Source organism: Enoplosus armatus, chromosome 13, assembly GCF_043641665.1.
Source record: "Enoplosus armatus isolate fEnoArm2 chromosome 13, fEnoArm2.hap1, whole genome shotgun sequence".
Taxonomy (NCBI): Eukaryota; Metazoa; Chordata; class Actinopteri; order Centrarchiformes; family Enoplosidae; genus Enoplosus; species Enoplosus armatus.
In genome coordinates this window covers 9,979,294-10,120,739 of record NC_092192.1, presented here as the reverse complement: position 1 = coordinate 10,120,739, position 141,446 = coordinate 9,979,294, and the positions used below count along the sequence as shown (strand labels likewise).

At 41.8% G+C, this 141,446-nt stretch overlaps 10 protein-coding genes across 13 annotated transcripts in view; 8 read left to right on the top strand and 2 right to left on the bottom strand.

Annotated features, from left to right (window-relative positions):
• The window catches only part of LOC139294969 (actin-binding LIM protein 3-like), a 39,891-nt gene extending 17,352 nt beyond the window's left edge, over window positions 1-22,539 (top strand). The window contains exons 5-22 of the mRNA XM_070916996.1: window positions 710-836; window positions 1,236-1,329; window positions 2,214-2,301; window positions 6,676-6,734; window positions 7,868-7,948; window positions 8,955-8,984; window positions 9,878-9,989; window positions 10,287-10,391; window positions 11,949-11,999; window positions 14,375-14,512; window positions 14,630-14,694; window positions 15,066-15,207; window positions 18,604-18,633; window positions 20,100-20,158; window positions 20,505-20,571; window positions 20,710-20,717; window positions 21,602-21,682; window positions 22,426-22,539. Of these exons, the coding sequence (XP_070773097.1) occupies window positions 710-836; window positions 1,236-1,329; window positions 2,214-2,301; window positions 6,676-6,734; window positions 7,868-7,948; window positions 8,955-8,984; window positions 9,878-9,989; window positions 10,287-10,391; window positions 11,949-11,999; window positions 14,375-14,512; window positions 14,630-14,694; window positions 15,066-15,207; window positions 18,604-18,633; window positions 20,100-20,158; window positions 20,505-20,571; window positions 20,710-20,717; window positions 21,602-21,682; window positions 22,426-22,539 (1,451 nt within the window). The remainder of the gene's footprint in view (window positions 1-709; window positions 837-1,235; window positions 1,330-2,213; window positions 2,302-6,675; window positions 6,735-7,867; window positions 7,949-8,954; window positions 8,985-9,877; window positions 9,990-10,286; window positions 10,392-11,948; window positions 12,000-14,374; window positions 14,513-14,629; window positions 14,695-15,065; window positions 15,208-18,603; window positions 18,634-20,099; window positions 20,159-20,504; window positions 20,572-20,709; window positions 20,718-21,601; window positions 21,683-22,425) is intronic.
• Window positions 22,540-25,336: 2,797 nt separating this feature from the next.
• On the top strand, window positions 25,337-41,250 carry LOC139294977 (actin filament-associated protein 1-like 1). Of its 2 annotated transcripts, none has more exons than XM_070917012.1 (19): window positions 25,337-25,472; window positions 31,885-32,013; window positions 32,983-33,063; window positions 33,239-33,324; window positions 33,409-33,526; window positions 33,661-33,750; window positions 33,917-34,128; window positions 34,693-34,872; window positions 35,000-35,092; window positions 35,721-35,823; window positions 37,110-37,265; window positions 38,031-38,245; window positions 38,403-38,548; window positions 38,685-38,766; window positions 39,141-39,249; window positions 39,430-39,597; window positions 39,701-39,867; window positions 40,094-40,219; window positions 40,351-41,250. In XM_070917012.1, exons 1-19 carry the CDS (start codon window positions 25,451-25,453, stop codon window positions 40,375-40,377), a joined length of 2,310 nt encoding a protein of 769 aa, XP_070773113.1. In that variant the 5' UTR covers window positions 25,337-25,450; the 3' UTR covers window positions 40,378-41,250. The 2 variants fall into 2 exon arrangements, with proteins under 2 accessions (XP_070773113.1, XP_070773111.1); XM_070917010.1 differs by lacking the exon at window positions 25,337-25,472 and adding an exon at window positions 26,197-26,221.
• A 1,983-nt stretch (window positions 41,251-43,233) lies between these two features.
• LOC139294882 (fibroblast growth factor 13-like) lies at window positions 43,234-54,411 on the bottom strand. Of its 2 annotated transcripts, none has more exons than XM_070916858.1 (5): window positions 54,381-54,411; window positions 49,434-49,544; window positions 46,800-46,903; window positions 45,297-45,495; window positions 43,234-43,373 (listed from the first exon to the last, which is right to left on the bottom strand). In XM_070916858.1, the coding sequence occupies exons 1-5, from the start codon at window positions 54,409-54,411 to the stop codon at window positions 43,234-43,236; spliced, it is 585 nt and encodes a 194-aa protein (XP_070772959.1). The 2 variants fall into 2 exon arrangements, with proteins under 2 accessions (XP_070772959.1, XP_070772958.1); XM_070916857.1 differs by lacking the exon at window positions 54,381-54,411 and adding an exon at window positions 50,093-50,294.
• Window positions 54,412-67,235: 12,824 nt separating this feature from the next.
• Window positions 67,236-75,269, top strand: LOC139295384 (coagulation factor IX-like). Its single transcript, XM_070917574.1, has 8 exons — window positions 67,236-67,332; window positions 70,522-70,694; window positions 70,795-70,819; window positions 70,993-71,106; window positions 71,223-71,354; window positions 72,346-72,803; window positions 73,648-73,792; window positions 74,638-75,269. The coding sequence occupies exons 1-8, from the start codon at window positions 67,245-67,247 to the stop codon at window positions 75,192-75,194; spliced, it is 1,692 nt and encodes a 563-aa protein (XP_070773675.1). The 5' UTR covers window positions 67,236-67,244; the 3' UTR covers window positions 75,195-75,269.
• On the top strand, window positions 68,042-70,271 carry LOC139295385 (cytokine receptor common subunit gamma-like; the record flags this gene model as incomplete). Its single annotated transcript, XM_070917575.1, has 5 exons — window positions 68,042-68,148; window positions 68,732-68,904; window positions 69,151-69,284; window positions 69,407-69,572; window positions 70,243-70,271. Coding segments are annotated over 5 exons (609 nt in total), but the record flags the coding sequence as incomplete, so codon positions are not given.
• A 3,524-nt stretch (window positions 75,270-78,793) lies between the features above and the next one.
• Window positions 78,794-93,003, bottom strand: LOC139294928 (proto-oncogene DBL). Its single transcript, XM_070916930.1, has 26 exons — window positions 92,710-93,003; window positions 90,634-90,768; window positions 90,399-90,515; window positions 89,934-90,083; window positions 89,686-89,810; window positions 89,384-89,498; window positions 89,178-89,297; window positions 88,594-88,785; window positions 88,156-88,347; window positions 87,897-88,077; window positions 87,462-87,550; window positions 86,435-86,535; window positions 86,178-86,244; window positions 85,729-85,844; window positions 85,512-85,581; window positions 85,322-85,414; window positions 85,011-85,103; window positions 84,373-84,498; window positions 83,198-83,413; window positions 83,011-83,103; window positions 82,777-82,855; window positions 82,563-82,599; window positions 80,212-80,384; window positions 79,509-79,624; window positions 78,986-79,098; window positions 78,794-78,875 (listed from the first exon to the last, which is right to left on the bottom strand). The coding sequence occupies exons 1-26, from the start codon at window positions 92,758-92,760 to the stop codon at window positions 78,794-78,796; spliced, it is 3,042 nt and encodes a 1,013-aa protein (XP_070773031.1). The 5' UTR covers window positions 92,761-93,003.
• A 1,985-nt stretch (window positions 93,004-94,988) lies between these two features.
• arr3a (arrestin 3a, retinal (X-arrestin)) lies at window positions 94,989-103,151 on the top strand. Its single transcript, XM_070916875.1, has 16 exons — window positions 94,989-94,999; window positions 99,808-99,838; window positions 100,003-100,063; window positions 100,164-100,208; window positions 100,329-100,519; window positions 101,004-101,063; window positions 101,188-101,264; window positions 101,354-101,489; window positions 101,634-101,718; window positions 101,841-101,913; window positions 102,006-102,143; window positions 102,433-102,516; window positions 102,614-102,637; window positions 102,747-102,796; window positions 102,943-102,962; window positions 103,138-103,151. Exons 1-15 carry the CDS (start codon window positions 94,989-94,991, stop codon window positions 102,945-102,947), a joined length of 1,071 nt encoding a protein of 356 aa, XP_070772976.1. The 3' UTR covers window positions 102,948-102,962; window positions 103,138-103,151.
• A 1,988-nt stretch (window positions 103,152-105,139) lies between these two features.
• znrd2 (zinc ribbon domain containing 2) lies at window positions 105,140-106,919 on the top strand. Of its 2 annotated transcripts, XM_070917916.1 has the most exons (5): window positions 105,140-105,171; window positions 105,667-105,818; window positions 105,910-105,994; window positions 106,174-106,410; window positions 106,459-106,919. In XM_070917916.1, exons 1-5 carry the CDS (start codon window positions 105,156-105,158, stop codon window positions 106,602-106,604), a joined length of 636 nt encoding a protein of 211 aa, XP_070774017.1. In that variant the 5' UTR covers window positions 105,140-105,155; the 3' UTR covers window positions 106,605-106,919. The 2 variants fall into 2 exon arrangements, with proteins under 2 accessions (XP_070774017.1, XP_070774016.1); XM_070917915.1 differs by having other exon boundaries at window positions 106,174-106,919.
• Window positions 106,920-108,082: 1,163 nt separating this feature from the next.
• fam89b (family with sequence similarity 89 member B) lies at window positions 108,083-109,163 on the top strand. The gene is made up of 2 exons (XM_070917630.1): window positions 108,083-108,540; window positions 108,882-109,163. Exons 1-2 carry the CDS (start codon window positions 108,286-108,288, stop codon window positions 109,161-109,163), a joined length of 537 nt encoding a protein of 178 aa, XP_070773731.1. The 5' UTR covers window positions 108,083-108,285.
• A 3,023-nt stretch (window positions 109,164-112,186) lies between these two features.
• Window positions 112,187-140,716, top strand: ehbp1l1b (EH domain binding protein 1-like 1b). The gene is made up of 21 exons (XM_070917628.1): window positions 112,187-112,290; window positions 115,891-115,948; window positions 116,063-116,158; window positions 116,843-116,896; window positions 117,404-117,582; window positions 117,949-118,067; window positions 122,021-122,177; window positions 124,002-125,561; window positions 126,720-127,217; window positions 133,593-133,815; window positions 133,927-134,075; window positions 134,440-134,488; window positions 135,170-135,494; window positions 136,372-136,442; window positions 136,637-136,685; window positions 136,822-136,874; window positions 137,215-137,335; window positions 138,047-138,146; window positions 138,852-138,925; window positions 139,040-139,154; window positions 139,467-140,716. Exons 1-21 carry the CDS (start codon window positions 112,187-112,189, stop codon window positions 139,552-139,554), a joined length of 4,242 nt encoding a protein of 1,413 aa, XP_070773729.1. The 3' UTR covers window positions 139,555-140,716.
• Window positions 140,717-141,446: the final 730 nt, after the last annotated feature.

Genomic DNA, 141,446 nt, shown 5'->3' with positions numbered 1-141,446 from the left:
TTTAGCAAACGTTACTCAAACAGGAGTGATTAGGGTATTTATTAGGGACTATTTCCAGCCGTGGAATATAATAATACACATTTAGTGCTGTAGTGAGTATATATATATAATAAACTACAGTGCCCATGTTCATGGTAATGAAGGTTACGTGTTTTTGGCGCAGAGGAGTAATCAGGCTTTGTTTCTAACTAAGATTGTTTGTTTTTGTCTCTTTGTGGGATTTGTTGACAATAAGAGAGACATAGCAGATGACCGGCATTATCCTTTGATATCAGTGTGACCGAAGTAAGCTGCTACACCAGAGCTGCGCAGGTACCTTCAAATAAAGCGTACCTCAAGGCCGTTTGTTCCCCTACAGGTGAAAAAACATTAGAAGATTTTTACTGTCCACCTGCTGAACGCTGCAAAACACAGCCACCTTCCCTGCAGCTACACACCCACACACACACACACACACACACACACACACACGCACACACAGAAGGTGGCCTGCTGCTCCAGGTAGTCTTGTAGCCTGGTTCTGGTCCCTCCATCTGGTAAAGACAGTGTGACTATCACGAGGAAGGAGGAGAGAAGTGATGAGAGGTTGGCAGAGCGGAGAGGCAAGGACAGAGAGGAAGGATGATAAATGCGTAAGATGTTGAAGTTGCTCTTATCTTGCCTTGTGTGTTTTCTCATTGCTGCATCTCCTGCTCCTCCTCTCCTCTAGACTGTGCAGGCTGTGGCGAGGAGATCAAACAGGGTCAGTCTCTGCTGGCTCTGGAGAGACAGTGGCACGTCACTTGTTTTAAATGCCAAACGTGTGGCTGTGCGCTCACTGGAGAGTACATCAGCAAGTGAGTGGCTTGATCCCCCGTATGTACAGTTTGTACCGCGTTTGAGCAAATGTCAAAGATTTTCTCCCGCGATCCACATCCTCTGTTTTGAAAAGTTACTTCACTGACATTGTTGCTCGTGTGTAGGCTTTCATATCTGAAGCTACTAACTGATGATGGCCAATTTGTAAATAGACAGCTATTTAGATTCTGATTCTGATTCTGATTCTGATTTAGAGCGCTCTTATTCTGTCATGGAAAAGTAGGATTTTTTGACCAGCACTTTTGTATATCAGTTAAATTTTATTTGACAATAACAAATCAGTATTTTAATCAGCTAGACGACAGCCACAGTTGATTGACTCAGGTATTCAGAAACAATGTGTGACCAGGAGGTAAATACATTTTTGCCCCTGGCAGGGATGGGATACCTTACTGTGAGACTGACTACCACACTCAGTTCGGGATCAGGTGTGACAGCTGCAACAGGTACATCAGCGGCAGGGTCCTCGAGGTGAGTGCATTTTTCCATGTGTGACAATGTGCATCTGTATGCTTAAGACAGATGTGAACAACATGGAGACTGTGCATGATTTTTGTCCTTGTGTGTCTTGTTGAAGAATGTGTGTGTGTGTGTGTGTGTGTGTGTGTGTGTGTGTGTGTGTGTGTGTGTGGGTCTATAAAAAGCTGCGAAGAAAACGCAGCTGTCCCTCTTTAAATGACTGAAGTGTTGACTGATGACGAAGCAGCTTTGGAAAACTAACAAAGCAACACTCTCCCATCTCCTCTACCCTAATTCATTCCTTTTCTTCTATTTCTTATCTCGCCTCTCGACATTCTTCATTCCTCTTTTTTTTTTCTCTATTTCTTATCTGTTCTCGTTTCCTCATTTGTGTCATCTGCTATTGCTTCTCTCTGCCTCCTTTCATTTCCCCTCCTCCCCTCTCCTTTCCTGTTCTGTCCTTTATTTTCCTCTCCTTTTTCTTTTCTTTTCTTTCCTTTTCTGTCCTCTCCTTTCTTCCCCTCTCCTCTCTTTTCTTTTCCTTTCTTCTCCTGTCCTCTCCTCTCTTTTCCTTTCTTCTCCTGTCCTCTCCTCTCTTTTCCTTTCTTCTCCTGTCCTCTCCTCTCTTTTCCTTTCTTCTCCTGTCCTCTCCTTTCTTTTCCTTTCTTCTCCTGTCCACTCCTTTCCTTTCCTGTCCTCTCCTTTCCTTTCTTTTCCTTTCTTCTCCTGTCCTCTCCTTTCTTTTCCTTTCTTCTCCTGTCCTCTCCTTTCTTTTCCTCTCCTCTCCTTTCCTTTCCTTTCTTCTCCTGTCCTCTCCTTTCTTTTCCTCTCCTCTCCTTTCCTTTCCTTTCTTCTCCTGTCCTCTCCTTTCCTTTCCTTGTTGTCTCCTCTTCCAGGCTGGAGGGAAGCGCTACCACCCCAGCTGTGCCAGATGTGCCCGCTGTCATATGATGTTCCTGGAAGGAGAGGAAATGTACCTTACAGGTGAGGGGAAAGAGGAGAGGAGATCCAGACAAATGCTACAATATTATGTAAAACCAATAGAATAGATTTTGGTGAATGGATGACTGTGAGGTCACTTGTACAGCTGACAGGCGTAAAAATAGACTTGTAGCATCTATTGAATTAGCTGTACCCTGCAAGCATCCAGATGGCCTGAGTGTTTCTGCATCTGTGTGTGTGTGTGTGTGTGTGTGTGTGTGTGTGTGTGTACGTATGTGTACATGTGTTTGTGTGTGTGTAAGACAAAGAGAGAAGGCAACTAAGAGGGAAGGAGGATACAGTCACCTGATAAATGACTGCTTTTGACAAAGCACCGTTTTATATGAGTTATTGATCTCACATATAGCCTCACTCTTTACTACACTCAGTGGTGAAGACACACATGCGCACACCTTCCCCCAGCTGATGTTTTCTTTGTACACACAAAGGGTTGGAGTCAATTACCTCTCAACCTTCACCTCCTCTGTGTCCATTACTCTGCGCTGCCCCCGACAGAATTAATCGGAAAGAAACCGACTTCGCCGGAGGTTCAGATTGAATCATCCAGCAGCTTCTGTTTTACTAATTAGATTAAATTAATCAAAGTTAATAAGCTCCATCATGGATTCAAATAGGTTGATAGGTTGAGGTTCATATTTTTATGCATTTTGTTTTATGTTTTTTTAATTAACCAACCAAATGTCAACATATCACTCTCATAAACAGCTGTTTTGCACCTTAATGTTGACCATAATATTTATATGGAACTACATGTAATTTGCAAAACTAGATTAACTGGCAGCATTGAGTGCCAGTGCAATAAAGTGGTGTGAAGGTCACATGGTGTATAGACATTTGGAGTCCTGTGTTTACATCCTGTGAGGTCATTTTATTATTAACCATGATCATGATCATTAACCATACCTTAACCACACTTTAGTTTGAATACATACAAAAATGTTGGCTGTGAACATTTTGCAGATGAATACAATATGAAGATATGAGCAGCATTTCCTTGATGACATGCAAATGCAAATTAGCTGCATGTGAACATACTGTAGGAGTTATGGTAAAAAAGAGCCCGGCAACTCTGAACTGCACACATGTTTCTTTAAGATGAGGGTGAAATAGAAAAAGTAATTAAAACAGCACCACAACCATGCACTGTAGTGAGAAACAGTGTGTGTAACACAGATTATTTGGCTTGACGAAGTTGAATCCAGATTAAATGTAGAGCTACTGTACTGTAACATGTGGTCGCCACACACGTTGACGCCTCCCGTTTCACCTCATTGACATTCTGCTGCTCACCTGCCACAGCCACCAGTAAACTAAACATTTGCATATTGTACTGGAGGTGTGTGTGTGTGTGTTCATGCAAGCGTCATTTCCTGTGATACCTGCGTATCTGCTTGAGTACATGTTTGCACATTTGTGTGTCTGCATATGAATTCAGGTGTGTGTGTGTGTGTGTGTGCTGAGCTCCAGTGAGCTGCCCCAAGGTTACACTCACTCCTTTTGATGACTTCAGACATGTAGGAGGGCTGAGCAATCACCCTCGTGAGACACACTCAATTACGACACACATGTACACACACAACACACACACACACACACCCTTGCAATCAATCTCATGATGCATGTCTGGAATAAAAAGTGGTGTGTGTGTGTGTTGGAGGTGGGGATGGAGAACTATTTTATGAACTAATCGTGAATCTCAACATCGGCTCTTATAATGGATAGATGGATGGATGGATGGATCAACTACTTTGTTTATTGTCTCCTCAGTTGTTCTCATTATTGAACATTGTTCAAACATCTGAAAACATTAGAGTGTGTGTTACTTCACCTCTAGTTTCGTAAGGTCAAACAATGGTAACACTTTCACTGTGTTTTGCCACAACAGCAGGCAGCAGGTCGTGTTGGATTCAGTTTTCGCTAATTGATGAAAAATGCCTGTTACAAGTTACCAGAGCCCAAACTGATGTCTTATAATGGCTTATTTTTAAAAATATAAATTATATTACTATAAATGTTCTTTTGATCAACTAATAGATAAATTAAGTGATGATTTCAGGCCTAGGCTTGTTTTATTTCCAGTCTAGAGACAGTGCTACTGTTGATATTATATTTTAAGCTGAGAAAATGACAGCATCAATCCTAAATAGTGAAGAGCAAGAGCAGCCATGTTGTATTTCTGTCCATGGTTGACTGATCAGTGGTGTCAAAGACAATGTTTTTGTTTGCCAAAATCAAATAAGTAACTAACTTGCACACCTTTACCTCTTTTCTTACTCTCTCAATAAAGTCTCAGTTGAAAAAGGAAGACCAACAGACATCAGCAGCTTAAATGAATGGAATAAATCATAGTACATATCTGAATGGTAACATTCAGCCTGGTGTGTGTGTGTGCTGTTTCTCATGGCAGCATGATTCAGCAAAAAGCAAAAACGCCTGCGGCCATTTCAATATCTGCTGCTTTATAGCTTCAGTGGTATGAGCACAAATGTCAATATTGCCTCCCTATATTTCACTGGCTGCTTTCATCCCTTGTTTTGAATATCAGCCATAATATCAAGATAAAGCGTCCGGTTTTGTCCACTGATTAACCTCGTTTTGCATAAAGTTAATATGACAGGACAAATAGAAGTCTGTCTAAACATAGCCGAGGCTTCATTCCTGAACAAAAAGCCAGAGAGTGACTCAGGAGTTATGTTTAAATTATTTTTTTATATAATTGTGACAAATTTCAGGCAGTTCATTTTCTCAGAACTGATGAATTCCTTTTCTCAGCACAATTTAAATTTTCCTCATCCAGGAGATAAAGGATCTCAAGTCCAAGGCCATACATCTGTTCGGCAGCGGAGTTGAGGAGCGTGGGTGGGATGGGGGTGCTCTGAATCACCACGCATGGTTTCTGTCTACAGTATTGATTTTTTTTTTTCTGTGTGTGTGTGTGTGTGTGTGTGTGTGTGTGTGTGTGTCTGTGTGTGTGGTCTACTTCTCTGTGCCTCTGTGTGTCTGCTTGTGTCAGATTTACGGTGTTGATAGTGGTTGTATATTACAGTCATAATCAGCTAACTGAGTCCACTCGGCCGACCTGCGTTGCCCCAAGGCTCGAGAAAATGATGGAGACTGTGTGTGTGTTTGTGTTCAGAGCGGATATATTACTGTCATTATCACATTATCAGATCCACGTGCATATAACATCCTGACATTAGTGGTTTATTGTTATGAATATGATCTAATAGCCTTCATTCATTCCCTCTTTGCTCTTTTGCTCTACAGTACAGTTTCTTTTCTTCCTTTATTCTTCTTTTAACCTCACTTGTTCTCGCTTGTTATCATTAAGTTCAATTCAAAAAAACTTATTGGAATGACTGTTAAAGCACAATATTGTCAAAGCAGTGGTTCTGTTTAGCGTATAAACATGTAATAAGTGGTTTATGTACGCAGGTAAAAGGTCATTTTTTAAGTGTTTCACTCATGTACAGTCTTTGACAACAATTTGTACATGACTGTACATGATCTCCTATGAAGACATTTTATATTATTTCAACTGTGTTAACTATATTATCATTCATTATGTGTTTATACATCAGCCTGCACTGATGGGTGCTATAGTTGTTGACAAATACATTAATTAACACTTATATCTGCTATAAACTATTTATCAAGCTTTTAGGTACACCTGATGCATTAAACAAGTACTTTTTATTTTGTTATTGTTTATTGTGTATTGACACAGCATTGAGTGCACTGGTGCTTTAAGCGTGTTAGCATGCTAACATTTGCTAAAATGTCTTTAGTTTTGTGGGCATAAACCAAATTATTGGACAAAGTGAAATTTTGACCTGATGATGGTGCTAGAGGAAAGGTTCACCGAAGTTATTACAGTTCATCTTGAGGGAGACATGAATGTGTGTGACAGATTTCACTGTGGCACCAGAGGAAAAGTCAGGGGATCACCAAATTCAGTAGGATTCGTCCTCTGGGGACCAACACTGTCTGAACATTCATAGCAATCCGTGTAATAGTTGTTGAGATATTTCAGTCTGACACAAAGTGGTGGACCGACCAACATTGTCATCCATGGAGCCACAGCGCTAGCAAGGCTAAAAATCCTGTCTCTCTCTGTCTCCCTCTTTGTGTGTGGGGAGACAAGAAGACTTACATCCTCTGTCCTCAGACCAGACAAACTGCCTCCACTGTGTGTATGTGTGTGTGTGTGTGCGTATTGTTGTTGATTGATGTTGATGCACTTGAGAAAGGCTGATCTACTCTTCATAGGATCCCATAAAACTGTATGGCTGCTGCCCACACACAGTAAACAAAGTAAACTGAGCTAAAATCATGTGTGTGTGTGTGTGTGTGCAGGTTCAGAGGTTTGGCACCCCATGTGTAAAGAAGCAGCTCGGCTGGAGAGAAAACTGAGGGTGAGCGAAACTCTTTCTCTCTATTTCTGTTTCTGTCCTCTTTGTGTTTCTCTTCATCTAAAATGTCTCTTTCTAGGTTTACAAGCTACATTGTTCTAAAACGAAGCTGCCCTCTGGATAAATGTAGTATTGTTTGAAAACCAAACTCTGTCTAATACTTTTTTTTTTTATCTAACTAATAAAATGCTTTTAAATGTAAGATATAGTGCTTTGCATATTTTACATTACTAAATCCAGTTTATGGCAGTGAGGGGGAAGAATGTTTTAAGTCGTCTCGTAGCTTTATTTGTCAGAATTATCCAAAGAGCCTTTCAAAAAGTCTTAGATTTTCTATGTTTCAAAAAAGCATTTAATTTGGAATATTTATAAGGACCTGCTGCCTGCCAGAATCAAGAGTTACAGCAGCATGAAAATGCAAATAACACAATATGGGCTCATCACAGAGGAGGAAGGTGTTTCTGCTGTCTTCCTCATCTCCTTCCTACGGTCTTTGTGCATACAGAACATAGAAGATGCAACGTTTAAAATTAAGAAAATGAAAAGTTGCCTTTGTTTTTTTATGGTCAAGTGTTGGCACTGCTCAGCTCACCAACATACTGAAGAGAAAATGTACATGTTTATCACAGGCTTTGTCTCATTGGTTATCTTATTTCCTCGTCATTGTCAACTTTGTGTTGAAAGTGACATTATGACCCCAATGATGGGAACAGTCATAAGAATGAATTTAAGTTTATCTTTTTATTTATTTATATCCGTGATATACTGCTGTTACACTGTAAAAACTCAAATGCATAAGACAACCAGCTGCAAAGTCTTTACGGCCAGTTTATCAACTAAAATCTTAAATTTAAATGTTGATCATTTATATTTCCAAGTCTTAACAATGTGTCATCTTTGTTTATGCCAGATGATATACAGTAAATTGCCGTTTTTGCAGTGACAATCTCATGAACACCCCCTTCAAATAAAGTGTTAACCAACATGTTTTTTTTCCTATGTCAAAAGTAGACATGTGTAATGTTGTGGATGATGTCTTTATTATTATTTCTTTAATTAATTACATGTAGTAAAAGTTGCTGCTGTATTTGAGCTGACTTTACTTTGACCTCAGACTTTTACATTTGTCCTACCAGCTGAGACGCACCTCTGAGACGGCGTCCATTTCCTCTCCAGGCTCGTCTCCTCTCCTCGGCTCCCCTCACCGGCTCATCTGTGTGAGTACCGTCGTCACCGTGGTTACGCCAACAATGCTATGGTTACGCCCTCAGCTGTCACTGTCACAGCTGTCAATCAAAATATAACCGACAGCGACGGAAGTACAAAGAGCTCATTCTGTCAACCCTGTCTGTCTCTGAGCAGACTTTCTTGTCTGTCTGTCTGTCTGTCTGTCTGTCTGCTAATCTGTCTGTCCTGCTTCACTGTATGTCTGTTAATAACTGAGGTGTCTGCAGCGCCTTAAAACCTTAGTTATGGGTCTACAGTCAAAATCATAACGGTTTTCATTTTCATTCCTTTTTTTTAGGAGATTGGTCTTAAATGGTCTTTAAATTGTCATTAAACAAGCCTTCAGGTATTTTAATTTAACCTGTCAGTCTGCTATATCTTATTTTTCTGTCTCTGTCTCATGTCTGTTTATGTTTATCATCAGTTTTCTGTTTTGCTTCCTGCCTGTGTCCGTGAGTTTTTGGATGCACACATTTGTCTTTCTGCCTTTTTGAATTTTCTTCTATCTTTCTTTCTGAATTGCTATTTCTGTCCAATGTCCTATTAATGTCTCAGTTTCCATTTCCTCTCTGTCCACCCGTCTCTCTCTCTGTCTGTCTCTCTCTCTCGCAGTCTAAAGCTGACGGTGATGTTTTGGACTATAAGCAGCTGGCGGCTCTGCCCAGGGTCAAAGCCATATATGACATCCAGCGGCCCGACATCATCCCTTATCAGGCCGACCATGCACACACACACCTCTCAGATGACACTCTGGAGCGATACAGCTGTGGACAGGTGCACACACACACACACACACACACACACACACACACACACACACACACACACACACACACACACACTCAATAATGAAAGTAAGTGCATTAGACGATTCTGAGTTACATTTTGTCTTTCAGATTCAGATAAAAGGAAGTTGAGTCTCATCTATGATGCCTATGATGTGTATTAATATATGAATATAATAATTTAGATGTTTATTTTCTCCTTCTCATTCAGTCACTGCGCTCCTTATCTCCATACTCTCATGTAAGTACTCGACCCAACAATAAAGTTTCTCCTTCACTGTCATTGTAAATTTCAGTGCTTCGGTTGCATTCGTTCAGTCACAGCAGACCACCAACTCACTTTTTAGCGCCACATCCCTGGCTTCATGTTACTGTACATACAAATGATTTCAGCGAGTTCTGAAGTATACACATGTGCAATGTTGTAAAGAGAAAGCACTGCTGTCGCCTCGGTACTCGATATCAGCTGGTAGCCTGAGTTGAGGTATCGGAATCGTTATCAGGAGGGAAAAAGTTCCCTAATCTGCTGCAAGTTTTAAATCTCTGCAGGCAGAAATAAATTGTTAATAATGGCTGCATGGAAGAAAAAAACTGATGGTCATTTAAAGGGAATATTTGACAATTTGGGAAATACAAGAGTCACTGCGCCTGGCCAAGAAATAGTTCCAGCACGCAGCACGTTCACTTTTTTGTGCGGATTAAACAAACAAGATAGAAAGTCTTGAGGTGCTGTAACATACAGACAAGAGAGTGGTGTCGATCATACAGTCTAACTCTGGACGTGAGTTAAAAGTGAGTAAGCATATTCACCAAAATGTCAAACTATCCCTTTAAAGTATGACTGCTTTGTAGTTGCAGTGCTTCCTAATAACTGGTTTAAACAGTCACACGTGACTGACCGAATATCCTGAGAACGTAGCTGTGTGTGTGTGCATGTGTGTGTGCGCTAAGGGAACGCGTAGCAGCACGTGCAATATAGAATATTAAACTGCTCTTGATGTGATTAACATTGTGTTTTGGAAGGAGCCTTGTGTAGTCTAATTTACTGCATTTAGTAAATGAAAAAAGACTCTCTCTCTCTCTCTCTCTCTCTCTCTCTCTCTCTCTCTCTCTCTCTCTGTCTCTCTCTCTCAGGATCTCTTGGACGGCGTGGAGTTGAGAACGAGGCGTTCCTCCAGCTCCGCCTTCACTGACTCTCCTGCACACAGTCGCCACGGAGGCTCCCCACTGCATTGTTATCTCCCCGGTAATAAGCCCACTCAAGCGAAGACACACGTACCACACACACACACACACACACAGTATACAAGGTCCCTCACTGGAAACATGTACCAGCTCTCTGAGTGGGTGCAATGTGGGCGTTGTGTCCCATTTGGAGCCCCAGAATACCTAGCAGCACCCCTGACACACACACACACACACACGCTCACAGGCATGTAAATCATCAGATTATTAGTCTGTCTGTATGTCTGTTTGGGGACGTGGGCCATCCTGTCGCTCATGCTTTGGTTTCTCTCGCTGTGATTGGCTGCGCTGACTCCAGGCAGCGAGAGTGGCAGGAGTTCACCCTATTACAGTCAGCCAGAGCCCCGATGTGCCACACCCACCAACACCACCTACCAAGCCCCCAAGCATTTCCATGTGCCAGGTAGGCCGTCATCTGTAACACTGACCCCTGATCTGTTTACTAACCCAAATTTCCCACATCAGATCGAAACCCACCCTCCAAATATTTACTTATACTGAAGAGTCTAGACACCATAGACAACCATTAATCATCAAATGTGAGACCCTGACCCACATCCTGACACCAGATCCACACTAGCTGCTCTCCTAACCTTTTCTCCTTTTAACCTGAATGTGGTCATTTGACATTTTTATTAGCATTAAGCAGAAAATTAATTTTTCAAGCACAAAAGCCAAACGTTTGCTGGTTGCAGCCTCTCAAAAGGGAGGATTTGCTGCTTTTCTCCACTTTATATTATTATAAATGGAATATATTTGGGTATTGAACTGTCACACAAAAGAAAAAAAAATTGAATAAACATCACTTTGGGCTGTGGGTAACTGTGACTGGTTTTAGATGCCTAACAGGTTTTGCATGCCATCTAAGCAGAGAATAAAATGAACACATATTCTGCTGTAATTAATTGATTGAGGTCTTCACATCCATAAAAATGTACAGCAGTTATTCTCTTTTCAGTGTACTCCAGTGGGGCGTCTCTGTCTAATTCATCTTGCTGATCTGGAGCTCTTGTATAACATATGAGCGCTTTAATCTGACAACTAATACCAGATCATTTTATTTAAACATTCCATCAGCCCTCCATTTTATCACGTTAATGCCTCTCTCCTCCCTCGACGTTTCACTCCGTCTTTGTTCCCTTCACATTAAAAGGCCTTTACTTTCCTCTGCAAGCTGTGCATTTGGTTTCCCTCCATCATTCCCTTCCCTCCTGCCTTCAGTCCACTTCTCACTGCATGTTCCCCCTCTCTGTCTCTCTCTTGGTTTTTCTGAAGCTGTTATTCCTTGCCAGCCCCGCAACAGCTCTCCCTTCATGCTTTTCAGCACCGAGCAAAAATGTATTTGGTGGAAGCTTTTATCCAAAGTGCCTCACAGTATCAGGAGTGCATACAAATTTAGCGTGCATGGCCCATTGGGAGGCAAACCTCTAACTTTGGCTGGGTTAGTGGCACGCTCTGTGCAGGATTTGGAAGAAATGTTTTGTTGCTTTATTTGTTGTTTTGTCGCAGGTTATACCACAAACTATTTTTAATTTACTGTAATATGTCTCTAAGTGATAGGACAGAATACTCCACCGAATGGGAGCTATAAGGTGCTCCTGTCATTTCAAACTTTCTCCCCTTTATCTTCTTCCTTTGCCTCTCCATCCAGCCCCCTCTCCACCCTTCAACTGCTCTCCTCCCTTGTCTTTATTCCTGTGCCATCTGCTGCTCTTTCCTGTAATAAGCCTGAGAATCGGCATTAATCAGCCTCTCTGCACGTCAGTCAGGTCGTCTGGATGCACGGCACTGTCTCCGCCATAGCAGTTTATTACCCGTGCTGTCGGCTTTACGGTTAAGGAGACTGTAAATGTATACAACTAAATTTATGTGACGGGAAATGCAGATTACTCCTCTCCTCTCCTCCTCTCCCTGTTCACTCTGCTTTCCACACTTATCCTCTCGTTGTTTCTGTTCTCAGCTTCCGAAGAAACCAACATCTACAGGAAACCCCCCATCTATAAGAGACAAGGTCAGTCTATTCCTCACACTGTTGTGCTTTTTATAGCTTTTTGCTCAGTTGCTTGGTTGTTGCGTACATCATCAATGCATTCTTCATTTAGAGAGAAGATCTGAGCTACATCTCAATTATAGTTCCGGCCTGTCTAACATCTGATGCTTCTCGTGACAGTTAGTCCTCCTCTCCAACTTCGCTCAAAGGAAAGCAGTCAGAGGAAGTGAAAGCATTTTCTGAGTAAAAACTGAAAACCATTCACAGGTTCCAGCTTCTCAAAATGTGAGGATGTACTGCTTTTCTCTGTTTTATACTGTAAAGTAAATATCTTTGGATTCTGGACTGGGGGTTAAATATACTCAGATGTAAAAGCTCATTAGTTATTGAAGGAAGGAGGCTGCCTCATTGTTAGTTACAGTGCTTTTGACCATTTGGACTACACTCTATTAATAACATTTGTTTCAGTTATTTTTGTTGCTTTTGCTGCAGAAGGTTTTTACTTTTGCAAGATATGTTCCAGCTGTGTAAAAGGCAGTGGTGGAGGGAGTATTCAGATCCTTTACTTTGGTAAAAGTACTAATACCACACTGTAAAATGCTGTTAAAAGTCCTGTGTCGAAAATGTTAATTAAGTACGTATGTATCATAAGGAAACTGTACTTACCATGATGTGACCGATCCACATTATAAAATGATGCGTTGGATCAGTGCATCCCTCATTATGACTGTGGCATTCACCACACGTCACTCATTATCTGTTGAATCCCCCGGGGAATGATAAGGTTATTGTAAGCTAAAACTAAACTAAATAGGGATGAGGACTACAGTAGTTGTAGCCACATCAGAGGCGAGATTACAGTTTCAGTTGGTGATTCAAGAGGTGAAGTAAAACTGAGAGAAGCAGTGCCAAATACTCTGAGTGTGTATGTAATCCATCAGCGCTCAGATGGCAGGTCCGACAGAGTTACAGTTCCTCAGAAACACCTCTGGATGATTTACGCTGAGCCTCAAAGTGCTGACAAACCTCTCTTTCTTCAGTCTGAGCAGGCAATCTGTGATCTGGGCTCTGTGGAAGAATTTGAATTTACGACATGAATCCTTTATAGGGCAGTTTTCATATTAAGGCAAAGTACCCTAATCAGGTATATATACTGTATATTTAGTACAATAATGTCATAGTCAAACCTGGCTGCACCTCAAAAACAAAACTTTTCAGAGCTCCTGAAGGAGGTGTTTGGTTATATTACCAGAGGGGGCAACTGGGAAACACAGTGAGAGTTTGAGAATAGCAGATGTAGCAGACAAATGACTGCCGATGGATGATTTCACCATATTTTAACAGCTCCAGATGTATGAATGATCTGACGCAGGCCTAAAGTCCATGTTATCGGTTTGATGTTTTTCATGTGTTGCATTTTAATGCTTCTAATATCTGTTTTAAATGTAAAAATGTTACCAGGATCAGGGTGTAGGAGGTTGCCTTGGCCCGATGCATGTATGTCAAGTCAGTTTTATGTATATAGCCCAATATCACAAATCACAATTTGCCTCAGGGGGCTTTACAATCTGTACAGCATACAACACCCTTTGTCCTTAGACCTGGTATCTGTTCTGCATGTTGAACATGAAAAAAGTGTGTATTTTTCCCTGTTAAATAAAGACTTTTAAATAAAACCTCAGAATCCTATAATAAAGATTGCTCAGTTGGATCTTCGTGTATGTTTGACTAAAAGTCACATTCATGCTTCCACAGCATCAGTTGAAATATGACCTTTGTTATATGTTATATGTCACCAACTCGCTCTTCTCGCGCTGTCAAAGCTGCTTTCTTATAACATTCTCTCATCCTCACAAGGAAATCTGCTGCTATGATATTTCAGCTTTGGGGATATGTCTTGTTGTGTTTAAAACACATTTCCCATCACTAACTACCTTCCTTCATCAACGTCGTTGCAGCGCACCCTCGACAACTTTTGCTTGCTTACTGGAAGTTGTGCATCATATCCCATCACATTCCCTCTGACCTCCTTTCCATTCTCTGTTCCCTTGTTTGCTTTTGATGCGTCTCCTCTCCTCCTCCCTTCCTCCCCTCCTGCTGTGCCCTCCCCTCTCTGTAAGTAAATGCACTACTTTGTCCGTCTTGTTTCTCCTGCACACACACAAAAAAGACACAAAACCTCTCACACTGGTTCGAACAGTGAAACAAACAACAGCAAACAAGCAAAGATAATTTTTTCTTAAAGCAGAGCATGTTTTACCGTTGACGTTTCCCTTCTTTACGCCTTGTTGTTATTTCAAGCATGTAAATCAACCTAAAAATATTTGGAAAAATAGGTTATGTGATTTGTATTGATAAGAATACGATTTCTCTTTTTCTGACCGTCTCTCCGTCAGACATATCTGCCTCTCCAACAGCCAATAAGAGTAAGACCAATGAGAACCTCGTCAACTCCAGTCGCCTTTCTACCTCCAACTGTAACAGCATTTATCACCCGGACTCCAACTACTACCCATATACTGGCTCTCCAAAAGGTACTGCTTCCTCTCTTTCTGAAACAAACACTTCTGCACACACAAGTACTTAAAAACCTGTATTTACTCTTTACTTCCCATCTTCGCCTTTTATTTCCTCTCTCTCTTTCTCTCTAGTCTCCAGGGTGAGGAGGTTTTCATCTGGAGGAGAGGAGGACGGATGGAATCACAATATAAACAAGGTAGGAAAGGAAGACGTTCTCCTGCTTCTCCCTTTTTATATTTTAAGTGTGCGTGTTAATATTTAATGAGCTAGTTAATTAAACGCTTCCTTCCAACCTCACCCACCGGACATGATACAAAGTGATGCTCCTCTCTCCTTCTTTCACTTCATATTCATCACTCTGTCTGTCCACACAACAACCTTCGCCTTTTCCTGTCTCCTCCTTCGTCACCATCCATCAACCCATGCATCCATCCCACTCAACCAACTCTTATTGCTCCATCTATCTGTCCTTTTGCCCACCTCCTTCTTCTTCGGTCCCTTTAACCCATCCTTCAATTCCCCCTCTCTACCACTCTCTTTTCCTTCTCCCTCCTTCCCTCTCCACAGGGAATTGGCAGAATGATCCTGAAGGAGGAGATGAAGGCGCGGTCTGGTTGTCACGACAATGACCAGTGGGGGAGCAGACGCAGTTCCCGCTGCAGCAGCAAGGAGGCGCTGAACAATCTGGGATTCAGCTCCCTCAATGGCTGTAAGTCTGTGGTTGTGAGTGTGTGTTTGTTTTTTGTCACTTTTATTCCATTTACTACATGTTACTGTGTGTGACAGTTTCATGTTGTCTGTATTATATTTACTGTCATAATGTCCCTGTTAATGCGCCATGTTCCTCTAGACTAAGAGTCATGCTAGCAGCTCTTTGTGCCTGTAACATGCTCACAATGACAATACTAACATGCTGATGTTAAGCAGGTGTAATGTTTACCATCTTAGTTAGCAGATGTTAGTTTAGCTTGTTAGGATGCTAACATTTGCTAATGAGAATCAGAATCAGAAATACTTTATTGATCCCCGGGGGGGAAATTACACATTTAGCATTAAATACAAAGTACAGCTGAGGCTGATTACAAAGTTGAACATTTGGTAGCACTAGATGAAAAGTAAAGGGATCAAGACCTTTGACACAACACCTCATGGTGGCACTAAAGTTAAAATCAGGAGATCACCAAAGTTCACAGGCTTCATCCTCTGGCCACCATGAATGAATATTTCAATGTGGACGGACAGACGGACATTGCCATCCATAAATCTGCTAGCATGGTTAAAAACAGATTTAGATATCAACAAGACATTTCCTGGTTGAATAAAGGAGAGATTTTTTTTAACCTTTTATTCCATATATATAACATATTTATACGTTTGTTTGCTTAATTGTCTTAAAAAATGTTTTTCGTCATGTTCTGGTGGAAAGCTCATGAACACTAAGGGGGAAAAAAGATAACTTAGTAGCTTCTTTCATGATACAGATTGTGGGAAGTTATCGATGTCAGAGTTTCCCATAAACACACGATGACGTCTGTACTTTCAGCTTCAGACAAGATAGACTTCATATAACATAACGCCACTGATTGAGCTTAATTAGTTTGCACAACTGCACTTAAATGAACTCAAAGCAATTGAGAGGTGGTCAGTCAATCTAAAGAACCATGGTAGGCTCTGCTTAGAAAAGTGGCTGTCAGTAACGTAACGTATATATATGATCTGTAAACATTGAAGGTTGCATTAGAGTTGAAACTGTGGTTTAGGTTCAAGGCTGACATGCGGATGACATCTCAGTTAGGGTGATGGTGATGATTGGGCTGTGGTGGTGAAGGTTAGAGGTTATGAAATGAGTATAGTCGCCTTTGTTGGAGGAGGAATGTGTGTGTCTCGTTGTGATGCTGAGCGAGCCGTGGTGGGGGGAGTTTCCCACTTCTGTATTAACTCTCCCATTGATCCCATCCCTCATTGCATTCAGCACGTGTACGGGCGAGACAGAGATGGAGAGACTCGGAGAGAGAAAGAGAGAGAGCGAGAGAGAGAGAGTGTTTAGGTGTAGGTCAAATGGGAATAAAAGAGAGGGTGTTATAACAGGAGAGACGGGGAGAGAGCGAACAAGACAGAGAGTGAATTAAATTTAAAAGAAAGTGAGAACGAAAGAGAGGGAGTGAGAAGCTAAAGCAATTTGGAGCTGTTCAGGGAAGATGAATGACACGAAGCCAAGAGGTAAATCAGGGTCAGAGAGCGGTGGAGAGAGAGAGGGAAATGAGCTATGAGCTCAGGGAGGTCAGGCAGAGAGAGGTGTGGGTAATGTGGTCGTTCAGCGCTGCGTAATCACTGTGCTGTTATTGTACAGATTAGAAATTGTGCTCATCTATTCTTCAGACGAGGCTAATTCCAAAATGGGATGTCCACCGTTTGATTAAAGTGACGCGAACTCCCACTAAATAATAGACTTAATTTACCTTAACTGTTTTTTTAGCCACGCTAGCAGAATGTCGGTCAGTTGGTCCACCACTTTGATCCGGACAGAAATATCTCAACAGCTATTGGATGGATTGGATGAGATTTTGTACAGACATTCATGGTTCCCAGATGTTGAATCCTACTGAGTTTCGTGATCTTGACTTTTCATCTAGCGCCATCATGTCAGTATTTCAGTTTACTTTGGTTTATGACTAAATACCTGCAAAACTAATGATATTCCCATCAGCCTCAGCTGTGTTTTGTATGTAGTACTAATTATCAAATGTTAGCAGGCTAACACACTAAACTGAGATGGTGAACATGTTAAACATGTTAGCAGTGTCACTGTGAGCGTGTTAGCATGATGAAGTTAGCTCAATTTAGCTCAAAGCTCCACTGTGCCTCAGTACAAGCTCACAGAGCTGCTAGCATGGCTGCAGACTCTTGTTACTTCAGCAATTTTGATAATGAAATAATAGAAAAAAAGATCTTATGTTTCGTGTTCTAACACCTATGTTTGAGAAAGAGTTGCTGCACAGTCCATTAAATTTACAAAGTGCAGTGGGTGGACGGCATAAACATATGCATTTTTAACACGAGTGGCCCAATGCTGCATGGCTGTGCCCACGCTGCTTCATATTTGATATGATGTGTAGGTCTTGATGGTGATTCGTCTGCATGTTGATGCTGTCAGGGGCATATCTTCACACAGCTGATGTTTTATAGATGTTCCACAACAGCTGGCCTTCTTTATGTCCCTCCCACTGAAAACTAACTCCCTCATTTCAGTTTACTGCCCTCATACTTTTACTGTGTGAAAGGTTTATTAACCCCACTTAGCACTCACATACTGCACATGTTTCATCTTCTTCCTCATCATCCCCACTTGTTTTCTGCAAATATGAAATGTATATATATATGTGTGTAAGAGTAGAGTTACTTCAAAAACAGCCGACATACAGGTGTCTGGAAACAACACATCCTGTAAACAACTCCATTTCTTTAGAAGCTTTAAAAAGGGAAGAAGAAGGGTTTATGTCTGCGAATAGCAAAATGCTTCAAGAAGTAGGATGTCCCAAAATTTTACCTTTGCCAATTATGTCTGTGTTTTTGTATATTGTCCACAGATTAATGTTTTTTTCACGAGCTGTCTTCAAGTTTGTTCCAGCTGTCACATCAGATTTTTATTTTATCAGTTAGATGTTTGTATTAATTGTATGGTCTTAAACGTTCATACACAGCACTGTTGGGTCCTCTTGTGTGTTCACTTAATCTGGAAATTAAGCAGTTTTGCCTTCAGCATTACAGCCATGACATTTGAAGTGACATACAATAGAACTTTTAAATAACTCAAGTGTAGTCTTATGGCGGTCCCACATTGTTATGAACTTTTTTTTTTATCTTATCTTTTTTAGGATTTGTTCACCAATTTTTCCAGTTAATGGTAGATGGATCCATCATGGTGTTACTGGAGGGTTTTTCCAAACACATTTTTAGGGAATCCATGCCATTTTTAATAAAGCAAAGTTTTTGAATTGTAATAGGACTGCAGAGTTTTTGTGCTCAAGACTTCTGATGCAAGAGTTTTTGTATTTCCAACGTGTGAAGCTGGTGAAATGTGTGTTTTTCCTTTTTTCTTCCTCAGCTCCCAGGTCCGTCTACAGTGCAGACAGCGGTGAGTGGTTCATCAGTGTGTTCTGATCTCTGAGGTCATCTCAAGGGGACGGTGACACAGCGGGCCGTCTTCCCTCTGATCCCCTTCATCCTGTCCGTTCTGCTGTGACAGCGGCAGAGCTTTAAGAGGGAGATTGTTATCAGCTGGCACACGAACACACACACACACACACACACACACACACACACACACCTCTTTTCCTTTGAGTTACAGGTGGGAAGATGAATGGTGCTGTAGCTTAGGCCTGTATTTATCAGCTTTTCTTTATCAGCAGCACTGATCCAGGATCACTGACCTGAACCCCTCAGCCATCTGTTTCACAACCTACAGTTACACACTATATATAGTGTGTATATATTATACACCAGACTGATGAAAAATAGATGTGTTTTATGAGATCTCATTACCCACATTACTTTAAGAAATTGCATTATTTTATAAAATGAATGCTCTGTCTTCTTGTCATCTCTTTTATTGCTCTTGCGTGGATTTTAACTCGATAACATGCGTGCAGACTGTCATAAAATGTGTAATCATGCCATTAGACTTCTCAGACATTAGAATAGGAGATCAATAATTCTGCAAACCTCAACTATGAGGATTCAGATGGCAGCAGAGATTACAGGCCAGCACTTGCACTATTAAGACACTGATGAATGAGATGTTTAGGCTAGTAGTTTTCACCCTGTTTTGCGTCAGGGCACACTTTGATGAAACAACTATATTTCTGAGACACACACCACGGTTAATCTATGAGACTGTATCTCATTCCTTGTTGAGAGAGAGAGAGAGAGAGAGAGTTGTAGATGACAAACCCATTATAGTTCAGCGTCTCACACAGTATTCTACTGCATCATGGTGTTTCATCCCGGCTCTTTGACATCGCTGTGTAATTTAATTACCTTCAACACCAGAATATACGAGAGAGAGAGAGAGAGAGAAAGACTGAAAGAGAGGAGGAGGAGGAGAAGGAGGAGGAGGGGGTGAATGATGAAGCCAAGAAAGCAAGATGGTGAAGAAGAGGCAAGTGAGAGTAGAAGTGAGGAAGACGGGAGAGAATGACTCGAGTGTGTGACTCCACTGCCCTCTGCTGCCTCAGCTGCAGCAGTGCACACCACCAAAAAAGGCCAAAGGATGCTCGGACGCGGGTGGTTACCAATGGTTACAAGAGAGATGCTGGAAAAAGATTCAAGTTATCCTTGTGGTGGTGGGGTGTCCATATTAAGATATAAAATGGTGAGGGGGAGCAACAATGATATCACGTTCCTCCAACACGTTGACTTGTCAGTGTGGCGTGTTTCTGCAGGTAGATGAACTGCAGTTTGTGTTTTTGGTTTATTTATTTGTATTTAGGCAGTATAGAGAGGGACTGTGCTCCTATTCACAAATTGTGTGTGTTTGTATTATTTTGCATAATTCTTGTGTGTTGTTTGTTTATGGTTATGTGTTTATGTTTGTTCTTCCAGACTCATACATTGCCAAATCGGCCTCGTTGCCAGGCTACGGCAGAAATGGACTAAACAGAGTAAGCAATCATATTTATTGTGTCTTTCTGTGATAGAGAGAGTAAGACAGGCACGGCCATTCAGTAAACCGTAAGGTATTACAAAGTCCTTCATTTGCCACTGAGCCTTTGAAACTCATTTGTATCAGTTTACTTCCTGAGGCCAACTGAGACAGCAACAAACAACAGGCAGGATATTGTTATTATATTAGTAATGAATTCCTAGACAGAACGTCCCACTGATGGGACTTTTTAAAATTACAATATTTTAAGACTCCTGTCTACTTGATTGTTTCCCTCCATTATAATGATGAAATACATCTTCTCGCTGTATGTTGGCTGAAGTGCTCTTGTTGTGTTCTGGCAGCCTGGGAGTGCTGGTGCAGATTATTACCAGTATGACAGCAGTAATGCAGTTAATTGGCAGATCAGAGGTAAGCCTGTTGTTCAGTTTAAATCTGCTTATCCCCAGTTCTTTCTAGTTTTCTCCTGATTTATCTCCTCCCCTCCTGATACATGTTCTTCAGCGTTAACATAACTGATGCATGTTCCCTCTTCTCCTTTTCTTTCAGAATACAAGGTAAGATGCTTTTGCCAAAGCAAGAGAACAGTTACTGAGCCACGAGTGAAAGGTCTGGATCAATGGATAATAGATAAAGATGATGTGTTGTGATGTTCATATTGAATGGTGAATCCATCTCACTCAGTAACACCCACTTGACACAGTGAAACTTTGTGAAGCTGACTCACTCATTTTATTGACAGCGAAGTGAAACAAACAAACCCAGACAAAGGGTGATGGCAGACAGGGTTTGTGTGATGGGTGAGAGCCTTCAGCCTTGTCTCTTTTTGACAAGACAAATCAAAACGATTATATTTACAGTACGCCGAAAGATAGAAAGTTCACCAGCTGTATTGGAAAACTTCCAGTGGTCGCCCGACTGTTGTGGTGCCACATACAGTATATGTACAAAAACCTCACATGGAAGAGGGGAGATCATTAAGGAATAATGTGCTATGATTTTTTTGGTTGCACTCTGTGAAACTCTGCAACTATCTCTCCCTTTAGGAATAATGGGGAAGTCCAACAACTCTTATTTACGAACTAGAAAATAGATGATGATAATGTAATGTTCTAACGACGTGATTAAGTGCATTTGCCGTCATTATGAGTGATTGGGAGCACTTCTCAAGTCACACAACTTCATCACTTTAAGGTAGAAAATAAACAGTGATTTTTAGAGGGTATTCTTTATTAAGAAGAAAGGGAAAACAAGAACCATGTCAACACACTTAATCACGTTTTCCAATTTATTTAAAGCCTCTGTCATGCTGTCAGTGCAGTCTTTGGCCACTAGAGGGTGACAGAGATTAAAGGAAAATCAGTCTGCCTGTTTTCAGGGTGCTGAAACTTTCAAATCCAGATGACATTTATTAGTAAAACTTTCTGTGTGTGTGTGTTAGATCTACCCATATGAAGCCCTAATTGTGTCAGTCAGAGGGCAGCAGCGTCTTCCAAGTGATGTGGACCGAGCCAGACTGGAGGTAAACACCTACAGGACGCAACTCTTTTACAAAATCTACTTGAATAACTGTCTTCCAGAGTATAATGAAAACACAGATAGAAAAAAAGAGAGACTAAAAGCCTAATGCCCAGTTTAGTGGCTCTTGAGATTGCATTCCACAATACAGTATTGGACACAATGAATAGTGTACTGGTGTTTTTACCATCCAAAGAGCTTTACAGGTAGTGAAGCTGAAAGATGTCCGCAGTGAATCTCATGGTATCCTGTCCAGTCTAGCTGTCAAGATGTTTTGCTCTGGACCAAAGTTTGACAGAGTGACAGACCCACTGCTAGAGGAGAAAAATAAAACAATAAAAAATTAAACGCACAGGGGGCCCAGTGTGTCTATAAAGAACATCTTCCCGTTGGTCGACCAAGGTTCAAAGCAGTCTGCCCTGTTGACGTGTCCTAAAGCAGGAAGAGAGTGTACAAAGACGCAGCAGTGCTTTGAGCTAAATGCTAATGATGGTAGGCTAACACGATCACAATGACAATTCTAACATGCTGACGTTTAGCAGATATAATGTTTACCATGTTCACCATCTTAGATTTTTAGCGTGTTAGCATGCTAACATTTGCTTATTGGCACTAAACACACAAATTGATCACATTATGGATTACATTTCTGACACAGACAGGGATTCTTTGGATTTTTACATGAATCTAATTGAAGTAAGTTTATAAGCCAGTAGTCATCATTGACCGTCTCCTCTCTCCTCCCAGCGTCACCTCTCACCGGAGGAGTTCTATAGAGTCTTTGGCATGTCCATGTCTGCCTTTGATCATCTTCCTCAGTGGAAGAAGAACGAACTGAAGAAACAGGTCCGTCTCTTCTGAGAAAATGAAGCCATCAGAACTGTCTAACTCAATGCAGGCCAACAGTGTGCTTTGACAGGTAGCCTCCAGAAAGGCCTACTGACCCCAGATTGACTCTGTGTCCCAGTGAAGGAGGAACTGGCTGAAATGAAAGTTTCTCCTCCTTTGAGGAGGCAACAGCAGAAGCGTTGGCCTCCTGATCTTGGCGTGCTTTAACTAGTGTGTGTTTGGACTTCGTAAGCACTACATGAAGTCAGCCAACTGGACAGAACTGGACAGAGAACATGAAGACTTTGAGAGGCAGCAGATGAGCCAAACTGGGGCTGCAACAGGCAGAAAGTTGATGAGCAGAGAGGGAGGAGTTAGCAGAATCTTCCTCTCCTACCAGCAGATGGCAGTGTGGTAACAGGAGCACCAGGGTGGCAGTCTGACCCGGTGGACTGTAAGCTGAAGCACTTCGCACCATACTGAGGGTCTGCCACACTGAGCCAAACTTGCATTCATGCTGAAAAAATGAACTTTCCTCAGCGACTCGTAACCTGACAAGACAGGCGGACAAGAAAAGTGTGGTTCTCAACATTAGAGTTATTGAACGTGATATACACATGGTGTTTTCATAATGCGCTACTACTGAAAACCAAAGGTTTTCTTCTTTTTTTTTAATACGGGCATGTGTTTTGGTTGTCAGTTTTATCTGAAGCCATATCAGCGTCCAGTGTTCTTCTCTTGAGACTGTACAGTTCACTGGAGTGGCATTTGAAATATGATGTAATTGTAAGGATTAATATGGATGACCTGTGTCATGGCTCTGAGCTCAGAGGTGTTAGTTACGTTTAGAAATCAGGTTTTAGTACACACACACTTTAGAATAAGATATCTGTGTTTCACTTGTTTTAGTTAAAGAAAAAAGTACATTCATACTTGCAGCTGCACTCGTGATGCAGCTCAGAGTTTCTGCTGCTGGATTACAATTAAACCAGACTGAATCATGTCTGTGGAGTTTGTGTGTGTGTATTTACAGCAAATGACTAACAGAGGACTTTTCATGGATAGATTATTCAGAAGCCCCCTGAATAAAGAGAAAAAAACAATTCTGAAGTGACGGAAGGAAAATAGGAAGAGGTGAAAGAAAGATTATGTGGAAACAGAGGAAGTAACAAGGAAGGAATGTGAGAAGAGAGATAAACAAAGACAGATGCAAAGAGAAAATAAGTTCTCACAAAGAAAGTTTGACGGGTGTCACAAAAGGAAAGTGTTGCAGAAATGGATTAAATAGGATCAAAATGTGTTGGATAGTTTGTTGTAATTGAATGTAAAGGTTGGAATAATGTTGCTCTCCTCTGCAGGAAACCATGAGATGTGTGTGTGTGTGTTTACAGGTTTTCATTTATTGGAGTAACATTTCTAATTTGCAAACCCATGACTGTCACTACAACTCCTGAATAAATGACTCAAGCATCACTGTTTTATTATTCATAACCTTGAATGTACATGATGATGGTGATGGTAGTTTTTTAGTTTAGGGGTCAACTGTTTTTCGAAAGGATTCAAGTCATTCTTCCAAGGATGTTCCCGAAATGTTGGACTTTATTGTAATTTAATTGTGAGCTGTAATGTAATAACTAGAAATTAATTAGTGACTAATCTCATGATGGCTTTCACCTTCACACCTCCCCATGTTCAGAGCAGCCCAAGTTTATAGAGCTGCATCATTATCATGGAGATTAATCATAGCAATGGTTTGATTGGCAGAGGAATCAATATTGCTCCTAATAATATAATATAATGAGATGTATATATGTGTATGTATGTGTATATATGTATATATATGTGTGTATATATACACACAGACCAGTAGTTCCCAACCTCTTTGGCCTATGATCTAATTGAGACCCATAATCACCAATTGTGACATTTCAACCAAAAAGTGATTGTTTACATTTAGAGGCATGAGGAAGCAAAAGTATCCACTAATTCACTGGCAATATGGCAAAGATTGACAGAAGAAAATTGTGTGTAACAGAAATATGTATTTTTTTTCTGGTTCCTCTCCTGTTAATCATCTTGTGGGGGTCCCGACCTCGGTTGAAAACCACTATCATTTACTGTATAAAGTCTGGTATACCCTAATTTTGGTAGGCGCTTATCAGTGGTAGAAGTGGTGGTAGGTGTGGTATAAGGTACCACAGTGTAAAAATACTCCATTACAAGTAAAAGTCCTCTATTAAAAATGTTAGTAAAAGTATGTAACATTACAAAAAAGTACCTAAAGTATCAAAAGTAAAACATACTCGATGCAGTGTCATATTACTAAATATCATGTTATTGGATTATGATTACTGATAGATCAATGTGTATTTTACTGTTGTAGTTGGCCGAGGCGGAGCAAACTTACACTACTTTATATAGCCTAATGTTGGGTAGTTCTTTTTTATATACTCATATGTTTTGTAGGTGAAATCCTAATCAGTAAAGTATAGTTGTCAGATGTAGTGGAGTATAATATTTACTTCTGAATTGTAGTATATGTAAAAGTATAAAGTAGAATTATATGGAAATATTCAAGTGCCTCTAATCTAGTCAAAACCACTGGCAGTGAAACCACTAATGAACAACTTGTGGTCTCAAGAGATTGCATTTCCTCAAATGTGACTAGTGTGGCCTCAATATGAGTCTCAGTTGGAAATATGTGGTAAAGCCAGTCCTAAGTGGAATTGCTCTGACTGGCACTAGGACCCGGTGGAGCCCTGGATGATGAACCAGCGGCTGCCGACTCAAACTATAAACTGTAGCGGCCGCTCTGACTCACTTGGCCGCACGGAGGCTGACAGAGCTCCGCTGTGTTCGTGGAGAAAACGCCTCACGTGTTACCAACCGTCGCTTTCAAATGAAACTACTGCGGGATTATTACCGGGAATAAGAGCCAAACGACATGGACTCCAAGCGCCAGAGCGGTGAGTACCAGTCTCTCTCTGTATGTTTAATATCACATGTTCATATTTATTCACAACAGAAAACTACAGTGATAGCGTAGTAACTTTGAGAAGAAGACGCCTGCATAAATAGGAAGGCATACATGTATCCTACATTTAAAGTCAAAGGAGATGAATGAGATATGGTCACAACAGGATGAATACACCAAAACATCATTCATCACCATACTTGTCCCTTAAAACTCAGAAGAAATCAGATGTAGTTTGACATGTACAACAACAGAGACTCTACAGTGTCATTTTATTTCAGTTACCTTTAAACGAGTCTGAATGAAGGACCGTCATTCAGTCTATGTGACGAAACCGGCTGTGAGTGCGAGTGCGCCTCGCGCCCTTAACGGGAGAGTGATGTCATACGCCGGTTGGTGCGCTGTGTGTGTGTGTGTGTGTGTGTGTGTGTGTGTGTGCGTGTGGAGGAGGTGTCCTCGCGCAGGTAGAGTGATGCAATCTGACACCAACAGAGAAGTGCCCCGCTGGAAGCAGCGCCGCTGGAAGTGAAGCCGCGGCTGAATGGCTGCTCTGTTTCGGAGCCTTCAGGCTGCAGGGCCGCAAACAGGAAGCTGCATTATGTGACACCAGGTGATGAAGCAGCGGCCCAAATTGAAAATCTGAGGATCACAAGTGACTATTAAGTTAAGGGAAACAATGACCATTATGGAGAAAAACAGTCAGAGGAAAAGCATTCATGCACCCCATCATGTTGCCTACAGGTAATTGGTCTAATAGGCCCATTATTTGGGCATGGCATGAATTTACGCAAGAATGATGTCAGTACCCTTAAATAGACGGATAAATTGAGGTAAGAGAGATAGCTCGTCCTAATTTTAGAAGCTAAACTCAAATTCAGTCAAAACTACTGACACTGTTCAAAGCCGGAGCACAAATGCAGCCCCAGATCAGCCTCCAAACTATTTCAATAAACAGTAGTGAATCAGCTCTTTTACAGCCATGTAATCATAATCATCTTGTGATGATGATGATGGTGATGATAATGTTTTTTTAAGTGGTGAGTACTAAATGACTACACTGTGGGTGCACCCTTACAGCATATTCACTACCAATGTTACATTAGTCACATCTGACCATATAGTGTTGGCCAACAGGTCTTTTTCACGTCAGACATTTTGCCTTGCCATAGTAGGAAAACCATTATATGTGTTATTTACACCTGTGCTGTTCCTTCTGTGACACGTTAAAATGCCTTCCATTAAAAAGGCCTATGAAACACTCGGACACAAGCAGCTTATACGGTACAGCCAAAGTGTTGTGTGGCCAAACGCTTGTGCAGCTGTGCACGCGAGAAGAAAATAGTCTCTGTGTGGAAAAAAAACGTGAGTAATTGATTATAGTGTTCTGTGACAATATCACAACTGCTGCAACAAATGGGAGACATTTGTAGAAATTGAATAATTATCCTCTCTGACACTACCTACATGCGTACAGAGGATATAAACTGTATACACTTGTATAAAACAGCTTTGACAATACTGCAGTATAGTAATGATTCATTGCATTTGTACACCCACACACTGACACACCAGTTCTCTGTTTAACAACTGTCACAAGCCTTGACCTCGACGATGGTTCTCTTACATTTCCTTTTCCCTTTTCCTCCTCCTCACCCACTGATCCTCCACCCACCCCCCTCTTTCCATTGTCTTTCAGAGTCAGCAAGTCCAGACCTCTTTCTAGATTTCATTTTAAGTGATATTTCAAAGGGCAGAGGAATCACTTTGCCTCTATAAACCCCCTTTTCACTGTTTTGCTTTCTGTGATACAGTTAAACTTTCTGCGACAGAGATATCCAAAGCAGCAGGTCTGTACATGTTGGTGTGGTGTAGCTGGAAACTAAGCTGATGTGGTGATAACACTCTTAAACAGGAAAAATACTGGATCATGTTTTGTCCAATTGAGGGTTATATTATAATCACCACTGTATCACTCCCAGGAAAAATAAACTGTAGAATAATAGTGTTTGTGTGTGTGTGTGTGTGTGTGTGTGTGTGTGTGTGTGTATTAGTGTGTGTGTGTGACGACAGCTTACAGTAACAAAGTGTGATTTATCTGGTGTAGTAATTTCAGTCAGCACTATGATTGGTTCATTACAGTTATTCAATCAAAAGAAAACCGACCAATGTTTTTGGTCAGAGCCAGGCTAGCTGCCCCCCCCGCCCCTCCGGTTTCAAGTCTTTATGCTAAGCTAAGCTAACCATCTTCTGGCTCCAGCTTCATATTTACAGTAGACATGAGAGTGGTATCAATCTAACTCTTGGCAAGAAAGCAAATACGTGTATTTCCCAAGTTTCGAACTATTCCTTTAAACTGTCTTAAAGAGAGCTGCAGAGTTGGGTGGTGTTTTTTAAGGTTGATATTTTAGGAAATATGCATATTCGGCTAGCTGTTTCCCCCTGTTTTCCAGTCTTTGTGCTAAGCTAAGTTAGCCGGCTGCTGGCTGTAGCTTCATATTTAGCGTACAGACATGAGGGTGATATCGATGTTCTCATCTAGCTCTGCAAAAAAGTGTATTTCTCAAAACTTTTCCGTGCATCTGAATGTTCTATGTTGAACTAATTAACAAAGACATGTGGCTTCACTATAGTGGCTGAATTCCTCCTTACCTGGTGAAACCACAGTACAACAGTCTGGGTTTTAAATTAACCTCATGCTGTGCCACTCCTCTGTGTCATGCTCCTCTGTTTCCTGTGTCTCCTCACCACTTACTATCTGAGGAAAGTGATAAGATACTGAAAGAATGTGAAAAAGAGAGGATTGTTTTCCCCCAGCTGTTTCTTTTTAAAGATCTTGCCAGCCTGGTTCTGGAGGAGATTTTTTTTTTTTAAGTGTCTGACTGAATGCTAACCCCGGGCGAGCAGTGACACCATCTACTGTTGTCACGAAAATATGAATTACGGGATGCTGAATCTCTGAAGTAGACTTTTGTCTCGGAGGGAGCTGCTGGGGCCCGCCAAGACTTGAACTCTGACCTCTGTCTGAAGAGGATGGGTGTCTGGAGAAGGGATGGAGGGAGGCAGGCGAGGGAAAGGAGTTAAAAGGAAAGGATCAGAGAGGAGGGAGGAGGGAGGGAGAGAAAGAAAGGAGTGGAAGGGAGAATGTGGGATCTGGAGGGACCTTAACGTCTGGGAGTGTGGGGGAGGCAGGAGGAGGGCGCCTGCTGTAGTGCAAAACAGCAGCTTCATACACTTTGGAGACTTGAAATTAACTTGAAAAGCGTATGTTTGTGTCACATAAGTATATCTTGAATGTTCCTGCTACAGATAATCATGTGCCTCAGGAAACATAATTCAAAACAACAAGTGATTCAGTTCAATGCTGTCATATTTGTCTTCCTAGTCCTGAAGTGTTGGGAAAGAAAATATGAAGTAGGGGTGGGAGAGGCAAGTCAGGGAGGAGGTTAGCCTCCGATTGGTGTGATTGATGGGTTAGATGTGAAATGGATGGGAGTGAAAGCCTCAGGTTAGAAGGAGAGAAGTATCTTTTCGCTGTCACCACGCCGTCCATGAGCATTATGTGGTGAGATAAACAGCAGCAGCAGCAGTCCTTGTTTTGTTCTGAGCTGCAACCAAACTCGCCAAATCAGTTGAAATGAGAGTCGCATGGTTCAGGTCTCATGACTGACCTCCTTCAGGAAGCCTGTGTGCCGAAAAGAACACACATGTAAAAGAACACACACACATTTCCCCGAGTACTCTTGTGGCTGCATGTTTGCTGCTCTGTATAAGATGATATATCTGCTTAAGAGACAAATTGATAACGTGTGTGTCCCTGTGAGGTAAGTGAACGTCTGTGTGTCCATCAGCGAAAGCATTCAAAGAGGAAATCTGTGCGTGTGTGTGTGTGTGTGTGTGTGTGTGTGTGTGTGTGTGTGTGTGTGTGTGTGTGTGTGGAATGGGGGGTTACAAAGATCCCTCTGTGGGTGAGACCGACCACAAGCCTCCAGAACAGCTGATTCTCAGCCTCTGAACCCTCCGGTCCCTCTGAGAGACAGAGACACGCACACACACACACACACACACACACACACACACACACACACACACACACACAGAGAGAGAGAGGGAGATATAGATGTACACAGACTAGGATGAGAGAGAGAGAGAGAGAGAGAGAGAGAGAGAGAGAGCAAATTAATGGATGGCCTTGACTGTGTAAAGTTAGACTACAAGAATCAGAAAACAGACCATTTAGCATGTGTTGCAACATTTCCTAGAGAAGTGAAGCACAATAGATCTTTAATTTGAGCAACGATCAGCTGAGAAACTTCTTAACTGCTTGTTCAATAGGTGGTGACAAAAGATCTGGAGGAGGCAAAAGCATGAACAGAGATGGGAGGAGGGTTTCGGATGTTGGGACAAAACGAGAAACAGCAGGATGGAGAGAAGGGGGGGGGGGGGGGAGCAGGAGGAGGTGAAACTTGCAATGGGATGAAGGAGAGAGTCAAGATCAGGAAGGAGTGGAGAGACGCTTCTGTCGACAGCTAAGACAGGAAACCACAGCTGCTGACCGAGAAATACTACACACACACACACACACACACACACACACACACACACACACACACACACACACACACACACACACACAGCTGCTGGAGATATATCCTTTAACCCCGAGTGCCCATGGATCGAGACGATGCAGCTGCGTTGCACCACGCCCCTCTTGGACTGTGTGCGTTAGTTCCTGTTTTGTTTTTCGCTGGAGTTTCTGACATTGTATTGTTTGCTCTGGTTTTGCGGAGCATTGTGGTCGTCTAATTTTGGCCCTCATGGAGACAATAGAGTATTGTCGGACTGGGGGGGGGGGGGGGCGGCGGCGGAAGAGGCTTCGGGAGAGTGAGGGCTTTTCTCTCACTCTCTCTGTCCTCTCTCAGAGGCAGTTTTGATCTTATTTTAACTTAACCCTTGCACCAATTCTTTCAAAGCAATTGCAGATTTTTCCTTGTATTTCATCCTTAAGCATCTATATTTACCTGCTACTAGAAACGTTATGTTTTGTATGTTTACATTCATTTTAACATGTGACTACTCACCACTGTAAGAGGGGCAAGGAGTCAAAAGGGGCTCTTAGAGAAGAATTATAAAAGAGGTAGATTACTTTGTCAGTGGACAGCACAGTGACTTAAAGAAAAACACAATTTCATGTCCCAAGTTCAGGTCCCAGTCCTTGAACTTCCTGTCATCTTAAATTGTGTGTTTGGGTGGAATGACATTGTAAATTTTACCATTTTAAAGCTAAAAACAACAAAGATTAGGGTAAATGTCTCCCCAAATTATTTTTCTTGGCAGTGTGGGAAGAAAAGCCACTTAAAGAGCATGTGAGCCATCATGGTGTGTGTGTGTGTGTGTGTGTGTGTGTGTGTGTGTGTGTGTGTGTGTGTGTGTGTGTGTGTGTGTGTGTGTGTGTGTGTGTGTGTGTGTGTGTGTGTGTGTGTGTGTGTGTGTGTGTGTGTGTGTGTGTGTGTTGACAATAAAACTTTCCACCGAAACCCAAACTGAAATGAAATTATTTTAGGGTTGGCGGCTTAAACTCAGAATGATCTGAAGGCCAGCTGATTACGCGACTACAGAACTGGAGAAAAGCTGTTCGCTGTCCTTCATGTCACGTTCGTCTTCCTCACAGACATCTCTTCTCAATGAATGACCAGCAGAATGAACTAACTCAGTGCTACAGGCAGTTTGGTAACCATATCCTAATCTATCTCTAGTGGAACTACAGATTTTCTTCTTTACTTTGGCTCCATTTCCTTTAGGGAAGGAAGCTTCCCGCCCCCTCCTCCTTACCTCCTTTTCTCTCTGACTCTCCCACACACACACACACACACACCTCGCTTGGTCGACAGGATGTGTGAGAGGAGAGTGTGGCAGAGCTTTTGGAACAATGTCAAGGTCAACAAAACACAGACACACAGGATGTCAGCACTGGACATGAAAACAATTATTTTTCAAAGAAAGCTTGAAATGTCCAAACTGAATGCAGGACTTGATCTGTGGTGGTGCAGGGAGAAGGGCACAGACAGAAAACTCACAATGCACACAAGGGCTGACTCTGAGGCGGACACAATGAATAGGGCGACGTGTTAGGATGTTAAATATCTCCTCCCTGTCAGCTGTTGCAACAGGCGGTAAGCTGAATCCCAAACTGACTTCATGTCCCACGTGAGCTGCCAGTTTTGTTCGCGCTTGCCTACATGCGTCTGTTAAATTGATATTTGATGCACAAGCACTTTAGCCATGTTGAGAGTCTGCAGTGTGGGCTTTCCCATAATGACATGATGGTGCTTGATGCCAAAGAATGCTTTATTGTCGTTCTGCAAACCCAAATGATATGTTCTTATGTATTTTCTGTGGTTTTTCAGTGGTGATGGAGCGACTTGTGAACGAGCTCAGCTCTCTGCTGAAGATGCTGGACCACGAGACGGTCAGTCCTGCCACTGCTGACAAGATGGCCTCCATACGTAACATCCTGGACTCGCTGCAGCTGTCAGGTACAGAATTAAAGGTCCCATATTATGCTCATTTCAGCTCTATATTTTTATTCTGGGATTCCATTCTGGGATTTATCTTATACTGGCCCTTCATGCAGCCCCTCAGTTCACCTTCTGTCTGAAACAAGCAGTTTTAGACAAACTGAACAACCTCCAAAAACAGGGAAACATAAATTAGAGGATTAAATGAGCTACAACTATAAACTGCGGTTTACCAGCTGCATCCTGCCTCACATTAATTCAGTGTGACACTTGCAGTTCAGCCAAAGCATTTCTGAGTAGAGCAATTTGTTCAAGGTCACTACAACAGTGTTTATTTAGACAGAGCATGTCTTTCTTACTCGTCTGTAGGCCGTAGGGCAGCCTTCCTGTCATGAGCCAACGCCACATGAGACACAGTAGAGTAATTGTACTTAGAAACATGCAACACAATGCAGTCTCCACAACATCAAATCTTACAAAGGTCTTTCTAGTAACCTTGTTTATCTGGGAGAATACAGGATGTCGGAGAGGATAAAGGGATTGAGGTAAGAGGATAATGAAATGTAAAGTTTAAAGAGGATGACGAGAGGTCAAAGAAAGGAGAAAGGCAAAACATCCTGATAGTAACGTGACCTCACAATTTTTTGAATGGACCCATGCTGCCCTGCCCATACGCACAGCACATTAGCATATTCCACATCAATTCAGCTTTTTACAGCCAAACACTTTGGGGATTTATTTCTCACACTTATTCTAAAACACTTCCAGAAAATGTGGATTTGCAAGCTCCACTCCCTTGCTGTCTGACACAATTTACTTGTCTAAACGTGCAGATTGTTCAGTATTGATACTCAGTGAGCACTCGCTTGCCTATTTGCTGAGTCTCTGTACACTCTGGTAATCCTGACTCTCCTGACCTTAGCATAAACCACAATCCCAACCCTAACTTTGATCCCGTTTCTAACCCCTAATTTATCTTTTCCACAGTCAATGGATCAGACGTCTACATGAACAGCTGTCTCTATGGCAACGGCACCAGCTTTGTAGAGTCTCTGTTTGAGGATTTTGGTGAGTAGACCTTCAAAGCACCTTCAAACCAGTTCAATGTTATGAAGTCTTGTGTAGAAATTATTTCAAATCATCACACCACAACATCTACAAAATGTGTAATATAATAAAACTGTACTGTTCCTATATAGTATATTATATTTATGATAACATTAATCCCCTGTTGTTCCACCAGACTGTGATTTGCACATGCTCAGTGCATCTCCTGTGGAGCAGAAAGAGAACAAAGAGGAAGAGGAGAAGACTCATCCTAATAAATCTGTAAGTCATCTACAGTGTCTACCCGTCAGTCCGTCTGCCTTTCTTGTCCTCATAGATAAAACTTTGGTTTAACTTTCACCTCAGACACCGACTGACACGCCCCCTCCTCTGCCAACCACCCCCCTTCCTGATGACTACTACGAAGAGGCTGTTCCTCTCGATCCTGGATCCACCCCTCAGTACTTTACCACCAATATTAACAGTTCTGTACACACGCACAAACTCAAAAACACAGATTTGCACACTCATGAATAACGAAAACTAACTGAATTGTTAGAAGTTCCTCTTTCTCATAGTCTTCTATCTCATCTCGACTCCTCTGCTCCTCTCCTGTAGCTTCCAGGAACTCTGTGGAGGATGCCTACTATGAAGATGCAGACAATAACTACCCCACCACCAGGATTAATGGACCTCCCAAAAACTCTTGTGAGTCTGCCCTCTCTTGCACTCATTCATCATCTAGCAATTCAAATTTACAAATAATAACAGAGGCATGTTCTGACCGTAGACAGAATAAGTACACAGAATACATGGACGAACAGAACCAGATATTGTTTTGTAAATTAATCATTCATGTTATTTTGGTGTTCAGACAATGACTCCGATGCTCTGAGCAGCTCTTACGAGTCATATGAAGAAGAGGAAGATGAGGCCAAGGGGCGGGACCAACCTCAGAGATGGACGGCTGAGGAGAGTTCAGAAGGACCAGTTAGAGACTGCCGCATCTGTGCCTTCCTGCTACGGAAGAAACGCTTTGGACAATGGGCTAAACAGCTAGTCGTCGTGCGAGACAATAAACTGCAGGTAAATAGAGTTGTTTATGTGTATCTGGTGTTGTTTAGGGCTGAATGTTGGAGAAAAAGAGTATGCACATCCAAAAGCCTACAACAGGTGCTTTTTTTATTATATATAATAATTATTATTATATATAAAGTTTTTTTATTCACTTGCTGTGTAACATTTCCATCAATCCTCGTCAGACACAAACAACACTAACAAACACCATATTAAAAAAATAATAAAGTATTACACACAGTACCTTTCCAGCTCACTGCTAATCTCAACAAGAGAAAACTTATCTGAGATTTTTTTAGTTGTTTGAGTTTTCAAACGTATCGTAAACTATAGTTAACTACACTGTCAGAAGGTGGGGGGCCAGCACAGTTGGATTTCAGCATTAACATTAAAGGTACAACTGTTACAAATGGTCCCTCAAAGGTTTGCTAGGAACTATAATGCTTACCTTTCATTTAGTTTCTGCTGGAATGGTAACCTTAAAACGACACTGCTAGAAAATGTTCAAAGGTTACCAAAGTGAAATAGCATCAAATAGCATGAAGTCTGTCTCTCTATATCTCTCTTTCATAGTGCTTTAAGAGCATCAAAGAGAGCACTCCACACACAGAGCTCCCACTGAATCTGTGCAACGTCATCTACGTCCCAAAGGAAGGCCGGAAAAAGAGACATGAGTTGCGCTTCTCGTTGCCTGGAGGCGAAGCTCTGGTCCTGGCTGTTCAAAGTAAAGAGCAGGCCCAGCGATGGCTCAAGGTACCTTTATTCACTGTATGAGAGGGCTGGTGCTGAGACAGACAAGAGTGGGGGAAGACACGGGGATACGTCTTAGGGGAGACCACAGGGTTTTTTGGAAATGAAAGTTTTCTTTTTCTGGAACCAGGTGGTGCAAGATGTTGGCAGCCAAAGTAGTAACACTGAAGGACTGGACGGATCCGCTTCTCCCATTATACAGAGGAAGTTGGAGCTTGACAAGGTGTGTTTCTGCACGTGTCTTTGAATTTCAGTCTGTTTATCTACAATATTTTCTTTGTAGACCAGTCACCAATTTCTTGAATTTTCTGTCCACATGAGGCTCCCTGTGCCAGTTTAACAGTTCCCTCTCACAATGTCTGAGTTTTACTTTACTGTAATATCTACGTCTTCATTTATTTAGGTGTATTTCATTCTGAATCTAAACTCTTTTACATTTTAATGCCTGTCGCTAACATCACCTCTTTCAGCCCACGCATGACACAACTGTTCCTTTGGCTTCTAGTTACAGAGGAGTAAGTGAGGTGACATTATTGCGGTTGGTGAGCTGGCAAGTTTTCAAAGAGCTCCATACCCTCAACAAAGTTGTGGCACACAGCTGCGGAGCCAACGGGCTAAATGCATGGTGACATGGCAGTTACACCCCATGTTGGCAGAATAGTTTAAAAAAACAAAAAGTCAGTAAACCATATGTCAAGAAACTTCTGTGTCATTTTAGTTGTCATGTTTTTGCTCAGTTGAAGGACAGAAGGATTTGTTAAAACAGATATATGTGTAAATATGTAACATTCTTGTCATCTCCTTTAATGAGGAGAGAGAAGAAATGACGGGTTCTGCTTTGTCTTTGCCAGGTGCTGCAGTGTGACCGTCAGGCATCAGACTCAGACAGCGGGCCAACAGCAGACAGCCAGCCCACTGCACAGGGACCAGGACGGGACACCACTGACTCACTGAGTAGGTTTAGCTTCATAAGATAGCATTCATTGATTGAAGTTGTAATTGTTGACGATTTTTTTTGATTGTTGTTTCAGTGAAACAAGATGTAAGGTGTGTTTTATAATTGCAAATTAGACAATAATGAGAGTTATTATACTGGAGTTAGCATAGAGACATTGGGGCTGCTCTTTAGGACTATTCACCTCCACCTGCACCTCCCTCACCCGCGTTGTTCGATCAGTAGGAGGAGGATAGGGATAAGTTTTTGCCAAGTGGAACCCAAACACACACCTCCTACTATGACATTGCTCTGCTAGCTACCCACCCAAGCTAACAGCTAAGTCCATTAAACTATGGGTGGGGTTAGCTAGCAGTCCAAATCACATTTGATTGGATAAATGAATGTAGTTTTTATGTGCTGCTGAATTGTATAGCTGATTGGCATTACTGATAGTTTTTTTTCACCCCATTTATATCAATGAGGATAGACGAAACATTGCAACACAATGTTAAAGGTACATTATTATTATGAAGAAAGTGCTAATATTAGTATTAGTGACCCCTAACCCTAACCTCAACCTATACCTAAAACCAAGTCTTAACTCTCAAGTGGTCCTTAGAGGAAGTGAGAACTGGCTAAAATGTCCTCGCTTTCCAAAAATGTCCTCACTCTCAGGGCCTTGAACTCAAGTCAAACACATACACATACATTCACACCCTTTTAAGAGTCTGATCAAAAGCACATACACTATTTTTGTTTATCTATCCACGAAATCAGGAAGGATAAACCAGGGTATCCATGTTGTTGGGTCAGAATATGGGTCAAACACAATCATGTTGTTTCAGTGTTGTTACAACCTGTTTACTGGCCGAGCGTCTCTGAACCTAAAGAGACTTGAGAGAGAGGGAGAGACAGGAAGTGAGGCGCGGACAGATATGACATCCTTCCTGTCCTCTTCCTGTGATTGTTTCCCACTGACATCATAGGAAGTAGGGTGGACAGAGCGCCGCAGCACCTGGCACATGCAATATGAACACACAAACACACTCCAGCGATAGTTTGAATAAAGAAAAGACTTCTCTGAAATTAAATACAATATACTACTTTTAAAAGTACGAGTCCTGACTTGGTGGAGATGGAGTTTTCACATGTTTTTAATTAGAAAATATTATTGGCACGAACACAGCAAGATATTACAGTGATTAGGCAACATTATGTCCTTTTATTGGTTGTACATCATGAAAGTTTCCACACCCCACAACTGTATATCAAATGCTCCTCGACTCTATGACCACATTGTCAGACAGGGGGAAGCGCGGAGCGTTCTCAGAGCTGACGGGGTCGATGAGCCGAGCAGCAGGAAAGAAAATCAATCGGATCATCACTTTCTCCAAACGGAAACCTCCTTTACCTGGAGAGCCTCCCTCGTCTTCTGGTCACCATGACAACCCACGCTGTGGTGAGCACACAAACTGATCAAGAAGCTATTTGGTTGATTGACCGAAGTACGTGCAGTTTTACATTAACGTTAAAAAGTAAAGGAGAAGTTTGGTTTGAAACAACTTGATGCCTATGATATGCAACTCAAAACGTTGAGAAAAGCCACTGAAGGCAAAAACTTTTGACCACCATCGCAACGTAAAATGTTTGCATGTTTCATAATTCAGACTTGTATTCTGTTGAAGTGCTCAGAAACATATAGCCTTTATTTACAATCGGAAAACACACTGAAAAACAAGAGCCCTCCTTCACAAGTGTGTGCACAAGTTTACATCATAAAAGAATAAATAAGTTTATACAGTATGTAAGTAAAATTCAATGTTTTATTGCCAATCTTCAAATAAATGAATGAAAGAGTCACACAACTTGTTAACACTTCCACCATACTGGAACAATGGTGGGTTCATCTTAACTAATGCATGTTATTCAGCTTTGGTGTTTTCAAACTCTTACAACTTCATTATAAATTCTAGTGGAGATGCCAAAGTTTCCAAATGCTCTGTTTGATATACTGTAACGGAGCAGCCTTAAAATGCTGTTCAGGATTTGAATATATCGCTTGGTCTGACTATGACTTAAGTACAGTGTAGAAAATATTTTCTCATAACTTTTAAGTTATTTAAAGGATATTTAAAGTGAATACATAGACCGAAAAGGTTAACGTTTTCTGACCCAGTGACTTGAATATGAACTCCAGCCTCTAAACATGTCTGGCTCTCCACAGGCTACCTCAGTGTGTGTCTGAGCGGCTCTTGGAAGGAGCGTTGGTGCATAGTGCGAGATGGAAGCTTGTACCTGCAGAAGGACCCCGGGGACCAGCGGCCACCAGTCATTGTGGTGCCGCTCAAAGGTGCAGAGGTGGTGCCCGGTGGCCTCGGCCCCAAACACCCCTTCTCCTTCTGCATCCTGCAGGCAGGCAACGAACTAGCATCTTTAGAGGTATCAAAAGATCTTGTAGGCGGATTGGTTTGCTTTTCATGACTCTTTTCATGTCATTATGAACACAGATGAGACAGAAAGTTAACATGTGCACAGGGATGACACACCTACATTTTTGTGGAAACCAAATAGCTTTGTTTGTGTGTGTGTCCATCAGACCAGCTGCTCAGAGGATCTGGGCCGCTGGCTGGGTGTGTTGTTTGCAGAGACCGGCAGCACCACTCTCCCTGAAGAGCTGCACTACGACTACATCGACGTGGATACGCTCACTGACATACGGCACGCTGCCAGAAACTCCTTCCTGTGAGTCACTTCCTACAGTATGTGTGTGTGTGTGTGTGTGTGTGTGTGTTTTCTGCATGTATCTAGAGTTTTCTGTCTCGTATTATGACTTTTATCCTGAAATACATGTTTGTGCCTCTCTGTTTTTTCCTGTCAGATGGGCCACTACCACTGCTACTTCTTCCAGCAGTGCCTCGACAGACTCCAGAACATATGATGAGGTCTATGAAAGTGTTGCGGTGAGGAAACATCATGTGAACCAGTGATAAAACACAATATCATTAAAGTTGGCGATGCTTTAAGCTTTCCGAGTGTTAATCTACTCCCACCACTGATCCTCTCGTCTTCCTGTCATGTTCAATTGAAGATTCATTTAAGATGTCTTAAATTATTATGCGACTTCTGCTTCTGTTATTCTGCTACTGCACATGTTTAAATTTGTGGATATATGTTCAGGATTAAACATCAGCTAAATTATTAAATTATACATATAAATATCCCTTTATGGCTTTCGCTGTACAGTTTTAGTTAAAAAAAAACGTATGGATCATTAAAAATAAAATGGGCTCTAGAAATGTTGTACATTTTGAAAATGTACTTGTTTTTCCTACAGGAGGAGGATGTTGAGAGCAGAGCTGGACAGGTGAGACGTCATGCCTCCTTCTCCAGCAGGGACTCTGAAAAAACAGAGCAACAGGCCGCCATCAAGAGACACGCCTCCAGTAAGTCCCCTTTTGTTTTGTCATTTATTAGACTGGCTAAATGAAAATTTTGTGATAGAAAATGTGGCTGAAAATTGCTAGATATGCTACATCTGGATTCTCCTGATCAGGATTGTGGGTTCATTCTCATCACAAATCTCTCTCAAATGTCTGTTTATACTCTGCCATGTATTCGGTCAGATGTAAATCACTACGCTCGGTATGGGAAGACGCGGGCAGAGGAGGACGCCAGGCGGTACCTGACACAGAAAGAGGAGCTGGAGAAGCAAAAGGAAGAGCTCAGAAATGCACTGATTTCCCTCCGCAGGGAGAAGAAGGAGGTGAAGGAGGAGATGAAGAGCGTTACAGGTCAGTGACAAATCACACACGCAGCACTGTTTAGACTTCAGCTTCGAAGCAGTACTAACTACGAGTGTGTGTGTGTGTGTGTGTGTGTGTGTGTGGTGTGCAGGTCATGGTGTGGAACAGCGGTTAGCCAAGCTGGAGACGCTGTGTAAACAGAAAGAGGAGGAGAGGGTAGAGCTGGAGCTCAGACTGACAGAGGTCAAAGAAAACCTGAAGAAATCCTTGGCTAGAGGAGCACTGGGTCCGCCCACTGACACCAAGATCAGCCTCAAGGTACAGCAGAGACGCTCTCCTGGATAATCCTTTGGAAACTAAAAACTGTGAACCACTAAGAGAAATTCAAGAGTTGTAGAAATCTATCGTTGATGACAAGACTCAAGGAAGTCACTGCTCCTAGTCCAAGAAAGCAAATAAACTTAAACTATTCCTTTAAATGAAAATGAAATCTGACATATGTGTTTGAGTGTGTTGCTCTGTGTGTATGTGTTTGTGTGTACAGGCACAGGGCAGTAAGGTGGAAAAGGTTTACAATGAGACTCTGCCTGTCAACTCAGCGTCTGAGCTTCGTAAACGCCCTCCGTCTCTTTACGCCTCCTCCAAGGGGAACGTCATGCAGAAGGCAAAGGTAGAGTGTGTGCGCAAAACTGCTGTAGTTTGTGTGTGTGTGTGTGTGTGTGTGTGTGTGTGTGTGTGTGTGTATGAGACAAGGACAGGTAGAAATGTTTAACTCACTTTGTGCTGTCTCATGGTTTCCAGGAGTGGGAGTCGAAGAAGGCGACCTAGACTGAACATAAACGGATTGACAGATGGATTCATGGAGAGAAAAAACTGAGCTGTGACGGCAAGTTGTGTAAAAGGAGAAACAGATGAAGAGGAAGATAACTGGCACTGAGAAGATGAAGAAGATATAGAAGAGAAGGTTGAGGGGAAAGAGGGAAGAGGACAGACTCTGACACAATCTTCCCTCCTCTTACCTAAAAAGAAAAAGAGGAATATTTGCAAGTCCAGTCGGCGTGGTGCTGTCTCAGTCACAGTAAATATGACAGACTTGACTGGTGTACCAGTACAGTATTAATGTGGATCACTATGAACATGAAATATATATGTTTGTGTGGGTTTGCACGTTTACATTTGCACAGGGCTGCAGAAAGTGAAAATGTGATTATTTCATAGAAATGCATAGCAAAGGGAGAGTGTGGTTCATCGACACTGTGAGTTCAGAGTTACAGGCAAGACTTCCCACCTACACCCACTGATTTTATTAATTTTTTTACAGGATACTTGTCCATATAAAATGAAAAACTAAAGCAATTATTATTGTTACCTTAAGTTATCTTTATTAGTAAGAGAAGTATCCCACATGTTGTGAGGTATATTTAAACCATTAGGAAAGCATATTGAGTATGACACTGTTCCTAAAACCAATGAGTAAATGTTTGTTATTGCGATGTGAAACTATTGGTTTTTAACCATTATATGTGTATTTTTTTTTTTTGCCTTTTGCACTTTATCTTGTTGTATTTGTTTTGGAAATTAGCCTCAGCACCCCACTGAGCAGAATCATCTGAGGATAACTGCCTGTGTCTGCTTTCCCTGTTCACCACAGAGATATGAACAAACACACATGTTGGAGTAAAAGATTACTTTATCAAGAAAGTTGGTCTGCTGGACTGTTTGTTTCTTTGTTTAAATGTTTACGCTTCTTAAATTCCCAACACTGGAGCATTTTTTTGTTTCAGCCTGGTACTTCCTCCCAGTATAAGTTAACTGTACAAAACCAACAGCAGAATCTGAACTCTGAACGACAAGCGCTATCTAGTGGCAAAATCAAACTATAGCACTTGATTGAAGATTGTAGTCTACAAGAAATCAACATAGTTCACCAGTTTGTACCAACTTACAATAATACAGTACATCCAAAGCTTTTACAGTCATTTTTTTTCTGATGTGCTCCTAAATTTGTCTCATTACCATCCACAATTAGTTTTAAATCAAGTGTTTTTCATTATGCATACTGACTTTTTTTAGTATACGTTGTCACTTTTAATAACACAAGGGGGAGCTGCATTGCTCTGTATGGATTGAAACAGAATCATTCTTGAAAAATTCGAGGGTCAACCAAAATAAATAAAACAAAACATGTTTTCTCACTTATCCCTGGTGGTGCATGGGCAAGCAGATAGTTTACATTTTATTTCCCCAGGATTTGAGAGGAAGGTCTCCTTAGTGAAGTGAGGAGGTGGCAGAAATCTGGATTATATCACAAAATCTGTGCAAATAAAACCAAAACTACCTGCATACCACCAGAGGTAGGTATGAAAATGAACTTTGAACTAATTTCCATTATTGTGACTACACTCAAAGCATTTTAATATGACATTAACCAGGTGCAGAGGGGGTAAAGAATCAACAAAATAAGACAAGGCAGCTTCTTTAGAAAGAGTTTAATTAGTGCATTTCTAGTTTGTTCACAGCAGGAACCAAAATATTATGTTAATCTGTGCTCCCATTGGTTAAACTGGTTCTGGTCCAACACCATTGGTCCATTCATGTCCTGGTGCAATACTATTGGTCCAGTAGTGTTCCAACACCCTCACATTGGTTCACTAGTGTTCTGGTACGACACTATTGGCTCACTAGTGTTCTCTTATGGTCAGGAACACGTAAGACCAGAAAAAAAGGACCTTCGGCATGCTGCTACTGAGCAGAGGTCCACAAGCTTCCATGCAACAACAAACAAACAAACAAACAGCAAGGGACAACAACAACAAACGGAAAGATAAACAGCATTGCTTGTAAGAAGTAAGCATGGAAGCATATACAGTAAACCTTATTTTAACCTGCTAAAGCCCTCAGGAGGTTTGTCTGATATACAACAGATCTTAAAAAGGTAAAACCCCACCCCCCCCCAGACACATGCGTGCGCACACACGCTCTCACTTGCCCACACACACATCCACACACACACACACACCTACTGCAAGCACAGCGTGTACTTGGCCACTCACACACGCACAGGCGCACCTGCATGCAAACAAATGATCAGTCCTCATAAGTATACAAGGAATACGTTTGTCATTTTTAAAAATATGACTTAACCCCATGAGCTCTGTGTAAACATAGCATACGGTAGAATAGATAAAGACTTCCTTCCTTCCTTTGTCACTGTAACCATCGTACCACTGGCCTTTTCACTGCAATAACATAGTTAGTTAATACTTGGACTCTTTGGTTCTCTGTAACAGTCTGTTTATCTGACTATGTGACTGACTGGCTCTCTCCCTCCCTCTTTTCTCCCTCCCTCCCTCCCTTGTTCTCTCTGGTTATAATACAGCAGGAAGAGTAGTCAAGGGAAGAGATTCACGGGTCCTGCCCTCTGCAGACCAGAGCAGCAGAGCCAGATGGATTGATTGTCCTTGATTTATTTACATCACAGTCAGTCACAGTGGGCTCCGTTAAGTGGAAGAACACATTCCTGTCCTCCTTCCTTTTCTCCGCGCCTCCTCCTACCCCTCACCAGCCTGATGTGTGGGCATGTCGGCCTGAGATCTGTGTGTGTGTGTGTGTGTGTGTGTGTGTGTGTGTGTGTGTGTGTGTGTGTGTGCGTTTGTGTGTGTGTGAGGTGTGAGGGGTGGGGGGCTAGGACAAGTCATTGTTGCTGGGCGACTTTCCTCCGCCGTTAAGTAGGGCTGAAGCGCTGCGACTCTTGGTCGGCGTGCCGCTGCCTGACCGTGAGAGTTCTGTCAGGTCATGGAGGGAGGGCTCCCGATACATGGCCACTGTACACACACACACACACACAAGACAAGAATCATTCATTAAATTATTAATCAAGTTGTTGGTCTAAATGAATCACTCAGGTTTGGTATGCTTGCCTCGTTCAGGCAGTGAGGTACATTTAGTTCCCCCGCACGTAGATAACTGAGAGCTTTGTTTTATGTCAAGTTTAATTAATTCTGGTTTTAGAACAAGTTCTGACTATACTGTCAAAGGGGAATTCCTGCAATGCTAAGCTAAGTTTTAAACTGTAATGCAATGATCCATAAAAATATAAGTAATGATGATTTCCAGTCTTTGATCAGCATGAAATAAAAAATATAAACAAACAAATGATTCTTTCATAAAAGTATAATTTTGTTTTCTTTCCTTCAACCTGCAATTGCAGATTCTTTTGGCCACTTGGAGGCAAAACGCTGCAATGCAACACTGACATAAATCACCATTTAAATTGCAAGCCATTTAGAAAACAGTTGCCTATTTACACACCCAGCAGATACGGAGCAACATTAGCATTTATTTGGAGGCGTGTTTGTGTCCATCTGAAGAACGTAAGTCCAATATTCAATCTCCTTTAGCTTTGTTGTGCTCTCCTCTAATTTCTGAGGGAAATACCTATCTCTTTAGCTGCTAGATTCTCCACTGTGTTCACCTGCTAACTAACTTTGTCTGTCTGCCGGTTGGTGCTGAGCAGGTAGCTCATTTGTTTGTTCTTTTCTTCATTGATCTGTTTCCAAAATGTGTATTTACATTTTAGTGTGCATTTTCTTGCATTCACTCCATGTCTTTAGGGTGTGCTTTCATCTCTGTATTGTGAACATATTTTTGTGTATACAGTATGTTGAATACAGGAACAAAAATGAGATTGTCTCATGACCTCACAATGCAAAAGGATTGTATTTCACACTTATCTTGGGCACAATAAAGGTCCTACATGAACAGACTAAGTGTTTGACTTTTGTCTGGTTGCTCTGTCTGATTTGAAGTTGGAAAAAAAGTGGTGTAATGTATTTCCATGCACCAATCAGAGAACAACAATCAGAGTCAAAGACTGATGACAGTGGTGAGATTGTTTGCTTATGTTGCCAGGGAGACGCCGCTGTCAATCAATTCTGATCAAAGCACACCCACAGAGTCCTGATGAAGCAGATGAGTTTTGATGAATGTCAAACTTATTGAATAATTAAGGATGTTTTTCCTCACATTAACGTCGATTGTTGCTTATTTAATCATGAAGTTTTAAGATCCTTTCCAGACATCTTTTAAAGGGCTGGAAAACCTGTTTTCTCAATCAGCTTCCTACTATGAATAATGGGATCCTACATGAACACACAGTTTTGGTTATTTCACATACGAAATATCTCTGTTTCTGCTTTTGTCCTTGCAGGTCTCAGTTGGAAAAATGTGATGCCACATATTTTCGTGCATCAATCAGAGTTCAGCAATACTTGCATCAAAATGTGATGTCAGTTTTGGTGCTGTTTGCTTAAGTAGCCAGGCCACTGTCAAACAAATCTGATCAAACCACACCTACATAGTCCTGAGTTTATGACTATCAGCTGTGTAAATGTATGTGTCCTGGACGTTTTAAGTCTCCATCACACGTCTGTAAGTTGCATGCTGGACCATGACTGGCTTTCAAACTAGGTGTGATGTTATGAACTCAGATTTAAGGTGAGCACAAAGAAACTCTGTCTCACTTTTCAAACATCCAAGTGAAGTAACAATAAGCAAAACACATTTTTAAGTAGAGGGTTTGATGTTATAGAGAAATTATTTTGAAGTTTCCAGGTGCTTTAAACAAGAGTTTAAAGTTGTTTAGAAATATGTATGTAAGTCCACTTTAGCTTAATTTAGACTTTAGTCTGCTGCTGCCTGTGAGATGTTGTACCACTAATTGGTTTAGTGCAGTTCACTAGTCTTACCTTTGAGCGGTTTCGGTATGAAGTGTGCGGCGGCCTTGTTCTTCTTGACATGGTTCCCCTTCATGATTCCACCCTCCTTGTTGAGGCCCAGGTACCAGGCCCGACCTGAGGCCTGCTGCCGGTACAGCATGGAGGAGTAGGTGACGTAGTAGTTCTCAAACACCGACTCCTTGAACTTACACTCCGGGGTAAAATGTTCCTGATGGGAAAGTGTGACAGGTATTAAAACAAATCAGAAAAGAAAGAAGACGAGAAGGTGATTAAGTAGACATGGAGAGATGGGGGGCGTTAGCCGCAGAGAAGGAGCAGAGTCACAGGAGGTATGACTTTGTTATGGCAACTCCATTAAACAGTGTTCAATCATTCCTCCATATTGCCATCAGTGTATTCATCCATCAGTTGGTCCGCTACTTGAGTCATTATCTCAGCCAGGCTGTGGTCTCAGAGAACAAACTGCACCAACTTAGGACAGCTGACATTTGCATTTCCTTTTTCCTGCATCTCCATAGCAACCGGCTACTCCCTTGAATACCAACCAGCCCACTGAGAGAAAGATGGTGCCCAGGTTTGCCGGGGGAAACAGAAAGATACAGAATGCTATTTCTCTCGATCACCCATTAATCTTGTATGAATTCTGATGAAGTTGTGTGTGTTTATAATCTTCAAGTAGATTCAGTTCGATGAGACAGACAAATGTGCCTTGTGTGTTTCTATAAATATTTTGTGTGTTCATATTCGGTATTTAATATGAGGTGAGAAGATGAAGTGATATCAGTGTTATGACTGAAACCAAGGCAACCCCAAGCATCCAGGACTGGACATGATGGGCCAGATACTGTGGTGGCATACGTGCCTGCACAGGCGTAGCAGCATTATTACATCGAGGTGTGTGCCATATTTCTATTTCCTTTTGTTATTTTTCATCTTTTGCTCCTGCAGCCTTGTTTAGATTAGAAGTGCGTGTTATTTTTGTTGATTCTTTTTTTGTTATTGCATCTACACCACCCACCATCACCGCTCAAGAGCTAAAGTGAGGCACTTAATGCACTGCACTGCAGCCAACACTGGCTTCTGACCTGTCTGAGAGAATGTATGCACAGTGGAGATGTACGTGTAAATCTAGCTGGGAAAGAAAGAAAGAACACATTTCAGGAGCCATGTGTAAATGGATGCAAAGTCATCTTCCTCTCAAAGAATGGCTGAAGGGAGATAAACAAAAGGAGGCTGGAGGATGATCTGAAATCAATCCTGAGAAGCCACAATATCAGTAGATAGATAAGGGAGGCTCAGACACTGGATTATAGCACCCAGTGGCAGCTGACTCACAAGGCACCACTGTAGTTAAAGTATTGATATGATGATAGGATGATAATGAGACTGGTCACACTGAGAGCTGCTGCTTCATTACTCAAACCGACACAAAGAAGAGATTTTAGTCTCTAACGGTCCGTAATGATGATGATGGTGATGATGGTGTGTGTCTGTGAGTGTGTAGTGACCTACAGAGGTGTAGAGAAAGCCTTCGTTGTTCATTGCCAGATAGAGTTTGGTCTGGACGCCCTGGATGGCCACCACACGAAGCCCCACTGGGATCAGGTTGAACACAGCTACGTATGCACACATAAACCCACACAAACACATAAACCCACACACACAATAAACACACAAGCACACGCAGCAAACAAAACAAGCGCTCACACAGTGAACACAGAGGGAAACAGACAGAAAAATCCTCATCAATATCAATGTAGCATCTGGTATGATGACACCTCCATTTTGCCACAGAGAAGCTATTTTACAAGGTCAGTCAGGCGCTAAGGCTACTGTATTACACTGATGATTTAGCTCCTGATATTAAACGTGGGATGAAAAGGCTAAGAATTATGAAAAGGCACATAGCAAAGCAAGGTTTGGTATACATTCGGCCATGCAAGAACAAGTTTCAAGAGAAAAGCCACAGAGTCAGAGCTATCTCTACTCTCATAAATGAAAATATTCCTACTAGGGCTACAACTAAGGATTATTTACACTATCAACTAATCTGTCTGATATTCTTTCTGTTAATCATTTACTCTATAAAATGTCAGAAGGTAGTGACAATTTCCCACATTTAAAGGTGACCTTGAAATGGCTTGTTTAGTTTGAGCAACAGTCCAAAACCCAAACATATTCAGTTTACAATGACTGTTGTCTTATTGACACTGCAAGGTTCAAGCTGCTTTGACACTGGCTGTTTTGGAGTTTTACAGCACAATTCATCAACATAAGCAATTTAAACAATATTAATCTGTCACACTCTTAATACATTACAGTGAATATGACATTAAAGCACTGTCTGATCTAATCTATATGTATTTCCAGGCATGTTAGATGAACAGATAAAGGATCTACAGTACATTTAAAGCTTCATCAGATTCACATTTTTTAGGTGTATCGGAAAATTACATCACAATACTGATCCTATCACATTCTTTATTGTTGTTGTTGTTCTCAGTGGTTTGCATTCAGTAGGCACAAGCAAAGTTATTTATATGTTTCTACAGTAAAAGCTGTGTAGCAGGGATATCATTATTCCAGACAGTTTGATGAGTCAGGCCCTTGTTTAATTACATTCATTTAGCCAACCATGTTCTTTATTCAATTCAAAGGGCTTTACTGGCATCAACGTTTCATAAAACAATGTCGCCAAAGCTTCAAAATACAATTAGGCCAAATATTTGGACAGTACACAATGACAGCAATATGATCGTTAACAAAAAAAAACATTTTATAATGACTGTGGTTATATTGAGACGTGGATTACACAGATTATACATTCAAATCCAGTCACGGTCGACTGATTTCACGTGGGTGGGCGTCTACGTGATGTATACACCATGTAATCATCCAATTAAAGAACACGCTTCCTTTATGGCCACGTCTCCCTCTTTGTACACACAACAGTTGGTGGCCTCAGAAGTGACAGAGATTAATGCGTGATGCTGGCAACACCAACCGTGCGCGAGAAAGAGAGTGATTGCCGCCTGAACCACGACAACAGGACTGAATTAGCCGAATCAATCACACGCTGTAGCCTGTGTGCGTGTGTTTGTGTGACAAAGAGAATGAGATACAGCCAGCGAGAGAAAATGTGTTCACTGGATCTTTCATTATTTCAGCGATTTAAAACGTTGCACTGTGCGCCCTGTGGATATTTAATCGATTTCTTTAACTGGGAAACATTTAACACAGATAGATTAAATGAACACTGTTGCTGAGTGACTGTCAGACAGATTTCCACTGGGTGACGTTTATTTTTAAATTGGATTTAAACTGGCTTTGGATGATAACACCAAAGTGGTTATATGGGAAGTAATTTAAAGCAGACCATGCAATCTTCAGTATGTTGCAATGTTCTGTTGTAAGTTGAAGTTATGTTCAATATCAAAAGAGAGCTTGGTTTCAGTCTCTACTGTGCAGTACATGTGTTTATCTCCCGTTACTTTATAAGCTCTAAAGATCCCAAATAGAGGTATTAAGACTACATACCGTCTGCTGCTCAGATACACTGAGAATCTTAAAGATTTACCAGGATGTACCAGGACAGAAAAACTGTTTACAAGCATTTTGAAGACTGTTTATAATTGTTGCCAGCGTTGGAGTAAATGTCTTTCCATTTATGGTAACTTAAGTTTTCTAAAGCCGACTTTAGAGCTGAAATGATGAGTTCATTTATCCAGAAGTCAGTCGACAGAAAATGTATCTGGAATAATGATGATAATAATAATGAAAATAGAAATAATAAAATAACAATGATTCATTATTAAAAGTAATTTTCCCAAACATCTGCTGGTTCCAGTTTCTCATATGTGATGATTTGGTGCTTTTCTTTGTCATTTCTGATAGAAAATCAAATAACTTTAGGTTTTGGACTGTTTGTCGGATAAAAAAAGCAATTTGAAGATGTCACCTTGAAATCTGGGAAATCCAGATGGACATTTTTCACTATTTTCTGACATTTTGTAGCCAAAAGACAGTTATCTGCAGATTAATCGACAATGAAAATAATCAGCAGTTGCAGGCCAAGTCAGTGTATATGGGAAGATTTGGATGGCCAGTGCTCTTTTCAGTATGTCCAAAGGCCAGAGTTAGACTTACCATAGGTGCTGTCTTCATCCTTGGTGCCATCAATGGTGCCATCAGGCTGCATCTGCAGCTGGAAGCCCTGGCTACTGGAAAGCCTGGTCACAATGCCCTTTAACTGGGGCTCTGAGAGGAGGAAAGGAGAGGAGACACATTAAGTGGAGTCATTCCTTAGTACTGTCATGTGATCACATGTATCAAATCCAGGAGTCTCCAGGAAGCCGGAAGTGTCAGAGGAGGAGAAGTTGTTTCTACTCCCCATCGCTGGGCCTTGAGGGCCCAATATCGATCCCTGACCCCGTACATTGTGGCGCACACTAGAGTCACAAGAACTGACAGATGTGGTAAGGAGTAGCTCAAGCTCTGTTTAAATTAGGATCCTGTTTTTCTGAGATCTCCGTCTGCTATCATAGACACGCTGCTACAACACTTTGCTGCGGGACAATACAAAGTTATTTACATGAGATGTTTGTGGTGTCATGCAACAGGATTAATTCCTGAGCCACTGCCAGGAGGAGACTATCCAGAGTGTGACGAATGATGAAGTGATGAAGGAGCAGCCTGATGAGAGAAAATGGTGTTGGTTGAGGGTGATGATGGTAATGATGCTGGTGGTGGTGAGGATGGTTGAGGTGGTGGTGGCTCTCCGACTTTTCTCTCCCCGACTCTCAGACCTGGTGGCCGCCTTCTCTTCCGTTTCTTCCTCGATCCAAACAATTTGACACGCGAGAAAACGTTCAGCTTGCTCGGCTTCTCGTTTGCGCCTTTGCTGTTGCTCGGGCTGCCGCTGCCGCGGCAAGCATTCGCCTTCTCCCGCTCCCTTGCCTGCCGCTTCTGGCGGATCAGGGAGCTGGCGATAGCCGCTGCCCGGGACATGTTCCCCCGGTGGAGTGAAACAAGGCTGTGCGTCCCGGTTGCAGGGGGGGTTCGCGGATAAGGCGGTGGGGGTGTGTGGGGTGCGGGGAGAGGGTCTACACCACCCACGGCTCAGTTCGCATCACACCCCGGCCGCTGCAGTCTCGCAGATATCCGTGATTTTAAAAAGCGTCCAGAATCCTCCATCGGTGCGTCCGGGCGCTTCATGGAAGTCGTTAAACAAATCCAATAATGTGCCAGTGAGTGAGCGTTAACGACACCGCCTCACAGCCCCCAAGCTGTCTGGTTCCCCCCTCAGGTGATTCTTCTGGCTGTCCCGGGAGAACGTGGAGGAAGAACAGGGGGTGCGTGAGGATCCAGCCCGGGTCCAAGAGGCGAATCAACAGCTTATACGCTGGTGCGAACGACACCGGGGGTTGTTGATGAAGATCACTGCAGCTGCTGCTCTGCACCGCTCCCCCGGTGATGCTCCGCTCCTCGACGCTGTCCGTGACAGAAATGCAGCAGCCGGAATGTTTGTCAATGAAACAGCTCCGGGCTGCTTCAGTGGGAAAGGGATCATGATGCAGCCGTGCCGTTCATAAAACTGCTGCAGCCCTGCCCGCCCCGAGGAAGAAGAAGAACGAGGAGGGGGGGTGGACGTGGGGGTATATGTGTGAACGTGTTATGCGTGTGTGTCTGTGTTGGGGGGGGGTGTCTGATGAGGGGGGGTTTGGGCAGCTCTTTCTCATAGGGCACCTGTAGCCCTGAACCCCACGTGGCATGATATTTACATGTTACACTGAATACTGATATGTGATAGGCAGGGAGATTGAGAGGGGAGTGGGGGATGTAATATAGGAGGAGAAAATAAGCAGTGAAATAAGAGTGAGCAGGGAGACAGACAGGTGATGAATGAGAGGATGAATAATGGAAAAGGGGGGCGGAAGAAAGAAAATTAGATATTGAGTGTGTGTAAGAGAGAGGGAGAAGCTTGTAGAAAACACACAACACACAAATGGATTGGGAAAAGAGGATGATGAATGAAAAGAAGGAAAAAATGAAGAGAGGCAAAAGAGTGAGAGAGATTAGTATTGAGTGTGCTGGAGAATGGACAGAGGGAGGAGGAAAAGAAATATTTCATATGAGGAGGCATGAGGAAATAAAGTACAATATGAGGAATAAAAATATAAATGAAATGAAGGGACAATAATGGAAGAGAGAGAGAGAGAGACCTGAGTGTTAGGAGAGAAAGTGGAGAAAGAGAGGGAGGGAGAAAGGAGGGGCTCTCATTTTATTTTGGTGCAGAGGTTCACCGCTGCTGAAAGGCTGCAGCGTGCAAGGAGGAGGTGAATAACGGAGACAGCACTTCAGTCTGGATGCGCTGTGTCGTTTTCTAAGATGTTCCCCTTTTGCATTCGCACCAGAGCAAGCGGCACACATACAGGAGCAATCAGCCAATTCATGCATGTCGGCTGGCCACAGGCAGCCCCCGCAGGGAAACAGATGCACAGCTGTCACCACCAGATACAGCTGCAATGGCGCATGGCAACTGCAACTCCAAGTGGTCTTGAGGAAGACGAGGCGGTGGACAAAGAGCTGACTGACTCACAGCGAAGGTCGACCCTGTGGCACCTGGCACCGAGCAGCAGGCAGAGCCAATGCATGCTGTTCGCCACTGCAAAAAGGTAGTAAAAATCGATGGCTGGAGAGCAAGAGGATGTGGTGAGCAGTAAATTACATGACTGAAGAGGAGGAAAACTCAGTAAGCTGGAGCACATTGTGAGAATAAGCCAGTGGGTGGAGGAGAAAGTGATGGACTGTGGACAGAAACTGGGGTCAGGACCTGGTCACTGATGTGGAGCCTTTGTCCTTGACTGAAGGAGTTGAAGTTACACCTTTGGCCTCCTGGTTAGGTAAGACCCTTGTAAATGTACAGATAAATATAGTTTGGGAGTTGCTGTACAGCTCAACCCACATGCTGTGCATTCCCTGAGAGACGACACTTCAGCCATGAAAACATTTCATAACCAATCTGTGATGTCATCTAAAAACATAAAAATATGAAAGCAAACACGTGCAACCACTGTAATGAAATGACTGAAAGCTAGGTCTAGTCCTTCATTTTTCATTCATGAGTTCCTTGCTTTTAAAACCACACTACGTGCCCCTAAAAGCAAAAAAGCCACACAAACAAGAGGTAACAAAATGTAACAGAACAACACAAGCTGCAGGGGAAAACAACCCAGATATATACAACTAATTCTCACCCTTTGCCTTAAATCAGCACAATACCAAATTGAAATGTTAAAGAAAACAAGCAAATCAATAAGTGAATCAATAGAAAGGCCATTAAACAAATAAGCAGCCAAACAACACAGAGGGGAGAATTAGGAAGATATTTGTTTCCAGAATTAAAAAACATCCCATTAAAATAAAGAGATAACCTTGATTAATTACTGAATAAACAAATTAAAGTCTATATGTGTAAACACAAACAACAAGTAGCCTCTAGGGGATAGATTGTTGCATCTATAGAATCAAGTGAAAATAAGGGATTTAAAAGATAAACTTCAGCTGTTGTCTATTCTACAGTTAAAAGTGTGTAAACTTCTTTAAGGTTTGGTTCGGGGTCCGTAGCGCCCCCTACAGGCAGTCGAATTTGACAAAAGAGGTTGGAGAAGAGGGAGTTAATCCTGACAGAGAAAACTACAGTTTATATTTACTGAAAATATCCAGAGAGAACACTTTTGTGTGTGATTCTCAGTCTAACCATGAATGCCAGTTAGAGTGTAATCATCAGGCAATAGAAACCCAGCAGCACACGGCAGTATTCATAGAGTTAAACACTTTGCAACAAACCGCTGAGGCCTTTAGAAGGTCGACCATCAAAAGCAGCAGTGAATGATGACATACGAATGTGTGCATCCATTACAGAACCATGAAATTGACGTCCTTTTTGGGACGTTTTGGTTAAGGTAAAAAGTTGTTTTGGTTGATCTTATTTTGGTAGAGGATAGGATAGGAAGAAACCGCCCTGCAGGCCGACATGGATTTTGACAGTAAAGGGATTAGTCTGAGTGCAAAGCGCTGGCACTTTTGAGTCAGGGTCTCTGAGGGCATTGGTGTTAACTCTTGTTACGCCAATTCAACAATTTATATAGCGCAAACTGAGACGAGAAGGTTGTGTCCCGTAAAAGGCAGAATGAGGAGGATTTGTGGTTGTGATTTGTAAACACATAGTGCATACAATGTGGCACCTGGTTGCTATGTTATATATATATATATATAGTCCCATCCTCACACCCTGCATGCTGTTATTGGTTGGCTGGGGACTCCACACCCAGAAACGCCCAGAACACAGCAAAATAAGAAAATACAGGCAGAGGGCAGGGTCTCTGCAGATACAGACACCACCACACTCCTAGTGGGTCAGTGCATTGAGAGGGATTATTTTCCTATACAGTGTTTTTTAGGAAAATCCTACTCTTTCTTCCTTTAAGTTCTGTAATATTTTAAAAGTCAGGGTTGTGAAAACTGCCCCAGGTACAAGTTTAGGATCTCAGTTCCTAAAACTCTTTATTTATTCCCAAGGCCAAAAAGGAGACAGTTGAATAATATTCAGAGCTTAAATTACAAGGTCATCCATTATGAATGTATGTATACAGTATGAGTGTATCCAATAAATATGTTTTGTTCAGAGCAGAGCAGAGCAGTCCCTCTCAGCAGAAGGGCGCGCCCGGCGCTGTTTTCAGCACCACGGACACTTTTGATTTAGTTACAAACACACTCTTTACTTAGTTTACTCCAATATGATCAATTGTGTTAAACACAACTTTATAAAAATCGAAAATTAAGTATTTAGAGAACATTTTAAGGTTGAAAACGAACTATGTGGAAAAGGCTATCAACAAAAGTCCCTTTAAAGACTTCTCGAGCGTCTGTTGACTTAACTACATGTTTATCGCTTCTCTCCCATAACAGCTATTCCCAAAGCACATTATAGTGCTAAGTTGCTGTGCTAATATTCGTACAGTTGCCTTTAAGAATTTCATAACAGGATTACTATAGAATCTCGATATTTCAGACCGTCGCCCCCGGTCCTACCTGAGGTCGATCGGCGGAGAGGGAAACTCATGCTGCGCCCGTGGAGCTCCGGAGCCTTGTGCTCATGGCTTTTCGCTTCCTGTTGAGCGCCTTGCTCGACGAAAAGAGGAGGAATTACCGAAGTTCAAGCTAGAGAATTCTCCACGGCATTGGATCCATTAAGGCCGCGCACATGGCTTTGACGGGAGATCATTACTGAACATTAGAGGCCATTAAGCCGTTGGAACCGGTCATTAATGATTCATCTCAAGGCCCCGCTGATCTGGCACAATAAGAGAGGGAGGGAGCCAGGAGGCTGTTCCCAAATCCAAGGATCTACCGAGGAAGCAGTGTGTTGTGTGTATTTGTATGTGTGAGTGAGAGCAGATTAACTATCAGGGGACACTAGTAATTGTAATAGTACATTTACAATACTGGACTCTCTGTTGGTCTCCCAGTGATCCTTAACCAGGTACACTCCATGTAACCATAAACTTTATCCAAAAACCTAAACATAATAGCCATCTAGTTCTCCACGCCAGATTTAATATATTTTTAGTGTTTCTGTCTACGTTAAGACCCTTTTAACTGTACTCTGTAGCCTGTCAGTGTCACATTAAGTTGCATTATGTTGCCTTGAAAATTCAGTTTAGGCCTATATCAAATGATTACTTTCATCATCAATTATTCTGCCAGGTATGTTCTTGATTAATTGAAAAGGAACAATATTAAGAAAACATTGTGACATACTCAAACACAGGTAAACTGAATGAATTTAGAGGAAAAAGTAAATCCTTAGCAACACTGCCAACACTGGCAAGTTACTTGCCAAACAATATGCTTTTTTTTTCTTCCCACAAAATATTTGAAATTCTAGTAGGGATCCCGAACTTTCCAAAGATACCAAATATGTCAGGCTGAATTCTGGGGATATGTGAATAAAATGATGCACTCAATACCTATTTCCATTTGATGCAACACTTCAACCATAAAAAACACAGAGCTTTTGGGTTTGAATATTCACCTCTGTGTGAACATCACATAGTTTCAAAGAATAGTTGGAACAAGATGGTACAGATGATATACGATGCTTTCACATTTGAATAAGAAGATTGAAACAACCTTTAAGCTGCTTAAGGGGAGAAAAACTGCATGTTAAGGCTCTAATCATAAACAAATACAAGTTATAATCCTCATCTAACACCTTGGAAAAAAGTAAGATCCAGCTAAATTCCTTGATTCGAAGGATTTTAAAAATAGACAAAGTCAAACAGCTTGCACACAAATACACAGAAACACAAACGCTTAATGGCTTTGCACTAGATCTCTAGTGGGTCTGTGGGCTATCCTCAATGCACACCATCACAGCACATTATATAGAAACCACACTTAGAGCAATGCTGCCAGTCCCGGATTACACACAGACTCTACATGGCCACCCATAACTCTATATTATCAGCCATTACATTGTTGTGCTGTCACAGTGCTTCCTGTGAAGCAGCCTGTTAAAACACAACAGCATCCACATTACTGAGATGATACAAAAATTATTACAGATTGCAGGGTGTCTATATACAGCACGTCAGGAGCCTATATAAGCAGTTGACGGCAGTGAAGCAGGATGATGTTGGAGAACATGCACACTCAGCAACTTGAAAAGTAAAGCTGACAGAGGAAGGAGTTATCTTTGAAATAAATGTGCTTCTCAGTCAGATTTTCCAAACCTCTGTGACTCTACAAAAAACAGTCTTTTCAGTGAAACTATCTTATTGTTGTTTTTGCCCACATAATTATTTCATTATGCACTGTCTTCCTGTGGCCAGGAAATAACTCTATTAGATCCAGCTGACGGATTGACTGGGTCACTGTGTGCCTGTGTTTCTCTGTGTTTCTGATTTATTCCTTTCTTTCTTTACTTCCTCCATGTGTCTCAACTAAACTGAAATCCATTTTAGCTTTAAACAAACACATAAAACCTCCCCAAATAGCTTTGTAGCCTTGGCTTGATATAGCAAACCACAAAGATGCCAGCAGGTACGTGTTGGCAAAGGTTCCCAGGCCAACAGCCAGGGCAGGTAGCCAGTATCCAGTCACTGTAGTCTATTAAAAAAGATTTTGGAGAATATCGGCTGTCATTCACTCCCAGTGATTCTAATTATCAGCCACTAGATGGCGCCGTATTATCAGATAAACTATTTACATCACTGTGCGTTAACACTACTGCCTGTTAAACTTCAGCCTGAGAGTTTATAGCCTGTGCTACCTTTGTAACCTGTTTCACCTTAGCAGGCATCCCAAACTTAGAAAAGGGAGCCACCATATTATATATCTTTATATATCTTCATTCTCATGTTCACCATACAGTCCAAAAGCCTTGACATTTTAATACACTGCATATAACGTCTTATTATAGGGCCGATCGCTGCCAACACTTCTTCGTCATTCTGACTATCACTTTTATTAATAATAATGCACTTGTTTTAGTGCCACACATATATTTACGTTGTATAAAAATAATCATAGTAATGGCAAGAATGTAGCATAGAAGAAAACATAGAGTAAACATTTTAAAACATTTATCAGACTTCATGGTTGCCACTGGCCAACTACAGAGAAAGAGTTTTGTCGCATTGAGAGCTCCATCACATCCCCGTCACATTTCTATTTTCATCCAGACTCCCAGGAGTCCCAGTTTATGACAGACCTCATCTACTGTAGCATACAGCAGGACAAAAGGTGGACGAGGTTGTCACCAGTCATCACTTTTTTCATGACATTACACAGTCATTGTACTCCCAGATTATAGAGCCATAGCCAGATAGAGCCATTTTGCTCTCCTCGAGACCAACAAATGAAACTGCTTTCAAGGTAATAAGCTTAATTGTGGGCAGGAAGTAATATGAATTTGTTGGTGCAAATATTCCAAAATGTTTTCTCTGTCTGTGATGTGTTATAAAGTTAATAAGATATGATGGAAAACATAATGTTGGTCTTTTTAGGATCTACATTTGCACCTGTTTATTTCTTATGGAAGTCCATCTCATTTTTAATAATTCCACCACATATTTTTCCCATGTTGTGTTTTTTTCATAATTACATCTAAATATATCATAATTATTTGATACTAAGTCATAATTATGAGATAATTCATCATTATTATGAGGGACAAAACATGTAATGTAAAACAAGACTAAGAATCTATGAGGCTGTATTATGGCCACAGTGGTGCTTTGAGCTAAATGCTAAGATCAGCATGCTAACTTGCTCGCAATTATAATTTTGACAGGTTTAGCAGGTATAATGTTTATCATTTTCACCATCTTAGTTTAGTGTGTTAGCATGCTAACATTTGCTAATTAGCACTAAACACAAAGTACAGTTGAGGCTTATGGGTCACTAGTTTTGTAGGTTTTTGGTCATAAACACAAGTTACCAAAACAAATTGAAACTTTGACCTAATGATGGTGTTGTAAAAGTCACTGGATCACCAAACTTGTTAGAATTTTTTTTAAGGGGGGCATGAATGGGTGCACCAAACTTCATGTCCATGTCTGTTTTGTAGATCTTTTGCTCATTAGTGCTTATAGTGCACTATTGCTGGACTATATGCTGATATCACATCAGTGACACATCAGATGTGATTCAGTGATATTTTGGATGGGTCTTAATTGCTGTGCAATGTCGACCTCTGCTGCCATATTGTTGTGTCAAAATGAGGGTTAATTAACAATACTGTCTCTATGATGACTCTTCCCCTGCTGCTTATTGTGAGTCGATATACAGACGCACACACTGAAACACACAGACACGCGCTACATTTATAAGCCTAATCTCTTTAAGAACAAGATGTTAATGAGTTCTTGTTCCACCCAAACTTAATCCGTAGCAACACTATTATTTTATACAGAACAGTACAAGGTGACATATAATCCTGCTATGTCTGTCCACCTGAGAGGGAGTGAGACATTAATGAAGATATTTTAGTCAAAAAGTACAACAGACTCACTTGACATAATGCGATCAAACATCGCTGGTGTCTTTGTTGTAAGGTACTGACTGAATAAATCTATCAGCGTAATGAATGTGGTCGCAGAAAATGCTCAATAGCAGCTTTTTTTTTTACTATGACTTTGTCTCTTAATGTGTTCCCCCATGAAACGCTTTAAAGATCTTTGTTTTGGAAAGTGATAACTTACATGTGGTTTATTGTTACTTTCATGATTAAAAATTTGATTCAAAGTCATAATCTACTCCAGCCATATGGAAGTGATGCTCCTTTAGCTTAAGTTCACTATACACCGAGCACAATACAGAGACAACTGTACAAAGTAATGCAATGCACTAGCGCTTCAACAAATACTGCTTTGCTTAAAATGTTCATGAAACTACACTGGTATGTTTTGAGGCTTTACTTTGTGGTGACGTTGTAATAGGCTGCATTATACTGAAAGGTCTAATGTTTGATCCACCTTATTTATGAGGAGGACACAAAAATGTGTTGAATCACATGTGCCACAGTGTTAACTTCAATTGTATTGTTTCACAAAGGCAGCACTTATTACAGGATTGCAATACTAAAATCCATTGCAATGTACAGGGGTTATTATTGTTCTGGTCTCAGTGGATTTATCATCTTATAAATCACCCCTTCGTGTTTATTGGCTCGATTTGATTGCTTTTTCTGTTTATTTATGTGTTTGCTCTGTATCCTTTAAAGGGGGCTTTATGAGTAAAGGTGACCATAAATAAGGTTTATTGCTATTCTGCCACAGGCAGTTAGTTTCAGTTGAACATTCTGTTGCTATAGCAACCCCTACTGGCACAGTTCCACAGCAGTTGAAGTTTACTGAATAATTTACATCCAGCCTTTTGACAGATCTGTCACCAAGCAAATATAGACAGGAATCGTTTATACACTCCTCAAATGCCTTTGTTGAAGCATTATCCGTAGGTACTCTTTTTATTATTGCTGTTTTGTGATTGGTGACTTGTTATTTGTTCACTTACAGCTAGCTTACGTTTTTCTGTGATAAGTGTACTAAGCTAGCGTCATCTAACCCACTGTGTAGGGGACATTCCCGAAAGGTCCCACAGAAAAGCTCAGGGAAGCAGTTGTGCGCGGGACGGGCAGTTAACCAGACGTACATTTGTGAAACCAACCTGTTAGTCTTCATTCTAAAAGTCTTATCTCTTGTAAAACCGAAAAATACTGTTTGAGAACACTTCTGATAAAGCATAAATCTCACCTTGCTGTGGTTTGTTGAAGTTTGTTTTCAAGTGAGGTAAGAGCTCATTGTTGCCCCTTGTGGCCGTTGTCAAGTAGGTGTTTCCGGCCTCAGGGGGCAGTAATGAGCTCATTACAGTTTAACACACCACGAAAAGGCCAAGAATACGCCGCACTAGAAAAGTTACTTCATCAAAGAGTGTTGTCTTTTCTAGGTTAGCATTGGGACATACAGGACTCAATGCTACACCATAAAAAAGACAGTGTCAGTTAAATGTGACCGCAAGTAAGCTGTTGAACATGTGCTGATAGGTTGTAGGAGTGTGGAAAAAGAAATGTTGAAGGACAGGGTGGTAGATATGGGAAGGGAGTGGAGCATAAAAGGACTGTTAGAGACAGGGGACAAACAATTACAGGTTCAAAGGGCCTCATTTAAATATGTAAACGAAAACGGTTTAATGTCCAGAATATTACTTCTTTATAAAGTTATTATGTTACATACTCCGGTACAATAGGTGGCGGTATGCACCTTTAATGTTGGTTTGTAGTCCGCCAGTAAAACCAAGGAAGAAGAAACTTGCCAACACCGCAATACCAAGGTGAGAATAATGCTTTATTGGAAGCGTTTTTAAATAGTATTTTTACAAGAGGAAAGATTTCTAGGATGAAGACTAACTGGTTGGTCTGGCCAATGTCCTTCTGGTTAACCACCCCACCTCCATGAAACAGCAGCGCGCAGCCACTTCCCTGAGCTTCTCCATGGGACTGGTGCTAACTTACCACTAAGCTAGCATTAAACTAGGCTAACTGTCAGAGGCTAATGGGTTGCTAATGCAACATTCGGACAGTTAATTTACTGTTGGGGTTGGGCTAACTGTTGCTGTTTCGCATTTCACTCTTTATTTTTTTCCTGTGGACTCAATGTGTTGTTTACACTTCCTATGGGGGCTTGTGTTGATCTTTCACTGCTGATGCTTTGTTTCCTCCTGGCATGAAAGACACTGTAACTCATTTGACAGCTAATCTATGAGTTTGTGTATCCAGTTTTCCATTTCTAATCATTCAATTTGTTGTCCAGTAGTTTTCATGGTTTCCTCCAGTAAAAAGGCCAACTGCTGTCTTCAAAATGTGTTGACAGCGAGTTTAGCTCGCTGCTTAGCTGTGCATCTACACGCAGATTTGCAATGAACTCCTACTGTAGTCATAATAAATGGCAGACAGCCTGAAGAAACATAAATTACAATTATAGATTTTTAGGGGAAATACAGCCTAAGTATTGTTTGTGGAATGAGAAAGAATGTTTTTAATACCCAAATTCGTGATTAGCCTACTGTATGATGCATTGTATAGAATACATTTTGACGATTTAGGAGTTTATTAGGCTGTTATGTGTTTGGAGCTTATTATTTTAGTTTCCTGTAATTTATTGAGCTATGTGTGGACTTCATAAAAATCCCTGCACACTGCATCTCTAGGCTTTTTTGTGAATGAGTAGGGGTCTCATGCATAGATTATGAAGCATGATCGCGCTCAGCCTGCGGGCAACACCCTTTTTTGTCTCCATGGCAATGATAGTTTCCCAGTTTCCATTGCGGTGTATCGCGCGTCAATTTTATTGCAGTCCAGAGGCGAGAAAATTAATTTCTATGTGTGCGCCTCTGAAATTAGATCTGAGAGCCAGAAACCCTTCTGTGGGGGTAAATAATAGTCCATGTTAGTGATTTTATAAGATCGACATATCGGATGTTTCATCTTGAGCTCAATGTAATTGACACCATGCGAGGTGGGTCTCCTGTTTTTGTAATAAAGCTGCAAGACCCGTAGAGATAAAAGATCATTTACAATGTGTTAACATCAGCCTCATCTATAGATACCCATTTCCAGAGGTTTTTTATAGCCTACATTTTGAAACATACGTCCAAATCTATTTTAAAGTAGTCCAGTGTGTGTGCCCTGTGTTCTGGACTGTGGGGACAATAAGGGAATAAGCCAGCATGCTGATCTCATCACAAAAGCTTTCACCAGATATTCTCTCTTTTGTGTTCACAAAAAAGGGAAAAAAACCCGAATAAGATTACATCTTCCCTTGTATCCGACTCGGGTTCATCATCACTCACCTTTGGCGGCATGGTCTTTATCCTCTTTGCCTTTCGTTTTTCCGCTCATGGAGCACTGCCGCTGCTGCTGCTGGTTGTTGAATCAAACTTCAGGTGAGAGATGCAGGATCGCGGTTTTACTTTTTCATCCTCGTCAGATTTTTGTCTTTTTGTCCCTCTCTCACACACGGCGGCAGCAGTTTAACATACTCTCTCTCTCTCTCTCTCTCTCTCTCTCTCTCTTCTTGTCACCACGTACCAGTAGGAGCGCTCCTAAACGCGTGCGCGCAAATCATGCACGCGCACATTGAGAGCGAAACAAAGATGTGTACACAAGACCAACTCTTCTACTCTTTCCAATGAGACATCCTATAGAGATACCACTTTCTAATAAGACTGAAGCTAGTATAATATAGTATTATATAATAAAGTAATTAATAAAGGTTTTCAGGTTTCTGACTCAGTCACCTGCTATTAAATATTAATAAATGATTAATAAAGGGTTCCCCCAGTAATCCATCCAATCTACAGTTGTAAATGTTAAGAAGTTGTATTAAAGAGCTAGCTGAAGAGCATTTTTCCACAATCTGGCAACATAAATGTTGTTCTTATTAATGGCTTATAAGTGATCTATAAAGCATTAGTAAATTAACCATTAATAAATCCATTAGTTGCAGCTCATACCTGTTAGAAAGTCACACTGAACTGAATACAAGCAATTATAATCATTATAAACTCAATAATAATAATAATACAATTACAGACACTAAGTAAGTCCCTCTAAATACTGAGGTAAATATAAACAGATGTTCCTGGTGGGGTACAGTTGTAAGATGCACATCTTGGCTCATACTGACTTAAAGAAGGTCACCATACTCACAAGGTTGTCTTCAATCCGATAAATGTAGATCCACCTGCAAACTCAGCAGTCTAACACTATGCAAATTAGTCAGTTTATTGATCATTTAATCAATCTGTGCTGGAAAATGGCTTTTTTACCAAGGCAGAAGTAGGATACACTTTTTACCCTGTAACACTCCAAACTGAAAAATGTTGCTTTCCCAGTGTGTTTCAGTTTATCTGAAGTCTCTTTCAACATTAAGACAGATTCATGCATATTATTATTCAAATATTCAAATTTAATCATATCCTACAATTCTGCTTCTGAGACAAACTTAATAACGACAGTAAGATGTTAAGTAACATAGTATTATTTTTCCTAATTCTCTTCTCTTCTCCCTGCAGAACCATTTGGTTCAAGTCCATTTGACAAGACCGTCCTAAAGGTTCCAGTTTGTTATCACTCAGTGTGAAGAAGTTGGGTCAGAGATAAATTTAGTTTCTTCTGTTAACCTACGTCAAGCGGCTACATGGCACAACAGGACTGGCCTGCTGGAAGTAGCCCCAATTTGTTTGTTGTCAAGAATTCATTACAAGAGACCTAGTTTATGCAAACCTTTTCAGCAGAGATAGAAGTTAAAGATATTTACTGTAAATCACCTTAAATGTACTGTTACAACTGGTATTTCTGCAAGCAGAAGGTCAGAATAAAGATTGTCCCAAAGACAGGTTCTGTGTGTCCTGGTTTTTACTGTCTGGATGTAAGTGTGGGACTGAATTGTCTTGTACATATTTACTTTTGAAGTCTCTCTTGCAAAAGGGATCTTGATTACTTTACACATAATGCTTAACTGACTTTGTCTAACACTCTTTGTTTGACAGTTCCTGTTGAATTCCTGTACATGTCTTATATTTGCAAATGAAGTGATTTTGCTGCTGTGAAAAAGACAGAATCTTTGACTGTAAGAAACATATCCATGGCTTCTGCACACTGAGTTAATGTGCTTCTAAAAGCTTTATTATATAAGCAATGTTAAGCCAACAAACAACCAAGATGGTCCATATGTAGTCTTCAAACTTCTAAAGTTCACAAATGCTGTATTTTAATTATTTTGTAACACGTAAGAGTAACAAGCACATGTTTTGGCTGATGCCTTCCTCAATGTGCAGGCTCAGTGATTGGCGCAGTCCATGTATACATAATTACAGCAAATCAGTCACTGTCATAGAAATGCAACACACACAGAGCAGATTGCAAGATAGAGATAAAAAGATATAAAAATAAATGTAGAAAAAAAGTACGATAAAACATTTATTAAATGAAAAACAAACATAATTTAATAAAATTTGAATTTGAACCATAACCCTCTAAAAACCATAACCCTCTAAAATGAAATAAATATAATTTAAATAAATAAATAAAGACATAATTGCAAATATACAAAAAATAATTGAAACTCCTCATTGAGGCCTGCTGGTGTCACAGAGTTACGTCTGTATTTGTCTCTTTGGAGCAGCTTACTTCCCCTCTGGGCTGCAGTGATTGATTTTCTATCCCAACGCGCTGAAGATCTTTTATAGAACGATTTGCATCAATGAAGTGTCTTGCATTTAACTGAGGATTTATGTTTCCAGACTGTAGCGTACACGTTCATGCTGTTTGTAAATCTTACTCGCAGCATCTTTTACATTGTCTTGCATCTTACTCTTGTATAACAGGTCTGTGACGTCAAGTTGTAGTGGCCTTTTGACTCCAGCTACTAAATGAGCCAACAGCACAGCTGGCCCTCTGCCAGAGCCTCCCCCGGAGGATTACTGTTCTGGGACCAGCTGCTCTATTAGAACAAAAAGTGCCACATATGACTGCTCCTGTTCCCATCAGCAGAACCCACTCTGAGAAAAATGCTCCTGGAAAAGCAGAGTTCATGCAAAGAGACGGGGCCCTTGTTGGCAGCTTGCTTGTAAAATGAGTATATATACACTTAACATACAGTTCGTATTCAGTTCTAGTTAAATACCGCTGGGTAACTATCAGCTTTTTTTATATCCTCCCTGGTGTAACAGGTGTATAGGGTTAATTACATCACACCAAGTCAGATAATGACAGATGAAGTGTCAAGCATGGGAGAGGTGTTTAATTAAACTGCCTCTGAAATATGTTCTTGTCATTGGTGAAATATCCCTCATTATGTTTTCCTGTGTGGCAGACCGTACGCCTGCCAGAAGTCGACTCCAAATTACTAGTGAAAGCAGTTTACCTCAGGCTAATTTAAAAAAAACCCTGACACATCCTCATAAGTCACTTGCCAGTCATAATAATTCCTCTGCACTGTGAACTGGTCTCAGGTCACCGCTCAGTGTTGTTGTGGGGGCAGCGATGACAGAGACATTGACCTCATGAGCCATACACTGGCGGCAAAACAGCTGTATGATTACACTGGGAAGGACAGAGGACATTCTTGTATTGATTGATGACAGGGTGACATGGAGAGTGTATCGACTTGATCTCAGGCCTGCATCGTCATCACTTCACTGTCTTCATCGTGGATGACCAAAGGGAGTACTGCGCAAAAATCTGTCTAAATCAGACCAACAGACATCAATTCACAGAAGGATACACGCCCAAACCTCCAAGATGATACTCCATGACGCTTAAAGAGTCAAGAAAAAGATAAAGAAATGTCAACAGTAATGGAAACAAAATAGAAGCAAAAACAGGAAATATTGATATCAAACGTTGAATACACAATAATGACACTAATGAAAAAATGAAGTCTTCATATAATTAATTGTGGGTGATACAACTTTCCATACTTAGTTGTTGGCCATGATTGAAGCTATGATTTCACTTCCTGCATAAATGCACTATATTGCGAGTGTTTTTATGCCATTTCTTTGTTTTTTTTGTACTTCAAATTCTTTTTTCCTCACCAGTTTACAGTCTGTTCACAATAAAGACAATCAGATTATAGAAATGCTGATGTAATGAACTTGCAGGCAAATTTGATAAGCTCTCATGTAACAATACACAGGCTGAATGGGATTCTGTACACTGGGGACCAGCACGCTTTTCCTGGTTTTAGCCCGCTTTGCTCTGACTCTGTGTGTGTCTGTGTGTGTCTGTGTGTGTCTGTGTGTGTGCATTTACATGTGAGATGCTTGACGTCAGTGGTCCCCTCCTCCACTGCTGAGCTACTGTTAACAGCACTGACAGATCTGGTCCCAGGACACTAATCAGCATTTAATCATAGTTGTTGCCAAAGGGGTGGTGAACGTGCTAATTGTTAAATTCCTTCGCAATTTTTTTCCACTGTAAAATCTGTAGTTTGCAAGGGGGATGAATTTAATGGGTTGCATATGTTGCTCGAAAGGGAGGGATGCAACCCTCCCTCACCCCATTTAAATCATCCTCAGCCAATAAGTCACCACAAGGCCGCTGTTGCCAAGGAGCTGCTGGCTCAAGGCCAGCTGACCTGGCTGTCAGTCACAGTGATTTGTCCACAGCCACACCCTGTGTAACTCACAGTCTAATCAAACAGCCTTCAATACTCAAGATCAAGCTCAGAGTTTGGGTGTTCTTTACTTTAGTGTGTACATTTCAGCACCATCTGAGGAGTTTTAATTATATTTTCAGTCTCCTCTGCTGTCTCTGAATGGCTTTAAGCTGATTTGCCTGCCTGGATTTACAGTGATATTTATACACTCAAATGATGATACAGTTTAAAATCTGGACTCATTAGTCTGTATGTGTGAGTGTTTGAGTGTGTGTGTCTTGTATAAGTCTTTGTGAAGAGCAAATTCTGGCCGGTCCTCACTTCTTCAAAAGGCTGTTTGAGAATTAAGACCTGATTTAAGGCGAGCCTTTGTACATTTGGTAATTTACAATTTGGTGAATGCCTAAGCATAGTCACTCACCTGAGTCTGACTCGGTAATGTCAGTTGCACAGCAATATCTATCTAGTTTGCCAGCCATCTTAAGCTACTGGTCGTACCAGACAAAATAAGGCTGTGACAGAAAAACCTCTGAGTGTATTTCATTACACAAGTATGCTTTTTATTGCTAATAAATTCAGCTTTTTGTTTGTAGTGTAAAGTTTGGGCCAACCACAGAGTTGTAATGATTATGGTTCAGGTCAGGGGCTAAGGGGTGTATAAGGTGACTGATAGTCCTTGCAAATATAGAAATACAAATGTGTGTGTGTGTGTGTGTGTCTGTCCGTCTGTGTGCACGCGCATGTGTGCGTTTACCCCATTTGAAACCGTCACGTAAGCCATGCTGCAAAAGCTGCTTATCGGACAAGACTCATCATGATAAACAACATGATTAACAACTGGTAATGTCAACAAACTCACACACACACACACACACAGCAATGTCCAGAACTGTCCTTCTTTCTCGTCAGCAGTCAATATTTGCTGTTGCTCAATTTCAGTCTGACATGACTGAATAAAACCATCTGCTTTTCAAACTTTGTCACTTTATACCTCCTTTCTCTTTCTTGTTATACACACATTCAATATCGCTCACACACTTTTTTTCCTATCCTTACCCTCTGTCTTCCACTCCCACACACACACACACACAAATGTGACCAAACACACATACTCTGCGGCCTCCCAGGTGAGTAAACAGTGTGTTGCTGTACTTTGGAGTGGTGGATCTGTCTCTCCTGCACTGAATTTAGGCTTTGGCAAAAAAGCAGACAGACAACTGACAACGACAAGATGGCCAGAGTTTGTTTACTGGCTCTCATTGCTGGTTTACTGCTGGAGAGGCACGGACTGGTCGCTGAAATCACAGAGGAAAACACAGGTAAACGAGAGAGCAGCAGGTATGGATGTAGGAGGCAGGAGGCAGCCAAAGGTCAGAGATGTAAAGATGTAGGAAGAGGCTGGTGGTCATTTTCAAAGGCCTGATCTCTGACCTCACATCTTCAAGTGACACCACTCAAAACTCTACGTTTTGATTATCAAACACTCATCCCCTGTAGGTGTGAAGGGTGTCTGTTGTAGAGGACAGCCGATGTGGTGTGTTTGAGTCATGTTGGATACAATTGATTTCAATGATGAAACGTTTTAATGGCTGAAAAAGAATATGTAAAAGAATTCTGTGCATTCAAAATATGGCAAAGTGTTTCTTCCTGCAGAGCTTTGGAGCTTTGTGGAACAGGACAGAGTGACATAGAAGCAGTGCATTTATCTGTGTTTTGGTAAAACTATCTGTGTGATTTTTGGGGACTTTTTGAAGCTTTTTTTTCCAACTGTAAAAATTGTCCACCATTGAAACCCATTATAACCACTGTGAGTTTTGAATTATTCTAAATGATTAATCGCTTTTATTATCAGATTGAATTAAACAGTTTAAGCGATTATGTGCATTTTGTGTAAATTCCCTTTGACGTCATTGTGCTGCCATTTCCGCATTGTGTGTGTGTGAGTGGACTGCTAGTAGTCTATATAGTATAGTGTGTGTGTAACCCTAATGATTTTCTTCATGGAACTATTATGTTGGTCTCACCCCTCTTGTGTCTCTGACAGATGTGGACTGTTTGGTGGTGAATCTGGAATATGTTCACTGTTCCTGGAATAAGCAGGGGACTCCAGAGGTCAATTACACCTTCTACAGCAGGTTCGTAATAGATGACTGTTAACTAAAACTTTATAATGCCATCTGAATGTATACAACCACTCCACGAATTTTGGACTCAAGTGAAACAAAAAGTCAAAACTTTTACTCTTTCTTTATCACATTTCTTTTGACCTAAAATGCTCTCAAATTTAAATGGTGTTTTAAGTTGTTTAAGAATAAATCCCTGTTGACTTATCTACAGGAACGCAGGTGGTCACACCTCATGAGACATCGAGTGACTGTACAGAATATCATTGGTCAAGATGAATACAACGTTAGCTGAAGCAATTTGATGTGAACATCTGATATTATGTGATACCACCTTTTCTATTTGTGCATTTATCTGGGGTTATCATAACATATGTGATTGATAACGCTTAAGATAAGTGTTTCTTATTCTCCACACTGTGCGAAGACCATTAACTCTTAGAAGTTTGGAATGGAATGGAATATGTTAAGCTAGTCCTGTACCCGGGTTGAGAGGATATGTGGCCTTTTATGTTGCCTAAAAAACAACTCCCCGATGTTCCTGACACAGATGACCTAATGATTAAGTGCGAATGAAATTGTGATTTCTGTACAGGTTCCACAGTGTCAAAGAAATCAGCGAGTGTACCACCTATCTGTCAGAGAACAGCACAAACACTGGATGTAACGGGCCCTATGACAACCCAGTCAACAGGTTCAACACATTTTACACCAAACTGGTACATGGCAACAACAGTTACCTGAAGGATCATGATCTTAAATCAAAAGGTATGCTTATTTACTGGGGTGCAATGTAACATTGGGAGTAACTATTCAAACTAGTAAACCAATTAAAGAAGGAGAGATGGTTTGTTACACCTACTGGTGCAGCACAACTTTAACTTAAACATATAATAATTTTCCAGGAAAGAAAAAACAATGCTAGTATTTAGTATTAGGATATGTATATGTCTGTCCTATTACCTTGTCATCACATTGTATATTCTCTATCATTGAATGGTCTGTCGTCTCCAGTCAAGTTAAATCCACCAACCCATCTGACTGTCCAGAATGAATCCGACTCTAACCTGTGGTTCTACTGGAACCAGACTGCTGCAAAGTGTGTGGAGAGTGAGGTTCGCTTCAGAACCAACAACAAGAACTGGGAGGTAGGCAATCAGAAGGGACAAGAGATCTGTCAATCTCTCATCCTCCTTTTTCATTCTTTGCTTCATTATCTTTTTTTGTCTTCTGCCCATCTCCTTACTCAACTCCATCCTGCTGTCCACAGACTTCTAAGGTCAGTATTGGGATCCAGAGTTACTGCATCAACTTGCCCTCCAGCAGTTCCCGGTATGAGCTGCAAGTGCGGAGCAGAGTGGGGAGCAACTGTGGAGAGTCTTTATTCTGGAGTGACTGGAGTGAGCCTGTGGCCTGGGGATCCAACAACAGCACGGGTAAAATTACAAAATGTCTGTATATACAGAAATTTACAGGAGCTTGTACTGAGACAATTAAGTAATGACTGACTAGAATTTGACCAGATGTGGCTCATGATTTATTTCCTACAATCTTAAAAAAAATGCACATATTCTGATGTGAAACAGATTTAAGATCTTTTGATGAATTTAAACATGTGATATTATCATTCTGACAATGATGCCTAGTGTTGGTAGAGGTATGAACTCTTCTTTGTTAGTTCCCAAACACAATACAGGTTGATAAATTAGTTTTCAAAACCAGGAATACTTGAGGAGCCAGCAATAGTTATCCTACGTCATAAAAATCAGTATACAATGGTCAGTATGGGAAATAGGGCAGTAAAAAATCTTACTTATTTCCCTTTAAATCTGTAGAGGGTTATTTGACACAAGCAAACTTAATGTCCTATGGACTATGGACCTGCTCTGCTGCATGTGCATAATACAGTAAAGGTACGAGATTATGAAATAACAAGGAAATGTTTTTCTTGCTGTAAATGCTGACAGCTGAAATAAATTGCTTTGTGGAAAAGGCAGAAATCTGAAATTATTTTGCCTGAAAAATCTGGAAGCTCCAACATATTGCACAGTGTTAGCTCCTGTTACCCGGTAGGGAGTCAGTATGTGAGCGTGTTGTGTTTGTCAGTAAAACTCCCCACAAAGACAATTGCTTAAAAGCAAGAAAAGACAAGAACTCCAGCAGCTAATAAAGGAAACTTACAGCCTTATTTTTAAAGTAGATGGAGTGAGTGTCTGATACACAACCGAAGATTATAAAAGTAGTCTCATTATCAAAAAGCAGATGTGAGACTCCACTTGACACCAGTGATGATGGTCAACAAGTGCTATATGTACATAAACGGATGTGTTCTGATTACACTTTTATCAACATTTACAATAATTAATCTTCTGTTAACTTTTCTAGGAGGTGTGTTTTTGTCTCAGCAGGCGGCAAACATGGTGCTGATTCGCCAGCGCAGGTACAACAGCGGCCATCTCGAAGAAGTGATTTCCAAAGACAACCTGGAGCGGGAGTGTAAAGAGGAACTCTGTTCGTTTGAGGAGGCTAGGGAGGTGTTTGAGGATGATGAGAAAACTGTAGGTGGCATACACACCAATAATCCATCTTTGTGTGTGTGTAATGGCTGAACTCTGAGGTTTCTCATTAACATCATTAACATCTGTGTCTCTCTTTCAGATGGAATTCTGGGCCGGCTACATTGGTAAGACAACTCCTCACTCCTCCTTACTCTGAATTTAAAGCACGCTGTAACCTCTAAACCTGTGTGTGTATGTTTTATACTGTGTGTGTGTGTGTGTGTGTGTGTGTGTGTGTGTGTGTGTGTGTGTGTGTGTGTGTGTGTGTGTGTGTGTGTGTGTGTGTGTGTGTGCGTAGATGGTGACCAGTGTAAGCCACCCCCTTGCCAAAATGGAGGTGTGTGTGAAGACGGAATCAGCTCATATGTTTGCTGGTGCAAGCCAAACTTCAGAGGCAAGAACTGTGAGATCGGTGAGTGTGACAGACCATATATATCTTTTTTTTTTATTTTGTTATTACTGTGAGTGCTAAGATGATTGACAACAACACATAAAAAAGATTAATTCTGCTTTCCCGCCTGTTTCCAGAGGTGGCCAAGCAGTGTTCGGTCAACAACGGAGGATGTTCCCATTTCTGTGTGATGCAGGGGGAGCAGGCCTTGTGTCGGTGTGCAACTGGTTACCATCTTGGGCCAAACAAGAAGAGCTGTGAGCCAACAGGTAAAATACAATAATAAACAAAGCAAAGCGGTTGTTCAGGTGTTTTTATTTATATATTTAGTTCATTTCTTAACTTTCAACACAGCCCTAATTGATATGCTCTGTTTTACACTCTAAATGAATGCAGACTGAACAAAGAGTGCACATATTTTATGAAGTATAATGCCTAAACAAAAAGTAACCACAGTCTATGTCACATCTACACCTGCCTAGCCCTCTACACCCACATTTGAGACCGTGGTGACTTGTTGTATTTGCCCAAATGAAATCAATGAAGTCAACTACTGTACATAAACTTCCTCACCCACAGAGAGTCACAAGCCAGAACATGAGAGTGATATACAGGCTGTCTTTACAGCATTAAGACAGAAAGCTGGACTCATCACGTTACATCTTCACATCCCTTAAGGGATCACAGGCTGGCTCATAAACTGTGTTGCAGTTTATAGCTGCCCAATAAAGTACATAATTTATGGGTATCGTTGAGAGCGGGAACCCTCTGGGTAGAGAAACACACAGACAACCAGCATTTAAAACTGATTACACTGGCCTTAACCATAAAAACATATCTATTGTATCTTTAAAACCATCTTTAACCAGCTTAAACATAACATATTCCTACCTGAGTCCCAACCATTTCCCAAATACTTCAATCAATTAGTCAGCTAGTGACCTATAGGACCCAAACTAATAGCCATTAACAAAGCAAACATCAAAAATTGAACCTTTACCCCTCTGGATTCTTGAGATACATTCATTTCCACCATTTTGTTTTGTAATTCCCCATATGCACTTTGTGAAATGACAAATGTGCATCTTGGTATTTAAAATAACAACTGTGTGAAAAAGACTGAAATCACATAATAGCCTTAGGGAAAATGTGAAAAGAAGAAAAACCTGCCCAGAAACAAATCTGACACTGTTGTTTGTAATATTTAATTACGTCTAATCTAATATCTCCGACTTTGTTTCGCTTTTATTCCCCCCTCAGAACAATTCAGCTGTGGTCATGTGAACGTGTTCGCCACCACCTCCACCACCTCCGTCACCAGGTCCATCATAGTCCCGCGGTCATCAAACACAACACATAGCTCTCAAAGATTATACAATTCCAGCGACACCATACAGGACGACTACTATGACGACAATGTAACACAGCTATATGATTACTACGAACTCCCTATGAATGATTCAGACCAGTTCGAGACCTCTGCGGGCTCTGCAATAGATATACGCTCGGTGAAGTCAGATTCGAGCTCCTCTGTAGATCCAGCTGAGGATGTCGTGAACAGTGGGGAGGCGAGCAGAGTCACTGAACGGCCCACAGTGAAAAAGCAGCTGCCTTCCTGGGCTTTCTTCCCCACACTCCCCACCATCACAGCACAAGACAACACTGACCAGAGGATTGTGGGAGGCGACGAGGCCACTCCTGGAGAGATACCTTGGCAGGTACTGTAGAGTGGCATGAAGAATGGAGAGATGGGGATGAGTTGAAGGCAAATGGATGATATTCACAGATGGGATGTGGTTTGGTGGTTTTCGCTTCCTTTCTTGCTTCCTTCCTTCCTTCCTTCCTTCCAGGGAGGTCAAAAAACCTGAAGCTTCATTTGGAAAATGGGATTTCTTGTACATGGTCAACACAGCAGTGCAGGTGCTTGTACATGAACCTAACAATCTCTCCACGCCAACATTTCCAGGTCACTGGGGCAGCAAATATATCATGGGAGGTTAAATGAGTAGAGAAGGAAAGAGTAAAAAAAGACACATACGTTTGTCTTCAATTTGCTGGGTTGTTATAGGCCAAATTACACCTTTTTTTAAATTCCCAATACATGGTCATGTGATGTAATTTACTTCTTTGCTTCTTTGCTTTGGAGTCTATGTTGACCTCACAAAGGTCTGCCAATATTAAAGCACAAAAGTTGACCAAAAAAAAAGAAGAATATTAGCAAGATTACATCTGACATGGACATTATTAAACAACAAATACAATTACATGTCCACATCTCAGCCGCTGCTCCAATTTTGAACATTCTTTTTTTAATCTGTCTCTTCACATTTATGGGGGTTGTAAGAGCCACAGAGGCCACAGCCCAAACCCAGGTATATAGTAAAGAGCTCAAATAATGTAGTAGAAAGACTGTAATGGTGAGAAGAGAAGAGACAATGGGAGCAATCAGATGTTGAGAAGGGGATGAGGAGGCAGCATGAGCAGGAAACAAATCCTTAGCTGTGATGCTGTTCTGCCATTTTGTGCTTTTTGAAGTATCTGTCTGTGTGTGTGTGTTTGCAGGTGGCCCTGATGTCTCACTCAGCCTCCACTCAAAGAGCGCAGCCTTTCTGCGGAGGATCTCTGCTCAGTGACTTATGGGTCATCACTGCTGCCCATTGTCTGATAGAGGCTAAGGTCTCCAAACAAGGTTTCTTCGTTAGAGCGGGTAAGAAAAACAAGTATATACTATATACGGACATTGTAAATCTCTGATCTATATCTCCATTAATCATTACACTTGCCAATGCCATGTCATGTTTGTCTTAAAGGACTATGTCGGTTATTTGCATGTTTCATCCCAATGACTACAAATTGCTGCCGATTATTTTCCAAAGCATAGCCTTTCTATCCTCCATCCAGCCGCCACTGGTTACAGTTAAGATAACTTGCAGATACTTGACACGTGCTTCCAACGGGGAACATCTACTGCCTTTATCAAAGCTTTTTATCATTGTGTGATAACGCAGCTGCCAGCAGGGGCTGTTTTGAAACCTCTTTGTTGTTGGTGCATTCAAGGACGCTCTGATATTTGATATTTAAGAGTCAGCTCCCTAAAGCATTTAATTCATCAGCGACGTTGTTGTGAAACTACACCAAATTTGGTTGTCACTTTCAATGATACTTGAATTTTGGATATGTGAGGGTCCATGAACACACCATAAAGGAAGCTCCCTGCTTGCAACAACAGCATAGTAATATGACTTTGACAAAAGTGGACTGAATGTTCACTTTACATTTATCAAACAAATCTGACATCTGCAAGTGGTTTTTCAGATTTAATGAAATGAAAGAAAAACAATGCCGCTTGGAAATCAATCTGACTTCATGGTGTGCTGGAAGTCACATTTTAAGAATGAATGATCAGTAGTTCATGAGCCAAAACAAAGCAGCACTTGAACATTGACATGAAAGGTATTGTGAACATACTATCCAAAATGAGATGGTCTTGAAACTGAAGACCAAGCCAAGGTCCCCTACAAATGTGTTACTAAAATTCATCTATGCTTCTAGGTGAACATGATGTGAAACAGGATGAGGGTCCAGAGCGAGACCATGTGGTGGCAGAGCAGCATATCCACCCCATGTACGATTTCAGTAAGTCGCAGTATAATCATGATATTGCACTGCTGAAGCTCGCCACTCCAGTAGAACTGTCCAACCAACGGCGTCCCGTCTGCCTGGGCCCCAAAGACTTTACAGAGAACATACTGAGGGAGTCCAGCAGCTCTCTGGTGAGTGGCTGGGGACGGATCAAGTTCCAGGGCCTCGAGGCTACCAAGCTTCAGAAGCTGGAGGTCCCCTACGTGGAACGCACCCTGTGTAAACAGAGCAGCCGGGACCACATCACACGCTTCATGTTCTGTGCTGGCTTCCAAAATAAACAGATGGATTCATGCCAGGGGGACAGCGGGGGACCACATGTCACCAATTACAAAGGCACTTGGTTCCTGACCGGCATCGTCAGCTGGGGGGAGGAGTGTGCCAAGGACGGAAAGTATGGCATCTACACTCGAGTCTCACGGTACTACTCGTGGATCAGTCAGAGAACGGCGATCCAAATGAACTGACAAATGGAGTCGTGAACACGTGTACAGGAATAACGCAGCTCAGCCATCAAAACATACAGTAGCATTTTGTCTAGTTCAGCCTCTGAGGAAGTGAAAGTTTTTCTTCTGCTGAATCAATTGAGAAGTCACTGATGTTTATTTTGACGCTACAATAAAATGTAATTAAAATATCTGAGTATTTGTTCCTGAATCTGCTCACCAGGTGTGTCCACTCATGCTGGCTGATTAGTCCTCCCAGGTTGAAGTTGGGCGGAGATAAAATGACAAAATGTGATGTCACCACTCCATAAAGCTGCATTCAGACCTGAATTACAAGGGCGAAATTTACCTGCACACTGTGGGGAAACTCCACCGGGGCAGCAATAATATAAAGAATGTCATAATAAGCTGCATGGCTGGCAACAACAACAGCAATCCACACATTTAGAAATCTAATTTTATTTAATAAAACACTTGATCCTTTCTATTGATGTTGCACTCACTGCAACCATGTAGCATCACTCCATGTTGTATACCAGTAATATACTGTGAACAATCAATACATCCTAAATAATCGATAATCTCACCCTCCCTGTTAAATTGGTACATAGGTAAGTCCTGGGTTTTTTACAGCTTAAAGTTTAATAGGCCTTTTTCACAGCTGACATTTTGAGTTGTCATAGAAAGAAAAGCACAGGTGTAATTAATACAGTTAACAACGGCTCAGTTGCATTTAAGTATATCAGGGAGCCATGTCAATGAGCCAGCACACACAGTGGCGGGCCCCTGAAACTAGGAAAAGTAAATAGATTGCGTCCCTGATTGCTATTATCAATTACACTGTGGTTTTCATGCTATGTTGTGCCAGTGTCGTGTAAGAAAAGCAGATTTAACTCGAGCTAGGATCAGTTTGCTACAGGAAGCAAGTATGTCCTGCCCACTTTATCACTAAAAATCAGTGGGTAGGGTATTTTGGTGTGACCGCGCTGTAACAATGATACAGGTGTAAAATGTTCCCCCTTGCAGGTGCAAAACTAACACAGTCTGTAGATGCCAATGTATTCCTGAGAGGAGGTCTAATGAGGCAAGATAAGTGAAAACACGTGTGGGTGTGGGACTTAAACTTTATGAAGCTCTGTCAGCAAACCTACTGGGATATAAACGATATTATATATGGAAGAAATCACAATCAGTCAGGTTCAATCAAATAATCCTGTGCTTATATTTTGGAAAATAATCATATACATTATGCATTATAATACAAGCTTTCAAACTGGTTCAAAATATCAAAAAAGTGCAAAATGAGCAAACACCACTTTAAGGTACTATGGAGCAAATCCATGAATAACTTCTGATGTTACAGTATAGCCGGTGTTGGGTGGATTTCAAATAAATTTAACGTGATGAAAAGTTTTAATAGATACACGTTATTTGGACAGTCCGACACTCACTGTCAAGGGACTGTAACGTTGCCACCGTGGGTGTTAAATACAAAGTTGATCTCAGTGTTACCTGTGGGATTAGACTGATATAGTCCAAAGATGCAAATACTGTAGGAATCTTTTTGTCACTTGATAGCTGAGTGTCAACATCTGACTGTCCAAACAAGCGTTACCATTTAGACGACTTTTGTCCAAAGTTATGTTTAACATCTAAAATTTAGATTTTTACCATTTACATATTCACAGTTCACTGTAGTTGTCTCCACAAGCCGTCAGGAACGTACAGTAATTATACTATTTCTGTCTGCCCTTCAGAGATAAACCCTCAGCACATATAAAGTGGCAGTGTTATCACAACCACTTTTCACTCTTTGTTTGAAAGCCGCTTAACTGTTAACAGTGTAAAGGAAAACCAGCCCGGGCAGTTTCAAAACCGGGCAGTTTTAAAGATATTAAAATGGTCTCCTGTCATATTTTTTTTTTCATTAATTCAGCTCCCCAAATTCAAAATTAATATTTCATGAATCCACAATGTAACTGTAATAGTTCAGTTGGCAATTACAATTCTACACAACTATATTTACAGTTACTACCCAACACTGAGCACAGTTTCCCTGTTGGTGTAAAATAGCAGTACAGGCAGAAATAAAGCAATAGACATGTGCAGTGATTTGTTCATGCAGAGCAGCGAACGAACAGAAATATAAAGCCTGTCTCATCTCAGCAGGCACAGCGGGAACAACAGCTGCACGGCACTCATTTGATGGAAGAGTTGCAGAATTATCAAAAATCAACAAGGAAAAATGTTGACACAAACAACACATGATCACCAGCAGCAAAAGTAAAGACTAAATAGGCAAATTATTACTTTTGAAATATCTGCAATTCATGCATCAAAGCTCACCACACTGCCCACTGTATTACAACAACCAGCTACGATGAAAGAAGTTAATCCTGCTTAAGTGCTGCAGTGCTTTCCCCCAGATAGTTCATCATAAGGCCTGAGCAACAGCGCTGCCACAGATACTTCTACCACGGCTGCATACGTGGACCTTTATTTTCACAGGAAACACTTTCACTTGTCACAGCAGGAGAAGCACAGGAGGAACTACTAACATTTCCGACGGCTCTGCTCCATTGAAGTTTCCCACTGAGGCACCATGTACAAGACCAAGGCCAAATAGAATTATTGTTATTAATTACACCTGCACTTTCCCTGCTATGATATGCCAGAAAAGATCTATAGAGGGTATGCAATCACATTTTCACATATACATGTCCAAGCAGCAACACTGAGGTTGCTATGAATGGAGAGACCTTCAATATCTTGATTCAATATTCGTAAGTTTCTTTTCTTTTCTTGCCTTGTTTTGTTTGTTTTTTTTGTCATGTGAACGCACCCTGCAGATGCTAAACGTTTGCTTTTGCCACTAAGAGGTGGAGTAACCATGGCAATTTCGGCATACGCTAACATCACATGCACACCCTCTACTGACGTAGCTGGCTGCTGCAGGAAAGAAAGAGGGTTTAAATTCATTGAACACAATGACACCACGAGGTAAAGCTATTCTCCATAACGGACAGTGTTATACAAAAAGAAGCCACAATAATTAGCTGAGATGTTTGGCACATGAACAGTCATGATATGTTAGTAGGCATATGCATGATTTCAGTGATATTTCTTAAGAAAATAGAAACGATAAAACTTGAAGTCTAAGGAAGTCAAAAGTCCCTTCTGTACGTATGAATAAAAGCCCTCTGCTATAACCCCCGAGTCCAAATGATCTACTGTATCACGCTGGAAAAGATAGATAAAGAAAAAGAAGGCGTCTGTTCTCTGAGGTCCCTCGTATGTGCTTTGCATTGTTACATTCTTCTGAGGTCCATTCTGTAGTTTACAGCTTTCTGAGGTGAATGTGTCACAGTAGTTTGAAGAGTAAAATACGATCAGATGAAGTTCTCAGGAGAGTCAGATGCCCCCTTTTGGTCAGGAAGTTGATGTGAGTCTGTGTGTGTGTGTGTGTGTGTGTGTGTGTGTGTGTGTGTGTGTGTGTGTGTGTGTGTGTGTGTGTGTGTGTGTGTGTGGAGGGGTATTCAGGGAGAGGGTGAGTCAAATAAGCGACTAAAACAGGAGGAGAGTGGACACAGGCGTCATCTATCCTCTATTCTGATTGGCTCTTAGCAGGTCTCTCCCAGAATCCTGTGCAGGTCCTCAGGTAGTACACGCCCTTCTTCGCCACGACTTATATTCCTCACCATCCTGTGATAACACACACACGTAAACACAACTCAGTGACAACATTAATTCTGTATTTTCACCTCCAGGTTTGTCTCAATTTTAAATTTTCAGAAACAGGTAGCCTGTTTTACCACATTCCTGACGTATCCTCATTCACTAGCTGGATGACATCGCCGCAGTTAAAGATGATGTCATCAGTGCTGGCCATGCTGCTCTCTATCATAACCCTGTACCTGCCCGCCACCTGGAACAGAAGACAGAAAAGTAAAACGTAGGAGAACAGTGCATTTCCGCATGTACAACAGACGTAAATCTACATCCATAGATAGAAAGATAGACGGATACATAGAGATATAGACAAAGTGCAGGTTCCACTGTAAACTGGCATTTATTTTACAAATTTAGGATTGAGTAAAAGCTCCTTAAGCAATGCAAGAGGACTTCGGACCCGGACGTCACACCACCCAGTTGAGGAAGGTGACACATCAGGAGACGAGAGCTCACCGGGGTTCAGGCAGGACCTGTATCCTAGGCAACTGATGGCCCATGTTGTGGTCTGTTAGCTATTATAGCTGCAAGGCTTACTATCCATAAGTTCCCCTAGATATAACAACAAATAATTCCTGCAATGCCATGACAGTAACAAAATCTCACCAGGGGGGCAGGCTGATCCTCCTCGTCTGAGTCTGATAAGTTCGAGAGGTCTGTAGCTGCACCCCAGTCCTCCAGGCCCTCACAGATCGCCACTGAGTGGGCAGGGGCTGGCCAAGCTGCAGGTGACAAGACAGCTGAGACAACTAAAAACTGTAGCGCTACACTTCTTAATCACTGATGTGTCACATGATATATGTGTCGCCACTGTGTGAAATGACACACGACAAAGTTGTTTTTCAGTTCATCCAGGGTGCTCATGAAAACTAGTAAAGTCTTCTTGAGTATATTAACTATAATCAGCTGACATTCTATGATAACACTTCCGCAATCCGCACTTCACTGGACGCTGGTTTGGAGTATGTGGAAAACTAATGACACTCTTCCACAACTCCAGATAAGAAGAGTTAGTCATTACCTTTTGTACCTTAAGTTTCATGTATTTTATTATGTTTTATGTATCTTATGTTTAACTCGGTGTGTGTCCTGTGTTTCCCCTTGCTGCAAGACACATTTCCCTTCAAGAACAATTTTTGTTTTAAGTATATAAATATAAGTTGAAAGTTGAGGGACATCACCTCTGGCCAAACAAAGACCACAAATAAAACGTTTTCATTCATTTCTCACACGGTAATTACTGGAAAGACATTTGCTGAATTTGTGTTTGTGTGTACTACTTTTGTTGTAATCTGTGTCAGCGACTCACTGCGTCGAGGCGAGTGAATCACGGGGTCGGAGTGGGCGGGGCTAGTGTGTATTGACTCCTCCTCTCGGAACCTGTGGGAGTAGCTTGTTGTCGAGGAGCTGTGAGGAACAGGGAGACACGCTGAGCAGCCTCCCACCGACGCTCCGCCCCACGACACACACATCTCTGATGCACTAAACCGCATCACCATGGGAACAAGACACGACCACAACAAAACAAAACGAACAACAACAACAACAACATCCACGGTGTCACAAAACGAGCTCATACCTCATCCACATTCTGTAAAATAATACAGCATTCCATTAAGTTCACGATCACATATATTTCAGCGTTTCAAAGGATGTTTGAGTTTGTCACACAAATATCAATTATATCAGAGATCGCTGCAATATATGGAAATATTATTTTAGGTACACAGTATTCACACAGTGTGGTTTAACCTGCTTTAAGTAGTAGATGGGTGGAGTTTGTCTCATATAGTCCAACGTATAGAAGGAAAATTAAGACAATCACACGTAAATATTTGCAAGTCACTATAAATCTGAATGAGTTAAAATCTACCCATCTGCTAAATAAAGACGGAACATTTGAATTACTTACAAACGCTTATATTATGTACACAAATGATTCAAAAAAGTGACAAACATTCACAGTATCTCATCCTCAATCTTAGTAAGAAACAAAAATCCCACAAGATAATCTCTGGTCATGATTATCCCATGCTCAGATACTTTGACAACTGAACTGTGAGTCTCTGTGAATGCATCTACTTAAAGTAGAAGGCTGCCATTATTACATATTGTCAACAAACCCCGTGAAAAGACCAAAGCCAACAATGTGCTCTCAGTGCTTTCTGACTTCACTAGGCCGAAGCCCATTGGTCCCTTCTCAAGATTTACATCTTTAAAAATGTTACAAATATACAGTTCAAGTTTTCAAAAAGGCTCTAATTTCCTGAAACAGCTGGACACTGTAGTTTTTGGCAAACATTTCTCAAACAGGAGGAAAAAGTGCATTTGTTGGCTATTCTAGATTAATACACATTTGGTGCACTAGTGTTTTCAGCAGCAGCACCGTGTATGTGGGATTGATTAAGAATAATGAAGGAACATGGCACCCAGTGCAACAGTGTGGCTCATTGATGTGTATTGTATTGATGTGGTGAATTGTTTTTCGACAATGGAGGTTGTTGGCACAGAGGAATAAGCTTTATCAGGCTTTGGCTACACAAACAATACTTAGTAGGATCAATTGATTATTGGTTTTGATCTTTTCATTTAATTTGTGGAAAAAGCAAAAAACTGAATATTGTCAGCCTTGTGCTTTTAAGTCTTTGAAGAATCACCATGATATTCAAATATTTGACCCCAAAAAAGTATGAGCCAATGTTGATAATTTTCCTGAATAATGAGTCGACAACAAGTTGCTTATTGTGAAAGCTCAGAAGATTCAGCCAATCATCCAATTCATAACATGCTGGCATGCTATCAGTAAACACAACAACGGTATCTCCTACAAAACCTCGACACCTGGGAAAGCTCCATTATTGACACTGTCCTTGAGAACCAGTACTTTCAGTGACTAACAAGCATCAGAGCATTAAGATCTTCTAATAGTGTTCCAACAATTTTCACTGGCTTACACTTTAGTTAGGAGATATCTCTTAAGAAACACACAACTCATGTCTTTGCTCATTTAGTCACCCTGTGATGTTTAAATGCTTGCTTAACCCCAGGATCAATAACATAACTGCCAAACACACTTACTGTTTAAGCAGCCTGGCAAGATGTTAATGCAGTGGTTTTCATTCATGGTCAACAGCTCTTTAAACCAACTAATCAGGGACTGTTCACCAGGTGAATGTAGGTAACTAGCGGGTGGTGCTGAACTTAGGTAGTTCAATGTACAGCTCTCTCCATGGTGCTGAAATTCAGCTGCTTGGAGTTTCAGCGCCACGTGAGGTGTTAAAACCGTTTGCAGGACTTGTCGATGCAGTCATGAATACCAGTTCTCAAGGGTAATGACAAAGGTGCTAATGCATCACATAAACACACACACTGCACACATACAAACTCATTCAATAACATCCTGTGTGTACAGACAATCATGATACTTTGCTATAAAAAATATCAAGACAGAGTGGGATGTGGGTGACACTGAGGGGTTATTTCAGGAATCAAATTTCCATCATTAACTGTATAGGTGACAGAAACCTTCTACTTAATGTATCAAAATCAATTTCGGAATTGAGACTTTATTAAAGGTGGGCGACCCACTCCCACCACCACACATCAGGAGGTCATGAACGGACACGGAGGATGATAGGGAAGTCATGCAGAGACAGTCACCTGTCAGAGAGAAGGCTGTCTGAAAGTGGAGCCTCGTCTGAGAAAAGGACAAAGACAGATGGCTAAAATTTAGGGAAATCGAATCATCACAACAAACTGGATTATACCCCAAGACACTCACACAAAAATTTCACTTTAAAAACTAAGCAAAATAATATATCTATGGTTCTATATTGAGAGACGTAAACAAGTGAATTATAGCAGTAACAGAAACCTTGACGCAGTCTCTGCTGGTTGGTGAGAATTTTCCGAATCTCTGTCAGCCAGGCAACTTTGATGTCCAAAGTGGGAGCCTAGACAAAACAAGCACACACACACACACACACACACACACACACGCACACACACACACACAGCATAACACAAGAGAGGTGTGTGAGTGAACGAGCTGACAGTGCAGATACTGAAACTCTCTGAGATAGAAAAAAGAAAGCAGAAGATCACATACCTGAACTATGTACACTACTTCTCTGCCACTGTACCAGATTTCAAATTTCTTCACATCTCCTTTCACATTTTCTGTGATTCCCACTGCACTCATCTACAGAAAGAGAGAGAAGTCATTACATTTCACTGTCATCCTTCACTGTTACTGTTACTGCAGCTAACAAAGGGAGCATGCTATATATTGTTACTCTGAGGCAGGATTTGAAGCTGTAGAAGGGCGTCCTCTCGTGAGGGTCCTCATCTCTGCGCTTGCAGAACAGCAGGGCGTGGTCGTAGAGGAAGAGATGTCTCTGCATGGGTTTGAACCTGGCCAGCTCCTTCATTCGCACCGCTGCCCTCTTATGGCTGATCCACACGCTGAAGCCTCCCTGCATCACCACTCGGCCCAGCTGGCCGAGGTCACCCTGGGACAGAAAGACAGACAGACAGACAGAGAAGACAGTAATGGAGATGAACTGCATCAACAAGTGAGACATCGATCACATGATAGCAATGTTTAAGATGCTCGTAGTAGTTGCACACAAAACACATTACACGGACTATATTTATCAACATGAATAGGAAACTGTGATTCATTCTCCTTCACCCAACACCATTGGTTTACAATGTAATTCATGAATTCAAGACTATAATTCAGCCTATGAGGGATTACACAGTGTGGTTATTTGCAACCACTGCAAGCCTGTGATGCACTTTGTATATATTGAGTTTATGCAAACTCGTAGAAATCACATAAAGCAAAAACAGTGCTAAAGAGAAGATGAGATAAGATAACATAACATAACATATACTTTATTTGGGGCCATAATGATACAGATGAAGAATTTTGCAACTATCTCCAAATTAAAAATAAGTAACATCATAATATTTGGACTTTTGCTGATAGTAAATATTTTGAGGCAAATAGTGGGAATATTATTTACATTTAACTTTCTATTTTCTGAACAGACCAAACCAAAAACTGCCTTAGTGAATGACATTTTAACGAATGTTCCTTCAGTTCAATGTCAGCACAGCAAATACCAAATAGCCAGTTAACTGGAATTTTTCCAAGAGCTTAAAATGTTTGAGTTTTAATAGTTAATTTATGCCTGATATTGTAAAAAATTGGAGTCAATGGGAAATAAAATAATTCATATTAAATGAGAAAATCATAAATGGGACAGAAAAAACACTTACAACTTATTTTTTATCCATCCCCTTTGTCTACCAGACATACACTATCACTATCTGTGCTGTGTCAGAGCAGACAAAGCGATGAAAGCTTGTGCTTTATATTAAAGCACAATGATATGTCATAAATCTGCCATCCAGTGACATGATGGTCCACTCTGTCTTATTTATTGCCTTGACTGGTTGGTACCTGATATCCAGTGATGGCTATCTGATGCATGGAGTCGTTGACAGACTTCAGCAGCTCCAGCATGGAGTCCAGAGCCTCCTGGAGCTCACAGCGGTATCGCTCCTCCGTACAGTACTTCAGCAGCTCCTGAACAAGGGAAGAGACACAGCCTGACAGGTCAATGTTTTTCCAGTTTATCTTATCTAGTCTGCTTTGATGTCTGCCTGCATGAATGTCCGGATAAGTGGCGACAATTTGTCTCTGTGCCTGTTTAAGATGTCTATCTGTGTCCACATGAGTGTTCCTATCTCTCTGCCATCGTCTCTTTGTCCATTCATAAATCTGAAAGCAATATTTATTTTTTCTAAACAAAACCCATTACAGTGCAGACTGACCTGACCACATATTTTTAGCCACACTAGCGGGTCGGCTGGTTACTCCACCACTCTGATCCAGACTGAAATATCTCAACAACTATATGGGATGGATGAACTTAGTTCCCCTTTTTTTGTCAGGATTTTCTGAAATGATGGACACGTAATCTCAAAACAATTTGCCTTCATGATGGCTGCAACTAAATCATTTTAGACGTGCATGTCATCGTGTGAGCTGCGTTTCTACAGGACTCTCCATCACTGAGTGGCTCAGATGTAGAGAACCTTGAGTAGCAGCTGGTACTTGGTGAGGCGTTGGACTGGTTTCAGGAGGTAAGAGTCCAGACCCAGCTTGTGGTCCAGCTTCTTCTGGCACTCCTGGAGAGAGAGAGAGAGAGAGAGAGAGAGAGAGAGAGAGAGAGAGAGAGAGAGATCCATTTTAGATTTTGCTGTCTATAATGCACATGGTATAATTGGAAAACCATGATTCTGTTCTGCTTTACAAGCAAATATCTTAAGATTATGTCTGCTATCAACTCTAATCCAAATGACTTTCATTCCATCAATATGAAACAATGAGCGGAGGATGTAACTACCTGGAAGAAGGGCGAATCAGAGCACTGTCTCCATAGCAACTCAGAGCGAGGCTTGTTTTGGCAGTAACGTTCATACACCTGGAACTTCTCTTTCTGCTCACACACACACACACACACACACGTACACTTAGATATGTCATGTCATATCAATTCACGCAAAGTTCCCATGTTTCTCCTCATGTTTCCTCACCCGCTGCAGGAAGGACGACCCCACCCTCTCTGGTGTCTCCAGGCAACCCTGCAGATCTTGGAGGAAGATCCTGAATGGAGAATCCAAGAGGAAAATGAAAAGAAATCGGATTGGTGTGAAAAGAGGGAGAGACAAGGACAACTCTGGGACAGCTTGTGAGCTCAGCGAGTGTGTGTGTGTGTGTGTGTGTGTGTGTGTGTGTGTGTGTGTGTCTTGCCTGCTGTGGAACTGGTAAATCTCTGGCATGTTGCCAAACAGAACGTCCTTCTGGCTGCGTAGAGCTGAAGGAAGAAGATTAGACATGGATGGATCCTCCATTTCTGCCCTGTAGCCCTGATGAAGTGTAGAGGGGAGGAGAGGAGAGAAAAAGGAGGAAAAAAGAGAGGAGAAAGAAGAGGAAAAAGGAGAGAAGGGATGAGAAAGGATCAGAGAGGGGAGGAGGCAAGAAATTTTGTCCAGACATTCATGGTCATGGAGAGGAGAGAGGAGAAGAGAGAGGGTTGGAGAGGGGAGGAGAAAGGAGAGGAGAGCAAATAAAATAAACAGGACAGGAAAACCAAGTATACGGGAAATACAAAATATCAAAATCGTAGATTCAAATTCAGCCGTATTTCTTCTTCTGCCCTCATCTGTCGCTCTGCACTGTAAAGCTAAAAACAAACTCACCAGAAGGACGGAGAGCAGCTCGTCCACATAGATCCTCTCTGTAGCGATCAGTTCCTTCATAATGTGGCTGGAGAGAGTGAGAAGGAGAGAAAAATAGACAAAAACTGAATGCAAAGCAAAAGAAAAGTTTTAAAGCTCCTGTGCACACTGTGACCTTGGCTGTACAGCTGTAGACTAATACACTAACAGTGCAAGATTAGAGTCCCAGGTCAAGCTTTAGGTCAGGGACCATGAGTGACAGGTAAAAGATTGCATACCGTGTGACCTGCTCTGGATTGTCTTCTGCCTCTGAATCTGTTTCTGGGGTGGGGCCATACAGACAGCTGCGGTTGCCTTGGAAATCATGCATGACCTCGATCTGACAAGACACACATGAAACAAGTACCTCAGTTTGGAGCCTTGGACACATTTGTAAAACAAGTTCTGGCATATTTTAATCAATAATATCCTGCTGCTGCATCATGATGTTGTGTTGTGTTATCCTCATAAATAAAAAGAATACACAAACGTCAGCTGATGATCATTTGTCTCTAAAATGTCTTTTTAGCTAAAACATTATTACAAAATATTAGCAGTGACGTGACTAAATAAATGTAATGATTGTAAAATACCTTTCAAGAGAGGACTTTCAAGGACAATACACTCTCTCACACACACACACTCAACTCAACAATATATCTATATAGCAGTTTAAACACAATACATTTGATCCAAAGTCCCTCACAACACAGACAGAAAAACAAGAGTCTACAGCCATGTTAGCGACGCTGTGAGGCTGCACTCTGCACAGTGGTATGCTAACATGGTCACAATGAAAATGCTAACATGATGTTTAGGGTTTAGCAGGTATGTTTAGCCATGTTAACGTCCATCATCTTAGTTCAGCATGGTAGCATGCTAACATTTGCTAATTAATGTTGTTAGTTTCTTATTGGACATATGGAAATTTTGACCTGATGGTGGCACTAGATGAAAATTTCTCTAAAGTTATTACAATTCATCCTGAGGGGGATATTAATGTGTGTACCACATCTCAAGACAATCCATTCAATAGTTTGCTGAGACATTTCACTCAAAACCACAAAAGTGAACCTCATGGTGGAGCTACAGGAAAAGTGCAAGGATCACCAACGTCACTAGGGTTCATCGTCTGGGGACCATGAAGGTCTGGACAAAATTTCCTGGCAATCCGTCTTACAGTTGTTGAGATATTTCAGTCTGGACTGACTGACATTGCCATCCCTAGAGCCAGACGGCTAGAGTGACTAAGAAAAAAACACACACCTTGCGTTGGCTGTTGTTCTTCCTCGCGGCTCTCTTGCCAGGAAGCAGGTCAAAGGAGAACTTGGAGTTCAGGACGTTAAAGTCTACACCTGTGGCGAGAGAATCACACATACACACAAATACAACAGGTGATGAGAGAGCACAGAGGAAATACAGACAAAAGACGGCATTAGAACAAGAGATGGTGCTAAATGTCAAGTGCCATCAGGAGGGAGTACAGGCAAGAGGAGACGTGAGACCGAGGCTTGTAAGGAGTGAGAGATAACTGTGTCATAATAACATCCTATCCAACAACAGATAGTGAACAGTGATCTAAACCATGAAAACAGCTAGTGATTTAACATCAGAATTTTTATAAAATTCTTAAAGCACATGAAACTGCACTGAAAATTATTCTTATTAAAAGTAAAGAGGATGTGAAGAGAAGGGTCGTACCATGTTTTGGGGAGAAGAGGGGGGACTTGCAGCGCTGCGAGGTCTGGTCGGGTTCAGGCCTTGGGGCCACCAGCTGAATTGGTCTGACCTGTACATCCGCCAACTTCCTCAAACACTGCTCTCTGTTTCTGATCATGGACTGCACCGACTTCAGCTTCTCTGTCACCATTAAAATCTGGGACTAGAGAGAAAGAAAGTGTAAAGATGTTGAGGTGAGTTGTGGGTCATCAGTGTGTCTGTGTCTGTAGCCGTGGGTTACCTGCAGCAGTGGGGTGAGTATGGCTTCGAACTCCAGGCTCAGAGTGTCCTGGTTGTTTTTCAATGCGGACGGCGCCCTCTCCTGGTGACAGCTCAGGTACTGCAGTGCCTGCTGAGCTCCCTCTCTGGTTTGGAACCTGTCCACCATTTGACTCGCCAGAAGATAGGCGCCCTCGTCACACCACCGGAGGGCCTGCACACACACAAACACAGCACACAACACGAGAAAACACGTGTTTTAAGGCACAATACACAGATTTTTACCTTTGAAAGAAAAGACACAAACAAAACAATAACTGTTTTTGAGGAGCACAAATGTAACATGGGGAACAGACAGATACAGTTTTCACACCTGCATTGGTCTGCAACTGGTCTTTAACATTTTTATATCAAAACGAACATACAGGTTACACTGCTAAGCAAAATTATTTTTCTTTACCCCTTCAAGCCGGAGCAGCAGGTCTCGTGCTCGAGTGAGCGAGGCCCGCTTGGTGCGTATGGCAGTAGTGATGACATCACAGTGATGTCGCAGCTCATTGCAACGCTGGACGATGAGCGCCAGGGCGTAGTGGTGGTTGGCGGCCAACTGGTGGCCGTGCAGGATCACCACCTGGGCACGAGCCATCTCCTCCTGATCCACAAACACACACAGCAAGGGTTTGGTTCCTAAATGACACCATTTCATTTACACCTCGTCTCATATTAACATTGATTAGATTGATTTTAACTGATTTTTATTTGGGCTTCATGTTCCCACACATCCAAAGGTTGCTGTTTCTGTAGGGGGAGCTGTTACTCCACTGCAAACAGACCTACACCTTCCAGAGTTACTAGCAGTGACAGAAGGTGATGTTTAAAATGCTGTAACACCTTTCATTAAATGTCTCTTCACGGTTACACTGACCATCATCAGACAGTCTGACCTCTGACCTTCATCAGACACAAAACATGTTATTAGTGCATTTTGTTCTGTTCAGTCGCTTCCTCTCAGACTGTGATCGTGTGCCTTGTTGTGTTTGTGACCTGAGCGTTTGCGTCCAGTGTCTCCAGGTCTCTCAGTAGTTGTTCTGTCTGAACCACGGTGGTTCCCACAAAGGCAATGTCCTTCTCCTGGTCAGTGAGCCTCTCCAGCACCTCGTCCATCTACACACACACACAGAGTTAATCATCACCGCAGTGTAACACAGACTCGGGGATAACATGACTTAGACAGACACCAGTCATCACACCTGCTGGAAACTCATTTCGTAGTGCAGCAGCTGGAGGTACTGCTGCATCTTCAGGTGGTGTTTCTCAAAGAAGCCGTCAAACGCCTCCTCCATGTCTCTGAGCTGGGCCAGGAGCCTACAACACACGTGACACACAGACTTTCACGCAAGCCGCTTTGGTCAAATAAAGGTTTAATAAGATGTTAGCTTCAAACTGAGAATATATATATACATGTCTTTTAAATCATCTCATCTATCCATCCTTCTTACGATACTATTTCTATCAAATGAATTTCTCTACAGAAGATGTCTGAACGCTGCACCTCTGCACAGTGTCCATGTCTGCTCTTATGTCCCTCTCCTCCTCTACATCTCTCTTAGAGGCCTTGACAGTTTCCAGGTTCGACAGCAGCAGGCGTCCTTCCTTCAGCACGTTCCGGATATCGTCCTGACAAGCAACGTGACAAACAACAAGAAAAGACCAATGAAATCATGAAACCAGAAAGAGAAATACAAATACAAAAGCTGCCGGACACAGATAGAAGAAAGGCAGAGAAGAGCCAACCGCAACCTTCATCTGTCGGTATCGGTGTGTGTGCGAGTGCAGCAGGAACTCGATGGCGTTAGCATCATCTGGAAGTTCGGTCTCGGACAGCTCTGATCCAAAGCCCTGCAGCAGCTGGGCAATCTCCTTCACTGTCACCGCAAAGGTCTCAATGGCCTGCAGACACATTTCCACACATACAAGAAAGGACACATAAACCAATTTTCTAAGTCATGTGGGTGTTCAGTAGTTTTAGCTAAATTAATAATTACAAAAGCTAGAATAAGGCCTTATACTGACATCGTGGATCACAGTTCTTTATGGAAGATGCTGCCTGGTTGTTGTTAAGTTAGTTAGTTTCATTTCTTGTGTTGTTTACTTCTCAGTTCCAAAGACCATTGTGAAGAGTGCAGCTTGTGTTAGCATAGCTTCTTTACATTCACCAGCAACATGCTATGCTGTGGTGGACTGGCTAGCATCAGAAGTGCATACCGTGCGGAGGACGATCCAGTCACTTTGGCAATACTCCACTTTCGCAGTGAAGTCTGATGTCAGGTGGTTTTCATCGATGTAGCGCAGCAGGTCACCGACTGAGCGCAGCATCACCACCTACAAACACAGAGGGAAATAATGGACAGGAAGACAGTGAGTAGTGTAAAGCAGAGACAGGACTGTGCAGCATCCGATTGCTAAATATATATTTTTACACGTTTACACCTTTTCTCACCGGCATCTTTAACAGGAAGTCATCCTGGCTGAAGCGAAAGCCCAGGTCAGTGCTTGAAGATGGACTGGGGGTGGTGCTTAGCAAGCCCGTGGGCCGGAGCACCAACACCAAATGCAGATTGCCTGGAAATGAGGTCTGAAAGAGGATGAAGTGTATTATCTCATTTGTTTACTCAACCTCGTAACATGATTAGATTAGATCAGATCATTAGATACTTAGAAGTGAATCGTGGTCTGGAGCAGAGGACAAAGGAGGAGAGGAGAGGTAATAGCGTTTAAAACTGCATAAAGCCACAACAGTAAATCAATCTTGGATAGCAACTTAAACCAACTCCGCTCCGACTACTGAGGATTTCAGACTGAGGGCTGCTGTGATGTGGTTATTTCTGTTTGCCTCACAATGTGGTGGACTGGGTTTTGTGGATTTATCCTCCACCACATCCCTGCTGGTTCAGGGCAGAGGAGTCCAGAGAGGAGTCGGACCGTCAGTCACAGCTGTTGACGGCTGCGAGTTGTTAGCCGTGCAGTCTAGCAAAGCTCAACACAGCATCAGCATCTCTCAGTGTCAATCTGGGGAGTCTGTCGGTCTCTACAACACTTCGGCAGCAGCTCCTCCGACTGTCACTCTCCTCTTCCTCATCTTGCATGCCCTCAGTTTCTCTGTACAAACATAGCTGTCATTATTTCTGTTAACACGTCAGAAAGTTACAGGGTCACCGCAAGCTTGAATTGGTCAAAATCCATCTCTGACTCATTTCCTGTGTGGCGTCTGCTATGTTATGGTTCTCCGTTTCTTGATGATTCTTGTTTGTTTGTGTCTTTATGTCTCTGTGTTTTTTCCCTGGAGCAGATCATTTCTCTGATTAACATATTTTCAACTAGAGATGCAGCAAATACTCGCTGAAACACACTGCTGTGTTTGTTTAAAACTCAAATCTGTGTACTGTTTAAGCACAGTGGCACGAGGATTGAAAGCCAGTGGTGTTGCCTTATTACTTCCAGTTTGGACAAGTGACTACAACAAGACTAATGACCACTAATCAAGTGGTCTACCAATTGTGATGACTCTTTCTTCACCTGCTTGCCATCTTTATCCTCGTCTCCTATCTGCTATATTCACCCCATATTTTCTCAGTGTTTGCACAGATCTACTGGCCTCCAAAGACATTTACACTTCATATAAACCTCTTCCACTCTATATCAACCGATAGACCTGGCAGGGAAAGTGTACTGCTTTCACATTATTGTCAACTCTAATGTCATCTGATAAAACAAACAAAACTGAACTGTCTCCTCTGAGGCTGGTAAGTCTGTTATCCACTCGCAGAAACAAGGCTACAGGTATTTTAGCACAGATGGGCTTCTTCTCTGACAGCAGCAAAGGAAACAGCTTTCTGAGTTCAGGTGTGTTGTAGTCATCACAGCTAGACCTTTAAACCAGAAGCTGCTGACCTCAGACCAAATACACACAGCTTTCTCTCCCATTCACCTGCATTTCTACAGAAGCCTTTTGTACGAAAAAAATAAAAAACGACCCTACGTAAATAATCATCTAAGTCATCCAAATGACCCTGGATATTCACTCAAATAGCAGCCATGATGGATGTTATTGGATTATTGCAGACTTGTCATAACATCTGCATTCCACACCTGCATTTAGACTTGTGGGCATCAGCTCAAATCTGTTACATAAAGCTGCACAAGTTGAAGACAGTTACAGACTGCAGTACCAGAGCTGATAGAGCCGCTGGCTGTTCTGCACCTGCAGTTGCAATCCAAACAAACACAAACACACACTTACACACACACACATAACACGTTTGTCATTGGCCTGTCCTGTCCCCGACACAGACTCTTAACAATGACCTGCCGTCTGAATCTGACCAGGCTGTTAACCGAGAGGCATATTAAGTATCTAATGCAGTTTGCAGTGTACTGAGAGCACATCCCAACACTGTGTCGCAGTACTGAACTGTCTTAAGAACAGCTCGTCTCTCTCTGTGCTCCTCTCTCTGCTGCAGTATCCTCGCCGCCCCGTTTGAAGCCTCCCACCTCCCCACCTCCCGGCGGAGCTTACCGCGGCCCGGCGCAGACGGGGGAACCCCCACATCGGGTTGGACTCGGCCATGGCTTTCTGCGCTTCCCCTCTCCCCTGTTCTCCCCGGGCCCGGGAAGTCTGCAGCGGGACGTGGTGCCGGGAGCGAGCAGCCGCAGCGATGGCACGGTAACCTCCTCTGCAGTGACCGGGCGGGCCGAGCGGCGCGCTGAGTGCGCACCTCAGCAGAGGCTCTGGAGCAGGAAGATGATGATGGGGTGTGTTTCACTTACCTGACGTCAAAGCCTAAATAAGTTTGCACGCTGCACTGCTGCGCTGCACACGTACCCATCTTATTATCGGCGCAAACTCTAAACGATGATTGAATTATTTAGCCTGTTGTGACCGAGCGAGATTTTAGGAGAATAACTACTGTGTCTCACCCCGCTGCAATATTATGAAAAATAAGTTGCCTCCACGTTTCTGAACTTGAAGAGGACTTTTTTTGCAGATAAGCTTTCGACATCTATGAAGCACTGGTAGGAATTAAAAAAAGAGAGAGTGTTGATTCATTTCCATTGGATCCACTAGATGGCGCTTGAAACTCGTGAGTGTAAACTTCTGGATCACCTTGAGACACAAACAGTCTGCATGGTCCGATTAGGGGGGGCCCATTGAGAAGGCCCCACTCACCTCCCACTCTGTGCCCATTAAGTATAACCTGTCACCTCCAGGTTCCCATCAAATACAGACAGCATACTATAAAAACAGATTCATTATTATGCTTAGAGACCAGCACCCTGGATTAAAACTACTTGGAACCAGGTTTTATGTGTGTAAACTAGCTTGGGGTAACTTGATTAAAGCCCCTGAAAACTTGACACTAGACATGACTATATAAGCAACAATCAATTTTAACTTGACTAATCTGCTTGATCAGGACTGTGTGGGCGGTTTTATAAGATTTGATGTCACAGTAACAGCATCACATTCTGATTCATGTGTTGCTAAATTGTGATTGGTGCTTGGAAGTAGGCGACATCACATTTTTCCAGCTGAGACCCGCCCACTTACATCCAGTGAGAAGAGCACAGACAAAAAAAAAAAAAGAAGAAGAAAAGAAACAAGTGTAACAACCAAAGTGTTCATGTAGGACCCCGTCACTCACAGGAAGCTGATTGAGAAAATAAATTCAGGGTCTTTAAACACAACTTTGGGAATATGGACCACATGAGCACACACTAAAATAATTAAGGCCATCTTCAAGTTCAAGGCCCCAAGATAAGTTAATAATGAATCCAATCCAATAAACTGTCCGAAAGTAAGTCCAAAACACCAGTAACATGGGTAGAACAGGAAACAGAAGAGAGGGAAACACACAGACTAAATACAGAAACCAGGTGGGGATAAGGAGGGGCAGCAGAAACTAATCAGGGCAGGTGAAGACAATCACACAGGAGGGAAACACAAAAAGGCAGGAAGTGAAGTAGAGGAGGAGAGGAGAGTAAAGTAACAAAATAAAACGGGAAACATGAAACATAAATGACGGAACTAAACACACAGGAAGTACTGTGACAATGTGATGTTGTCTTGTTTACGTACATCTATACTCACCTAGCTTCACGTCATGGACCTCACCATCATATTGACGTGCATCGTCTCATCTCACTCTGCACTAATCCATAGGTAACTGATAACGCTGGTTGTGCCCTTTGGCTGACACTCCTCACGAGACACTTATTAGTGTGTTTGGCCTCCATTGTTTGGTCTTAAAAAGGCTCAGCCACCCACACATTGAGAATGCTTGAATGTTTAAATTGATATAGGAAAATAATGTTTTTTTTGTTTTTTTTAAAGAAAAGAATACATCCATGTTAATACTCTGCATTTCAACCTGAGTGAACCACAACAATATTTATGTGTGGGCTATTTCAGTAAGTAGTCTCACTCTCTCTAACTCACTGCCCTTTTCAACCCAATTAGTTATTTAGATAAAGTTCAACATCTATTACATTACAGTTCAATGTTTGTTTGTTTTTGTCTCTTTCTGTTATCCGTCTTCTTCTTCTTCTTTTCTCCCCTAATATCAGTTTCAGTCAAAGCAAACTAATACAGCCAACACTGTGGGTTTTACACATGTATTGCCACTATTTGTATTTCATTCTGTGTGTATCAAAGGCTAAAATCTGTCCCCCTCTCTTTTCATTGTTGTTGTTTAAAAAGGAGTGTGATTGTCACTCGGTCATGTGTTCAACTGGGAGATCCGCCTCAGAGGGAATCACACTGTCACGTTGTGTTTAGGTTGGTGATCAAAAGGCTGAATGCCAGGGAAGCCACACTTTTCCTGGAAGCAAACTGCACGGCAGACGAAACAGTGATTAGTATGGAGGCAATGTGACCTTTTCTAATAAAACCTGAGCCTACTACATACGTTTAACTTTCCCAGATATAGGCGAGGTTAAGCACGACGTTGCAAAGTTTATACAACCATGGAAATGCTTAGTTGAATAACCTCTTCCACTTGAAGCTTTAGTTTCCCATTGGAAAAATAAAGCATCAGTCAAATTAAAACAACCTGAGCAATGATAAAGCTATCACATAACCCCTTCACCTGCACAGCCTCGATATTTTGATTTGAGTGAACTAACACCTCAGCTAAGCCAAGGATCTTACAGTGACCCTTTGCCTTGTGGGGCGTGGTGGTGGCCTGGAGGTCACCCTGCTGGCTGGATAACAACTAATTCCTTTTGTCACATTATCTCCCCTTTAGCCAGATTGTAATAATGCATAAGAATGACCTTAAATTATCTTTTTAAAAGTGATCATGTAGTGGTCTCTAAATTATAATAGTAATGGTGTGCTAATCTGCCATTCTAGTAAAGAATATTCAACTATCTGAACCATTTTATTGTCAACAATCCCCTTAACCTGGCCCTTATGTGCTGTTTCTTCGAAGTTGAATAAAATATTCAGCACTAAACTATTTATATAAATATCAGTTGGGAAACAGTCAGATTTGGTATCTGAGTAAACTTGGTTATCTTGACTGGGATTTAAAGTTACATTTTGCAGATTTGAACTTTCAACATGAGCTTGTTATAACGGACCTGTTGAAGGATTCGAGGGGTTTCACAGGTCAAAAGGGACTCTGGTGATTCTGCCTAATCTCTGGCACGTTACTGAGACGCTGTTGAATAAGACAGCTTACTCTGACGTTGCCGTCGATGCTCCCATCATCCACGGCGTAATGGGACTAGGAGTCCTTAATCTTCTGAGATCAGACAGACTGGAATCCTGAGAATCTCCACACCTAAAAATATTATAGCCCCTTTATTTTTACTGTACTGTACTGTACTGTACTTTATTTTATAATATTGTTAAACAGTTTATTTCAAATAGTCCATCAGATTTATCGGTTACTTGAAATAAATATTCTTAATATTCTTTAACTTAAAGGAAGTTCAAGTTAAGCTTTTGTTTACTTTTGTCTCTTTGACCAAATACATGTCCTTTTCTCACCTGTTGGTGGGAGAAATGTGTCTTAAGTTTGCTAGTTTTTAACCTTTGCCTCTGTGAGCCTTCATGGGCAACACTGAGAAAGTATAACAAGCAATAAGGAATGATTCTTTAGAAGCTCGTCCTCAATTAACAACACTCTTTGTTTAAAGCTCACAGATAGATCAGGCTAATAATAGCAGGCTAAAGGCTATTATTAAACACAAGTCAACCAACAGCAAACCTCATGTAATGACACATCCTGGCCTTTTTGACAAATACATTCACAATGAGCCCTCTCAGAGAAAGTAACCCTGATTTTAAAAAAAGGCCTAAAACTTTGTGACCCTGATTTATTCTGAATTAAAGGAGACTTGATTGCTTGGTTTTTGCGAGAGAGGATTATCGGCCTACTACTACCACAGCCATGTGGCGACTGTGTGGTTGTATGTCTGTCCCTGTGATTTAACTGGCTGGTATTATTAAACCCTTTGTAGTCCAAAAAAAGCTATTCGCTGATTGCTTAACTGGATTATGAAGCAGGCAACCACAACAATAATGAACTGGTTAAGCCCAAGTGATGCGCAGACAGAGGCTGCACGTATAAAAAGGGACTGGGGACTGTTGAGGACTGCACTCTCCACTGACACACTCTACCAAGCTCCCAGACAACTGAGAAGAGGTAAGACTTCTTCATCTTCATGCATGGATGGAAAGATGGATGAATATAGTGGTGATACCAATGATGAAATACAGCTGCTAACTTTCACTTGGAGAAAGATGCATGATTTTATGTTTTTAATAGCTGATGAGGGGTAAAACTACATAAGCTCATACTTCAATCAATTATTATAATATACATGTTTGTGCCAGAAACTTTAAGCTGAAATCAGAGCGTTATGTTACGATGTTACACCTTGGAGTTAAGTGGGAATAGTAGTAGTCATCCTTGTTTAATTACACGGTACAGTCTTTTACAGGTCATTTTAAAGCCTGCAATTTCTCTAAATGGGAGTTGCAAAACATTTCTACAACATGACATGTTTATGAGAAAGATGAGTGATGCATACTTCATGCTTAATACTCGTGGCAATGTACCAGGCTGACCATAAGGGGTCAAAGTACAGCTGCAGTAGATTAAAGCAGCCTAAATTATTGATGGTTTGCAGCTGAATGTGCTGATCTCCCAGAATTCCTCTTGTTAAGCTGTACAGACAAGTGCAGGCAGATATTAGTTTAATTAATAAACAATGCTAATGATTAATATTTAGTTTTCTGTGGTTTTCACAGTGTGAAATACTGATACAAGACACAGTCCCTCAGCTCACTTAATGGAGAGATGTGACATCAAGTTCACTATTTGATCGATTATCGGCAGCCAATAAGCAGCATTAATTGTGCTAATTTGAGCAATAATAATAACAGAACATTGATCCATCACTGTGTTAAATGTAAAATATAATATATATATTAAGTGTTGAATATCATAGTACTTGATAGTTTCAGCAAAGTGGTTGCAAGAATCCAAGAAATGATGATTTAGTTCATGAATATTTAGATTAGCTGCCAAGCAGTCACGGTGTGTGTGTGTGTGTGTGTATATATATATATTTCACATCAATTAGCCAATCAAGTGAGGAATGCACCTGTGCTGTACCTCTCCGTGGTCCTGAAATGCACAAACAGTCCTTGTTCATGGATCCACACAGTTGGTTTGGATTCCTTCTGGACTAAACAGTTGCAGTTACTCACCACAGCAGCCTCAACGCCTAAAAGTTTCAAAACAGGTCAATCCAGAGGAAACATGAGGAAAACACCTTTTTATCTTTTAGCTATACTCTGTATTCATTCTGCCCTGACTTTGTGATCCCCAATCCTAGGATGGTTGATTGACTGATTGCTTCAGTACCCAGATACCTAATTTTATAAACACAGTCACTAACCTTTGGAAACATTTACTAAACAGTTTTCCAGTTACATTCACACAGAGCTGTTTTTTTTCTGCACAATGTTCAATTTGGCTTCAAGTTGAGGCAGGACAACTATATGTAATGGAAAAAAATAACAATTAAGCGTTCACTTAATAAGTTACAAAGCTTTTCATTGTAAATCTTTTGTAGAAGTCACAAGTGAATGAGACCAAACAGTCTCGGGGCAGCAGGTGACACCTGAGAGTAAATTAAGAAATTAGCAAAACCCTTTTCATGGCAAATATTTAATGAACACCAATTAAACAAATGCTTACAGATCGCTTGACCTTTCTGTAATAATCCTTATTACAGAGCTATAGAGGGCTACTGTTAGGACTTAGTGTCTCATTAAGTCCAGGAATACTGCAGCAAATTACTGAATGGCTTTTATCCATTTAACTGTCCTTGAATAGTCACACACAGGCAGCAGCTTTGGCACTGCTGTTACGTTTGAGGGGAACACAATGTGACATAATCGTGTGTGTGCCATGTAAATCTGGCCCAATGTTTGGTGCAAGGCTGTCGGACGGGGGCCAGTTAGTAGGTACAGAATAAAGGATAACAGCCCAGGAGCCCTAACACTGATGGTGTAATCTTATCGCACAGGATTAACCTTCAGTGCCTTCAAAACAAAACATCACTCCGGCTGAGCTGACAGTTGGTGAAGGATCAATGTCTTAATCCAACATCTGACCGATACTGTGACCTCCTAATAACCCGAAGTCTTCTTTTTTCTTTTCCTCCGACAGAACACTCCTACAGATCCTCCAGAGATGGCAAAGTAAGTGTTGTTTACTTTTTTAATTTCCTTTCTGTCCCCCAAAAGTACCTCTCTTACTTCAACCTGAATTCTGCTCAGGAACTGACAAATCAAAGCTCAAGAAAAGATAAAGAGGCCTTATTATGCAGCTATTCACAATGCAGCCTCACAAAAATAATAATCACCGGTTATCATTATTGGAGAGATTAGTCCTTTTTGCTAAAAATAACTGAAAAGAGCTGAAACGCTGACATTAAAACCTGTAATCACTTTTAAAACTGTACTACCTTAGAGTTGCATGGGGTCAGCCAACTCCTAAAAGTGACAAGTAGTTTTACTAGTATTTATTTCAGGTTTGTGAGGGTTTAGTCGGCGTTGGTTCAAATGTGCTCTCAGACAGTAACACGGATAATGAGCTATTTGGGAACCCTGCCTCATAATTTGTAGCTCCCTCACCTGGGCCAGCCTTTCAATCCGGGCACGATGAGGTAAAGCGGCTCCACACTTAGCTGCTCCTAACTGGATAAAAGGGAATAAGGGATTACTGGCCCTTCTGCTGTTTGTAAAGGAACCTACTTTACCTCCAGAGTCTAAAACGAATCATTATTTTATCTGGTTAATCCAGACAGTAACTCTGGATGCACTCTTATTTACATTCACAAGCCACTTACTATGGTTGCTACACTATTACAAATGTATAGTTCTGCAACTATATTCAACTTTTCACATATAAAACTTAGTGTCTTCGCTTCTGACTGTTTGGAGAAGTGATTTATGTTGCAGAAGGATGGTAAAGGGAGACATTTAGGAAGCAAAGAGTGAAAGGAAATATATATTTTTTCTCTTGGGACAGGATAAGGGCTCACAAATCAGACACAAATAGTCTTAAAGTGGCGTTTCTCTTCCTTTTTTCAGGGTTTTCAAGAAGACCAGTGGAAACGGAGGGGTAAGTCTACATTTGTTGATTTGTCTTGAGTTCTTCTCTTGTTTTGATTTGTGTGGTGACAGATGTGTGTGTCAGTGAAAAATCAGTGACACATACTTGGATACAGATTTAGTGTCAACAGGGTCTGAAGCACTCAACTATTTTCCGTTTCTCCTGTCTGACAGCTGACCCTCTACCTGGGAAAGAGAGACTATGTGGACCACGTGTCCCAAGTGGATCAAGTTGGTACGTTCCTTCTTCAGTGTGTGTGTGTGTGTGTGTGTGTGTGTGCAGCTGCGTAGTGAGGATGGTAAATATAATACTGTCTGCTATGTTACCTTTACAGATGGTGTTGTAAAGCTGGACCCAGCTGATTTTGGAGACAGAAAAGGTAAATTTATAAATCATAAAAAGTTCCATGTTTTCAGTCACATTTTCAAAGCTGAGTCGAGTCATTTGGAGACGTAAGAGCTCACAGTGAAGTAATGAATCTGCTGTTATGTGTTCACAGTGTTTGTGCAGCTGGCGTGTGCCTTCCGTTATGGCAGCGATGACTTGGATGTGATGGGCCTGTGCTTCAGGAAGGACATCTGGATCCAGCACGTCCAGATCTACCCCGAGAGCCACAAGCCCACCCTGAGCGCCATGCACGAGACCCTGCTCAAGAAGGCTGGAGACAACGCACACGCTTTCAGTTTCGAAGTATGGCAACATGTCCAGATACAAGCTTAAAAACATTTTTACGTTTTATTGTTATTATTTCACCAAATAAGACAAAACATTTCTATGGAATATTATGTTGTACCCTTCTGATACTGACTGTTAAAAAGCTCAAACTTGACCCCATAAAGTTGCTTGATATACAGAGAGGTTCACAGCAGATTACTTAAACTGCTTGTCTGATATATTCTTCTTTTAAAGGGGAATTAAATTGGTGTGAAATAGGTCACTGTTTCTATATAATCCACTTCAAGCATTCACATGACAACTTGACGATTTTTTTTAAGTCATAAGAATTTTGGGACCTAAAACTGAGGCTTTTTGCCAGAAAAGGTTAATAAACAAGTCTGAACTCCTTTTTAGTGGTTTGAATGCAATCTCTTAAAAGATGCTTTATTTAGTTTTATATAAGCAGATAAAAACAACTCTTCCGTTTAGTTGTAAATGTTCTTCTTTGTCTCTCTAGATCCCCAACAACCTGCCATGCTCAGTCTCTCTGCAGCCTGGGCCAGATGACAAGGGGAAGGTAAACCTCATGCTGATCTTCAGACACCATTCCCCTCTCCGTATCCCCATGCCTTCAGTGTGCAAGCAAGTGTGTTCATTGTTGCCACTGTTCATTGTTAAAGCTGCTAATGTTTTATCTGCAGGCTTGTGGTGTCGACTTTGAGATCAAAACTTACCTTGCCAAGGAAAAGAGCAACCCTGACGAGAAGATTGAAAAGAAGTGAGTGCGATTTCATCTTTCCGCTGTTGGCCTTCCTGTTCTGTCTGACTGACATATTCTCTACTCTATCTGCTCATTCTGCCCAACAGGGACACTGCTCGCCTTATCATCCGTAAAATCCAGTACGCCCCCTCTCAGATTGGCAGCGGGCCCAAGGCCGAACTCTGCAAAAGCTTCATGATGTCCGACAAGCCCGTTCATCTAGAAGCCTCAATGGACAAAGATGTACAGTAGCAAAACTTCATTATTGAAAATGTTTTTTTAACTACATTTCTCTGCTATCCTAAATGTTTGTCAGAGCGAGTTTGACTGCAGACTGTAGTTTTCATTCCCCACCATTAACTGGTCGTTTCCTGGTTTTGACCACAGCTCTACCTCCACGGCGAGGTGATCCCAATCAAAATCAAAATCAACAATGAGAGCAACAAAACAGTCAAGAAATTCAAAATCACCGGTGGGTACCTCTGATAACAGAAATGCTTTTATATAGATTTAAAACAACTGTTACTGAGAGCACAACACAATTATTTAGTCTCACTCTCTCTTTCTTTATTTCTGCCTCCATCTCCCTCACAGTGGAACAAACCACAGACATTGTCCTCTACTCAGCAGACAAATACACCAAGATGGTTCTTAACCAGGAGTTTGGGTACGTGGACAGAAAAATTAGTAAAGTACTGAGTAAATATCAAGCATGCAGTATGTTTATGTTTGATTTTGCTTGTGTTTTATCCTCCACAGAGAGACAGTGGAGCCCAATGGCACCTACGAGAATACTCTGAGCATCACACCCCTGCTGTCTGAAAACAAGGAGAAGAGGGGTCTGTCGCTGGACGGACGACTGAAGGATGAGGACACCAACTTGGCCTCCACCACTATGTAAGTGCACAAACAGCAGCAAACGGGACTAAAGTAGGATTTACATGTAGTTCATTTGATTATTTCAACAAACTTCATACAATCAGGAACTTGAGCTAAGACCAAAGCAGTTCTCGTTTCTGACAGCTTTGCATGCGATGCATTCAATCTGTAGTTTTACATTCACAATAGCTTTTCTTTCATGTCACTCTGTGTCCATAATGTCTTATAATAGTTTTTAAAAGGAATGTAAGGTTAATGAATTAAACCTTCTAATCCCTCAAATCCTTGTAATTCCTCTTCTCTACAGGCTGCGACAGGGTGTAGAAAAGGAGGTGTTGGGAATCCTGGTTTCTTACAAGATTAAAATTAACCTCATGGTAGCCGGAGGAGGGTAAGTATCTGTTCCTGTTTAAGCAAGGAAACTTAATTAAAATTTAAAAAATTTAATTAACTAAAAAACTTACAATGTCCGTCTTGTCTTCATGTAGCCTGCTGGGCGGCCTCACTGCCAGGTGAGTGGGGGGGGGTTTATTTATGATCATATCATAGCCTATACAGCCAATTAGCAGTGATCACCAATCACCTGAATTATTCTGATTGGTTGGTTTGTTTTCTCTTAAGTGATGTCACAGTGGAGCTGCCATTGTCGCTCATGCACGCCAAGCCTGAAGGTAACACGCACAATCAAGTGTCCAATTTGTCTCTACACTATCTCACTGATATCAGTGCGCCTCACAATTTATATTCTGCCTTTTCTAATGATTTATTATGCTACTATTTTCTTCTTCCACATCAACCTCCTTTCCAAATTCAGCAGAGTAAAGACTGCACATCAGCGTAAGTACACTCACATTATTTTTGGTGCCTAGAAATCACATGGTTGAGATTTATTGTACAAGTTAGCAAGTACCGAGTGCAATTCAGACATTTGTTTTAGGTATTTTGTCATAAGGTGATAATATTCAGCCTTTTTTTTATTAATATATATGTATTTAATGTTCTTCTCTTACAGTGTCTTGAAAGAAAACTCCCCCATAGTCAAGGTGAGGTTCATACACATGTACATAGTTCAGTAAAGTCTGCTCTATTGTGATGTCTTATACAGCATAATGTTGAAAGAATTTCGGGTGATGTACACACGCTTTATGTGTTGTAAACGTCTCTTTGTGTTTGCTTCTTTCCAGAGAGGATGTTACCCTGGACGTTGAGAGGAAACCCACAGAAAGACAGGAAGACGAGGGGAAGTGACACAAAAGCAAACAAGAAGAAAGATGCGACTGGTGTAATGAAACCAAATAACAATAACCGAACAACTGAAGAGAATGAGCTTTTCAACACACCAGGGATACACGTGCAGATGTAACATCAGTCCCCTCACAGCTTTTGTCTTTCTTGTTTTTTGTTGTTTGATCAATGTCATTTATCTGTAGAAGGGAGTATTTAGATTGCAAGATAGTACCCAAAGTTTAGAGACCAAAGACTTGTAGAACCACACACATACATGTACAAAATGTCGCCACCCTTCAGTGTATGAGTGGGGGAACATAGGAAATCACTTTGAAGCCCATAAAAACCACTGTGCTTTGGACTACAGTGATACACTCATCTATTACTTTGAATGGCACTTTTTTTTTCTTTCTGTGAAATGTACCAGATGATGTTTTTGACGTCAAGTCAGAAAACCCAAATTACAATAAATGATTGTAAAAACAGAATTGTTGTGGTGTTTTCATTAATGGACCAGCACATTGTGCTGAAAGGACAGCTTTTAGTAGGATGTTAGTGGCAACACTGCTCTCATTCACTTGTCTGGTTATCACTTAATTTTACTGCCCACACAATACAGGGTAACGTTTTGTAATTATGGTGCAATTTGTTAGTATATGTTCAAATAAAGCCTGGGAATGATATTAAAATAACCTTTACATGAATTAAAGGGCACAGTAATTCACACCCACACACACTAATTCCTACAGCTTATCATATATTCATAAGAATATCCACAATGAGACACATGTGGCCATGAATGATGGTCCATTAATGAACCCAGACTGCATTGTTTTCATCTGACAAATAAGAGACATGACTTTATCGTCGTTATTCAGAAATTTAAAAAAAGACTTTTGGAAAGGATATATTATATCATTTCATAATAATTTGCTATCATAAAACGTCAGTAGAGCATACTGAAGAAAGACAAGTGATTATCACACAATTGCTGGAAACAGGGAGGGTAGAGGCCGGTGTAAAAAGTATATTATTATATATAAGTGTGGAGGGCAGAAGAAAATAAATGGCTACTTGGTTTTATGAGTGCCACTGGACTATTTACAGGGAGGCATATATGATTTTATTGACTCTACAACATTTAGGAATGGATCATGTTGGAATAGAGGGGAAATGAGGGTGAAGATAAACTTGCTAAAAATGCATTAAACAAAAATGATAATATTTTAAAAAGTAGTTTGTGAGATCAGATGCAAAAGCAGTAATTCATCGGGTAATAATGACATCTTGGCAGGAAATCTGGAATAACGACACTAAGGATAGAGATCATTATAAAATTCAAAAGTCCAGAAGCAATAGAGGTTTTTCTAGGTTAAGATTAGGACACACAGGACTAAATTCTACTTTATACATCATGAAAAAGAGTCAGATAAATGTGAAACTTGTAACTGTAAAGAAACTGTTGAGCATGTGCTGATGGGTTGTAAGAGGTTCAATGTAGAAAGGGAAGATTGAAAGGCAGAGTGGTAGATATGGGAAGGGAGTTAAAAGGTTTAAGGTCTTTATTTAGATATTGACATTAAACACGGTTGATTTGATTGAGCGTAACCTCTTTATAAAGAACTCTTTGGTTTGTTTGAAAAGTTTTTTATGTTTAAGTCATGATGTTACACACTCCGGTGTGTGTAAGGTGGCGGCATGCACCTTAAAGTAGGTTTGTATTCCGCCAGCAAAATCAATGAAGAAGAAACGAAACGTGACGCCTCTGACGTCATCACGCACAACGTGTATCACTGAGGCAACATGGCTCTGAATGGAGGTTTGTGAACTTATGCGCTTAGAAGCAAGCTAACTTTGACTTTTCTCCCATTCACCTCTATTGTCGTTGAAGAACTATTTTGGCACGTGTAGGCAATGATTCTCGTGTGTAATTTAATTGTTGCTAGGATACGTCGTCACCACCATATAGGTAACCGTTAGCTGACGTTAGCCCGGTTGATTTGCTAGCTAGCTTATCACATCCAAGCAGAACACTGCGGCAATGCTAATCACACTTAAAAACAACATAACGTTGACCGAAGTGTTGTATACAAATGTTCTACAAAAAGTGTTGTAAAATCTAGTTAATAAAATCAGCTAAGTGCTAACAGCGATAAACAATATATACACACATTACAGCAGTGCTGTAGGGGGGACTAACGTTAGTATCACAGCAACAGCACTGCATTTTGTGAGGATAATAGTGGAATGCAGTACAGTGTCTATGTAAGTGCAATACGGTTCAGTTAAACCAGCTCTTTGTTTCTGACCCCAGATGATAAGGACTTTGAGTGGGAGCCTCCAACAGAGGCAGAGATGAAGGTGATCCAGGCTCGCAGGGAGCGACAAGACAAAATCAGCAAGCTGATGGGAGACTACCTGCTCAAAGGATACAAGATGCTGGGAGAGTGCTGTGATGTGTGTGGGGTGAGTGAAGGTGGAAGTGCCTTTTTAATAATGTAGTAAAGGAGGAGTGGTGTAACATGTGTGTGGCAATAAGTTTGTTTTGTGTTTCCAGACTATTCTTCTCCAGGACAAACAGCAGAAAAACTACTGTGTCTCATGTCAGGAGCTGGACTCTGATGTTGACAAGGACAACCCTGGTAGACACAACTCACACGCTCACATTTAATGCACATGAGTAATATATTATGTCTTATCTCTTGTCTTCTGGTCCATCATCTCACATTTTATTCTTTATACTGTCTCCTCCATTGTTGCTCTTCTTGCCTTGAGCTTTTTGTAAATGTTATTTATGCTTGTTCCCATGTTTCTCTCTCAGCTCTGAATGCTCAGGCAGCATTGTCCCAAGTGAGAGAGAGACAGCTTGCAGCCCAGTCCCCTGCATCGTCCCAGGCCCCTGAACTCAATGGAGTCCCCAGCAGCAGTCAGGCAAGTGTGTCAGTTCCCAGACCGGAGCACTGTGAGGGGGCTGCCGCGGGGGGAAGGGCTGCCCTGCTACCACCTGCTGTCCCTTCTCCTCCAACTCCTGCCTCTACCACAGCCGTGGCACCTACTCGTCCCCCAGTTTGTCCACAGATCGCTGCCCTCCGACCTGTGTTGCAAGAAGCTGAGGAAGCGGTTCTAACCAAACTTCGCTGGGCCACTACCCAGCTACAGAGTTCGGCCTCCCTGGAGTCAAGTATCCAGCTCTGCAGCCTCATCGCCAGCTGTGCCAGCTCACTGCGCAGCCTCAAGGAGCTCAGCCAGTAACCATCATGGAAAATGTTGAAACCATGGATTAACGGGAACGCTGTTTCCACTTGCCTCTGTCCTGGAATACTGACTCTGGTTCATCTCTCTTTGACTGAATCCTTGCATAGAGCTGAATTCAAAATTGCACTTGAAATAGGATTAAAATGTCAAAAGTTGCTCTTCAGTTAACATACCGATATGGCAGAAATATCATGTTACATGGTTTCATAATATGTTACAGATGTTTGAACGTTTGACTGTTTTTGTCAATTTGTAAGTTATGATAAAAGCTGAACATTTCTAAATGAACATGCGTTGTTGGTATAAATTACATCTGGCTATTAAATCATTTTAAAATAAAACTTAATCTAATCTTAATCTGTTGTATTTCCATAGTTGATTGGCTTTAATTAATTCAAAATGGCCACCAAATTGACACATCTGTCTTCTGATTGGTTGTTCCGTAGAATCCAAAACATGGTGTAGCTGAAACCCCAGTGCACAAATGCCTGTACAACTGTGTGTCTGCACAAGCAAGCGTGTCTGTGCTGATACACAACATACTCCAAGACTGTAAGTCAGCAGTTAAAATGTAAAGTCTGTTGGTATAGTGTGCATTTTACTACTTAGTGTTCAGTCTGGCGCTCAGATAGATTTCCGTTGTCTCAGACCCTGTGATGATACAGATTGTCAGATTGTGTGCTGGCAGTTATGAGGTTTTTATTGTAAATATATTTGATACATGATGGTGATGATGGTCATGTGCTTCAGTCATGCTTCTATGAGACAGGGCAACATCCAGGAGTCAGACTCATAATGCTTTGTTCATGGAAAAATATCTAGAGCAAATAAACTGAACTATACGTCAATAGACAGCACTTCATATTAGATTAAAAGCCAGCTTCAGTGTTGTTCAAGGCAGTTAAGTTTTCTAATTATGTACCTGAATAAAGCTTTGCCTGTTCAGGAGGTCTGCAGTTTGTTTCTTTCCACAAGAGGGCTCCAAAAGCAAAAAAGTCATTAAGTTTGTTAATTGGAAAAGGCTGTATTTAAACAAGTACAATTTAAGCACCAATAAACATGTACATTGCGTTTGTGTTTAAAATGTGTCCTGTGAATTACAGTTAGAACTGCAGCCAACTTGCAGTGGCAATTAAGTTATTGACGCTTTTATTAATTAATTTGTTTATTTATTGTTTCTTTAATGTTGCTAATTTATCCGTCTGGCCAACCGTTGCGTTATTTGGCATGTCGGTGTTGGAGAGCCTGAGTGGATTTCTTTGTGTTGTGACACCGACAGCCTCCCTTTCCCTCAGACGCAGACTGTAGCGGGGCGTGGCGCGGACACTGCCGTGCGGAGCTGGGGACCGTCGGTGAACTCTCCCACACAAAGGAGAGGAAACAAAACAAAGCCGGGAAGCCCGACATTAACCCGGAGTTCATTGCTTCTGCTGGGCCCTCTCACACCCAGAAAACAGGGATGCATTGACTTGCTTTTGCCTTTGAAAAGCCGGTTTCCAAGACTTGAGACATCGCTCTGTTCTGCTGAAGGAAAACAGCACCTCGGGGTGATGGTGAGACAGCATAAGGCGTTAGACTGTACGTGCATTTGTAAGTGATCCATGTCCTGTTTTCCCGAGAGATCCGTGCAGAAACTGCGGCGCTGCGTCTCCTGCTGAGTCCGCCGCGCATCGTCGTGATGAACGAGAGTCGGCCCGGCGCGGCTGACTGTCCGGTGGGCGGTGTCTCCTCGGTGGATGGGCTGCCGCCGCTGCCCAAAGGCCTGAACGGCATCCTGAACTCCAGCGGCGGGTCGTGGCGGGACATCGAGAAGGTGCACAGCAAGAGAGCGCGCATCCAGGCCGACATCAGCCGGGGCGGCGGGGACGCGCCGCGCGGTTACAGCAAACCGGGCGGACTGGACGCGGCTCTGGCTCTGCTGCGGAAAGAGATGGTAAGGTGGTCTGATCCTGCCTACATGTCTGTCTGTGTCTGTCTGAATAGCACACAAATTCAATGTTCTGTACAAAGAAAACGTGCAGTTGCCCCTTTCTGCTTCACACAAATCTGCATTTAAGCACTTATTATGATGAGAGGCTGTGAAACACCTCTAACAGTTTTCTTCAGTGGATAGAGTTTCAGTTTTCAGAAGTTGCTCAGTTGTTACCTCGAGCTAAGATTATTTTGTCAAACTACTATTTCCAAGGTCAAAAATGAACTTTCACACTAAAGTTTCCTCATTCGCTGTGTAACGTTTGATGGTCAGAACAGATATCTTGTGTTTGTGTGCAACAGGTCGGTCTGCGTCAGCTCGACATGTCTCTGCTGAGCCAGCTGTGGTCTCTCCATGAGGCCATCCAGGAGTACAAGGGCTCCTCGCTTCTGTCTGAGGCCTCGTTCAGTGCTGATAATGGATACTCTGAGGAGGAGGAGGAGGAGGAGGATGAAGTAGAGGACATAGATGAAGAGGTGACGGGAGTTCTCTCACAGCCTCCTTCTTCCCCGTCCTCGTCTCTGCCCCCACTCAGCAGCAACTCCAGGGACCAGTGGATCAAAGACTCCTTTCATGCTGCCTGATGAAGATACGCTCCATCCGCTATTCGCTGTGGAGACACCTTTACTAGTCCTCAAAGTTCATGTCTCTTACTGTCCCTTTAGGCTCCATTTACAGTTTTTATGCCATTCATCGCTTGTCCAGATAATATGTCCAGTAAATAGCCTATATTCTTTTTTTACTCAACGTATGTGGCCTTTGCAGATGCGTCCACTTGCACGTTTTTTCTCTCATTTTGATATCCGGGTTGAATTCAGCTTTGGTTCGTCGTGGTTACACTTGCACCGGGACAGCAATCTGATTAGTTCAAGAAGCATGAAGTGACCTAAAGGGGACCCTGACAGTTGTCTATAGTGTTTGGATACACCTTGTTTTCTCCACACACACTACATGTCAATGTATAATAATGGGTAACGTAAAGTATCAGGGTTTTTGAGCTAAACAGGGTCCAAAATTGTTTTAGGCAGATAAATGAGCGATGGTGAGTTAATTTGAAAATAATTAAAAATACACATGTATTTTATATTTACCACTATAGTTTTTCTTGCTGTGGGCCAATCGCATGAAAGCAAATCAACGGCTCTGTATTACAGGCTGTTTACTGGCTGTTTATTAGCATCTAAACTTGCACTCCCTGGGTGTTGAATTTGCCATCTGTTGTATGTTGCAGCAGAAATGAAGCCAACTAACAGAGGAAAAAAATCAAGACAGAGACAAGTGAGACCAGATGGGCTCTTCGTTGCATAATGTACATGCTACTACATGCTGTCTGCTTGGCATTGAAATCAAGCTGGGCGGAATATTTCTGAGCATTATTGTGACATCTGTGAATGCAGTTGTGGGTTGAAATATACACCTGATGATTCATGATGACATGTTCTGTAAATCGAGCAGGATAATCTTTCCTATGACACTTTATTCACGGCCATTTAGTGTCTTGACTGAAGAGCAGAAGTGCTGTCAACCAATAATCTGTATTCTCTTTCTTTCTACGAGCGTTTGACATCGTATACACATTTTTCTCACCCAAATATGAGAAGGAATTATTTTAAAAACTATGTTTAGCTTGTCATTCTGTCAAACCAGACATCTATAAATCCCCCCAACTGAAAATACTTTTTTTGTATCTAACTCTTAAAATAAAACTACAGCGTTTACCACAAACGTACAGTATTTCTGTGTGTGAATTAAAGGTAATCAGAGGATGATGTTGCAAAATATGACCAACAGGGGACACACTGTCTACAGCACAAGGCCTCCTCCTCTGAGGTCACGCTGCAGCCGAGTGGAGAATACCATTTGCTGTGGAGGGAGCAGGAATGAAGGGGAGTGACGCTCGAGTAGAAAGTCTCATGCTGCTCTCTATTTATAATCAACATATGTTGTGGTTATTGTTAGAATCTATCTGCCTCTCTGTCTCTCTCTCCGTTAGCTCTCCATCTCTTCATCACTGCGCATGTTTTTGTGACACTTGCGTTTCTTTCCTCTCACCTGTTTGCATCTTTCTTTATCTGCCTCTTTCTTTTTTTTGTCGTCCATTTCTATTGACTATTGCTGTTCTTATCACGCCACGCAGTTACACTAACAGTTAGTGTACTACAGTGAGTGATTATTAAAATAAATAGACATCAGACTGGAGGCCAGGGCAGTGGATGTCAACAGGGAGAGCTGGGGAGGACAATAAGGTCTTAGTGGGGGCTGCAATACAATGAACGGTGAGATCAGGAAATACCCCCCAAGTTGAAAAAATAAACACAACACAAGAGAGGACACTTTTATGGGACAACACAAAGGTCTGAGTTAGATTCAAAGCATCAAATTTGGTGTAAAGTAGCTGCACAGAGGTCTGGTCTGTTTACAAGGAAGTATATTGAGAGAAGGAAGCCATACAAGCTGCATGTACTGAGAGCAGCAATGCACCTCTGAGTACTGGACCCACAGTGTAATATTAGACCAAATCTGAGTCATGAGAGAGTTGCTGCTGCCCTGCACTCCTCCACCACAGCTGCCTCTGTCCATCCATCCATCCCTGTTACCCCCCCACCTAAAAATACACTCCTGCTCTCACTGAGGAAAATCCCTTGACCTAGCCTGAACACACACACACACACACTGACTGGAGTCGGTTGGCCATGGAAACTATTCCCCTGTTAACTGGATGAAACACACTTTTCTGGGTGACGCAAGTGAAACACAGGAAGTGACTTGAGTTCTAACTATGAGCTCAATTTTAAGTAAACAACGTGTGTATTTCACGCCTTGGGGCTTTCATTATAACCCTTGTAGCCTAAAAGGAGATCTGAGTCTGCAGAGCTGATTAAGTGAAACAGTCAGATAAGCCTTTCCCAGTGACACAGACAGTCAAGATCAAAGTCTACAGGTATGACTGCAGACTGTTACCTCAGCGCCTGCACACACCGCCTGTAAGCAGCGAGATAGAAACTTTTGCATGCTGCTGCTGCATCACCACCTCTTTGCATATCCTGTCTCACTCCCTGCCTGTCTCTCTGCCGCTGCCTGTTGCCACTGACGGAAAGAGGGAGGGGGAACGCACTCGCGAGGACCTACATTATTACAGCGAGGCTTGACTAAGCGGAGCTGCGTCCATGTGGATCGCTGCCAGACAGCCCGAGGGACGAGTTGTCAATGAGAGCTCCTGCGGTTGTTTGGTTGAAACTTTAGCTTCACGTCAGGCGTTTTACAGCCCGCCTGAATGACAGCGAGCAGGGCGGGATTGGTTCCTCTTTGATGCCGGCCTAATTGCCACTTCTGTTCGGTACACGGCTCTCTCTGTTCGGTACACGGCGACATTTCTCTCTTTTTGTTTCTGAGCGTGATTCAACTTATTGCCAATGAGCGCGTGTTGTGTCTTGTGTGAAGTTCATCATCATCATCATCAGCAGCAGCAGCAGCAGAAGAAGAAGAAGAAGGAGACCTTTTAAGGAGACAGCGGACAAAGTTGGATTATTGTTGCGCAGAGGAGGAGTGTGTGTGTGTGCTTTCTTTCTTTTTCTGTCTCCTCATTTTCATTTAACCAGAGGAAGTTATGACTTCGGTGTGGAAAAGACTGCAGCGAGTTGGTAAAAAGGCTTCAAAGTTTCAGTTTGTCGCCTCTTACCAGGAACTGGTCTTGGAGTGTAACAAGAAATGGTGAGTTTTGGAGACAATATTACTTCCAACAGGTTTTCTGCTCTGTTGTCCCATATGAAAGTTTTTCACTGTTTGAGATGTAAACACCCCCGAGGTTCAGTATGTTATTAGCTGTAATAACACTCAATTATGTTTATTCTCGTGTTGTGGCTCTTTCCGCTACACTGAGAAGGGTGAGGGCGTCCCTCAGCTGTTCCGGAGTGACTGCGGGTTCGATTCCCGACCCCGCCTATCGATAAAGTGTGTGTGTGTGTGTGTGTGTGTGTGTGTGTGTGTGTGTGTGTCAGAGAGGCAGTTATCAGTAATCAATCTATCATTAGGATCATTGATCTTTAAAGACTCATGCTGCCTGTTAAAATCATTTGATATTAAGAATAACATTTGAGACATTTGAGTCTCTGTAAGTCACAATATTGGCAGACATGCAAACAATACGACACTAAATAGTTGTGAGTGTTTTATTGTCATCTTATATTTAATCTGAATGTATTGTATACAAATGCAGTGCCTGTGGTGCATCCTGAGTAAGATTTTGTTTTACATTCAACATCAATATTTCAATAACAGCAGTAGACTCGATTGTCTCGCTGTTGTTGTCTTTTCAGAGATGCAATCAAATCACTTAACAGTGCTCAAGCTGTGTAGGGCTTCCCCCTCTTGTGCAATTTCCTGTTTTATGAAACATTTGGGAGGTGGCCAGGTGATGCAGCGTGGACCATTATTCAGCTCTGACATGCACATTGAACAGATGAAATAAATCAGAATTGTCAGCTTCGGGCCTCTTGGGTCAAGCTTAAAAGGGAAAACTGGGAATAATATCAACATCACTAAATCTTGTTTGCATTATTGACTCTGTCTGGAGCCTGTTTACCTTTTTATTGTTATATTGAAAATCTTATAACATAAATTGCAGTATTGTCTGATAAAGAGGAAGTTTCTCTAGTATCTTTAAACTTTTGCCCACATGTCAGTCCTCAAGGACCTCTGGGTATATTCAAGGAACCTTGCTTGCTTGGGGGGTTCCTGGAGGAACCTTTAACAGCTCAAATTAGAGGAGAGGTTACTGGAGGAAACTTTAGTAACTCAGCTCCGTCTTATCTGTTCAGATTACATTCAAGGATGGAATAATTGTGTAAGCGGCTCGTCAGTAGCATGATAAGACACATAGATTGCAACGACTGAAGGCTCTCGTCAATAAAGTTTCAGAGTTTGATCAGCAGCAGAGAGCTCGTGTTGTCTGGACACTGAGAAGGGAAGGGACAAAAAGAGGGACAACTCCCATATGTGATGAAATCAGAGTTTAAAAGCCTTCACCAGTAAGCTGAAGTCAGGAACCACAGAGAGAAGGAGAAGTGAGGAAAGATTAATCTCAAGTTTCAGTCATATTACTTCAGGCATGTGGTGTTTTAGTTCTGATTAAACTCTGTATTCAGTGTCAGAGGTCACTGACACTTAAAGATCACATCAAACATCAGAGGCAGGAAATGAACCCTTGGCCACGAGGGGGGTTTAAAATGTCCCACAAGTCACATGTTTGTGTACAAGTTGTGTGAGTGTGTGTGTTTGAGGGGGGTTGTTCTAATTTAGTGCTATGATTTGAGACCATTGGCTTTGCTAGAGACTGTCACCCACACAGACTTGTTACTGAGGCGCATATTTAGACTTTGGATGTGATGATCTGCAACTGTGGCTCCTCTGCTAAAGTAGTACTGTAATGGGGTATTCCTACTGTATTTATGAAATATCTAAAGCAGCTGCAATCATTATATTTATAACAACAATGTGACAATAAAAGTTGTCTTACAGAGAATTATCACCTGAGTCTGCAGCTCCACTCGGCTTTACGGAGCTTTATAGCGAGTTTCAGCTCATTGTTTAGCTGTCCGGACTGCAACTTTACTGTCTTGGTTCACTGTCACTGCTCTCACTGCGTCACGTACACTTCCTGCTCAGCACCAAATGGCAGACAGACACAGTTAGAGACTAGCTGGTGAAAACAGTGGAGAATTTAGGCGATTAAGAGCCAGGTATTTCCCTTTGGAGTTGGTGGAGACAAACAGAGCTAAAAGAGAGTGAATAGTGGGCTTAAATTTGCCAGGTGGACACAAACACGACTCCAAATGAATGATAATGTTGCTCCATGACTGCTGGATGTGTAAACAAGCAACTATTTGCTAAAAAGCTTGTCATATCAACATAACAAGACGACGCTGTCTTCACAACCAGTTTCCACGGCCCCCAAGCAGCCAAAAAAATCTGTGATTGCATGTATAAATTGTATTAAAGACAGGAAGTGTATACGGTCATATTTACATGATAGCATGACTGGAAGAACAAGTTATTCTCCACCACGAGCTCTATTGGATAAAAGAAACAAAAACACAGAGGGGCAGAAGTCAGAAAATGATAAAGTGGTGTTGACAGTGTGGTGCCACAGACATAATTAAAGAAATAAAGGCAACAGCACTTCTTTTCACTGTAACACTAGGAGAGTTTCACGTGACAAAAACATGAGATAGGTTTAGTGAGTAAGTTCATCTCTTTTACTGTCTGTTTATCGCTCCTCCAGTCAGCTGTGGAATATAACAATCGTCTGCTAAATAACAAAAACACCAACCACAATGTACAGTAATGACATGTTGCTAAACTGTGTTACAGCCCTAATGTTGGCCTGCGTCAGACCAGTCGTAGCTCTCTGCCATTGCCCATTGTTCGTGATCTCACTGGTACAGACGATGTTGTTGTGTCTTTGTGTGTTTCAGATCATACTCTTCTTTTCTTTTCTTCTTCCTCGTCCCTCCCCTCCATCACCGCTGCTCTGTGCTGCCTGTCAGGCTATTTCTGATGCCACTCCTGACCCCCTAACACACATACCACATAAACACATGTGCACACACACACACACTCACATGGCCCTATTTGATACACTACACTGATACACTGAAACTTGAGACAATATTCAGCATCTATAAACTACTGCTATTAATATCCTAAAGAACATCCGTAGGTGTTAAAATGGTTGTAAAGATAAATTATTTAGAGTTGGCTGTGAGGTTTTAAGAGTGCTTTTCTTGTGAAGGGGGTTCCTTCTTCCTGTCAAGAGGCACGTCAAATACACACACGAGGTCACATAACTCTGCAGCTTCCAGTTTCACTTCCTGTGCTGCAGAGGACTGAGAAAATACAATGGAAACACATGTACACATGTTACCAACACACACATAAAAGAGCCGCACTCACACACTCACACACACACACACACACACAGGTTATACATCGTGTAGCCTGATTACAGATAAACAGCCGCTGTATAAATGAAACATATCAATACCATGTGCTTACAACCATCTGCATAAACACACTCACACACACATCTTGTCTTTGACTCCAAGGCATTATCATTCAACAGTCATAAGACCTTCTGTTAGACCTTGTGTCGTCTCATTTGTATAATATCCACTTTGTTTGGACACGTTGTTATTTAATGAAGTTGGAAACGTTTGTCGTCCATGTGTCTTTCACTGAGTTACTGATGTCGCTTCTTTGTTTTGACAGATGTCAGATCTGTGTTTTGATCCACTTGTTTGTATGTTTCTGTAGGCAACCAGACAAGTTGAGGGTGGTGTGGACCAGAAGGAACAGACGCATGTGCTCAAAGGTGAAACCACTGAAACACTATAAATGTACACACACAAACACACACACACACACACACACACACACACACACACACACACACACACACAGTCTCACTATGTTGTTTGTTGTGCAGCTCCACAGTTGGCAGCCTGGAATCAAGAACCCCTACAGGGGCATGGTGGTGTGGCCGGTCCCAGAGAACATCGACATCTCTGTGACACTCTTCAAGGTACCAGAACCAGAACAACACTGTTTACACTGTTCACACTATACAGACAGATGACAAATAAGAGGAAATAAAACAAACAGATGTTTCCATCCAGGGACACACTGAACGTTTTGAGCGATATGAACGTTATGTGAATCAAATGCTATGGCCAAATGAAAATCTGTGGGAGATTTTGGAGCGGCGCATTAGAAAGAGCTCTCCACCACCATCATCCAAAAAGTCAACCATGAATCACAAAACAAACATAGATGAATTTTATATATATAAAAAGATTAACTGTATATTTATTCCCAATACTCATGTATACCTGTACATAACTGTGTGTGAGTGTGTGTATATCTATATATATATATATATATATATATATATATATATATATATATATACACACTCACAAAGTTATGTACAGGTATAACAAAAAGAAATGGGAATGTATTTACAAGTAGGTGCTAAACAATTAAGTAAGATATTGGCTAATAATCGCATGTATAAACAATAATTTACAGTTGTAGAATAATATACTGTACATGTTTGTCACATTTACACATTTGGCATAAAGAGTCTGTGTTATACAACCAGATGAGCGAATTCATGCATTCATTAAATGGCAACATTTTCAAGGAAATAGATGGATGAAAGACACACAGTCAGAGGATGTTTATTGTTTTGTTCTCATCTTTTCAGGAGGTCAATGCTGATGAGTTTGAGGACAAAGAGTGGACCTTTGTCATTGAGGGTGTAAGTATCACTTGACTACATGTCTAACTGTTTCATAAGTAGTGAATTAACCCAACTTAATTATTTTCTCAATAAAATAACCAGGCTTGCTATAAATCTGACATTTTCACTACATTTCAGAGGAAAATATTGTACTTTCTCTTTACTATATTCATTTCACAGCTAAGATTAAGATTTTACAGGCAAAACACATGATCAGTATCTAAAATAGGATTGATTGTTATAGATTAAACTGAGCAAAAGTTAAAATCAGCTCTGCCTCAACCAGCTACACTATTAGTACTGCTTACATGTAATAATCACACGGGCCATCCTGCATTATGTGTACTTTTACGTTTAATACTTGAAATACATTTTACACCATTAGTTCTGTACTTTTGAACATTTTGATTGCAGGACTTTTACTTGTAATGTAGGATTTATTTTGTGTGGTATTTTTACTTCTACCTCAGTAAATAATCTGAATCTACATATCGTGGTTGCTTTTTTTTTGTCGGTCATGTGAAGGAGAACAAGGGGCATCGTAAGGTGCTGGCATCAGCAGACATCAACCTGAAGCGGTTTGCCAGTCCGACGCCGACACAGACCGACCTGACGCTGAAGCTGAAGCCGCTGTCCGTCAAAGTGGTGGAGGCCACGCTCAAGCTGTCGCTGTCGTGTGTCTTCGTTCGTGAGGGAAAAGCCACGTGAGTTATATTGACGTACTACACTAATAGCAGAGGTTATGGCAGTTTTTGTTATTGTGACAAGAGTATTTATGTTTTTCATGATGTCTATGTGCAGATTGATAGCTGTTGCACAAAGATGATGCGTCTCCAATGTCATGATGTTTATCCCAGATAGTCGTGCTTCAATAACACATACTTCAACATCAAGTGTTTCTCCTGTATTTGTGTGTAGCTGTTGTGAGTAATAAGGGTTGATAGGTTGATAAATGAAGCCTCAGCCACGTTTGATATACTCGCCTTGTTATTGAGTGTTTCCTGTTTGTGGAGATGTCACGAGAGCATCACTAAGTAATGGTGTGATAAATGTTTGTCCTTGTTCCTCAGTGATGAAGACATGCAGAGTCTGGCCAGCCTGATGAGCGTCAAACCCACAGATATCGGCAACCTGGACGACTTCAATGAAAGCGATGAAGAGGAGGACAAGAAGTCTGTCACTGCTGCAGGTAGGCAGACTTACACAAACACTGCGTCACCTCTCTGATCTTCACTGGGAATGATTTCCTCTCTGACATTTCTTCCTCCTCTACCTCCGTCACTTCTTCTGGTCTACTCTTTTCTGGCTGCTGCAGTCGTCCCACACACTCTAACTCGCCCAAATCGCCCTGCTCCCCCTCCACCTGACAAGCGAAGCTCCACTGGACCCACTTTTACAGCCTCAGGTAGCTTCCTCTTCGCCTTTTCTTTCACTCGCTGCAGCTGTTTGTTTCTCTTCCAGAGAGTAAGAGGTGTGAACGGTCTGTCTGTTATTGGGAGGCTCAGTTTATATTACAGTATTTCACACTCTCACGCCATTTGTTCTGCATGCCACATATTTCTCAGCCAGACATTAAACGCAATTGAGCATCATGTGATGATAGACTGATGCCACCAATGTATGGAAGTTTGTTTGGAGGCATGAAAAGCTTCATCTGCAACATGGCACACAGAGGTTATAGTGTCCAGAGAAACATTACTGTAACAGCATGAAAACTAAGTATAACAGCAGCTCAAATCACCACAACAACGACATCTTGTGCCTTTTTTTAGAGTTAATTAAATTACATGTTCATGGTCCATTTCAAATGTTTACTGTACGTCTTTGTGGTGTCTCTGTCAGCTGGTGCAGCAGCAGTGCTGTACTGAAATGTTAATATTTAAAAAAAATAGTTGCATGGTATTCAGGCGTATTGTTATCCGAATATGCACCAGTGGTGGAAGAAGTATGAAGATCATTTACTTAAGCAGAAGTTGTAATACAACATTACATCCATTTTTAGGTGGTAAGTACAGAAGTATTAATAGCAAAATATACCTAAAGTATCAAAAGTAAAAGCACTCATTATGCAGATTGCCCCCTCTTATACTGATCTTTAAATCTTCTAAAATGAGCATCTGTATGTTGAAACAAGAGAAAATAAGGCAGGTCACTGCACTAGAATGATTAAAAGTTGATTTTAAAACATTTTTGAATTATGCTACTGCATTGAAACGGGTTGAAATATGAATTCGCCAATCATATATAATACACTTTTTATAAGTAAAAAATCCTAAGTTGTAGACTAACATGACTTGATAAGACAGAGATGTTTATCATTGGGAAATGAAACCTGTTGGAAAAGCTGCTTTTGTTTTGTATGAAAAATAATGCAAAATATGCAAAGTAACCGCTAACTATAACTGTCAGATAAAGAGGTACAGTACTCGAGTAAATGTACTGAATTACTTTCCACCACTGATGTGCAAATATTTACAGCTGAAATGCATTCAAATCATCAACTTTTTTCTTTTTTCTGTACTGCAATGTGGCAACTCGGTCATACTGAGATTAAACGGCATGTCGTATTTGAAATTCAAATAAAAGTCAGTGACAGTGACCGAGCTGTTAAGTTGCAGTTAGAGGTGAATGTCTGCACGTAGAGTAAAATGATGAGGTGAAATGTAAAGTAGAAGATAGTTCCATATTTTGTTTGTGGTGACATTCAAACAAGCGAGTCATGTGATTAACAAAGGATCCTCATGACGGTAAAACAATATGGGATCCCAACTGTAATGTCATTTTCATTATTTCATTTTCATTCGCAATTCATTTTTCTTTCTGTCTTTTTCATCAAAAATCTGCTTTCACTGATCCATCCATACATCCATCCATCCTTCCATCTATTCATCCAGCCTGTGGAGGTGATGGCAGTCCTGCCAATCCTGCCGTCCACTCCCGCCCTCCTCTACCTATCGCTCCTCGCCCCTCGCCCCGTCGCTGCCGACACCCCTTCACCACCACCCCGGAGATCCAGCCGTCTCCTGGCCCCTCCCCTCAGCCCTCACCCAGATCCAAGCACAAAAAATCAGCCAACCCTCTTCTACCTGAGGCTCTTGCTTCTTCTGACCCACCACCTAATCCTCCAAGCTCCCAGATCACAGTAGCTGCTCCCTTAATCCAGAGCGTCTCCTCTGTGTTGCCTCTCTCTGATGTGTCTCCTGCAAATCCTCCATCCCCCAAATCCTCCAGCACGCCTTCTTCCCAAAACACTTCCTCTTCCCTTCATCCTCCATCTCCCAAATGCTCTGAATCTGTGTCTACTTCAGAGGAGCCTTCTTTAACAACGCCCTCTGTCCCCCTGAATTCTTGCTCAAATACTCCTTCTAAACTGCCCATTAAGACGTCCAGTGCCTCCGAAACAGGCACTACCTCATTAAGTCCCAGGAATATCATAACGTCATCCTCCACGGCTCCCCAAAAGTCTTCTCTCACTGTAACCACTACTATGACCCATAAGACTGTCTCCACTGCCCCCCAGCCTCTCCCACCCAAATCCTCCTCTCCCCCAAAGCCCACCCTGCCCTCTGAGCCTCCGTCGGCTCACCCTCCTCTCACCCGGACCCTCTCTCAGCCTCCCTCTCTGCCCAGAATCTTCCAGTCAGGCTCAGGAAAAGGTATCATCAGGCTGGCTGGCAGTCCGGCATGCTGCATGCTTTCCACTAACTAACGTGTGTGATGGTCTGGTTTGACCTCGTTTTCCACATGATTTAGCTTCATGCCAAGTCAAATACAGTATGTGCTATACTACTTATGTATAGTATGGTGTGTGAAATAACATAAACAATTAATTCAATACAAATATGTGGCTTACTAGTTCTTTATAAAAAAAAAAGGCAATGAGTGAATTACAAAACAATCTTTTTGGAAGTGTTGAACATTAAGCAAATTAAATAATGAATTCAGCTTTCTTAATGATATTGTAGTAAAAGCTTTGACACCACTAATTGTTGGACTGCTACACTGCATCAAATAGAGCCAAACTAAGGAGCTGTTCCTCGTCACTGTTGAGACTGCAGCAAACGTGTTTGTTCCTGACAGATACAGATCAATTATACAATTAGTAAAATGCATGATATAAAATTAGCTCTGCTGTTCCCCTCTCACTCTTTGCCTATGCATTGGTTTCTTTTTATTCTTCTTCTGATCATCTCCTCTTTCTACACTCCTTTCCTTTACTCAGTTCCTGTTTCACATCAACGGCGCCCCCCGGAGGTTCAAAGTGCAGATGATCTTACTTCAGCCTCTGGTTTGTCTCTGCTTTCACTTTCTAGACTAAAGAGATGTTGTTCCTGATATTCAAATCTTTAAAAAATCTCCTGTTCTTCTCTTCTCTCCTTCTCTGTTTGCTTCTAATGTCTTTCATCGTCTGTCCTCTCTACCAGGCCGTTCTCATATTTTTAGACCTCAGATTGTCAAGTCAATCGCCCGCCCCTCCTCTCCCTCTCCTTTTTCCGCTGATGCCCCTCCTCTCAAGTCAACACCTCCTCTCCCCAAATCTCACCCCTCTCTCTCAGAGTCAGGTAAACAATTACAAAACAATGATAAACCTTCTTATTTCTGTTCTTTCATAGTCTCCTATCACCTATCCTTTTCTCTTGCTTCTGCATTTTTCTCTGTTTCTCTGTGCTGTTTTCATTTCCCAACTTTTCCCTCTCCAGCTTATCTTTCCTGTCTTTCCTCTCTGCTTTCCTCAGGTGCTCAGGGGCCTTGGTTGACATCTGGCTCCGCTCCAATTGGCGGAGACATCACCCCCGTCCCTCTGCTGAGTAGCCCTGACCTTGATGCCCTCTGTGACCCCATGGTCCCAGCCCTCACTGCCTCCCTTCCACGCTCCTCTTCTCTTTCCACCTCAATTTTATTGTCCTCTCCTCACCCTCAGCTCGCTGTCTCTCCTTCTGCTCCTCCTGCTCAGATCAGCTCCTGTCAGTCAGGTACACCTGCCAACTAATCAAACAGTCTCCTGTCAGTGACATCATGCTTTTTGACGTGTGAAAATGTCGAATTTGGAAGCGGTTTTCATCAAAATAAACACACTTTCCTTCCTTTCTTATCACTTATGTTGTAAAATTAATTGTCTGAACTTGCTTTTGCTCTTTATAGGCTCAACGTTCCCGCTCACTCAAGCAGACAAGGAAACAAGCCGAGATGAAAACAACCGCACAACAGCCAACATCAGAATATCCAACCAGCCAATCAGACCAGCCCAGGATTCAAAGGCGGCCATCACAGAAAAACAAGCTGAACCAGCAACGATCAGGTGAGGTCCTGGCAGCATATCACATGAGTGTTTACATTTTGGATCGCTTGGTTTGGATCCTTAGATGTTTGGCCTTGAAATGCCGTGTGAGGAGAAAATGTGTCAGCAGGCCACCGAGCTGAAGAGGCGTCCGGAAGAGCGGTGGCAGCACTAAAAGAGCTTGGGAGAAACATCATAGGTGACAAAACTTGTAAAAGTCGGAAAAGATGACAAGCTTTTACAAAGCCAGAAGGCTCAGTTTCTTCTTGTTCTTGGGTTCTCCTCATGTTGATTGTGTAAAGAAATGGCTCAACATTTTGGGAAACACTGTTATTGTCTTTCTTACCGAGAGTTAGATGAGAAGATCGACACCACTCTCAAACCTGAACATTAAATATGAAGCTACAACCAGGAGACGGCTCAGCATAAATACTGGAATCAGGGGGAAACAGCTAGCCTGGCTCTGACCAAAGCTAACAAAATCCTACCAGCATATATTTATATCTTGGTTGTTTAATCCGTACAAAAAACAAAGTCCAGGAAGTCACTGCACCCAGCCAAGAAATAGTCTCACATATAACCAAACAAACAAGATGTAACATGCTAATTAGTGAGCTTTAGAGGTGCTGGTAGGCAAACTTTCAAACATGTTTGATATTTTAGAGTTCAAATCTGGATGATTACATCAGTACTTTCCTAGCGGGACCACAATAGCCAACAAGAGAGCCAAGCCTAAACAAGTCCTGGAGGAGCTGACAGTGTTGCCAAGCAACGGTAAACATTCTAGCCTTTGAGATTAGCGTTAGCTAGCATACTCTTGTTGACAGATATTAAAACTAAAAATCACCTCCAGTTCTCGCTCAAGAATAGACATCAGGTGTTGACTTTGCTCCTTCTGGCACAATAATCTTTATAATCGTCGTGTGTGATGCGCCATTATCTTGTGCATGTTTGAGATTATAGCGAAGAAAATCTGTGAAGTTTCTCCTTAATGTGCGTGATGCAACCCGATTTGAAAACTCCTGTAGTCTGAGCCGGGCTTTAGTGCTGATTGAGGCACACTTGCTTCAGCTTGCTGACACTCGTGTGGTTGAGGAAGGCTTGAGAGACTTCATGGCTGCTTTATTCTTGGTGTTTGTGCTTCCATGATGCTAACATGTGCTAGCAGTTGCAGAGTGTTTTGTACCCTGCCTCTTGTTGCACTGACCTCCCAGTACACAGCAGTCAAATAACTATCAGGTCTGTAGTCTGCTCTGTGGCCTGCTCGTTTCCCCCTTAATCACCTCCTGCACGCTCAGCCTTGTGAAATCTCACCCACCCTTCTCTCGAGCCTGACCTTCGATATTTCTGTCCTCAGTCCTGTCCAGTCCCGTTCAGAGCTGATAGTAGCCCCACCCCCTCCGTGGCCCTTCTCCTGCTGTGAGAGCTCCACCCCTCAGCAGCCCTCCACTAACGTTGTGGCGGCGTTTATCACTCCAAAACAGCCAAAAGTTGAGGGGGAAACTGATTCGAAAAAGCCAACCAATGAGACACAGAGCATTATTAGCACCTTTAAGGCCGAAAAGCCGCCACTGGCTGAGCCTGAGCCTGAGCCCGACTTTGACGACATCATCATTGAGTCATTTAACCAGAGACAAGAATCAGGGGGCTTGTTTCTGGAAGAGGATGACTCTAAGCGGGATACAATCAAAAGGTGTCCTCCGGGGTGAGTATTTATATTCACAGATAAAATCAAGATCCAGAACATAAAAAAATAAGGTTGCAAAATGTGAACTGATGGTGCTGATAATAAAAACACACACAGAGAAATTTAGGATTAAGGAATATTGTTTATCTGTTCTGCAGTCTTGAACAGAAAACCAATGAAAAGGCGTCACTGCAGTTAGAGGGAGCAGCAACGGAGAAGGAGGTGATGATGAAGGCAGAGCAGGACAAGCAGAGGGAGAAAGAAATCCTAAAAAAACAAGAGGAGGAAAGGATGAGGAAGGAGGAAGAGCAAAAAGTAATGCTCCTGAAGCAGGAGGAGAGGAGAAAACATGAGGAAGAGAAGAAGAGACTGTTAGAGGAGGAGAAGAAGAGATTCTTACAGGAGGAGGAGGAGGTCAAGAAGGAGAAGGAAAGGAGGAAACGCGAGGAGGAGAGACTCCTGAAGGAGAGGAGAGACAAACAGGAGAAGTTGAGGGAGGAGGAGGAGAAGAAGAAGCGGGATGAGGAGGAGGAGAGGAAAAGAGAGCAGCAGAGACTCCTGGAGGAGGAAAAGGAAAAACTTAAGAGGGAGGAGGAGAGGAGACTTGAGAGGGAGAGATTCATGAGGAAAATGAAAGAGGAGGAAGAGAAAAAGATGGAGGAGAGGAGAGTGTTTGAGGAGCAAAGAAAGAGGAGGGAGGAAGAGAAAATGAGGCTCCTGGAAGAGGAAGAGAGGAGGAAGATGAAGGAGAAATGCTTGAAGGAGGAAAAAGAGAAGGAGCAACAGAGAATGAAAGAGGAGGAAGAGATAAGAAAGAGGGAGGAGGAGGAGAAAAAACATCTACAGGAGGAGGAGAGAAAGAAAAATGAGGCAGAAGAGGAGAGGAAGAGGAGGGAAGAGGAGGAGGAGAAGAGAGTCAAAGAAGCAGAGGAGAGAAGAAAGAGAGAGGAGGAAGAAAAGGAGAGAGTACTCAAAGAGGAGAAGGAGAGGGAGGAGAAAGAGAAGGAGAGATTTTTAAAGAAGGAGAAAGAAAGGATTGAGAGGAGGAAAAAAGACGAGGAGAAAAGACGTGAAGAGGAGGAGAGGAGGAAAGAAAGACTGTTGAAGGAGCAGAAAGAAAAGGAGAGAATGAAATGGGTGGAGGAGAGGAAGAAAAGGGAAGAAGAAGAAAAGGAGAGACGACTGCAGGAGGAGCAGAGAAGGCAGCAGGCAGAGAAGAAGAAAAAGGAGGAGGAAAGGAAAATGAGGGAAGAGGAGGAGAAGAGACACAGAGAGGAGAGAGAGAAAGCAGAAAGGAGAAGGAAGGAGGAGGAAGACAGGAAAAAGAAGCTTCTGCGAGATAAGGAAGAGATGGAAAGAAGAAAGGAGAAAGAGGAGGAGGAAGACAAGAGGAGGAAGGAGGACCGAGCAGCTCCGGTCTGCAGTCTGGAGACCAACAAGTCAGATGAGGACAAGCAGAAGATGAGAACTCTGGTTTCTTCGTTTTCTTCTTCTTTGCCAGTTTTTCCACTAAACACACGCACCGATGTTCCTCCTCCTGGTTTCACACACTCTCTTAGAGATGAAACACAAGCTCCACTTCCTGCTCCCGGCCTCCCTCCTTCGGACAAAACCAGCATTACATCCGAGCAGCTGCCCTCACAAACTCTCAGCCAGTCACAAGACAGAGAGACGGCCCGTCAGTCAGTCAGTAAACCAAGCTCTGCCTCCAGTGAGCGGTGAGTTACTCCACTGAAATAAAAAGAAATGACTTCACTGTGGATGTTGATTTCTTTTTGTTTTTATACCTCAAATGGCTGCTTTCTTAATCGGCAAATAAAACCAATCAATCAATCAATCAGTCAGTGTGAGCCTTAAAAACTTCACTTTTGTTACTCTGTATTTCTGCACTAGAGTGGCATCAAGTTAAGCTTAATCATTCAACATTTCTATTTTGGTTATTTCTCTCTTGTGATTATGTGCTCATGTCAGACTTCATTGATTATCTGTGTGGTAGGGGTGGGTCAATCAATCCCCAAAGTGCTGATACTACCAATACTAAATCTTGTTTTGAGTGTTGGTACTAGCCAGATTGATACCACTAAAAAACGGATACATTTTGGGCTCGTGAGCACTCTATTTACTGTTACGTTATTTACCATTAAAAGCTGTCTTTAACTTGCACGTGATTAACAGAGAATGGTCAAAAGAAAAGCCTAACTGCAGATTATTTACTGGTAATTAAAATGTATTCAGAAGTAGCCTATTAATGATGCATTTCCTAGCTGCTTCTAATAATAAAAAGTATTGATATTGGTATTAATATCAGTGATCCTGGCTGTGGTATTACTTGGTATTGATTGTGTGTTATCGCCCACCCCTACTGGTTTCATTATGGTTTTTCCTCCTCTCCGCAACTCTTTTTGATATTTTGATGTTTTCCTCTTTCTCTCCCCTCATTCCAGTCTGGGACAACCCTCTCTCTTAAAGGAAGGTTCATTGTCAAACATTGTTGTCCCAGAAAAGAAAATATCTGCCCCATGTACTCCAACTGGCATTGGTTCAGGCCCAACTGTTCAGCCCTCTGCTCAGGATAAACCATTCACATTAGAGGTCTTGACCCTGGTGCCACCTCCACAGAGGCTGTCTGATGCAGAGGTTCCTCTGTGGAAAGTGCTAGAAGGGAGAAGTGGGCAAGATACGTCTGAAAAAATCTCTGCCGAGGAGGGTACAAAACCTTCGTGCAGAGGGTAAGAATGGATGAGGGGATGTCTGTCTGTGTCTCTGCTTTATCTTCTTTCTGGCCATCTGTGTGTCTGTCTGCTTTGCTTAATGATGTAGAAGGTAGCAAATGTAAAATGTCTTTATCTTTCATGTGTTTTTTTCCTTTCTTCTAGCTCACACAGTGAAGATGCTGCTGAGGTGGACACCCCCGTCAGCCAGGAGCACCAGCCAATCACAGCAAAAGACTCAGAAACACATCACATAGTCCCACCTCCTGCTCAACCCGGCGCACCACCAGCTGAAGAGGAGCCCAAAGAGCCAGAGGGACCCAGCGTGGAACCAGCAACCTCACCCGAGGTTTCCCCCAAACCAGCTTTGGCGCTGGAGCCGCTGCTGCCCTCAAAACCAGAACCAGAACTGCGGCCGGAACAAGTTCTCCGGCCATCGGGAAAACCACAACAGGAGGGAGCAGATGAGGAGAAACCGGCCGGCGGCGTGGCTGGTGGTCAGGAGAGTTTCACTGACAATAAGGAGCCAGCGTGCGAGGCAGAAAAGCAGCTGTGGGCGACTGTGGAGGAGACAGCGGAGACAGGAGCGGAAGGAGGGATGGAAAGTAGCGAGAGCACTGAAGAGCAGGATGAGAAGCAGGAGGAGGGTGATGTAATAGGGGGGTGAGTCAGCGACGGTTCCTGTGCAGCATGGCGTGACGTGTCTGGTTCTGCTTGCAAACCACCACATACAGACACACACTCACACACACCTGCACATGTGCTGACTAACGCTCCTCTGTGGCGCTGCAGCCAAACCACAGCTTACTCTGTCGTTGCAGTTAACCCCATCTGATGCTGTTTTCTTCATCTCAACCTCTGTCTATGCTGTTAGACTGGTTGTTAACATGGAAATGATTTGATAATTTGCTTTTCACAAGAGTAAAATGTGTGTGTGTGTGTGTGTGTGTGTGTGTGTGTGTGTGCGTGGTAGTGCCCAGAAATGTGCACACACAGAGGCACATGTGTGTGTTGCAGAACAGCAGACGGAGGCGCCTGCTGGCTTCATGTCAGCAGTGGTTGGGGTGTTGTATAGAGGGTGAGTCTCTCTGCCTGCCCGTCCATAAAATGATCTGTGAAGGTGTGAGGCATAATGGAAAAACGTTTTTGTAGACCAAGCTTTACCAACTATATGCCGATACTATTAATAATTAGATAATTTTTGGATAGTTCAAATACTCTAAATGTTGGTGCAGTAAAAACAACAAAACAAGACGCTATTACTTTAACAAATACCACCTTAAAAGAGGGATAACATGTTAGATAATTGACTGAAGTAATATAATAATAAAGACTTTATTCTTGTCAAAACTATTAGTTAAAAATATGATTATGATCATGTAATCGTTATTAAATCAGAGGTTAAAACGTTTTTAAGAAGATGAAAGTTACACCCCTTATCTGATAATGGCCATGTTTTTACAGAATTCAAATAACATTCATACATGTTATCTATTTAGAGAGACATTTTGTTACATTTTGATGAGTTATTGCTTCATCTCCATGGCAGTTATTCTAGTGTGGGTACACATACAGTGTGCATGAGTGCTCAGTGTTGTGGAAAACCTTCAGTGCAGTGCAGAAACAGTTTGGTGTCTCCAGTACCCACAGTACATCATCCTATTGGTCCCAGTGGTTGATCTACCTACGTTTTGGTTATTTGGTTATTATCCACAAGGTGCTGTGAATATCAGTGTCTCATAGAGAATTTGTGCATATTTATTGGGTAGTTGTGTGTCTTTCTCCGTGCTGATCTGAGCTCTCACCTGCATGGCACCAGAAAATATCACCTGTTCCTTAATCATGCCAGAGGTGACGTTAAAGGCAGTGAGCTTTGCTATGTTGCTAGATGGGGAAAAAAAGCGCCGGGTGGTTCTGAGTGCAATCAACAATAAATGTTTCCTCTGTGTGCTTTGGACAAGCACCAAAACAAAGTCTGAGAAAAAGGAACAACTTAATCAAGCATGCTGTCTGGCTTTCTATCACACTGTCCAGAGCCTGCTGAGGTCATTTCAGGGTGAGCCCCCTCTCAGAGTTTTCCTGTCCCTCGTATCTGTCCCTTTAGCTATGAGACAGTGGCCTCCATCCTGCAGACAACTGGATCCACGGATGCAGGTCATCCACACAGCTCTGCCGACCAGCCATGCCTCCTGATCCGTAATGAAGATCAGCCGTGTTTACAGGAAGTAGATACAGAAATGCTTGATTCATCCGAGCCACATGACGATGCACTGATTCCCATTTTGCCACCCACTGCCTTCTCCAACACAACAGAAAACCGGACAATTAGTGAACAGAGTGAATTAGCTCAGAAACCAGAGTGTTTACAGCCACATGGGTTAAGTCTGGTGGCAAGTCTGAGACTGGCAGCTAGTGAGCAGGAGAAGGAGAGAGAGGAGGAGAGGGAGAGGAGGGAGAAAGAAAAGATAGAAAACATGAAGAGGGAGGAGAGAGAGAGGAAAGAGAGTGAAGAGGCAGATAGGAAAGAGAAAGAGAGGGTGGAAAAAGAAAAGGAGGAGAGACAGAGGTTTGAAAAGGAGAGAGAAGAGATGGAGAGGAAGGAGAGAGAAAGGATGGAGAGGGAAAAGGAGGTGGAGAGAAAGAGGTTGCAAAAAGAGAGAGAAGAGCTGGACAGCAAGCAAAGGGAGGAGAGGGAAAAGGCAGATAAAGAAAGGAAGCAGCACACAGAGAGGGCAGGTGGGGAAGAAAAGAAAGAAAAGATGGAGAGGGAGAAGAAGAGAACAGGAGAGGAGGACTGGGCGAGGCAAAGGGAAGAGGAGAGCAAAGGAGAGAAACCACAACAGATACAAGAGATTAGTTCTGGCTCTACGTCACAGCAAAACAAACAGGAAGTCATGAACAACCTATCAAATGACTGGCCTCCTCTGAGGGAAGCAGAATTGGATGATATTGCATATGATGAGAGGCTACAGGGTGATGAAGAGCACTCAGAAAGCAAGTCTGAGCCCGAATTAGTGAAAACGATTGACCCTAAAACTGAAGTCAAACTGGTTTCAACCAGACCTGCTGAATCTGTCCCTGCAGCCAGACCAACAAACGAGCTCAACTCCAGATCAGTCAAACCTGAGGACTCTGTATTTGCTGCTAAGAAAGCCCTGGATAATCCCGTCCTGAGACCTGTTAAAAAAGGCAAATCAAACCTGAAATCTGGTGCCATCCCAGCCTGGTTGAGAGAGGAGGAGGACGAGGAGGTGGAGTACGAGAGAGGACAGGAAGATCTCGGCTCCATCTGGCTGGCTGAGCTGTACATGGAAGGGGAAGCAGGGTGAGTAAAGGGGGTGAGAGAGTGATAAATAGCAGCAGGGACAGAGAGGTGAGTAACCAGGAAAGAGTTGGCTATATGAGAGAGATCTGCTTGTTGCCTCTTGTGGATCAGAGGACTGTGCCTGCACGTCTTTTGCGTATGCTTCCTCCAATAACCGAGGCTTGACTCACTATATCTGCAGGGAAATAATAATTACTAAGCATTACTATCCTCCATTTACTGAGGGTTTGCAGGTCTTTCTCAAGGAAGAGTTGTTTGTTGGCATGTGAGTCATGTACCGTATGTCTCCCCCCAAACAACATCATTACCATGTTGTTTTGAAGGAAACTGGAATTTCCTCTTTACATCTTGCCTTGGTTTTGACTTATAACAGAGGTCACAGATTTGGCCCACTTATCAACACAGTCAGCAGTTAGAGCTGCAGCAGTGTGACACACAGCTCATGGAGGCCATTAAAGTACTTTAAAACCCTTAGCGCCCCATTGCAGAATATGCTTTACATATCTCACTACTTCTTCTCTGAGTCATAATGCAGTCAAATCTCAACACACAGACATGATACACATATTTTTAGATTTGATGTGAGTTACACTTTCCGAAGACATCATTATGTCAGATGTACATTGCCAATACACATCCATAAATCAGCTTTGAAATCATAGGAAAAAAAGACCCTCCTTAAAACCTGAGAATCATCATGTCATCATCAAGTTTTCTTCAGTATCAAAATAATCCAGTGATGAATTTGGTATACTTTTAATGGTCAATTTGCCAAAATGTTACATTATAGGGATGTATAAATATAAAGGGTAAGGAGGGACGCAGTTGTCTGGATTTGAGGCTGTCCTGTATTGCTGGAGGAGGAGGAGCTGTGCAATGGATGTATATGCATCTGCTGTATGTTTCTGCCCATGATTGTCACTCTCTACACGGCTGACATCAAGGGCTATTGCAAGTCTCGTTTAGTTTGTTTAGTAGTCATTGCAGCTAAGTAGCATGTCAGCTAGCATGGATGAATGGATTGATTTGGTCATTGGATATTGAAGTTCAGTGGACGCTGGAGCATGTTTGAAATTGCAGTTTCGCTTTGGTTGAGTCACATATTTTTATAAGATGACAGTATAGTATAATCTTGCATAGCCAGACCTCTGTCCTGCCAAATTTATGGAAGTCTGGGGAAAATCTTGTCCAAAAAATGTGGATGTCAAGACCTTTGGAAAGCTTAAGACAGCTGTGAGATTAGCTGAGTTTGGAAGTGCCATACTCATCCTTCAGTTTGTTCTAAATTGGTTTAAAGGATGACATCGACCGACTGTGTCTTTCCGAAACAACTTTCATGCTTGAATTATTTTACAACCTCTCTGAGATTAACAAAATGGATCTCTGGCTGCGTGAGATGAATGGTGGTATGTTGCCAGAGGGGAATGGAGCATGACAAGGACATTGCGGATGGATCTGTTGCTGGTCAGTTTTTTCAAAAGCATCCTTTAGGTTCAGCTCTGAAATCTCCTTTTCTGTCTTCAGCCCAGGCCATTCGTCCCCTGCTGTTACCCAGAAGCCCTCCTCACTCCCTTCCAATGGACAAACATTTTACCAGGGCTCTGCTGCCAGTCAGCCAAGTAAACCTGAACACTCTCTAACCACTCTGGCTGACCGTCCTTATCCTAACCTTCCTTCGGGGTCTAAGCAAGAGGAAGGAATCAGTCAGACAATAAGGGCCAAACCTGCTCCCCAATATAGTGAACAGCCAATGATAGGACAGAGAGATGATGTTGTCACAAAACCTGGTCACAGCCTGGAGGTAGCAGCCAATGAGGAGGTAGAGCTTGTTCAATCATCTGTGGTGCCTTGGCCATTCCCTCCAAGCACAAACACTGCCAGCATACACTCTGACACCAAACACACCAAGATACACACCGACACGAACATCAGTAAGATAAACGAGGACACAGAAACAGCTGATATGGCTGCAGATTCACAAATGAGTCTTGAAATGAGGGATTATACAGACATGAGCCACTCCAGTTTAAAGGACACACACACCACAAAGAGTGACAGTCCACAAAGCCATCACGCACAGACACACACCGCTGATCTCAACCATCTCACCAAAGGCCAGCAGCTCCAAGAGGAGGAGAGGTTCTTATTGGCTAAAATTAATCTGATGACAGGCGACACGTCCCCTGTCTCTGGCCCTCGCAGTATGAAGCTCCTCATCCCCGACCCCCGTGATATTGACTGTGACACCACAGAGCTTGTTGATCACAGCCGGCACTTGATTATTCCCCGCTGTGATACCCTGCAGGAAATATCACTAACTGAGGCAGAAGAGGCCCTGGCCAATGAGCTGAGGCAAAATCAAGAAGGAGAGGAGGATGTGTAAGTCAGCATGGGCTGTCCACCTGTGCTGGTCTATAAAGTGACATGCCACTGAAGCCTTGTATTTGTTTGGGTATGTGATATGCAGAGCTTTAGACTTACGACTTGAGACTTGAGTCACAAAAATGAGCACTTGACACTTCACTATCTAAAGACTTGACTTGAGACTGGAGTGCAAAATTCTGACCATTAAAGATAAAACTTAAAAATAATAAGAAAAAAATAAAAACTTAAATAAGACGCAGGCATTGTATAGCCACACAGCTTGATTATTTCATTATTAAGCCTGTGTATTCAACAGACTTGGTTTCAGCTACATATGTAAACAAGACAAGAGTCTACAGCCATGCTAGCTGCTCTGTGAGGCTAATTGCTTGTGCTACATGCTAATGTTAACATGCTAAAATCCTTTATGACAATGCTATTATACAGATGTTTTGCAGGTATAAATGTTTACCATTTCACCATGTTAGTTTAGCCTGTAAGCATGCTAACATTTGGTAATTATCACTAAACACAAAGTAAAGCTGAAGGTGATGGGAATGTTGTTAGTTTTGCAGATATTCGGTCAGATATTGGACAAATTAAAAAAGTTGGAAAAGTCAGAAGATCTCCAAAGTAATGAGGATTCATCCCCTGGGAACCATGAATATTGGTACCAGATTTTATGGCAATCCATCCAATAGGTGGTGCTAGATGAAAAGTCAGCGGATCTCCAAAGTCTGTTGGATTCATCCTCTTGGCCATTGATGTTTTTTCATTTTCATCATTTGTGGTGGTGGACTGACCGACTGACTGCCAGACAGACCGACATCCATAGAGCCATGTGGCTAGAAACACCAGCCACACAGCTTAGAAAGCAAAATGTTCAAATGCTGTGTCATGTGTTGAGACCTAACTTGAGATTTGATTTCCCCAAAAGACTTAAAACAGCTCTGGCAGTACGTGTGTGTTGTTGCCACCTGAGTGCATGGGGGTGCCGTGTAGTTTCAAGAACTGCTACAACGTAGGAAAGAACAGTTTGGTGAATCTGCATGGTTCTGAGGTGATAAAGACTTGGCCAAACAGCATAGACCTGTGTTGAGGCAAACCATGCTGAAATATAGATCCCTATTCTCTTGAATGCTGTATGTTTCCCATCATGCCCTCTAACATCAAGTCAGTGCTGCCGTCTGTCGTGTCAGCAAGCTTGCATGTCTCTCGCTCTCGTCTTCGAATCACTGGTGACGATGCTGATACCAGGCTGCTTGGATGATCTCCTTTTTCTTCCACTTAACAAAGTCTTTCTGTTCATCGCCTGTCTTTTATATTGGGTATGTCCTGTCTCCTCATAGGCTAAAAGGCCAACCAGGCGACCTGCCTGATGGTGGAGGGAAGAAACCGCCATTAGAACCCAGCACACACACCAGGGACACACCCATTGCTCCTCCCCAGCACTGTGAGATGAGCACGTCTCGACTTCCTACGTTACCAGAGGAAGAAACCTCTGACCTCAAGTCCCCTGATCCTGTTCCAGCCGTCAAAGAGGAGGCTGATGGGAAGGACGATGCAGCTGAGGTAAATATACTCAATATCTCTGACATGCTTTTTAAATCACAAACAATCAAACACACACATACAACCAAAACTGAACTTCTGTCTCTTCACCCCTCTCTCCTCTTCCTCTAGGCACTGGTGAACTCCAGCCAGTCGCTGCTCCAGTGGTGTAAAGACATCACCAGCGGGTACCAGGGGGTGAAGGTCACCAACTTCAGCACATCCTGGAGAAATGGCCTGGCCTTCTGTGCCATCCTACATCACTTCCATCCAGACAAGATGTACGGCATACAAGCAACACGTCCTGCTTCTCAGCTTTAAGCCTCTTTCTAATTTGTTCACTAGTTTTGTAGCTTATCATATATTTTGCATTCATTATAACATAATTCGCTGTTGCTGTAAGATGGTCATGTTAAGAACGTCAGCTCAGTGCCTAAACCATTCATTTATAGGTGAAATATTAATCAACTGGTTGAAAGTCTGACTGTGTAGATTTGCTTCCTTTCCCCGTTGGGTTTTGTTTGGACAAAACAAGACATCTGGACATGTCATTTTGTGTTTTATTATTTTCTACATTAATTTAAATGTTGTAAACCTGCTGTAGGTATGTTCTCATCATACACTTCCCTGCTTTTGTCCTATTAGAAATTTTGACCAGTTGGACTCTCATGACATCAAGCTCAACAACAAGAAGGTAAGAACGGGGCTCAATTTTATATTCAGCTCCTGAGTGCCATCAGCAGTGTTAATAGTTAATATTTAATAATTATAGTTAATAATAGCTTTTTAAAGTTTTCTTACAGGTCCACAATTTGTAAGCTACAGTACAGAAGAATTTTTATGTAGTTGTTCTGTTTTATGGTCTCTCCTTATGATGTTGTTTCTGTTACTGTTTTAAGACAGTTGTGAATAATTCTGCATAATAACTTAATACTATTTTTTGATTAGTTGGTAAGGTACGGTTCAGATAGTGTCAGGCTGAGTATCAGTCACACAAAAGTATGTTAAATTATCTTAAAGGCACTATGTGTAGAATTTGAAAATCCCCCTGTGGTAGTATCAAAAAGGACAAACGGTAGGCAGACGGATCCAACCCAGGGACACTAAGAACAAAGGGCTGAAAGCAGCAAATACAACGCCCTATTTCTCACTGGTCTCATTGCAAAACTTCAGAATAATCTGAAAGATGCCTTAATCACATAGGAATTCTACATGTACTGGCTTTAAATACTCTGCTGTGACCATCTACACTTTCTGGCACTGTGTGTTATTCATTGTAGACTAAAATTAAGCTGTAAGTGTTTTTCAAATCCTATTTGTGGGACACACAGTTAGTTTCTTTACTGATGATGTCTTTCTTTTCCGACAACATCAGGCGTTTGACGGTTTCGAGGCACTGGGCATCTCTCGTCTGCTGGAGCCGTCCGACATGGTTCTTCTGTCCGTCCCTGACCGGCTCATAGTCATGACCTACCTCAGCCAGATCCGCTCACACTTCACCAACCAGGAGCTGAGCGTGCTGCAGATAGAGCACAACAGCAGCCAGTCCAGCTACGGCCTCACCCTCTCTGGTCCTGGTCCCACCAATGTGGACGCTGCCGCTTTCTGCATGGCCAGACTGAACGAAGGAGTGAGTCTAGAGGAAGGAGGAAGCAGCACGCTGGTCGTCCCGCCACCGAGGACCAAACGACTACTTAAAGGTGATTCGTCCCATCTGTCTTGAAGGCTAATTTTAGCCACTTCAGTCGTATGGACCTTTTAGTGGGTTCATCATAACAAATTGTGCAGTCAAACTCACTTAAACACTAATTCCAGTCCATATTGCAGGGTGTTCAACCTTGCAATATGGACTGGTTGAATAGTAACTCATGCTGGAGTCCATGGGCATTTGAAAAAATCACAGGGAGCAAAAAAGAATCAAGTCAGAAAATCGAAAAGAAAAGAGAGCAGGGGAAACATTAGTGTGCCTCCAGGGAACTTAGGAATGTGAAGTGAGACGAGAAGCAAGGACAAACAAATCATTAAATCAAGTTTACAGCACCTCAATTAAGATTCTAGTAGGTTCCTTAAAGGTTCCCAAAGATACCAAATGCAGTATGTCATGCTGAAATGTGGGTGGATGGAAATGTTTATAAAATGATGAAATTATCTATTTGTTTTCCATTTGATGGAAAGGGGCAGCCATAAACATGGTATTTTGGACATAAATATTTATTTCAGTATGAGAATCATAAAGTCATAATTTTAAAGCTCCTGAAATGCCTCAATCAGCTTCTTATTATAGTGATGGAGTCCTACATGAACACATTTGATGCCAAAGTTAGACCAGTTTTGGTTATTTCAGATGAGAGATTACTAAATCAAAATGTGATGAGTGTAGTGGGATTGTTTGCTTTTTTTGCATCAAATCTGATCACACCACATGAAGTGTGTTAAACTCTCAATAAATAATGCCTAATTATGTTGATTAATTAATTATGATTGTTGCTAGTTAGTTTTTAAGACTTAAAGGAAGGTTACTCAAGAGGTTCAGGAGGTTAAATCCAACTTCTGACAGTTGTTCTCATCTGTTTTTAGCGGATGAGTCAATAACCCCAGTCCCACCCCCGAGGTCGATTAACAAAGCAGTCAAATCTGGACTGGCTCAGGTAACACTTTGTCTTTACTGTTTAACGTAACTGACTTTCACGTTTAAACTGTAATGTAATTTTCTAAAATAACATTAAATATTAAAAGCTTTTAAAGCTTTAAATTGTACTTTCTCCCGTACATCTTTATTTACTGTATGTGTCAGCCTTGTGACAGTTACCATATGTGAAAGTCTCATGTTTGTCTTGTCCAGGAGGAAGACACAACAACTAACTCTGCAACAGAAATCACTAATAATACAGGTGGGTAACTGAAGCCTGAGCCTTTCAGAAACAATACTATAACATTTTAAATATTCATTTAACTTCCAATCTTCATTATTGCTGTTCTTTTTCTTTTACACTTTGATTTGTGCCATGTGTGCGTCCGTGTGTGCAGAGTTACGGAGTACAGCTGAGACCCAGCCTCCCAAACAGGAAGAGGAAACAATGGTCAGTTGTGTGTTCCTCACTTCACTTTTTCTCCTCTCTACTTCTTTTCTTTATCTATCTCTGACTCTCAGATCAAATCAAATGAACATCATTGACATGACTAATGGCTGCAAGATGGACTAAATCATACTTGCTTCAGTTCATTATAAAGAAGACATTTCTCTCTAATCTTTTGATCCTCTTCTTCTACTTGTTTTCTTCCCCAACTCCCTCTTTGCTTTGATCTCCTTGCCCCTGTTTCCTCTCTTTGTGGCTGTCTGTCATTGTCTTGTGTACGTTCATGTGTGATTGTGTGTGTGTTTGCATGTGTGTGTGTGTGTGCAATGGGGCTTGTGGTCAGTGTCTGCAGGACACCAGCCAGTATGTGCTGAGTGAGCTGGCGGCGTTGGAGACGGAGCAGAAGCACATCGACAGCAGAGCCGCTGTGGTGGAGAGACGACTGCGAAGCCTCATGGAAACAGGTGAGTCACACACACACACACACACACAAATAAATATATATATATCATCAACAGGTAATAAACGGAAAGAGAGCAGGACTGAGAACTGAACAGTACAGATTTCAGGTGAACCTTCACTTCACCAGGAATCAACAGTTTGTGTGTTCAGAGGATATTCTCAAGCCCCACTGTGATGCTGTTGTGTGGTGGTGGGAGTGTGCAAAATACCCACTGACAGTTTGGTGGACCCAGGCCATGCGTGCACTGCACATACATCCAAAACAAAGTAGGCCAATGTCACCCATGTCAGACCTGTAACAACACCACAATTAAACCTGACCTGACACCTGAAATACCGCTTGTTACCTGCATTTATCTCTAAATCGAATTAGCTATCTGATTTGTTTATGCTTATCGGATTTTAAAGACATAAATGGGGCTTTTTTAAAATACTGTAGAGGCACAGAGCTAAAATAAAGCAGCCTATATTTGTAGTTTGCATAAATTTGTGTGTGGCGGCGCCACTAACAACAAGATCTAAATCAACTGTCTGTTCACAGTCGCATTTTCTGTACCGCTCATCGCCTTTCAACATGCAAGGGGGTCCGAGGTGTTACTTAACTTATCAGAAACCCCACGAGTCCCCCTGTATTTCACACACTTGGTGAAGGTGTAGGTTTTCTCCAGTAACCCATCCAGTTGTATACAAACTGTCCTTTTCTGTATTTACAGGAAGCAACCGTGATGAAGAGGAGAGACTGATCCAGGAGTGGTTCACTCTGGTGAACAAGAAGAACGCTCTGATTCGCAGACAGGACAACCTGGAGCTACTGTAAGACCTCTCACACATACACATGTACATACATGTACAATGTACTACACACTTGTTTTTACACACTTGTGGAGCTGGACTCTCTGACGGTGGTGTCAGAGAGGAGAATGCTGTCCAAGCTGCGGGTCATCTTGGACAATGTCTCACATCCTCTCCATGACGTACTGGTCAGCCAAAAGAGCACATTCAGTGGGAGACTCATTGCTCCCAAATGTACAACTGAGCGCCACAGGAAATCATTCCTGCCTGTGGCCATCAAACTGTTCAACTCCTCCCTCTGAGTGGCAGACACTCAGAAGAAACAGACTGGAAATCTTCTACATAAACTACCTCACTATTACGTATTCTTAAGTGACAGTGCAATACATACATATATACATATACATATATATATATATATATATATATATATATATATATATATATATATATATATATATATATATATATATATATATAGACATACATATACATTGCTGTTGTATATATTTTTTACTTTTATTTTTCACTTAAATATTGTAAATGTGTATATTTTTATTTTCTATTTCTTATTTTTATATTTTGTACACACTTTTATTTTCTAAATTTATGCTGCTTTCTACTCTTGAATGGGAGCACCGGTACTGTACAATTCTCCCCCGGGGATCAATAAAGTATTTCTGATTCTGATTCTGATTCTGATCTGGTTATTGACTGTATCTACAGGCAGGAGGAGCAGGATCTGGAGCGGAGATTTGAGCTTCTAAACAGAGAGCTTCGGGTCATGATGGCTATAGAAGGTTAGTAGCAAACAGTGGTGGAAGAAGTATTCAGATGCATCATACTTGTATGAAAACAAAATGCATATTATATGAGTCAAATATTTAGTAAAAGTTCTGCTGTTTGTCCTGCAGACTGGCAGAAGTCGTCCACTCAGCAGCAGAGGGAGCAGCTGCTCCTCCAAGAGCTGGTGTCTTTGGTCAACCAGCGGGACGAGATCATCCGAGACATCGACGCCAAGGAGAGAGGGTGAGTGTGTGGGGACATATAGTTGTGTGAAAAAGACAAAACAAGTCACAGGGAGATAGCAAATTCCTAAAATAAAAGGAAAAGCATTGAAAAACCACTCATATACTCCACATTTCATATTATTTGATTGCCTCGTCCAGGTTAATGCCTGTAATGTTGACCTGCAAAAAGATAAACATAAAAATGTGGTTAGTTCAATGTAGTTCAATGATGTGTATTACTTTGCAAGCATTTCATTGACACAGGTCTGGGAATAGATGGCCAACAGTTACTGTCATATTCACTTTATTGTAATATGTGTTGTGTTTGCAGAGCTCTGGAGGAGGATGAGCGTCTGGAGCGCGGTCTGGAGATGAGGAGGAGAAAATACAGCAACAAAGACAAATGTGTCCTACAGTGAGAGGAGAGGACACAGCTTTTACTACTGAGCCTCTGAAGTCCGAAAGGAGGATTCTTGTTCATAATTTTTGCACACAAGATAAAAACAGGACTTTTGGGGCTCCGTATTTCCCTGTTTGTTTTTTTTGGGCCTTCATTTTCCCGGAGAACCGTCCATACCAGTTATGAGGAAACCTGATGGGCTGAAAACTGTCTTCTTTGAAAGTGTTTGCTTAAAAAGGAATATCTGTTCTTGTCAGTCTGTCTTAACGTAATAGTATTATTTTTTGATTCTCTTCACATGTTTTTATTTATTTAAATGATGTGTCAGATTGCTGTACATCTATTGCACATGTGCTATTTTGTGTGTTTTGTGTGTATATTCTTCTGTGCCTTTGTGCAGTATTTGATCACTGGCTTTCCCTCCTCCTCTTCTTTTTTTTTTTTTTTTACAAAGAATAGGAAGAGCTTGTCAAAAGAGATTAAGGCCAAAATGTGCCATGTCATTGTAACTTTTACGCAGAAAAGTTTGCATTTGTTCTGTTTCTGGTGATATTTGTCTTTTTGTTTCAGACATTTCCACCCTGAAAGTGAAAAATATTTGGCTGTAACATGCCAACACATATTATAGATATACAGATACAGATATAAAAATAACATGTGATGAGTCATGAGCTGGACTCAAACCTACACTGTTGAGAGTACAGGGTGCATGTTTTCAACTGCAGATGACCCCCGACGTCACATTGATAATCCCTGAAAGTATTTCCTCTTATTGCAATATTATACTTGATTGTTTCCTTTTTTAGATGATAGACGTTGTGTTCTTCATATTAAGGAGTTATCAAACCTTGTGTGCACACAAACGATGCTCGAGGTGGTTTCCAGCTTAAAGCATTTATTTTAAGTTAGACCCTGAATGCCTTAAATCACCCATAAAGTGTATGATGTTCATGCCTGCCTGAGTCACAGAAACGAACCTGTTTTCTCATTTCATCAAGTGTTCATTTGACTACTGCATGCATGCTTTTTGAGGTGTGCAGATAAATTGGTACTCTGCTTCACGTCACTACTGGATATCTATCACACACTGTACACCTGATGTTGCTGTCTATATTTATGAGGTGAAGATATGATGACTGGTGAATGATATTGATATATGTTGAATAAAAATCTATATTACATCTTTGGATTTTGTATCTCTTTTAGCTTCGGACGCAACATGAACCTGTAAAATATAATGCAATCTAACATAGTGATGCTTTGTGAAGTTTTTATTAATAATTGTAACCAACTCCTCAACCAAAAGCTACATCCTCAAAATGTACTATTTTTGTGGCTGGTTAAGTATTTCCATAGATGTCTTACTGCTCCTGAAAGGGATGGCTCAATACAAAAAAAGACCACACATCTGAATCAACACCTCTTTGAAACAGTCCCAATCAAATCATTATGAGCTTTACAAAGTAAGATATGGTATTAGAAAGGATGTCATTTACAGGAAGTATTCTTGTGTCCACTCCTTGTGCTGTAGCTTATGCACACCTGCGCATGTGTCCTCCCAGTAGAGTATTAGAGCTAATCAGCTTGCCTCTGCAGCACAGATCTGCTAATCTGAAATGACAGACAGAACCGAACCAATCCTCCAAAGCATGTTGAACCTGGTGTTAGCTGTAGCTCACCTGAAGGACCTCCTGAAGCTCTGATAGCAAACCCTCAGTTCTGTCATGCTGGGACCAGAACATGGCTCTATAACTCGGGTGCACGGCCACACAACATGTTGGGTGTGTGTGCTGAGCTGCCTTCTGCTCGCCTGTTTGTACGTTGGCAGTTTGTACGTCTGGAGAAGCAGCTTACCCAGGTATACAGCTCACCAGCAGACTTGCAACAGTGCTGTTAAACTGGACTATTAAA

Coding starts and splice junctions, on each gene's coding strand:
- fam89b (XM_070917630.1), top strand. CDS start 108,286: ATGAACGAGAGTCGGCCCGGCGCGGCTGACTGTCCGGTGGGCGGTGTC. Junction 108,541..108,881: donor CTCTGCTGCGGAAAGAGATG/GTAAGGTGGTCT, acceptor TGTGTGCAACAG/GTCGGTCTGCGTCAGCTCGA.
- arr3a (XM_070916875.1), top strand. Junction 101,265..101,353: donor GACGAGAAGATTGAAAAGAA/GTGAGTGCGATT, acceptor TCTGCCCAACAG/GGACACTGCTCGCCTTATCA. Junction 102,638..102,746: donor CTGGGCGGCCTCACTGCCAG/GTGAGTGGGGGG, acceptor TTTTCTCTTAAG/TGATGTCACAGTGGAGCTGC.
- LOC139295384 (XM_070917574.1), top strand. CDS start 67,245: ATGGCCAGAGTTTGTTTACTGGCTCTCATTGCTGGTTTACTGCTGGAG. Junction 67,333..70,521: donor AATCACAGAGGAAAACACAG/GTAAACGAGAGA, acceptor TAACTTTTCTAG/GAGGTGTGTTTTTGTCTCAG. Junction 71,355..72,345: donor GAAGAGCTGTGAGCCAACAG/GTAAAATACAAT, acceptor TTCCCCCCTCAG/AACAATTCAGCTGTGGTCAT.
- LOC139294977 (XM_070917010.1), top strand. CDS start 26,197: ATGCACCCCATCATGTTGCCTACAG. Junction 32,014..32,982: donor GGACTCGCTGCAGCTGTCAG/GTACAGAATTAA, acceptor TCTTTTCCACAG/TCAATGGATCAGACGTCTAC. Junction 37,266..38,030: donor CCATGACAACCCACGCTGTG/GTGAGCACACAA, acceptor GGCTCTCCACAG/GCTACCTCAGTGTGTGTCTG.
- znrd2 (XM_070917915.1), top strand. Junction 105,819..105,909: donor AGTGCTGTGATGTGTGTGGG/GTGAGTGAAGGT, acceptor TTGTGTTTCCAG/ACTATTCTTCTCCAGGACAA. Junction 105,995..106,173: donor TGTTGACAAGGACAACCCTG/GTAGACACAACT, acceptor TTTCTCTCTCAG/CTCTGAATGCTCAGGCAGCA.
- LOC139294882 (XM_070916857.1), bottom strand. CDS start 50,294: ATGTCCCGGGCAGCGGCTATCGCCAGCTCCCTGATCCGCCAGAAGCGG. Junction 46,904..49,433: donor GGATGAAGACAGCACCTATG/GTAAGTCTAACT, acceptor GTGCATACGTAG/CTGTGTTCAACCTGATCCCA. Junction 43,374..45,296: donor CATACCGAAACCGCTCAAAG/GTAAGACTAGTG, acceptor GTGTGTGTACAG/TGGCCATGTATCGGGAGCCC.
- ehbp1l1b (XM_070917628.1), top strand. CDS start 112,187: ATGACTTCGGTGTGGAAAAGACTGCAGCGAGTTGGTAAAAAGGCTTCA. Junction 115,949..116,062: donor ACAGACGCATGTGCTCAAAG/GTGAAACCACTG, acceptor TTTGTTGTGCAG/CTCCACAGTTGGCAGCCTGG. Junction 136,875..137,214: donor AACAGGAAGAGGAAACAATG/GTCAGTTGTGTG, acceptor GCTTGTGGTCAG/TGTCTGCAGGACACCAGCCA.
- LOC139294928 (XM_070916930.1), bottom strand. CDS start 92,760: ATGGCCGAGTCCAACCCGATGTGGGGGTTCCCCCGTCTGCGCCGGGCC. Junction 88,078..88,155: donor TACTCACCCCACTGCTGCAG/GTAACCCACGGC, acceptor CTTTCTCTCTAG/TCCCAGATTTTAATGGTGAC. Junction 78,876..78,985: donor GAGGATACGTCAGGAATGTG/GTAAAACAGGCT, acceptor GTGTTATCACAG/GATGGTGAGGAATATAAGTC.